The sequence below is a fragment of the Trematomus bernacchii genome, unplaced genomic scaffold (assembly GCF_902827165.1).
Source record: "Trematomus bernacchii unplaced genomic scaffold, fTreBer1.1, whole genome shotgun sequence".
In the NCBI taxonomy this organism is placed as follows: domain Eukaryota; kingdom Metazoa; phylum Chordata; class Actinopteri; order Perciformes; family Nototheniidae; genus Trematomus; species Trematomus bernacchii.
In genome coordinates this window covers 23422389-23566567 of record NW_022988043.1, presented here as the reverse complement: position 1 = coordinate 23566567, position 144179 = coordinate 23422389, and the positions used below count along the sequence as shown (strand labels likewise).

General features: G+C 42.6%; 6 protein-coding genes and 2 long non-coding RNA genes across 11 annotated transcripts; 4 read left to right on the top strand and 4 right to left on the bottom strand.

Moving 5' to 3' along the window:
• The first annotated feature begins 20683 nt into the window (after positions 1 to 20683).
• Positions 20684 to 40684, top strand: LOC117472800 (trichohyalin-like). Of its 3 annotated transcripts, XM_034118206.1 has the most exons (12): positions 20684 to 20769; positions 27621 to 27757; positions 29260 to 29445; positions 31221 to 31392; positions 32981 to 33160; positions 33270 to 33392; positions 34061 to 34194; positions 34289 to 34319; positions 34653 to 34758; positions 37119 to 37182; positions 37266 to 40449; positions 40528 to 40684. In XM_034118206.1, the coding sequence occupies exons 2-12, from the start codon at positions 27623 to 27625 to the stop codon at positions 40602 to 40604; spliced, it is 4392 nt and encodes a 1463-aa protein (XP_033974097.1). In that variant the 5' UTR covers positions 20684 to 20769; positions 27621 to 27622; the 3' UTR covers positions 40605 to 40684. The 3 variants fall into 3 exon arrangements, with proteins under 3 accessions (XP_033974097.1, XP_033974096.1, XP_033974095.1); XM_034118205.1 differs by having other exon boundaries at positions 34064 to 34194; positions 37266 to 40684; XM_034118204.1 differs by having other exon boundaries at positions 37266 to 40684.
• On the top strand, positions 40684 to 43910 carry LOC117472819 (cilia- and flagella-associated protein 251-like). Its single transcript, XM_034118238.1, has 2 exons — positions 40684 to 41006; positions 41094 to 43910. The coding sequence occupies exon 2, from the start codon at positions 41325 to 41327 to the stop codon at positions 42189 to 42191; it is 867 nt and encodes a 288-aa protein (XP_033974129.1). The 5' UTR covers positions 40684 to 41006; positions 41094 to 41324; the 3' UTR covers positions 42192 to 43910.
• A 3809-nt stretch (positions 43911 to 47719) lies between these two features.
• On the bottom strand, positions 47720 to 49568 carry LOC117472823. The gene is made up of 3 exons (XR_004554965.1): positions 49289 to 49568; positions 48880 to 48915; positions 47720 to 47789 (listed from the first exon to the last, which is right to left on the bottom strand). It is a non-coding gene; the product is annotated as an uncharacterized LOC117472823 (long non-coding RNA).
• Positions 49569 to 52722: 3154 nt separating this feature from the next.
• LOC117472624 (soluble lamin-associated protein of 75 kDa-like) lies at positions 52723 to 54202 on the top strand. Its single transcript, XM_034117922.1, has 3 exons — positions 52723 to 52918; positions 53840 to 54019; positions 54129 to 54202. Exons 1-3 carry the CDS (start codon positions 52723 to 52725, stop codon positions 54200 to 54202), a joined length of 450 nt encoding a protein of 149 aa, XP_033973813.1.
• A 691-nt stretch (positions 54203 to 54893) lies between these two features.
• On the top strand, positions 54894 to 55545 carry LOC117472822. Its single transcript, XR_004554964.1, has 3 exons — positions 54894 to 55022; positions 55117 to 55147; positions 55481 to 55545. It is a non-coding gene; the product is annotated as an uncharacterized LOC117472822 (long non-coding RNA).
• A 20428-nt stretch (positions 55546 to 75973) lies between these two features.
• On the bottom strand, positions 75974 to 102568 carry zfr (zinc finger RNA binding protein). 2 transcript variants are annotated; one of them, XM_034118212.1, is made up of 20 exons: positions 102468 to 102568; positions 102203 to 102284; positions 100396 to 100675; positions 99145 to 99283; positions 98270 to 98488; positions 97001 to 97266; positions 96402 to 96605; positions 94934 to 95225; positions 90999 to 91162; positions 90775 to 90894; positions 87899 to 88044; positions 87041 to 87206; positions 85829 to 86046; positions 83795 to 83945; positions 82693 to 82834; positions 80663 to 80760; positions 79731 to 79826; positions 77299 to 77410; positions 77089 to 77186; positions 75974 to 76962 (listed from the first exon to the last, which is right to left on the bottom strand). In XM_034118212.1, exons 1-20 carry the CDS (start codon positions 102502 to 102504, stop codon positions 76780 to 76782), a joined length of 3213 nt encoding a protein of 1070 aa, XP_033974103.1. In that variant the 5' UTR covers positions 102505 to 102568; the 3' UTR covers positions 75974 to 76779. The 2 variants fall into 2 exon arrangements, with proteins under 2 accessions (XP_033974103.1, XP_033974104.1); XM_034118213.1 differs by lacking the exons at positions 75974 to 76962; positions 77089 to 77186; positions 77299 to 77410; positions 80663 to 80760.
• A 394-nt stretch (positions 102569 to 102962) lies between these two features.
• On the bottom strand, positions 102963 to 110028 carry imp4 (IMP U3 small nucleolar ribonucleoprotein 4). Its single transcript, XM_034118237.1, has 9 exons — positions 109940 to 110028; positions 108769 to 108877; positions 108599 to 108682; positions 108387 to 108496; positions 107554 to 107686; positions 106442 to 106596; positions 106028 to 106122; positions 105299 to 105372; positions 102963 to 103314 (listed from the first exon to the last, which is right to left on the bottom strand). Exons 1-9 carry the CDS (start codon positions 109940 to 109942, stop codon positions 103202 to 103204), a joined length of 876 nt encoding a protein of 291 aa, XP_033974128.1. The 5' UTR covers positions 109943 to 110028; the 3' UTR covers positions 102963 to 103201.
• A 5495-nt stretch (positions 110029 to 115523) lies between these two features.
• Positions 115524 to 137038, bottom strand: LOC117472805 (rab-like protein 6). The gene is given in 18 exon segments (XM_034118216.1): positions 115524 to 117929; positions 118012 to 118070; positions 118873 to 119059; positions 119777 to 119896; positions 119898 to 120018; positions 123928 to 124116; positions 124840 to 124987; positions 125888 to 126249; positions 127365 to 127468; positions 128006 to 128111; positions 128895 to 129035; positions 131211 to 131299; positions 131421 to 131473; positions 132617 to 132646; positions 132841 to 132888; positions 133216 to 133350; positions 133449 to 133828; positions 136890 to 137038. Coding segments are annotated over 17 exon segments (2214 nt in total). The 5' UTR covers positions 133579 to 133828; positions 136890 to 137038; the 3' UTR covers positions 115524 to 117737.
• Between the last annotated feature and the right edge of the window lie 7141 nt (positions 137039 to 144179).

Here is a 144179-nt window from a genome sequence, read left to right as displayed (position 1 = left end):
ACCGACTGTGCGCAGGCAAGATGCGAGGAGGAGGAATATACCGTGTGTATATATGTATATTTATGTTCATTTTGTACATTTCTAAAAATAAAGTTTAATGGAAATACTTAGTAGGCCTATCCTTTCTTCCCTGAATTCATATATAGCAAACCATGATTTGATTTCTCATCAAACAGTAGTAGTTTATAACGGGTAAAAATAACTTACTCTTTGTTATGAGAGTGGCTCGTAGGCCACAACGGAAAGACAAGGAGACATACACGAGTTTACAAAACCACAGCACATTTATTGTGGTAAATGCAGAGATAGGTGGTTGAGAGGATCGCAGAGTTAGTCTTCCTGCAGCCGCTTTGGAGAGAGACTGGGGCCGTCGTGTCCGGAGGTGTCCGTGATCGTGCTGATTAGCCTCTTCAGCTCCACCCCATCGTAAGACAAAGGCCCTGGGGCCGTCACACTCTTCTATAACAACAGTTCCGTACCGACGCCATGATAAGACTGATGTTACGCTGAGAGCAGCTGGGAAAAGCACTGACATGGGCGCAGCCTCTCTGGTGGTTGACTAATCAGAACGAGTGGCCGAGCTGACCAATCGGAGCACACTAGGCTCACAGGGAGGGGGGGGGCGAGAGCTCCAACGAGTCGTTTAGTGGAGAAAGTGAATACTGCTGAATACACATGCTTGACAGAGATGCTGTATGCGAAACCAATGTGAGTTTGGAAAATTGCACAGTATAAATCTATTTTAGTATACCTCAACAATGTAATTATGATCAGTGGAAATGGCCATGACATGGGCCCTTTAAGATACTGTCGTCCGTTCCGGTACTGCGGTCAACTCAGCCGTCTCTCGCGTTTACTTGGTCAAATCAGCTGCTCTTCATTTTTGAGTGCGCAATTAATCGGGCCTTTACGGTAATCGCAGAGAAGCGGCACTGACGCTAGTAGTAGGCTACAAGAGTAAAATAATGCATGCTTTTTCTGCTTTATTTGCGATACAAATAATTTGTACCATAAATTCTTAATAAAACTGACACTGTTTGACTCAGTCCTAGTTTGACTGCTACCAACAATACAATGAGGTACTAAGTACTACTTGGACTACTAGCACAAGTACAATCAACTACTTTTACTGTGTACTTTTTGATTAATACTCGGTCTAACTCCCATCCAGAGTACAATAATTCCTGTATTGTATATGAACTATGAATTATTGTACTCAGGACAGGAGTTTAACCAAGTATTACTCAAAAGGTACAGGTCTCCCTTGAAAAAGAGATCTATGATCTCAAGGGACCAATCTGGTTAAATAAAGGTTTGAAATTAAATGAAATGAAAAGGCGCGATTAATTGCGCACTCACAAATGAAGAGCTGCTGATTTGACCAAGCAAACGCGAGAGACGGTTGAGTTGACTGCAGTGTTCCACTGCACTCCGACAGCACTGAGCACTACATCGAGATTAAGATTACATTTATTTCATTTGGGAACACACACATATGGAGTTGGCCAGATGTTTGTAAATTACTGTTCATGGTAATTTGAAAACAAATGCCGGTGTCGGACACACACAAACACACCGAACACACACAGAGCGGAACTGAGCACAGCACAAACACACACGTCATGCGCCTTGTGGACCAGACATCTCCTTCATAAAACGAGTAATAGGGGGAATAATCGGGCAGTTCGATGTGTGTAGAGGTGTGTGTGTGTGTAGAGGTGTGTGTGGCTATAACGAAGCAGCCTGCAGCCGCTCTTTAGCTGTCTAATGAAGGTAAACACAGCGTAGGCTGTGTGTAAAAGGCACAGCTCCACTTCCTACTTGGCGAACCTGTAACTTTCTTGTGAGCACGAGAATGTATCTCTTGCGCACGAGAAAGTATATTGTGATGAGCAAAACCATGTCACTTGGCCCAGGTGGTTTCCACAGAACGGACAAAACATGTTTAACGACCATAAACACACTTGTACCGTCCATAGGTACCGGCGGTCTATCCGCCAAAACAAACTTAAGTTTGTGTCAATCACTTGCACGCCACTTCTGGTATGATGGGCATTCCCTTTCCGGTTTCATTCTCTAGTTTGTTAAAGTGTTTCGGCAAATGTTAAAGTGTTTCTGCAAATGTTAAAGTGTTTCGCAAATGTTAAAGTGTTTCGGCAAATGTTAAAGTGATTCGGCAAATGTTAAAGTGTTTCGGCAAATGTTAAAGTGTTTCGGCAAATGTTAAAGTGTTTCGCAAATGTTAAAGTGTTTCGGCAAATGTTAAAGTGTTTCGACACTTGTAAATTTGTCTCTAGCTTGGTAAAAGTGTTTGTTTTTGTTAATGTTAAATTGTTTTTTCTTTGGTAAAAGTGTTTTGCTAATGTAATTTTGTTTTATAAAATGTAAATTTGTTTTATAAAATGTAAATTTGTTTTATAAAATGTAAATTTGTCTCAAGCTTTGTTAAAGTGTTTCACACTTTGTAATTGTCGATTGCACCTCTCAGCCACTGAAGTTCACTCAGAGGAAAATATAAACAATATATATATATAGATCTTGGAACATTACATTTGATTCAAACATAAAAGCAGACAGAACACTGAAACAACATCTTAAGCCAACATTATCAGAAAGAACACTGAATGTGGCAAGAACTTCAAATCTTACATTTCGATTTTTATGTTTTATGTGAGGCACGCTCAAAGCTAAATCCGGCATATTTACACTTGGCACATTTCATGTTTTAAGTGTTCATCAATGTGCAATGTCCCTGCCAAATAAACAAATAAATTAAATAAATGTAAAGGTGGGTCTTGTTTGTCAGCTGACCTGAGGTTTCGAGACTTTGATTACATGTTCCTTCATACTAATACTAAATGTTTTTGAACTAGACAAGGTCCATTGTACAGGACTAATGCACCAATTACTGGACTCACTTTTAAAGTAATCCTCCTCCCCCATCTACCATGGAGCTGTGGATGCCATGCTGAGGTTCGTTGTGGCACAAATTAGTCAGTTCATTTACAGAGTTTCCCATCTCTAAGAAATCTATCCCTCTGTTTTCCTTCATCGTAAAGATCCATTTTTGTGTTGCTCCGCTGCTCACAGGCTCCAGAACGGTCGCCTGCGTCCATACAGTTTGGGTCTGGGTCGTCGTATAAGCAGCAGCTGTGGGAGCGACTGGACCATGTTCACAGAGACAGGTGATGAAGACTGTCTGGTCCATATGGACGTGTCCTACAGGGCCGGAGTCCAGCCTCCGCTCTATTAGATGGACGTTTCAGGTGAACCAAAGCCCGAACATCCACCAGCAAAAAGAGGTAAGCACTAACACGCTCTGATAAGCTGAAATTAGTAAATAATACTCTGCTTTCGGTTGAGGGATTGTCGTTACAATTTAGTTTTTTTACAATGTTTTAAGTATTGAATTTTCAGCGTTACGTTTTTCTTTTAAGCATACGTTTTAAGTATTAAGCATAAGTATTTAGTCATAAGTATAAGTATTTATTGTTAAGAGTAAGTATTTAGTATTAATTAAGTGTTGGTATTTTGTATTCATTATAAGTAATTAGTGTTAGAAGTATTACGTTTGAGTTTAAGTTTCCTTTCATTAATCTGAAGGGATCTCACCACTGATGAACTTCCTCTGAATCAGTTCTGCTCCTCTGTTAACAGTCTTCTTGATCCAGCTTCAGCCTCAACAGCAACCAATATCACCTGCTCCACCCTCCAGCCTCCACCTGTTACTTCTACCATCCACCTCAGACAAAACATCAACCTTGAGCTGCATCCTGTGAGATGACAAACTCCTCTCCACCTAAATATAATCTTTGAGTAAACATGCAAAAACCGAACTGTGCTATTAAAGCTGTTTTTCTGTTCTTCTTCTTCTTCTTCTTCTTCTTCTTCTTCTTCTTCTTCTTCTTCTTCTTCTTCTTCTTCTTCTTCTTCTTCTTCTTCTTCTTCTTCTTCTTCTTCTTCTTCTTCTTCTTCTTCTTCTTCTTCTTCTTCTTCTTCTTCTTCTTCTTCTTCTTCTTCTTCTTCTTCTTCTTCTTCTTCTTCTTCTTCTTCTTCTTCCTGGTGCATGCTGGGAGATTTTGGAGTTTGAGTGAAAGAGAAGAGCGAGACTTTTGCGTTATACTTTCCGTTTATTTTTGTGTAATGGGTGTTAATTTAATACAGTTTATTGGTGGTGGTTTGATTTGCTTTACTTTTCTTGGTGTTTTGTGGGCTTCTCCGGCCGGTGTGTCGCCGGCCGGCGTGTGACGCCATGGTAAATGGGGAGTTTGCCAAACTCACGCGGAAGCACGGCATTACAATCTCACCCCTAGATTCCACCGGGTCCGTCTGCGTCGCGTTACGGCCGTGTTACGGTCGCGTTACGGCCGCGCCGCAGCGTTCGCAAAGATCGCGGCCACTCTAGTCAATGGGTGCTATTCCACCAGACGCGCCGCGTTACGTTTGTTTCAGTAAAAGTGGTTCATATCTTCAGTTAGCTGAGTTTCTAACCGTTAAGTGAGTATGACACATTAATAGGTTTTTAAATATTAAGAAGCCCTGAGACACAGTTTTGTGAGAAAACTACCCGCCAGACCCAGATTAGGGTCCTCTCGGGCTTAACAGGTTAAACAATACACCTGGATGAGAATGCTAGATTGTGGCGTCAGTGCAGCCAGGCTAGACAGATTCTACATGTTTGCTTCTTTTATGACTTGTGCAGTGAACTGTCACATCCAACCTGTTGGTTTTACAGATCATCAGCTAATTTCTTTGGATTTGGTTTTATCCACCACAGAGAAACCTAGATCGTTCTGGCAGTTTAATGTTAACATTTTACAAGATTTGATTTTCTGTGAGAATTTTAAATTGTTCTGGATCAACTGGAAATCAAAGAAAGAGTCTTTTCCCTCCCTGAGTCAGTGGTGGGAGGTAGGAAAGGCTCCGATTAGAGTGTTCTGCCAACAGTATACAGCCTACTCCACTGCAAACATTAGAAGAGCTGTAGAGCAGTTAGGGAGGGAGATCAGAGAGTTAGAGAGTGTGTTTGCTCGAAATATAGAACAGTCCCTCCTAAAACAACAACAGCTTAACTGTTTTATTCAGGAGAAAGCCAAGGGAGCTCTGATCAGAGCCCGTACTTCCATGAGAGACATTGATGCACCAACCACCTTTTTCTTCAACCTGGAGAGGTCTGTGGGCCAAAGGAAGCAGATGGTATGTCTGCGTCTCCCCGATGGACAGGTAACCTCTGAACCTGCTGAGATGAGGAGGCATGCCGTGTCCTTCTACACGGACCTGTTCAAAGCCGAAGGTTGTGACGTGGAAGCTGCTGATGAACTTCTTCAGGGTCTTCCACAGCTGAGTCCAGCCAAAAGTGACACCCTGGGCTCTGACATTACGCTGGAGGAACTGACCTCTGCGGTGACACAGATGGCCTCCGGCAAAGCTCCGGGCATAGACGGTTTACCTGCAGACTTTTTTAAACATTTCTGGAGTATTCTAGGACATGACTTGTTAGACGTGTTGATGGAGTCCTTTGGAAAAGGGACTCTGCCGGCTTCCTGTAGGCGTGCAGTGATTTCACTGTTGCCTAAGAAAGGAGATTTAACCTTGCTGAAGAATTGGAGACCTGTGGCTCTCTTATGTACGGACTATAAGATACTGTCAAAGGTTTTAGCTAACAGACTGAAGTGTTTTATTGACTTTCTTATTGGTACTGATCAGACATATTGCATCCCTGGCAGATCAATTGTGGACAATTTGTTTTTGATGAGAGACACTTTGGACGTTTGCAAACTGTATAATATAATTGTTGGCATTATTTCTATTGACCAGGAGAAGGCGTTTGATCGTGTGGATCACACTTTTCTGGCTGTCACTTTGCAGGATTTTGGTGTTGGGGAGCATTTTTTGTCCTGGGTGAAGTGTTTGTACAGTGATGCATGTTGTGTTGTGAAGGTGGGGGAGGGCTGAGCAGACCTGTACCAGTTAAAAGGGGGATCAGGCAGGGCTGCCCTATCTCAGGCCTATTATACAGTATTGCTATCGAGCCCTTTTTGTGCAGACTTAGAAACCGGCTGAGGGGCCTGTGTCTGCCAGAGTCAGCTCAGCCCCCCCCGGTGGTTGTATCAGCTTATGCTGATGATGTCCGTGTCTTTATCCAGGGTCAGCGAGATATCCAGGAGCTACAGGACAGTCTAGTTTTGTATAGGAAGACTGCTTCAGCCAAAGTGAACTGGGAGAAGAGTGAGGCAGTTTTGGTAGGTCAGTGGAGTCTAGAAAATAGGCCCAGTCTTCCTGGTAACCTCAGCTGGGGAAACAAGGGTTTAAAGGTCCTGGGAGTTTGGTTGGGGTCTGAAGACATGGTGGCACAGAACTGGGAGGGATTGCTGGGAAAGGTGCAAGCGAAATTAGCCAAATGGAAATGGCTGCTACTCCAGCTGTCCTACAGGGGAAGAGTTCTTGTCGCTAACAATCTGGTTGCCTCATCTCTGTGGCACAGACTCCAGGTGTTAATGTCAATGTTGTGATTTTAATGTTGTGCGCTATATAGCGATGAACTCTTTTTATTTGCATGCTCGTTTAACCTCCTTTTTATTTGCATGCTCGTTTAACCTCCTCAACGAACTGTCACAACAAAGACACAGACACTGCCGATTGACACACCGGCACCCAGTGAAAATCAGCGATCTCATTCGCCAGTTGCCAAATCCACTCCCCCATAAATACGCCGACTACCTGCTAGACGACAGCTATTCTTCTCTTGACAGTTGCTGCCTCACCTCGCCGCAGATCGGACCGGATCGGATCCCTCCTGCTCCTCCTCACCTCGCCGCAGATCGGACCGGACCTGATCCTTCCTGCTCCTCCTCACCTCGCCGCAGATCGGAACGGAGCGGATCCTTCCTGCTCCTCCTCACCTCGCCGCAGATCGGACCGGATCGGATCCTTCCTGCTCCTCCTCACCTCGCCGCAGATCGGACCGGACCTGATCCTTCCTGCTCCTCCTCACCTCGCCGCAGATCGGAGCGGAGCGGATCCTTCCTGCTCCTCGCCAAGAACGGACCCCTGCAGTTCCTCTTCCTGTCGGCTGGACCAGACCCTCCTCTAACCATTGGATTCGACGCTCAAACAAACTCCAAATTAAGGGAAGTGGCTATTTCTCCTGCCTTTGGGCTTGTGGTTTTATGTCACGAAAGTTACGTTGCTGTCCCCTGAGTCTCCTTTTGTTTGTTTACCGAGGGCTCCGCGACCAGAGGCTGACGGACAGACTGTGGCGGGCCGGCAAAGTGGAAATCCTGGCACTGGATTTCCTGGAAGGGACTTGAACATTGCACTTCTGCCTGGCTAAAAGGGAAACCGGAGTGGAGTTCGGTTCCAAGCGGACAGGACTTTCAGGATTGTATAAACCCCTGCCTGAACTGTATTTCTTAAGTAACTGGTTTATATTCGTTGAACATTAATTTAACCTTACGCTATTTTAAGTAGTTATCAAAGGAGTGTTTTAAAGTAACTTTGTATAAATAAACCATTTTACACATATTGTGCTGTCCTTCTCGCTGTATTGGTGTGGCCGGGAATCCGAATCTTATAATATAAATTTGATGTTAACAAGCCTCACTAGGCTGTTACATTAGTGGCGTTGTCGGCAGGATTCCTTTTCCACACCATACAGTGCAGAATGGCAGATGAAGAATATGAAGCTGCAAGGCCCAGTGGGTCATCAGAAAATAGGGGCAGGCTAGAAAATAGTCAGCCTGTGGTAAATGCAATGATGATGCCTTGGTTTATGGGTGTCCCATGGATTCCAAAGTTCAATGGTGACCGAAGCAAGATGTGTTTTTCTGAATGGCATGGGCAGGTTCAGGCAATGCTGAGGGCACAAGGGTTAAATGAGGAACAGAAAATTGATTTTATTTTTGGGGCACTTGAGGGTGACGCAAAAAGGGAGATGCGGCTGCTTGACCCCAACAAACTCTCAAGTAGCGTAGCCATACTGCAGGAGTTAAAGAGACTGTATGGATGTGTAACCCCAGTAGCCCAGCTTCGGGCACAGTTTTTCAAATGTTACCAACAGGAAGAGGAAACTGCTGCTTCTTTCCTCCTTCGGCTCCGTGAACTATTCCACCAATGGGAAGAAGTTGAACCAGCTGGCTCAGCCCAGGATGAGAGGACTATCCAAGACCAGCTTGTCCTTGGTTTGAGGCCCGGTATGGTACAACAGGAACTTCAACGGCAGGTGCGTAGAAATCCTACAATGTCCTTCCGTGAGGTGTCTGGTGAAGTTAAAGCATTATAAACTGAACTAAGGATGGAGTCTGCCTGTGCATCACGTGTTTCAGTGCCACAGCCACGACCGGTCATGGCACCACCTAGCCTGGAAGAATGGAGAGAAACAGTAAGAACTGAACTCAGGAAAGAAATGAAAGACCAACTGTCCATTATTACAGAAACTCTTACAGAAGAGATCAGACGCCAACTCTCACCACAAAATGCCCCAGTTGGGCACAGAGACTCTACCCTCTGGTAGGGGTGGGGGAGACTCTACCCCACCCCCTAACAGACTAGCTCAGGGAGGCCATAACGCATCCTCCCCCACTCAAACAAGTGTTTGAGTGGGACCAATGTGGCCAACCTATTTGCAGAGGCTGTGGGCAGGCTGGCCATATTCAGAGAAACTGCCAGCATGTAAGGGGGCCGTTAAACTAACAGCCTCAGCCACTGAGAGCCATGTGGTTGGGGAGGGGAATCAGGGAAACCAAGCAGACAGGCCCTCTATTGTTGGGGAGTGCCCAGGGGTTGACATACTAGTAGCAGGAGTAAAATTGCCCTGCTTGCGTGATACAGGCTCACAAGTTACGCTGTTTAGTGAAACTTTCTTTCAGAAATGGTTGAGTGGAGAACAGAAAAGAAACCCACAAGATCTGCACTGGCTAAGGCTCAAAGCAGCCAATGGACTAAAGATCCCCTACACCGGGTACGCCATCCTGGATTTCTCAGTGGGAGGAGTCACTGTGCCAGGTAAAGGAGTCATCATTGTCAAAGATGAGTGTCTGAAGGCGGAAAGAGGTATACTAGGGATAAATGTGATTTCACACTGCTGGAAAGAACTGTTTCAGGGAGTCCACCCCAGGCTGACTGCATTTGGAGCCACCATGTCCCAACAAGCCAAAGGAGAGTGGGAACGTGCCTTTGCTGTCTGCCAAAAGGTGTCACAAACCGATTCCTCGGATGGACCGGTGGGAGTGGCCAGGTTGACCCGCCAGGAATCAGTGGTTGTGCCTCCAAACAGCGAGATGGTGCTCTGGACACAGCTGTATGGGGCGGAGACCAAGTCAGATTTTTGTGGCCTGGTGGAAGGACCAGAAAGAGATGACGAGTGGCAGGTAGCCCGCACCGTCGCCTGGGTGGTGAAAGGATGGCTCCCCATAAGGGTATGTAACCCAAATCCTTACCCAGTCATAATACCCCAATGGCGCCCGCTTGCTAATGTCTTCCAGGTTGAACCAAGCCAGATTCGGGGAGAAAAGGACCTTGTACTGAAAACCTCAGACCCAGGTGTAGTAGAGGTGGATGTCCAGGTGAACCGGGTCACCGTTGAAGGCCAGCATCCAGTCAACCTGCTAAAAGGGGAGGGATTGTCGACCGAACAACAGCAGAAAATTGACTCCCTGTTGCAGCGATGGCGGGATGTCTTTGCAGCAGGGGATGAGAATTTTGGTCAAACTGATGCAGTCCTCCACTCCATCCCCACAGGCTCTGCACCACCTAGCCGGGAGCGCTACAGGCCAATCCCACCAACCCTCTACCCTGAGTTGAGGAGCCTCATCCAAAACATGTTGGACACAGATGTTATCAAGGAAAGCTCCAGCCCTTGGGCGGCACCCATCGTATTGGTAAGGAAGAAAGATGGATCCTGGCGCTTCTGTGTCGATTACAGAAGGCTCAATGCTCTGACTCACAAAGATGCCTACCCCCTGCCAAGAATTGAAGAATCCCTCACAAGTCTCAAACAAGCTGCTTGGTACTCCACTCTGGACCTCGCCAGTGGATTTTGGCAGGTGGAAATGGACCCAAAAGATCGGGAGAAGACGGCATTCACCACCCCCATGGGCCTCTACGAGTTCCAGAGGATGCCCTTTGGCCTTTGTAATGCCCCAGCGATTTTCCAAAGACTAATGCAGCGCTGCCTGGGAGGACAGGTCCAGGAGTCTCTACTGATCTATTTGGATGACGTGGTAGTATACTCCCCTGATTTTGACACCCACATTGAACACCTGGAGCAGGTTTTCGAAAAGCTGGCCGCCCACGGCCTGAAGTTGCAGCCCCATAAATGCCACTTGTTTCGGAAAAAGGTCACCTACCTCGGACACGTCATCTCGAAGGACGGAGTATCCACAGACCCTGAAAAGACCGCCGCTGTAAGGAACTGGGCAACCCCTTCAACCATCAAGCAGGTACGGTCATTCCTTGGATTTGTAGGATATTACCGGAGATTTATGAAGGGCTTCTCCAAAATCGCTGCACCCCTTAACGCTCTCCTAGTAGGTTCTGCTAGCATGCGACAAGGGAAGAATGCCGTGGATTGGACTGCAGACTGCCAGGTGGCATTCGATGCTCTGAAGACTGCGTTGGTGAGTGCCCCAGTTTTGGCATTTGCCGACTTCGCAAAGCCATTCCATCTCTACACTGATGCTAGCCTAGGAGGATTGGGGGCAGTGCTATCACAAGTACAGGATGGCAGGGAGAGGGTTATTGCTTATGCCAGCAGAAGCTTACACCCCACCGAAAGGAACGACAAAAATTACAGTTCATTCAAACTGGAGTTTTTGGCCCTCAAGTGGGCTGTCACTGAGAAATTCAAAGACTATTTGTGGGGCAACAAATTCCTGGCTTTTACAGACAATAACCCACTTGTCCACCTGAACACAGCACACTTAGGTGCCACTGAACAGCGGTGGGCAGCCCAGCTGGCAAACTTTGACTTTGACTTGAAATATCGCTCTGGCTCTGCAAACCAGAATGCTGATCTTTTGTCCAGGTTGCCAAAAGACGCAGAACCCACCCAGCAGACCCAAGCAGAGACAGCAGTGGTGGAATCGGAGGACACCACTGAAACTGAAGACCATTGGAAGCATTGTCAGGAAGGAGACCAAGCACTGGTCCAAGTGAAGGGGTGGGTGGCAAGAGGACACTTCCCACTACCTGAGGAAAGGAAAGCCAGTCAGCCTGCAGTAAAACGCCTCTTGCGAGAATGGAGCCGGTTATACATCCAGGAAGGTGTGTTGAAGCGGAGAACCCAAGAGCGTCATACTGGACTGAACCTCTCTCAAATTGTGGTGCCCACTGGCAAGACCCAGGAGCTGTGGGAAAAGTATCACCAAGCCTCAGGACACATGGGCATAGCCAAGATCGATGCCCTGCTGAGGAAGACTTTCTACTGGGTAGGGATGGGAACTGACCTACAGACATGGGCGTCCAATTGTGCGAGCTGCACCCAACAGAAAAAGGGCCCAGAGGTAAGAGCACCTTTGGTTCCTATCCTAACATCATACCCTTTGGAAATTGTCTCAATCGACTACCTGTCTCTTGGCCGGCATGGCGACACTTACCCTTATCTATTGGTTATGACTGACCTTTTCACAAAGTATGGATGGGCTATCCCTACAAAAGACCAGACGGTAGCCACCACAGCTCGTGTTCTCTGGCGACACCTCATCCAGCCATGGGGTTGCCCGGAACGTATCCTGTCTGACCAAGGGGGAGCCTTTGAGTCAAACCTGGTAGCACAGCTGTGCAGCCTTTATGGGTGTGCGAAGGTCCGAACCACACCCTACAGGCCCCAAGGGAATGGGGCCTGTGAAAGATTTAACAAGACTCTGTCTCTTCTAGGATCATTGAGCTTGGAGGACCAAGTACACTGGCCAGACCACTTGCCTTCTCTGCTCCAGATGTATAACAATACCACTCATAAGACGACTGGAATGACCCCACATTTTGTAATGTTTGGCCGGCATGCCCGCCTGCCTGTTGAAACTGCGGTGAGAGCACCACCACTGACTCAGAGACATGACCTGGTAGGCTGGGTACATCAGCATAACCTGACCTTGCAGAGAGTCTACAAACAAGTGGCAGCAAGGACCAAAGCAAACAGACTGCGAGACAAGGACAGGTACGATCGGAAAGCAAAGCACCTCCCCTTGTTACCCGGAGAGCGGGTGCTGTTGCGAAATTTCCGCCGCAGAGGGGAGGGCAAGTTAGCGCCCCACTGGCAGCCCCAACTCTATGTTGTTCATGATCAACTACGCCCTGGCCTGCCAGTTTTCCAGATCAGGCCAGAAGGAAAAGAAGGCAAGGCAAGGCAAGGCAAGTTTATTTATATAGCACCTTTCAACACAAGGCAATTCAAAGTGCTTTACAAAAATGGAAGACATTATGAAAATGGCATTTAAAATCAGTCATTAAAAAGAAAAGATAATAAAAGAAACATTAAAAGAAAAAATACATGGATAAAAGTTAAAAGTTACAGTGCAGTTTAAGATGTGAATAGTTCAATTAAAAGCAGCGGCAAAAAGAAAAGTCTTCAGCCTGGATTTAAAAGTAGTAAGAGTTGCAGCGGACCTGCAGGTTTCTGGGAGTTTGTTCCAGATATTTGGAGCATAATAACTGAATGCTGCTTCTCCATGTTTAGTTCTGACTCTGGGGACAGAAAGCTGACCAGTCCCTGAAGACCTGAGAGATCTGGATGGTTCATAATTTAGCAGTAGGTCAGACATGTATTTTGGGCCTAAACCATTCAAAGCTTTATAAACCAGCAGCAGTATTTTGAAATCTATTCTTTGACACACAGGAAGCCAGTGTAAGGACTTCAGAACAGGAGTGATGTGATCCACTTTCTTAGTGTTAGTGAGGACTCGAGCAGCGGCGTTCTGAATTAGCTGCAGCTTTCTAATAGATTTTTTAGTGAGGCCTGTAAAGACACCATTACAGTAGTCGAGTCTACTGAAGATAAAAGCATGGACAAGTTTTTCCAAATCCTGCTGTGACATTAGTCTTTTAATCCTAGATATGTTCTTTAGGTGATAGTAGGCTGATTTAGTAACTGTTTTAATGTGACTGTTGAAACTCAGGTCAGAGTCCATGACTACACCTAGATTTCTGGCTTTATCTGTTGTTTTGAACATTGCAGACTGAAGCTCAGCGCTAACTTTTATACGTTCTGCCTTGGCTCCAAAAACCATTACCTCAGTTTTATCTTTGTTTAATTGGAGAAAGTTCTGACACATCCAGTTCAATGCACTTACTCAGTGTTTGAATTGGAGCATAATCTCCTGGTGAAATTGTTACGTAAATTTGTGTGTCATCCGCATAGCTATGGTAACTTATTTTGTTGTTTTTCATTATCTGAGCCAGTGGTAGCATGTAGATGTTAAAGAGAAGAGGCCCCAAGATGGAGCCTTGAGGTACCCCACATGTCATATTTGTCAACTCAGATGTGTATTTACCTATAGAAACAAAGTTTTTTCTGTCCTTTAAGTAAGACTCAAACCAATTTAGAACTGTTGCCGAAAGTCCCACCCATTTTTCTAGTCGGTCTAGTAATATGTTGTGGTCAACAGTGTAAAACGCAGCACTGAGATCTAATAATACTAACACTGAAGTTCTGCCACTGTCTGTGTTTAAGTGGATGTCATTGAAGACCTTTACAAGAGCAGTCTCAGTGCTGTGGTTTGGACGAAATCCTGACTGGAACACATCCAAACAGTTATTTAAATGCAAGAAGTTACTCAACTGTTGAAATACAACTTTTTCAATGATTTTACCTAGAAATGGCAGGTTTGATATTGGCCTGTAATTGTTCATTACTGAAGCATCTAGATTATTCTTTTTTAAGAGCGGTTTAATGACTGCAGTTTTCAGGGCCTCTGGAAAAATACCTGAGTGAAGAGATGTGTTTACTATATGAAGTAGATCTGAGGCCATGCAAGGAAAAACATCTTTGAAAAATCCTGTTGGAATCATATCAAGGCAGCAGGAGGAGGATTTCAAGAAGGCCCTATTTGCAGGTCTCCCTTGAAAAAGAGATCTATGATCTCAATGGGACCAATCTGGTTAAATAAAGGTTTGAAATTAAATGAAATTAAGACAATCCATCGTAACCATCTTAGGCCTTGCCCTTTCGATCCACTTGAAGTACCACATCATGCCCCAGAGATTGAAACAAACTCAATCTTCCCCAATTCGCTACTTCCCAGGCCCCTGTTGTTGTCTTTGACCCTTGTGCCCATAGTAATTGCTCCTCCCACAGGTCCCGTAGGAGAGGACCCTGTGGCCCCACAAGAGCAGAGAAATGCATCACCCCTACGAAGGTCTCAGAGACAAAACAGGGGTAGGCCTCCAGACAGGTATGGACAGTAAGATGGTCGGGACGACAACTGTTAAAGGGGGGAGGAGTGTCACAAAGTGAATAAAGTCATTATGTTAGACAGTGGGACGGATGGTTAAACCATTTATATAATTGTTGCATGTTACATAGTGTTGTGATTTTAATGTTGCGCGCTATATAGCGATGAACTCTTTTTATTTGCATGCTCATTTAACCTCCTTTTTATTTGCATGCTCGTTTAACCTCCTCAACGAACTGTCACAACAAAAACACAGACACTGCCGATTGACACACCGGCACCCAGTGAAAATCAGCGATCTCATTCGCCAGTTGCCAAATCCACTCCCCCATAAATACGCCGACTACCTGCTAGACGACAGCTATTCTTCTCTTGACAGTTGCTGCCTCACCTCGCCGCAGATCGGACCGGATCGGATCCCTCCTGCTCCTCCTCACCTCGCCGCAGATCGGACCGGACCTGATCCTTTCTGCTCCTCCTCACCTCGCCGCAGATCGGAACGGAGCGGATCCTTCCTGCTCCTCGCCAAGAACGGACCCCTGCAGTTCCTCTTCCTGTCGGCTGGACCAGACCCTCCTCTAACCATCGGATTCGACGCTCAAACAAACTCCAAATTAAGGGAAGTGGCTATTTCTCCTGCCTTTGGGCTTGTGGTTTTATGTCACGAAAGTTACGTTGCTGTCCCCTGAGTCTCCTTTTGTTTGTTTACCGAGGGCTCCGCGACCAGAGGCTGACGGACAGACTGTGGCGGGCCGGCAAAGTGGAAATCCTGGCACTGGATTTCCTGGAAGGGACTTGAACATTGCACTTCTGCCTGGCTAAAAGGGAAACCGGAGTGGAGTTCGGTTCCAAGCGGACAGCGTTTCTGCTGAACGCCCCTGCGTTCAAGATAACTGGACTTGCACCTTTTTACTGCTCAGTCATCAATGCCTGGAAGATTCTGAGTTTCACCAGACCACCTGAACCCCGGCCTGGGATGTGGCTGTTTGAGGAGCCACTATTTGACACTGGTTTTCTTTCTAGAACCCTTTTCTCTTCGGCCACCCTAAAAAATGCGTTCATTGAAGCGGGAGTGGTAAAACTTGGCCATTTGACAGGGATCTCCATAGAAACACTGGCTGAGGTGACGGGCATTCGATCAAGCCGAGTTCTGGAGAACTGTTTTCTTTCCCTATGTTGATTACCAGTTAATGTTTTTAACTGGTCCCAGATCAGTTTCGAATTACCTCCTGCCTTGTCTATTATAGTTACAAATAAATCTGCCTTAGCTTTCCTTAATTTCTTTAAAACTTTATTCCTAAGCATAGTAAAATGACTTCTGTCATGGCTTAATTTAGTTTTGATTGCAGTTTTTAAGACTAGATCACGTTCTTTCATTAGTCTGAAAATATCCTCATTCATCCAAGGGACAGTGTGTTTGTTATTTCTATGCTTGATTTTGCATTTGAAGTTGTTAATAGTCCTCTCTAACGTTGTTAAGAACATTTTACTGTCTTCTTCATCGTCTATTCCAGGCAAAATATCTTCCCATTTAATCTGTTCAACAGCATTTGTAAAGGTCTCATATTTGTTTTTGGGGATTCCACAAGATTCATATTTCCTGACGGAAGGACTAAAACGCTTTTTGGTTAGTTTCCTGGCGACTAAAGTCATATTGTGGTCAGAAAGACCAGTTAACATGTTAAAGGATTTAAAAATGATCTCTGGTCTGTTACTAAATATTAAGTCAATTTGAGTGCTGGTTGAATTTGTTATTCTTGTAGGTCCACTGATCAGTTGCACAAGGTCAAAATGATCAGTTATCTGTTTTAGATTCTTTCTGGCCGATTTATCCTCCCAGTTAATGTTAAAATCACCCATTATAATAACTTCTTTGTTGAAATTCCATTCTCTTAATAACTTCTTAAAATGTTCATAAAAAAGATTATTTGAAGATGGAGGCCTATAAATTACAATAAGAGCAAATGACATTTGTGGTGACAGAGTTATATTAACACCCAGGGCCGGCCCTAGACTTTTGGGGGCCCTAAGCGAGCTTTGGCTTGGGGGCCCCCCCTCACTCTAGCGCGTTCTCACTACACACAACACGGAACCAACTTTTGTCTTATGATGTTAGCATAAGCACACATATTGTATAAATAAGCATATAAACACCGTGGACCTAACCTCTAAGGGGGTCCTCACCTCCTCTAGGGGGGTCCGGGGGCATGCTCCCCCGGGAAGATTGTTTTTAAAATATTGAAGTTAAAAGCATCAATCTGGTGCACTTTGAGAGCAAAATTAAGAGATCTATGGATACATCTCTCAACACCCATATGAAACAGAATTGTAAGCAGATTTTTCTTTATGGATATTTTACAAATCACTTAAACTGTATTCTTGTTTTGTCATATAGTATTTCATAACTGTTTTTCATTTATTCTCTCTGGCTGTCCATCTCATAATGTTCACATAGAAACTAGCTGTCAATAGGAATACCATTCAGAAGAATTATAATTTCTTGCAAAAATCTGTCACAAAAAGAGGTTGCACATTTAAATTCAGGTGTTGTTATGGCAACGTCAGTGGCCACATTTACTGCTGCAAATACGTTCAAACATGCTGTCGACACGTAAAGCAGTGGCAACTATGCCACCATTTCAGCTGACTTTTTCTCAGAAATACTGTCACATAACATCCATATATTTCAGTGCTAGGTTGATGCTTAGCTAAGCTAACTATGAAACACTTTAAATGACAGGACTCAGGATCAACTGTGTACTGTAAGGTAGCTTCTAGCTTCATGTCGAACAGTAAGTCAACATTTCCCAGAGAGCTTTCTTTGAAATCACCAGGTAACGCTAAAAAACATAACATTTAGATTGTATGACAAAGTGTTTATTTAATATATCTGGCTAGCTATAGCTACTTGCTAACGGTTTAGCTTACCCCCGCGATTCAAAGTAACGTCAACGTAGCTGTAATTTATGCTTTGCTTACATGTTCGCATAACTTGGAAGTTTACTGACATTTACATACCTTGTTTACCTGTGGCTCTGGGGTTGTTGTGTGAGCCACCACTTGAGAATTCTCGTCTTTTTTAAGAAAAGATGTTCTTATGTCCATCTTCAAAAACTCTGAGTCCGACTGACAGTTTATTTGAAACATTGTCACAGCTCACAGGATAGGTACCTGTCAGCCAATAAGACATGTTTATTTCCATTCAACTCTCAGGTTGATCTGGTGTCTTGCCTCTGTTGCATTCACTGAACACGGGAAATTACAATCCTGCCGTCCTCTCTAGTGTCATGATGAGGTTCAGGTAAAGCACGGTTAATGTATTATATTATTGACTCAATAATATAATACATGACTTTGAGAGTAGGCAATCTAGGCATATTAACAAAATTAATTAAACATACTTATCACGGCGACGGTGTACTGATTTTTTTTGTCGCTTAATGGGTCGGGCCGGCTCTGTTAACACCGATAGTTTCCAATCCTTTACAATTTGACCACTGTATTTCATTGCAGGGAATACTGTCCTTGACATAAATCATAACCCCGCCTCCTTTTGAGCCGCGTCTATCTCTCCGGTAAATGTTAAAACCCGGTACGTGAAAGGCTTCTGTGGGGGCGGACTCATGAAGCCAGGTCTCGGATAAACACAAAAAGTCTAAATTGGAGTCCATTAAAAGATGATGGACTTGCTCACTTTTAGATTTGATGCTTCTTATGTTCAGATGTCCCCCTAAAAGGCCTGATGGCTTAGCTTTGGGATCCCAGACTGTTCTTGAGTCATTGACGGTCTGAAAGAAATTCCGGTTCCGGTTCTTTCTGATTGCCGGGTTTACCTGCTTCCTGTTTACATTTGGAGTGTTAATGTTTCCAAATGCACGTGGATTATTACAGCCAGAGAAAGTGACTTGATATCATGTAGTTATTTTCTTATATTTGTATTTACATCTATATCAGGGATGGGCAACTTGGATGGTGGTGAGGGCCACATAATTGATGTACTGGCCACCAGGGGGCCGCAGATTCACTTGGAACACACACACACATTCCATGTATTGTATGTAATTATTAACAAATATACTAACTCTGACATCTTCATTGACATTTTTCAATCTTTCAAGGAACATCCTCTAATAAGCTCACTAAACAAATATCAGTTCACAGAAATTTTATTTTATTTGTACAAGTGGCATGTTTGTATTGAACAGGTTATTTAACAGTGGATTACAACTATTTTAAACTATTGGAAAACACAGAAAATGTGTGTGCATTGAGATTAAACATTAAGATGACATAAACATCAAGTCATGAACACTAACCCAGACATTAGTTGTCTGACTTGAACCTAAGACACGTGTAGCCTGCCTCTGCATACCCCTTATTCCACAATAAGGGGAATGTCAACACAGACACCTGTCAACCCGCACTCTGCTGTTCCTCAGCGCCGCTCCCCCTCCCTCCCGCTGGGCCAGGCCCTCCCATTTGACATTCCTGCCCTCCCCCAATAAACCCGTTTTTTCTTTTTTTATAAAAAATATTTTTTAAATTATAAATAAACTGTGAACTTTAATGCTACGATGTATGTGATGTCAGATATTAATATAAGAGTAGTAAAGGAAAAACAGTTATGAAATACTATATGACAGTAAAACAAGGGGAGTGATTTGTAAAATATCCATAAAGAAATAGAAAATCTGTTTACAGTTCTGTTTCATATGGTGTTGAGAGATGTATCCATAGATCTCTTCATTTTGCTCTCAAAGTGCACCAGATTGATGCGTTTGACTTGAATAATTGAAAAAAAAAAAAAATCTTCCCGGGGGAGCATGACCGACCCCCCCCCCCCCCCCCAAATTAGCACTTTACCCCTGCTTACACCTAGCCTATATGCCGTGAGCTGATTATCGAGCCTTCATCGTAACAGTCGCGGGTACACTGTGTGTGCGCATGTGGGGAATGTTGCAGTAGAAGATTCCACTGTAGCGCCCGGTACATTAATGGGAAACCCTACATGTTTGAGCACCCTCTATGAAACGTCAAGCTACCCCACAGCACCCCCAAAAAAAAATCTCTGGCGCCGCCACTGGTCGCGGTACATGAGTCATGACGGTTTTGTGTGCCCTCCCATGAAAATCATATGCCCTCTCTGTAGATTTGTTCTACCAGCCGCCATTTGCCCAGCCCTGATCTGGTTTGAATACAAACACTCATACATGAACAGCCAAATGAAATAAAAGTGTAATTGTCTTGTCATTTAAAATTATTTATAATTTAAAATGTTTATTTTGCTGCTGAAATAGAGTACAGTAATTCGTTTTAATAAAGCGGTTTTACATATTTATATATATTTTAGCCAATGAGAAGAGTTTCGGACACAGTGATTGTGAGTAATGGTGTCAGATTAGAAAGAGATGAATTAATGTAAGTTTTTTGATCAACGAAGGACAATGCCTGTATTCTCATTTCCATTATAAGAACAATTTCCTTCACAATTCAGAAGTCTTGGGACACTTGAGAAATTGATCACAATGAACAAAATGACATGACAGCATTTGTCATTTTGATCATTTGTATTGATCCTTTTACTTCATCATATTTATCATACTTTACGGTTATTGCTGCTGTTTTTTGTAATGTATTGGTATTTGTTTTGGTTTAACCAATAATTATATAAGTAGGCCTACTTCTTTCAGTGGGACAGTCATTCCTTCACAGTTCTATAGACTTTTCATAGTATTAATAGTTGTCTGTGTATGCTCACACTATGCCGATGTTGGAAATAATTAAATCTTTAAATAACAAAACCCTTGCAAGATCATGTTTAAAGATTGTTCAACACTTTGAAAAGAAAACTGCAAAGAAGGAGAAAAGTCACTAATATCAAATATAAATACTATGAGTGTGGTGAACTCTTTAAACCCTTTAATTCTTGATTTGGCTCTGAAATGGTCTCTTACATGGTTTGAGTCACAGTATTTGCTTTATAGTGGCATGACTTTAAAAAGTATTAATAAATGAACATTTAAATATTCTACATGTGTTATAAACAATTAATTAATATTTAAATGTGTCTTTGAAATAGTATGTCTACACCGAGTTTGTATAGATGTTATTATCAGCACATACTATATTCACTCAGTCATTATACAGATATATAACATAATCAGTGAACGTGCAGTCGTGATGAAATCAAAGGATTATTGGGGTTACATTGGATTATTCTGTAGTTATATAAAGCAGCTGCACGGGATTGGTGGCTGGAGCCGAGCATGCGCAGAGCGTCTCCTCGCATTTAACAACACAAGAAACCACAAGCGTATTTACGGAGTTTAAAGTGAACAGTGAGAGTTTTTAAGGAAAGGAAAGCGTCCTGTGAAGAATCAAGGTGAGTTTATGTTTTTCCCGCGGTTCGGCTCGGTTCGGCCCGTCTCTGTGAGTGTGTGTGAGTGTGAGAGGGGGGTGTGTGTGCTTGGTTTATTGTCTGTGCGCTGTAAATGGAATTAGGAGAGAAAGGAGGACGCTGCATCATGGAGTGTATTCAGCAGCAGTTCGTGTTAAAGCAGCTCTCGGTGCATGTTAGTGCTTCAAGCCGCCGTTCTGGAAGTTTCTCCGGCCGCACGCACTGAGCTGCCGGACAAAAACTGAATATTATCCCGGCCTTTTTATCGGGAACAAAATGTTCCTCCATCCGAACGTGAAGCTTCTGCTTTATACCTGCGCACAGACCCTTAACATAATGGCGTCAAAAAGTTATATTTTAACATTTGTATTCATTCTTTCGTCATGATTTTGGACAACTTTTGTTGCCTTTTAATTTTATTTGTGGACATTTCACATTTGTAACAACTGAAGTTGATTATTTGCGTGTTTAAAAAAAAGTTTTCACTCAAATAAAAAAACAGAATGGCACAGACTTGCAGCATGAGTGTTGAGTCTGCATTTTCATTTAAATGTGATGCTGAAGTATTTTTGTTTGCTGCTGGGACAACGGAGGAGTCTTCATCACTCACTGCGAGCTGAGAGTACACACCCACCACCAACACACACACACACACACACACACACACACACACGCACGCGCGCGCGCCACAGTCACAACCACCGTCCTCTGGAACTCCTTGTACCCTTTTTAGTTTCGCGCGGTTTTAGATGCTCGTCGTGCTGATCCGTTAATGAGATCAAGTGCACACTCAGCACTTGTGATTGAAGTTCTATCTGATGTAAAGGTTTTACCAACACATTTCTCCCAGCCTGTAACATGCAAGTCTGCTTTGTGCATATTAACTGAAGAAGAATGAGCCATACAGTGTAGACATTGTGTTTGGAGTATGTGTGTCTGTGTGTGTCAAAGCCTCAGAACCTTTGTCAATGTGCACCTTTTACTTTTACAGTTGTATCCTAAGCAGAAAGATGTTGATGCCGCACAGGTTAAAGGCCAAACTGCTCAGTTAGGAATCCCCTCTGCAAACAGGAAACAAAAAACTAAAACAGTTAAAGAGTCACTGAAATGAACAAATGTGTCAACATCCCCTACCCCTTTCTTAGGATAATACCCTCCCCTTTAACTGTAGTCAGGGTGAAACCTTTGTATGTCACATGTTAGTGAAGAGTTGAGTTTTGTTTGTGTAGATTTACAATCTGTACAAAGGCAGTGAATTGTTTGAGAATTGCGTCTAATTGAGTGGGTGTGTCCCTCCGCCTAATGAGCCTTAAATCACTTTATATGTCTTGGAAACTCCAATCTGTTCTTTCACTAGAACTAATGTCATGTTTTGTCAAATGTATGTCCATCTTTTTTAAATCTGTGTACACTCACATGGGCAGATGACAAAAAGGGCCAAAGGGAAAATTAACCATTGCATCCGTGATCAATCATCGCCAATCATGGTATGTGATACTTTCAGTATTTGAGGATCAGTTACTGCCTTTACAGAAACTGGTTTACATTTTATATAAAAGAATAGAGTGGTGCAGTGATGACGTATTTTTTAGGCCGACCTGGAAATTAGCATCGCAAGGGATCCCTCAACAAAGGCAATGGGTCTTTTTCCATTGGATTTCAGTATATTGCAGTTAGACTATATTGTATTATAGTCTCCTAAGACAGCAACCACTTTTTGTTATCACACATAGGAGCTTCAGATATTTACCAGTGGGGTGTTCACTGGCTTGTTTAATGTCGTAGAACAAAACGTGATCATCTCTTCAGCTTGTGTTAACCACAGACTTTATTTCAGGCTTCTAAACACAAACGCATTCAAAAAACCATTGTCTCCGAAGGTAACCGGAAGTGGTAAAATGCAACATTATTGCACCAATCAATTCACATTATATATGCTATCATAGTCAGTTACATACTAATTTAGCACTTTAACCATACATTGACCAGCTTTATGGTTTCTACCTAACATCTTGATATAGTGTTGGGCGTGTTGCCCACTGTAGAAATTGTTATTATACAATCTGGGTTATGGGTACATTCTTGGTATTGTCCTCTTCCTCTTCCTTGCCTGAGGGAGCGGGCCTGCTTTCAGCATCTACACACACACACACACACACACACACACACACACACACACACACACACACACACACACACACACACACACACACACACACACACACACACACACACACACACACACAAAAGGCAGACTGGACTTTCTGCTTGGCCGGGGATGCTCAGTGACCGTGTGTTTTTGTGTGCGTGTGTGTGTCAGTAGCACAGCAAGATAGCATACATAATGGATGTGGGTGTGTACATGTGGCCTCTGTTGGATTTTTATTAAATACATTTGGCTACTCTCCTTCACATATATTAAAACAGCTTGCATTTATGTCCCAGAATATCTCAATGTGGTCAGCTTAAAACTAGCACCTTATTGTTAGCTGTTCAATTTAGAATCTGCCAGTGTGTAAGAGTTAAGTTATGTGTGTGTGCCAATTCAAATCACATCAATCTTTGGGTTAACGTTTCATATCCATCCTTGTTGCCTTTATTTGTATTTGCCAGTATAAATATTTGTTTGTCCCTGTTGCAGCTGTTCCAGCAAAACGGGAACAAAACTCAAAAAGTGTGTCTTCATACATCGATGATCCCAAAGAATGAACTGCAGATCATTTTGTGATGGGATGGCACCAGCAGCTACACTGGGCACATCAAGTAGATCGTAGAATACAGCCTTCTTACAAACTCTACCGTCATTTGGTCTCAACTGCACACCTTTAGAGGGGCATGTCAATGGTCTTCAAAGGCTAAAATCCCTATGTTTCTCTCCCACAAATGAAATGATGTATCAATTAGAATCACATATTCACACATCAGTGTGCATTTAAAAGTTCATAGCCAACTCCTGTTCTCTGTATGGACATCAGGACAGATCAGAACAGAGGCTTATGGATGATTCAGTGGTATTCAAACAATCCCACACACACTGGACCTTCTGCTTGGCTGGTCATGCTAAAGATGACAGTGTGTGAGGGTGACAGTACAAGGGGATGTTAATGTGTCGGGATGGATGCTACTTTTATTGAAGCACCCTATATGTTTGTTGAAAGGAATACGTTATTTTGCTAACTTGATATTTGTACTTTGGGGTTGAACAATGGGTCCATTCTCGCAAGCTCTCTGAGTGAGGTTGGTGAGGTGTTGCGTTTAGGTTGTGTAGATGTTGTTGAGAGACATGTGTAGGCATTGACAATGCCCCCTCCCCCCCTCAGTTTACATGCTGAGAACACTCGTTCTGCAGAGAGCTCACGCTAAATCATTATGTTATTTTTGAGTTGTACATAAACAGTTTGAGTGGAATAAGGCCCAAAAAATGTGATGTGTTAGTTTCAATTCAAATCTACAATTCACATTACTGCTGACATACGCACCCCAGTGCTTGTCCTTCAACAATGAACATGTGTTCAACATGCAGGGAAAGTTTGAATGAGACTCTGTGTTCATGTATGTTTCTGCAGACAGCTGCTGGAGCCTGGGTGTGTGTGTGTGTGTGTGTGTGTGTGTGTGTGTGTGTGTGTGTGTGTGTGTGTGTGTGTGTGTGTGTGTGTGTGTGTGTGTGTGTGTGTGTGTGTGTGTGTGTGTGAATGGTATGTTCCCCCAGCTCCACCCTGCAACCCCCTGAAGCTATCACAGTTGTTTACCCTCTTTGCTTCTGACTACACTACAGCATGCTAGTATTGCATAACTCCAAACTACCCTCCAGTACTGGATGCAAAGTGTGTGTGTGTGTGTGTGTGTGTGTGTGTGTGTGTGTGTGTGTGTGTGTGTGTGTGTGTGTGTGTGTGTGTGTGTGTGGAAGCTAGTCAGGCTGGTTTAGTCTTTGCCTTTTACACATCATTCATTGTAGTATGAGTGGATTAGTGGTGTCACATGTGTAGCTGTCTGTCTAACTCTGAGGGTCAAACAGTTCATACTCTGAAATATATCTTTTAAGTTATCAATGCTGTATTTATTAAGCCCCCTTGAAATACTTGAAAAATCCAAATTCATGTAAAATGATCAACAAAGAAATCAAGCTATAACAGTTATCCATGTATGCAAAAGATCTCACGGGTTTGATTTTATACCCTAAATACTTAAACCACCTTCAAAGTGTTTAATTGCACAATAAGTATTGAATGACTTGGAGCATGCTGATTGGCAAATACTCAGACAGTGCAGATGTTTTGAACACAGCACAGGCACGACACATTGACTCTACTTGACATACTAGCAGGCTTGGGGAGTAATTGATCACAACAACGCGATTATGTTATCACGATACAAAAAAGGTAACTGTATTACCTTTCAGTTGTACTAAAACGGAGCATTTTCTGTCAGCTCAGATTTTATTTCTGCTTTTTTAAACTAGTATGTGCTCATGTGTTTCAGTGTTGGTGTAGACTAGAGGCTACTGCCTGAATATGCTGAGTGAAAGGCAGCTTTTCCTATACATAAAATCATGTTTGATGCTAAGTATCTTGTTTTTCTTATTTTCAATTCACCTAAGTAAAAACCTTCTTATTGTTGTATTTTATTTATTTGCATTGCATTTGATAACAAGGTAATCCAAAAGTCACAAAAAGAATTCATGTTACACTACTTTTATATTTTGATACTAAGATAAGGTTACTGATAACATTCTTTTACGGATTACTAGTAATTGTAACGGAATCATTTTTTTTCTCAAGTTACAAACTCTGCATATTAGCAACGTTATCTCCATTCTTTGTCAGTCAATCTTAATGAATCAAACAGTTCCCCCTGTCTATTCATAATAACTAGTAAGTAGAAACTAAAGTTGGATTCTTATTCTAACTAAAACTACATTTTGAAAGTGAGTCTCAGTTAATGAGCATGAGGTCACTGAGGATTATCCGCATTAGTTGTGGCAGGTTAAGTTCAGGTGCATGACTCCTGCTGGCTCAGAGGCATGTGCAGGGGTCGGGGGGGATGTGGTGTTACACTGAAATTGTACTTGATTAAAGTCAACGTTCCCGTTTTGTCAGTGTATCTGGTATAAGGACACCAATGTGAGTAGAGATTTAGTTCGATCATTTCTAACAAAGGGCTGGTGATGATTTAGAAAAATTGTTAATGACTGCATAATGAAGCAATCAGTTACGAGTTATAACAAGCACTGCTTTATTACACATGATACTGTGGAAATGTCTGACGGAGAAATGTGTCCTGTTTGAGCAACGTTTGATCAAAACTAAGGCCAACAGGTGTTTTTGGAAATTGTTTTATAATTATATTAGGGCTGTCAGTCGATTAAAATATTTAATCGCGATTAATCGCATGATTGTCCATAGTTAATCGCGATTAATCGCAAATTAATCGCACATTTTTTATCTGTTCTGAATGTACCTTAGAGGGATATCTTTCAAGTTTTTAATACTCTTATCAACATGAGTGGACAAATATGCTTTATATGTTTGTTTATTATCATTTGAACAATGACAAATATTCTCATGAATATTAAACACAACAACCTCTGAACATTACAAATATTCGCCTCAATTCAACCTGGAACCTCTCTCATACTGTGTGTGTGTGTGTGTGTGTGTGTGTGTGTGTGTGTGTGTGTGTGTGTGTGGTGTGTGTGTGGTGTGTGTGTGTGTGTGTGTGTGTGTGTGTGTGTGTACTGTGATGGATCGTTGAGCTATGTGCAGCTCAAGGCATATATGCTCGAATGGGAGCTGCCTGGACGCTGCAATAATGTTGCGCGTACTATCCGTGCTGACTTTTCGTACAATGTCACACTGCATAAAGTCAAGTGCTTGGCGCAGTTGTCGGCGAAATGTCATTGAAACAGCTCCTTATATCCGTTAGCGCACCTAGCTAGCACCAGATGCTAACAACAACAACACGTAAGGTGTGCCTCGCTCGCGCGAGTCGCGCCACACATACACACTCCCTCCCGGTCCTCCCGATGGCCAGTCCGGGCCTGCCAGTGAGCGTGGAAGTGTGGTCTGCCACAAGCGGGCAGCAGGAGCGGGGCTGTCAGCATCAGCTTGTCGATGGTATTTTACACTCGATGCGCTCTGAAACTACGGCGGCCGAGGACAAAAAATACACATGCGTTAATCGCGTTAAAATAATTAGTGGCGTTAATTTTTTTTTGCGTTAACGCGTTATTAACGCGTTAACTTGACAGCCCTAAATTATATGTATGAAATAACATAATCGTGAGCTGTTGTTGTCAGTAGTACTTTGACGAGAGAAATTAACAATATTAAATATTAAAATATTCCAATATCTAACTTTTCATTACTGCCTTATCACTCAAGTACACACACCAGAATTGGTAGTTTAACTTCCTTCCTTTCTGCCACAGATTTTTCTAGATAGATTAAGTATGATATCAAATTCAAATTCAAATTCAAAGGGGCTTTATTGGCATGAAAGTTCAACGAAACGATGTTGCCAAAGCATCAAAATACAAAATAATGAACATTCAAATGTTTACATATTATTGATATATATATATACAGTGATACAATTACACAACACACGGGCTATCATCTCTCCTCATCTTTCACATCAAAGTTGAAGATCATACTAGTGTTTTCCTGCTTTATTCAAAGGCTTCCTTCAATCAGATTTTAGGCAACATAAAATTGAAGGATTACCATTTTCCCTTCTTTTTAACAATAATGAGATAAGTTTAACAACTTCCTGTTCTAGTTTTGAAGCCTTTTAAGCAGCTCTTCTCACTCGTGTGTATATTGTGTTGTGTGTTGTAGGGATGAAGTTCCCTGTGGATCTCCTGGCTGGTGTCAGCCAATCAGAGGTGGAGCGGTCGGCCCACGCCTACATGAACAGCCTCCTCTACAGCGACCCTGACTGTCCTGACCAGCTCCGCCTCTCTGACTCCACCCAGGTAAACACTGCCTCCTGACTGGACCAGAGGGCTGTCAGTCAAACACACGTCCCCTCAGTAAGGGATGGTTTTCTGATGGACAGGGACAAAGTACATTTAGTCACGTATTAGAGGCACTTGTACTTAAGTATTTTTATTTTAGGCTACTTACTAGTCCACTTCAAGTTACTAGTTACAGATTTAGATTGTAAAAAAATATTTATAATCAAGTAATAAATAATGATGATGACACCATATCAGGGGTAGCCAACCCAGCATGTTCTAAAAATAGCTCGCCAAGCAAATCCAAAATGTCAAAAATACACAAAACAAAAAAGGAAATGTAATTAAAAGAATCTACCCTATGCATAAACGAAACCTCAATCATAGCGAACCCTATCTACTTACTACAACAATATCTATCTAACACCCCTCCTCCCCCCACAATGAATACCGACCAATCACGTTCTTGCTTGATTTGCGGGACCAGCGTTGCAGTCGGGAAGAAAAGCAATGTGGAGCGGCACCTCCCCGCTTCATAAGGAGTGTGACCTTTCCTTCTGGCAGAATCTACACAACACATCAGCCCCATTGAACAGCGTAGTCATGCCAGCCTATACAACACATCAGGGGCAGAGTTTTACTCTGTGTGTTGCTACTTGCATATTTATTTATTGCACTTGATGCACACACACGCATGGCGTAATTTCCACTGGGGACAGAGGGGACATGTCCCCCCCACTTTTCAAAATCCCGTTTGTGTCCCCCCACTTTACAAATATGTTTATTATTATTTTTTAACGCAAGCCGTCATCGCACACAGCCTCTGTGAGTGAGCGAGAGAGAGAGAGAGACAGAGAGAGAGCGAGAGAGAGAGAGAGAGAGAGACAGAGAGAGACAGAGAGAGACAGAGAGAGAGAGAGAGAGAGCAAGCGAGCGAGAGAGACAGAGGGAGAGAGAGAGAGAGAGAGAGAGAGAGGGAGCGAGAGAGCTAGGGAGCTAGGGAGAGCACACCTTTATCTATTTAATATAGATAAAGTAAGAAATCATTCCGATGTGTACTATAGGACAGTAACAAAAACAAAAACAGTTTGAAAGGGGAGTGATTAGTAAAATATGCATAAATAATAAAAAGAAAGAATGCTAACTAGGTAACATAAGATAAAAATAAACAAGTTTAAATGATTTGTTATTGGTTGTGATCATATTCTAAAGATGTTTGGATTATTGAAAAGTATACAGCTCCCTTTCATCTGAGTGTTGAGAGCTGTATCCATCAATTCATGTTGTGCTCAAAGGTTTTTAGTGACATTTTAATCCTGCTAGTAATCCACAGTTTTAGAAATGTAACAGTAATCTGATTTCATCTTTTTTAATGTAACTAAGGAAATAAAGTTACCTTTTTTTGTTATCCTGATTACCTTATCCCGTTACATGAAATCCATTTAGTCCCCAAGCCTGGCTGTCAGTTAGTAAAGCCCCCTATGCAAATATCTGATTTGTGATGTTGTGTCTCTCCTCAGGTCACCATAGATGTTTCCAGTGTGGGCTTCATCCCTCTGTATGGATCCAGTGATAAGCAGCGTATCCTGGCTCTCTTCTCTCCCTCTGACCCCCTCACTGCTGTGGCTCTGTTCCTGCTGGACAGGTGGTGGACGGTGGACGGCCTCCTGCAGACAGGAGACCCTGAACGAGATGGAGCTATGGAGGTATGACCACATGTTTCTCCTGTTAGGAAGTATCACTCTCTCTATTCATATCCATTCAATCTGATCAGAGAGATCTGCTGCACAATCAATAATCATTCTCCCACATGTTCAGTGTGTGGGCGAACCTCCGCAGTGCGAGGCTGACTCCTGGTGCATCCACTGCACTTTGTAAACTCTGTGGCAACAAAGTGGTGCATGAATGAGTCCTGAAACTAGGAAATGAGTTAGCATTTTATAACTTTCTGTGACCTCGTTTAGTTTAGTTGAAGCCTGAAGAAGCCAGATTTCTAGGCTTGTTCTAAAACTGGTGAATGTCCAAAGTTTTTATGTCGTAGAAAACAAAGTGACTGAGACTACTAAACGTTATCACACCGAACACAAGTTCACTTTAAGCTTCCGTTTGCTTTTTACTTCTGGCGATTCCATTTACGCTTTAAATAAGCTAAAAGAGATGTTCATATGTGGAGAGTACCTTGCTGAACGTGTGAGTCATAAACGTGTTTACTTATGGAAGAGGATGCTGTACTTTGCAAGGGAGAGAGCAACTTCATAATTGCTCTCAAGAATCCTCTGTTTCTCCAGGGACTTGCCTCAGTTAACTCTCTCCATCTACATGTTTGCATCCAGCCCTATGTTAATCTATCTTGTTGTATTACTGTTTTCTTTTTTGCCCCCCCTATGCCCCCCCCCATCCTATTCAAAATCTGTCCTTGGGTTTCCTGAAAGGGCGCTATATAAATCCAAGCTTTTATTGTTATTATTATTATAAATATCAAAAACAAAATCTTAAAAGTGCACTTTAAAGCTGTGTTCAGAGAATTGAAGTGATGATGTGCAACACAAATATATTTTAATAATGCATCGTGTCTCAGTTAACCAACTCTGTGCCCTGAATAAAACATGGTGACATCACTATGTAACACTTGCGCTTCTATTGGCTAGCGCTTTAACACATTGTACCTGATAGGCTAAGGGGTGGGACATCTCTAAGCGGTTCACCAATCACAACAGAGCAGACCAGCTAACCAATCAGAGCAGACTGGGCTCTGGTTTCAGACAGAGGGTGAAAAGAGGTGCTGCAGCACAGACAGTATGAGAAAAATAAAGAGCTTTTTGAACATTAAAGCATGCTGTTTCTCAATATCTTTACCTTTTCTAACATTAATTTAACCAGTAAAATAAGCTTACCTGGCATGAATTTCTTCTGCTCTTCTTCCGTCTGCTTTCGAGTGTGCATCTGTGCGAGAGACTTGTAATGGCGGCAGAAGTTAAACTTAAGGAACATGAGTGGGCGTGGTCATGGTTTAACTCCAATAGAATTGACTCTGCATTTTTGATCGCACTCTAGAAGCTATGAGTAATAAATACACTCCAAAATGATTAAATATCACTATTTCAGAGCAAAATAGTAATTACTCTGGAAAAAATACTCACCAATATTTCCTGTGTGGAGACATGTCCCAGTAGAGACACTACATACTGATATACACCTGAACATGAAAATGAGCAGAATAGGGCCCTTTTTATATAATGTCAGGTGTGGGGAGGGTGAAGAGATGAACAAGGGTTGGCTATTATTAAAAAACGTGTTTATGAACACTTTCAATAAAAGATAACATGAACTAAATCTATCCTTATACTCAGGATGAGCATTGCCTCCAGCATGCCTGCTTTTCTCACAGAGGGTACTCCTGCTTTTCACTGCTTACTAATTCAAATATATTATTTTAATTGTGATCCAGCAACAAAATATGCTCCATGTGTGTGTCCTTCAGGTGGAGACGGTAGGAGAGAGGATAGTCTTATACATCCTCAATCGTGTCGTGTATAGAGCCCAGGAGATGAGCTCTGAAGAGCTCCCCTTCCTCTGCCACGGAGAGAAAGATCATGCAAAGATCCTCTGGAGTCATGGAGAGGCTGTCGGCTTCTACTCAGTCAAACCCCAAGGTACTGTGTGCCACGATAATGCATCTACACAAAACATGTATTTGTGTCACTTTTCCGACAATAAACAAGTAAACAACACAATAACAAGCAACACCAGCACAGTACAATACAACAACATTGTTGCCAGACAGTATGTTATCTAGAGCAGTGGTTCTCAACTGGTGGGTCGCGACCCAAAAGTGGGTCGCGGACCCGTTTCGAGTGGGTCGCGGATGTGTGAGTGAAGGAAAAAAAATTGGATTTTTCTTTTTTTTGGGAAAAAGTCAAACTTTTATTTTGAAGGCCCGATTTTCTTCTCAGAGTGTACCAGAATGCGTAGTTTATGTTAGTATTTCTAAAAATCTCCTGGGGGAGAATCCCCCCAGACCTCCCTGTTGGAGTTGGGTTTCAGCATGTGTGCCTTTTTATATAGTTCAGCTTTGATTCCATCATCTCATTAAACCTTTTTTAAAAGCATACTTTAGTTCTGTGAAGGGATATAAGGGATATATGCACTGTACTTCACTTTTATTAATATTGTATGCTCAAAAGCGTATATATATATTACAGCACGATTTTTTGTTGAATAGATTTGAGTGCTTCAAAATGTTGGGTCACGATGTATTGACCAAGTAAAAAGTGGGTCCCGAGGCCTGACCAGTTGAGAACCACTGATCTAGTTTCAAGAAAGATACTTTTTTTGTATTATGGACACAGACCGTGAGTTCACAAATATTTAATCAGGCGTTTCCAATAGTAGTTCAAACATTGAGACCATTTACAGTGTGTAAGTCTTTTCTTAGTCTTAATACAAATGTGTCTCCATCTCATGAATTTCTTTACTGATTTCGATCCAATGGTCTAATGTAGGAGGATCGGCTTGTAACCAAATGGGAGTCATCTTTTTTTCTTTACGGCTAAAGTGAATATTTTCAGAAGGTATCTATCCCTCTCTGTTATTATGTCTGGTAGGTCACCCACATAAAGGACAACACATGAGAAAGGGATCTGTAAGCCCATAACGTGCTGCTTGGTTCTCCAAATATCAATCCAGATTAGGTGTATCTTTGTCCAATTGAGTAGCTTTTTAAGAACAATCTATCTTAAATCTAATCTGCAGACTTTCACTTTTTCTCCACAAAAAGTTGAAGTTGAGCAACCAGTCTTACCAACATTACCGTTGTTTGTATTTGGAATTCATCGTTATATTTATGGATGTTTTGACAAATGCACTTAAAAAACGGAAACTTTGACTTTAATTAAATGTTAGTTGAAAGCAATAATATTACGTTTAAATAAAAAATATAACTTACTTAATATTATTGCTAATAGTTATGTGAAATCCGTTGACATAATACATTTTATTAAAGTCAACGGTTCAGTTTTTTCAGTGTATAATTTCTATAGTTTCTGTTTAATAGTCAAGAGCCTATGTAATGTTTGAAGTGTTTTTTGGTTGTTTTGTCTGTACCTGCCCATCATGGACTACAGATGCATTTGATCTAATAACTAAAACTGGCATACATCTTCTCTTTTTGTGACTTTCTGCATGGTTCTTGTTTAATAAAGACATCATAATAACAATGTATGCTTTTTGTTTCCCGTGTAGGTACCCTTTGTAATTCCTATTCAACCAGAAGCTATCAGCTGACTGTCATGGACTCCATATTTGTTAGAAAAGGTCAGCGTGGGAATGGCTTCGGCCTCCAGATGCTGGAGGACTTCGTGCTCAGTTCCAAAGAGGACTGTCTGGGTCTGAGGTACCCGCTCACAAAACCCATGTATAAAGGTAAATGATGCACATTATGGATATGGACGATGTGACTCACAGACAGCTGTGTTTGTGCTGGTATTTCATACAAGTACAAACCCTTAACTACAATGCTCTTTGTTTGTAGTGTGTGAGAAGTACCTGTGCCAGTACCCAGAAGACACACATCTGCTGTGGGAGGTGGAGAGCATCGGGGCCCCCAACCAGAGGACCAACATCTCGAGCAGGATCCAGGCCATGGATCAAATCGGTAAGAAAGACCTTAAATCAGTATTTTTCAAACAATTCTATCATCCTGAAATAGAGTGGTGAAGTAATGAATCCTAAAACCCGGAAAATACTTTTACCACTTCTGGTTCCCTCGTCTCTTAGTCAGCTGTTTCTTTGAATGTGTTTGTGGTTAGAAGCCTGTAATAAGGTCTGTGGTTAACACAAGCTTATGAGATATCCAAGTTTTGTCATAAAATGCATCAGTAAATACTCCACTGGTGAATGTCTGAAGCTTCTGTTTAAAAAAAAAACAACTGTTGCTATAGTTGACAAAAAAAACTACTGAACATCATCACGCCAACTCAAATCTGCCTTTAGCTTAGCGGTGGTGATCCGCAGCCATGCTACTGTGATGTAGTTTGTTTATAGCATTACGTTAGCTTTTTATTTCTGCCAATTGCATTTACGCTTCACATAGTGGTGTTAATATGTGGAGATTCTCCTGCTGCCACAGAGCCTGTTTTCTTAAAAATCCCATAGGGAAATCCCATTGCTTTTTGTTAAGGGATCCCTTGTGATGCCTAAAAAAAAAAATAGTATAGTCAAATGATTTATTTGAAATCTGCAAAGAATGCACTGAAAAATGATTTCAGCTTTTTAATGATTGTCTAAGCATTGACACACTGCCTGTCTACCTGTGTTTCTCAGCAGTATCCAAGAGTCTGACATTCACAGAGGAATCCCTGGTGATCACTGAAATGACTGAAAAGGATGTGGTGATGGAGGCAATAAGCACTCAAATAAAAGAAGCTGAATCTATGGAATGCACAGTTGAAATTGTGGTACATAATAATTTTTTCCTTACAAATTGAAACAAATGTTTTTGAGAAACAAAATAATTAAAGTAAAAATAATCCCTGTGATTTCAATTTGTAGGAGGAAGTGACCGTACTGAGCGCTACCAAAGGTGAGAACGCTAGCATTTTACATCTATGTTAAAAAAAGATTGTATATTAAAGGTTCTCAGGCCTTCTGAGCATTAATATAGCAGTAGACCACTATTTGTTATATACACATACTTTTATTAGTCTCTGCACAGCGCTCATATAGCCGCTACCAATGATCAGGTTCCCACTCGTGCTGTTAGCATTGCTAGCTCCATTAGCTGCTAGCCACCCGCCATGTTGAGAGCCATTTGGAGGCAATCCCTTGTCATAGATATGCTCTGAATTCCATAAACAGTAGATAGCCTTGCATGTATTTTTCAATACATTAATGAAGATTGTACCAATTGTTTCAGTCTCTGAGGCCGAGGTGCCCCTTACAGCCCGGGGAAGAAGCAGTGGCTCAAAACGAAGGAAGACGGCTGAAAAGATTGCAGAGGAAAAGTCCGAAAAAATAATCAGGTGTGTGTGAAATAAACCAGGATACTCCTGGAAAAGGCATGAATGCAAATAAGGGAATTGGGAAATTCAATTGTAAATGCTTGTAATTTGACGTCTCCATTTCAAATGGCTGTAAATCTAATGAATCTCATCAGAACGTACAACTCAGAGGAAGGCAAGAAAAAAAGGTCAACAAGAAATCCTTTATTCCATCAGCTGTGACCATCCTTTTAAAACACCCACTAAGTCACTTTAAGATGACATTTATTTTGTCTAATGTGTTTGAACTGTTTTTTGTGCTGTGTATGGTGAGCAGAGGTCGCGTTAACCGAATATTTTCCGTCTTTGACGGATTTCTTTTAACAATGACGGAAAAATCTGAAAGCATTCCGTCATTTTGACGGATTAGAACAAACTCGGAACAGCGCCAAAGTTTCCCCGCAGCGAGGCTCCGGTGTTATGTCGTGTTATGCATGCCCGCCAAAAAGGAAATGATACCGTTTCCAAACCTAACTTTGCCGTACAAATCATTGAAATGTCTGCGAGTTTTTGCTTTACGCTGTGCGCGCTCCCGCAAGGTGCAGTGGGCATGCATAACACGGCGCTAACAGTTCACGAGCGTGCTCTCTCTCCCCCCCCCCCACGTCAGAGTTGTGTAAAGGCCGACGGAAATGTTGCGATCCTGTCCGTCAAAATGACGGGCAGCGAAAAAGTCTAGCGCAACCTCTGATGGTGAGTGTTATGAATCTAAAGTTTCAGTAATGAACAATTACCTGCCATTTCTAGGTAAAATCATTGAAAAAGTTGTATTTCAACAGTTGAGTAACTTCTTGCATTTAAATAACTGTTTGGATGTGTTCCAGTCAGGATTTCGTCCAAACCACAGCACTGAGACTGCTCTTGTAAAGGTCTTCAATGACATCCACTTAAACACAGACAGTGGCAGAACTTCAGTGTTAGTATTATTAGATCTCAGTGCTGCGTTTGACACTGTTGACCACAACATATTACTAGACCGACTAGAAAACTGGGTGGGACTTTCGGAAACAGTTCTAAATTGGTTTGAAACAACTTTGTTTCTATAGGTAAATACACATCTGAGTTGACAAATATGACATGTGGGGTACCTCAAGGCTCCATCTTGGGGCCTCTTCTCTTTAACGTCTACATGCTACCACTGGCTCAGATAATGAAGAACAACAAAATAAGTTACCATAGCTATGCGGATGACACACAAATGTACATAACCATTTCACCAGGAGACTATGCTCCAATTCAAACACTGAGTAAGTGCATTGAACAAATCAATGACTGGATGTGTCAGAACTTTCTCCAATTAAACAAAGATAAAACTGAGGTAATGGTTTTTGGAGCCAAGGCAGAACGTATAAAAGTTAGCGCTGAGCTTCAGTCTGCAATGTTCAAAACAACAGATAAAGCCAGAAATCTAGGTGTAGTCATGGACTCTGACCTGAGTTTCAACAGTCACATTAAAACAGTTACTAAATCAGCCTACTATCACCTAAAGAACATATCTAGGATTAAAAGACTAATGTCACAGCAGGATTTGGAAAAACTTGTCCATGCTTTTATCTTCAGTAGACTGGACTACTGTAATGGTGTCTTTACAGGTCTCACTAAAAAATCTATTAGAAAGCTGCAGCTAATTCAGAACGCCGCTGCTCGAGTCCTCACTAACACTAAGAAAGTGGATCACATCACTCCTGTTCTGAAGTCCTTACACTGGCTTCCTGTGTGTCAAAGAATAGATTTCAAAATACTGCTGCTGGTTTATAAAGCTTTGAATGGTTTAGGCCCAAAATACATTTCTGACCTACTGCTAAATTATGAACCATCCAGAACTCTCAGGTCTTCAGGGACTGGTCAGCTTTCTGTCCCCAGAGTCAGAACTAAACATGGAGAAGCAGCGTTCAGTTATTATGCTCCAAATATCTGGAACAAACTCCCAGAAACCTGCAGGTCCGCTGCAACTCTTACTACTTTTAAATCCAGGCTGAAGACTTTTCTTTTTGCCGCTGCTTTTAATTGAACTATTCACATCTTAAACTGCACTGTAACTTTTATCCATGTATTTTTTCTTTTAATGTCTATTTTATTATCTTTTCTTTTTAATGACTGATTTTAAATGCCATTTTCTTAATGTCTTCCATTTTTGTAAAGCACTTTGAATTGCCTTGTGTTGAAAGGGGCTATATAAATAAACTTGCCTTGCCTTGCCTTGCCTAAAGTTCATTATCTGTCATGACAGCTTTGTGGCAAGTTATCTTGTCAGAGCCACATTTGGAGTGGTTATAACACTAGGCTTGTTTTTTTTACCATGTTATGCTTGAAATGAACAAGTGCTATCTAACATCTTTTAGAATTGAGGATATCGAAGCAGAAACCCCCAGAGAGGAGCACGTTGCTGAATCTCTCCAGACTGAGGTGTGTATATGCAAACTCTCATCTGCCTACATGACCAGTACAGAAACTCGTTCATGGGTTAATTTACTATGTTTATGTTTTAGGATGTGACCAGTGTTGTGCCTGAAGAACAAGGACAGGATGTAGTTGATACAGAAGCAACTATATTGGACCAACCAGACGGAGGCGATGCCCCCCAGGATCTGAATACCTGCTCTCATGACTCTCAGATAGCTGTTGAGAATGTGGCGTCGGGAATCGAGGAAGATACTGCAGTGCTGCCGCTCTGTGAAGACATTTCATTGGTACCCAAGGAAGCAGAAACTCTGCACAGCGTGGAACAGGCAGCAACAGTTGGACAGCAAGTGGTCAGTTTATCAACACATGCAGCAGCAGAGAACGGTGAAGCTGAAGAAACAAGAGGAGCCGTTGTAAAGGCCAAAAAATCTGCGCAGAGTAAAACCCCCAGACGCAAATCTACCCGTCACAGCAAGCAGGAGGAGGAGGAGGCGAAGGAGGGACCTGCAGCCCAGGATGGACGGATCTCTCTGAGAGGAAGAACTGTAGTGAGCACACCCAAAACCACACGGAAATACACACGACGCAGCCAGAGGGTAAGGGACGAGGTCGATGGAGTTTCTACACCTGAAGCTGGCACTGAGGGAGAAGAACAGGAGGAGAAGAGCTCCGTAAAAGAGGGTGTGGATGCGGTGGAAGAACTGGCCGAAGACAAGCTGGAAGAAAATGAAGAGGAGACAGAGAAACAGCAGGAACAACTGGCAGTGAAGGCGAGCTCCACTGAGCTTACAGCAGAGACCGCAGCAACACAGGATCACGAGGAGGACAAAGGTACGGATGAATGTGAGGAAAAACAAACGGGTGATGAGGCGACAGAAAATAAACCAGATGTCTCTGAGGAGGAGGCAGAGGAGCCTCCTGTTGTACAGAAGAGAGCTCTGAGAGGCAGATATAAAGTCGCTACCAAACAAAGCCAAGATCTTCAAAAGCCAGAGGAGCAGCACCTAGATGAAGGGGAACAGAAAGCAGAGGAACAAGCAGCAGATCAACCTATGGAGGAACGCCAGCAGGTAGAAGAAGAAGAGAAAGCAGACCAAACAGAAGGAGAGACATCAACCGAGGAAAACACTGTAGCGGTAGAAGAAACTGTTCCAAAGGCAGAGGAAGTTAGTCCTTCTACTGAGGTGAACGTGGAGGGGGTTCAGGTAGAGGAAGAGACTACAGAACCAGAGGAAGAGACTACAGAACCAGAGGAAGAGACTACAGAACCAGAGGAAGAGACTACAGAACCAGAGGAAGAGACTGCAGAACCAGAGGAAGAGACTGCAGAACCAGAGGAAGAGGCAGTCTGTGACACAGCTGCTGCTTCAGAGACAGTCACACCTGAGGAGGTTCCTAGTGAGACTGGAGAGCCTCAGGAGAAGGACATCAGCTCTGAAATCCCCAAGCTCCAGAAAGCCACTGTGATCTTAGTGGACATAAAATCAACGAGCTATCATCTTAGTGCGAAGGAGGCCGATGAAGCAGTGGATGGAGAGACTGCTCGACGCGAAGAGGAGGATGGAGGGAAGCAGGAACACATTTCAGAGGGATCTGCAAAGACTGACGAGAAGCAAGAGCTTGAAGGGCATTCTGAAAAAGCAGAAGAAACACAATCTGCCGTTGTGGCAGAGAAAGAAATGGTTATTGAAACAAGAGAAGAGAACTCAGCAGAGGAAAGTGAAGGCCACCAGCAGCAGGAGGACGACACCATGGGGGAGGGTATTGGTGAGGCGGGGGCAAAGGAAGCAGGCACAGCTCCAGTGGGGTCTGCAGACACAGCAGGAGACCACGCTGAAGAGGGTCTCCCACCAGCGGAGGAAGGAGAGCCAATGAGCCTGGAAGAGGAAGACACACCAGTTGTAGTGACCAGAGCTCTGAGGAACAGAAGCAAAGGAAGTGCAGCTTCACCAATACGCAGCACCAGGAGCAGGAAGGAAGTGGAAAACAGTGAAGAAGAGGAAGAACCGGCAGTGACCACACGGACACTGAGACGTGGGAGGAAAGCCATCTCTGACACACCCAAGGGCAAGTCCAGAAGAAGCCGTAAACGCGTCCAAGAAGAAGAGGAAAGTGTGGAGGAAGCAGGAATAGAGGCTGAAGAAGAGATTAAACACGAGGCTCCCTCTGAAAGAGAGGCACGTTTGGAGCCAAAGGAAGGTGTCGAGAAGGCAGCTGCAGAAAAGAGTACTGATGGAGATAATGAAGAAGAAGCAGGGCTGGGACCAACAGAGGAGGACAAGGAGAAAGCCCCAGAGGAGGATCAGATGGAGGTGGGGAACGAAGAAGCTGCTGCTGAGGATCCTTTAGTACCAGAAGGAGAGCCTCACCTTGCTGCTGACTCGGCTGTACTCTCAGCTACTGAAGAAGAGGAGCAACCTAGTGAGGAAACGGCCCCCCAGTTTCCTGATCTCCAAGAGACACTGCTGAGTGACGCCCAGGAAGAAACATCAGCTCCGGCTCAGGAGAGTGTTCCTGAGCCGGAGGTGAAGGTGGAAGAGGAGAGAGGGGAAGCAGGGACAGTACAAGCTGCAGAAGAGGAAGACACTTCTAATGACGTGGAGCAGGAAGCTACAGTCATCGAAACCAGAACAAGGAGAAGCAGTAGGAAGCAAGCGGCCGAAGCCACGCCAAGAACCCGAGCAGCGAGAAGCAGACAGACAAAGGGGGATGGAGAAAAGGAGGCAGCTTCTGGAATCCAGGAGGAGGAACCAGTCAGGGTTCTGAGGAGAGGAAGGAAGAGTATCCCCTCTGCACACACAACCAGAAAGAGCCCCAAGGAACCTCAAGAAGAAAAAGAAGAAGAGGGGGGAGAGGAGGAGAGGGGGGAGGTTGCAGAGGTAGAGAAAGAGGAGGAGAGGGGGGAGGTTGCAGAGGTAGAGAAAGAGAAGGAGGGGGGAGAGGTAAAGGGAGAGGAAGAAGAAGAAAAGCGGGAAGAGGTTTCTGCAGCAGGAGATGAAGAGTCAGAGAACGCAGGACAGGCGGTTGATGAGGAGCAGGGGGGGGGGAGGGGAGGAAAGGGACGAACCTGTCCCAGAGGAAGAGGAAGCTGTTGTAGCGTCAGAGGAAGAGGAAGCAGGCGAGGACACAGAGACTGCAGAAGAAGCTGTCCCAGAGGAAGAGGAGGCTGTTGTAGCGTCAGAGGAAGAGGAGGCAGGCAAGGACACAGAGACTGCAGAAGAAGCTGTCCCAGAGGAAGAGGAGGCTGTTGTAGCGTCAGAGGAAGAGGAGGCAGGCAAGGACACAGAGACTGCAGAAGAAGCTGTCCCAGAGGAAGAGGAGGCTGTTGTAGCGTCAGAGGAAGAGGAGGCAGGCGAAGACACAGAGACTGCAGAAGAAGCTGTCCCAGCACCGGAGACAGTGCAGGAGGAACAGCCAGCCTCTGAAGGAGCAGAGAGTGCACAGGAGACCGTGGAGACAGCAGAGGATGACAAGGACAAAGGTGCGTCTGAGGAGGAGGAGGAAGCAGGAGACACACCTACTGCAGAAAACAAGAGGAAGAAGTAGCTGGAGGAGAAAGCGCAGAAGAAGAAGAACCACCAGTAGCAACAAGAGCTCTGAGAGGTGGAAGGAAGTCTGCTGCTGCGAGACGTTCCTCCAAGAGAGCCCGCACACAGCGGCAGGCAGAGGAAGGAGCTCCTGAAGAGACAGAAGCAGAGCAAACTGGAGCTGTGCCGCAGGGAGCTGCAGACCAGAAGGCCGAGGAAGAGGAGGGAGAGGAAGCTGCAGCTCAGAAGACCGAGGAAGAGGATGGAGAGGAAGCTGCAGACCAGAAGGCCGAGGAAGAGGATGGAGAGGAAGCTGCAGACCAAAAGACCGAGGATGAGGAGGGAGAGGAAGCTGCAGACCAGAAGACAGAGGAAGAGGAGGGAGAGGAAGCTGCAGCTCAGAAGACCGAGGAAGAGGAGGGAGAGGAAGCTGCAGCTCAGAAGACCGAGGAAGAGGAGGGAGAGGAAGCTGCAGCTCAGAAGACCGAGGAAGAGGAGGGAGAGGAAGCTGCAGCTCAGAAGACCGAGGAAGAGGAGGGAGAGGAAGCTGCAGCTCAGGAAGAACTTACAGAGGCAGAGGTTGAGAAGGAAAAGGAAGAACCTGTGGCAGAGCAGGAGATGGTTGGAGAGGAGGAGTGTGCTTCTGTTGAAGAAACAGCTGCAGACAGACATCATGCTGGACAACAAGATGACGAGGAAGAGGAAGCTGGAGGAGAAAGCGCACAAGAAGAAGAACCAGTTATAGAAACAAGAGTTCTGAGGAAGGGAAGGAAGTCTGCTGCTGCAGCACCTAGGCGTACATCCAGAAGAGCCCAGAAACAGAAAGAGGAAGAAGCTCCTGCACCTGAAGAGGAGGCACAGCAGGAAGAGGAGGTAGAGGAAGAGGAGGCACAGCAGGCGAAGGAGGAAGCAGTGGTGCCTGAAGAAGACAGTGAGGAGGCTGAGGAAGAGGAGACAAACACAGCTGAGGAAGAGGAGGAGGAGGATTCTGCCAGTGGATCTGCTGAAGAGGCTCTAAGTGAAGATGGGTCTGTGGAGGAAGAGGAGGGAGCAGAAAGAGTGGAAACACCTCCTTCATCCTCTCCAAAATCCAAAAGACAGAAAGACCAAGAGGTAGAGGACTCGCCGCGGAGATCCGTACGAAAGAGGCCAAGAGTGGACTACAGTGAGAAGGATGAGGGGGGGGGGCCGGGTGAGACCAACCCAGAGGGGAAGGGTCAGAAGGAGCCAGAGGAGGGGAGGGACAAGATCCATCTGGTACTAGATTCAGAAGACGAGGGAAGTGAAGAGGAGGAGCCTGTAGAGACTGGGAAGAGAGTCCTGAGAGGGAGGTCTGTCCCTTCAGTGGTGATCACCCCCCCGTCTCAAAGCACACGCCGCAGTGCTGCAGTGGAGAGGGCAGAGGGGCGTGTGACTCGCTCCGCTCAGAAGAGAGGGAGCAGCGAGGATACACCGAGCAAGCCCAAGAGAATCAGCAGAATTTAGGATTCACACACACACACACGCACACGCACACGCACACGCACACGCACACGCACACGCACACACACTAGAGCGCAGCTACATAACAGGGTAAATGCAGACAAATAATTACATGACATGTCACTTGTTAGACGCTTTTATCCAAAGCTCCATACTCAATACTGTGGACAATCCCCACAGGAGCAATTTGGGGTGAAGTGTCTCAGGGACACAACGACATGCTGACTGCAGTGGGGTTTGAACCTGTGACCCCCTGATCCCAACACCTACGGACAACCCATTACGCCACACGCCCCCTAAAAACCCTTTCTCATACTGTATTGAAGCGTCTGTAGTGTGCAGGCTGACACACTACAGTACGTTTTCATCTTGATTCAAAGCAATGGTGTTATAGAGTAGCAGGAATGAGTGCTAAACGTGGGAATGAGTTAGCATTTTAGCAGCTCTGAGTTCCCTCGACTCGAAGACAATGTTTTTGTGTTCAGTTCTTAGTTAGAGGCCTGAAATAAGTTCTGTGGTTATTACAAGCTTACAAGATATTCATGATTTGTTCTAGGACATAACGTCATGAAACACCCCACTGGTGAAAGTCAGTGTTTTACGTGTCTTAGAAACAGCAGATTTAAAAAGTGACTAAATGAGACTAGTACACACTGTCACGCTAAAGATTAGCCGCCTTTAGCTTAGCGGTAGTTTGGTTATAGCATTAAGCAATTTTTCTTCATTTGTGCTTCAACTATTATAAACGTGATGTAAATATGTCGAGATTATCCTGCTGAACAAAACGTATAAGTATCATAAACGTGTCTTTGCCACAGATCTTATTTTCTGCTATATTCCAAAATCAAATAGAAAAATCCCATGCTTTTTGTCGAGGGAGTTCTTGCGATGCTAACTTACTCGTCATCACTGCTCCACCCCATTACATTACATGTCCCTTGTTAGACAACTTACATACATTCAGTACTGTGGGCAGTCCCCACAGGAGCAAACTGGGGTGAAGCGTCTTGCTCAGGGACACAACGACATGCCAACTGCAGTGGGGATTGAACCAGCGCCCCCCTGAGCAACCCAGTGAGCCACAGCCTCCCTATTAATGACCATCACTTACTGTTACAGTACGGATTAGCACATTGGATTTCTTATAAAGTTTTTGTAACAGAACATTCTTACAAGCTGGGGAAATAATATTTTTATATTGTAAAAATGTGAATCTTTGCATTGTGCAACAAATCTCTCAATTATTTGTTTTGGTAATTTTGTACTCGCTTACACCATGCTTCAAGAAAAGGAATTGGTCTTTTTAAAACAGATTTGTACTCTACAAAGGAACCAGCCATGTTGTACAGGTTGTTTGTACTTTGATTACAAAAATATTACCAAAACATGTTCTTGTTTTGCAGCTATCAGCAGAACTCAGGTCTTAATATGAGCTTCTTTTTTTATACATCTCACCTGTAGAGATCCATGTTATTCACCATGAGGACATATCTGTCCTCACTCATGTTGTTTTTAATTATGTGATAGTATTTAGTCAGCATTATTCATTGTGTCCATTTAAAATATGCTTTTGTTGTTTGTATCAAGATAATGTGTTTTCTTTAGCTGATTTTGTTGTGCTTATTAGCAGATATTAGGTCATTAACTCCTTATTTACCTGTGTGGACTAAACTGATCTGTGAACTTATTTTTCCATTAGCTGAATAAAGATTTCAAAAGGTAGTTATTTTACTGTTGTGTACTTATTGGTTATGAAAAGAGTTCCATCTGATGTCATTGTTCAAACCCCCACACACACACACACACATACAGGTTTTGCTATTCTTGTGAGGGCCATGACCCAAGGGCAGGGTGTGAGGACCCCCCTTTCTGCTATAGCCACAAAGATGAAAAAAATATCTCTAACACAAGATGGGGGTAGTGAGACAGAAAGTCACTTAAAATGTTAAAACACAAATTTTCACACAAGTGGTGAATTTGGTCGGTGTTGTGAGGACCGGCCAGTTGCTAGGCAGATTTAAGTGTGTGTTTTTCCCAGCAGTTTTGACAAGTTTTCTTCTCAAAAACCTTTTATGAGCCCCATGGCCCATAGCATTACAGATTGGCATTGCACATAAGACAAATGAAAAGACTATAAATAAACAATTCTAAAATGTAAACATCACAAATAGAAATAAAACAGCATTCAAAAAGTAGAAAATATACATGTTGAAATACCAATTTACAGTAAACAAAATAAATATAAAAGCAGGATATTATATACATTAAGTGTGTAGGAATGGAATATTAAATTAAGTATACATGTAAAATGTAGTGTGAGTTTAAGTCCAGTTATCCAAAGAGATAAGAGATTGTTGAATCCTAAAACCTTATTTGTAATATTCTATAATGATATGTTTCAGTCCCTGCCTGCAGGCCCGTATTATTTAATTTAAAGTCTATGCCGGTGTATATGTCTCTCTCAGTTTCTTAAATCCTCACCTTCTTCTCTTCTCCCATGTTTTGTTACTAACCCTTTCTCCTCTGTCTGTGTGAGTGGTTGGTGTTTCTTTCTTGCTGTATGGATGTGGCTCCCATCTTTAGGCCTCCCAATGCTGTCCCTGGTCCTGCTGTCCCTGCATGGCCCTGCTCCTCCTGCATCCCTCACAGCCATTCCCATTGTTTCATGCATTTACATACCATATTCTGTCTTTGCTTTCTAGTCTTGATACCTCCCTTGTGTATTAAACAGTATTATAAGCCATACTGTGTTATGTCCTAAGTATTCACTCAGGTCTTTCAGGAAACTAAGGTTGCATTCACACCTAATAGTCCTCTTCTTTGGTGTGTTAAAACATTATAAACACATATAATGACAGACTGCAGTAAGGAGGGCTCTGATCAGATTGTACCACAGCCTTTTGTTGTACACAGGGGACCAGTGAGGTGAGCAGTCACAAGCAAATATAACCTAGCTTATAGGCCGAACCGCACCAAGCGGTTGAACGCACCAGGGTTCGATTCAACCAGACTAAACAAGGCTGGTGTGAACATGACCTAAGACAAGGTATTACTTCCTTCACAAAACAAACAATGCAAGAACTATAATCACAGATTGATTTATTTGACAGGTGTGTTGAACTACAGTTACAAAAACACTCACCTACTGTCCATTCACTCTAACTCTACATTAACATTTCTCTCTTCTAACTCTACATTGACTCTACTAACTACTTGTGTCACAGAGTGAACCACTTGTTTTTGGTGAGATTTCGTGGAAACAACACACTATTGTAAAAATGTCACGTTTGCTTAATTAAGCCATTATGTGTGGAAATTCTATGTGATAACTGCATCTTTCAAATACGTTTTCTGTCTGTGTAACAATCCCAAAGGTATGATTGAGTGCCAGCGTGCATTATTGAGCCAAATTGTCCATTGTCCTGGGTTGCCAGTCAGACATGTGAACACATTTTCCTTTAAATCTGAAACGTATATGTAGTTTTGTAAAATTTGCTACTGATTACGATTTTACAAAATAACTTCACTGCTGAGATCAAGGGACAAGGCAACACTGTCCCAACAGGCAGAGGAACAATAGTGAATGATAAACAAACCATCTGTTTTACTTGGGAGAGAAAACTAAGGCAAATTCAAGAAATCTTACACAATCTGTTCAACTAGTCCTTCCGCCCAAATAACAGATTTGTTAAATGAGAATTCTACAATCTGGCAAACCAATCTTCAGGATGGCATCATTTGACAGTGCTCTCCAAAACTTTCACAAATGATTTGTAAAGCCATATCATTACAGGACTATCATTACGGGACCTTATGTCATTTAGAAAGAACAGTCATGGCAGACTCATATTGGATTTAAGATCATAGTCAATAACTGTAATAATAACAAATAACTAGAGGCCTCCACGTAATACTAGTAACTTAAGAATTCAACTTATGAACGTTTTCTGATTGGCCACTGGTAAAGGTTGGGCAACTCGTATTTGACCCTGAAATTTGTGTCCTCTTTGGGGCAGTGAGAACAAGATGTGACACAACACTGACATCTACGGTGGCCCTGAAGTGCAAGTCAAAACAACATTTCACAAAACGCTACAGCATTTCAGGAAACACCACAGCATTTCAGGAACCACCACAGCATTTCAGGAACCACCACAGCATTTCACAAAACACCACAGCATTTAAACTTATACGGAAAGGGTATTCCTTTAGGGAGAACACTTCTTGTTTGTGATTGGACAGAGCCAGCCAGAGAAGCACTGCTGTGATTGGTTGTTTTTACTGCCAGTCAAGAAATGACGCTTCGTGATTGGTCAGCACCCGACAGCGCAACATGCCCCAAAACATCAGCCGTTAGCTGTTAGCACTCAGAGCTCACAGCTCCTCATATCTGTTCAGAAACTAGACAAAAGTTAAACAAGTACAAACCACAGACTGTCTGTGTCATGGCGAATACAGTCGCAGCTTTATTTATGTCTGTATGACGTTGCTGTGAGTGTGGACGGAGCAGCTACAGGTTAGTTTAGCCTGATCGATCCGATCTCCATTCAGAAAACACGCATTTTAAAAGGTTTTTCGCCTGCCGTCTTGTCTGCACACTTGTCACAGCATTAATTCATGGTTTTTAATAACCGGTATCAGTATGTTGTTACTTCGGCATCACTTTGAAACGTGTATTACAATTAAATCACGGTAAAATATGTTCATTTTGTTGTAGTCTACCATAGTATTTACAGGGAGATAAGCCCCGAATATTCGCATCGCTCTAATCGTGATTTAATTGTAATACACGTTTCAAAATGATGCCGAAGTAACAACATACTGATACCGGTTAGTAAAAACCATGAATTAATGCTTTGACAAGTCTGCAGACAAGACGGCAGGCGAAAAGCTTTTAAAATGCGTGTTTTCTGAATGGAGATTGGATCGATCAGGATAAACTAACTTGTAGCTGCTCCGTCCACACTCACAACGGCATACAGACAGAAATAAAGCAGCGACTGTATTCGCCATGACACAGACAGTCTGTGGTTTGTACTTGTTTAACTTTTGTCCAGTTTCTGAACAGATATGAGGAGCTGTGAGCTCTGAGTGTGTGCTAACAGCTAACGGCTGATGTTTTGGGACATGTTGCGCTGTCGGGTGCTGACCAATCACGAAGTGTCATTTCTTGACTGGCAGCAAAAACAACCAATCACAGCAGTGCTTCTCTGGCTGGCTCTGTCCAATCACAAACAAGAAGTGTTCTCCCTAAAGGAATACCCTTTCCGTATAAGTTGAAATGCTGTGGTGTTTCCTGAAATGCTGTGGTGTTTTGTGAAATGCTGTGGTGTTTCCTGAAATGTTGTTTTGACTTGCACTTCAGGGCCACCGTAGACATCACCATATTTCACACGGTGAACATGCTAGCACACAGCTGCTTATCTACACTCGGAAATACGGCGCAACATTAGCATTCATTTAGAGTCATGTATCTCTCAGTGCACTTTTTTTTACCAGGGACTTTCATCAGCGTAATCCAATTGCCAAATTGACTCCACACAGCCTTTTTTTCTGCCTCACTCCAGGGCCTTCTTTGGTTTCCCTTCTGTACAGCAGAACCTTAATGAACAGTAAACAAAAAGACGATCCCTCAATGAAAGTCAACTAAACTAAACTGCTAGCAGTCATCAACAGGGCTGACTCGTGGGTTAAAAAAATGCAGTTAGTGAGTAAAAGTAAGTAAGTAAATGAGTAGGTTCAAGGAATTTCGAAAGTATATGCAATGTAAGATTGTACAATGTGATGTTATGCAAGAATGTTAGAAAGCAAATAAGTATAAAGTAGTAAAGCCTATATTTTAGTAATTAGTAAAGGTGTAGTAACACTAAAAAGTGGTACTTATTTAAATGCCAACAGCAAATACCCTAATATGATATATATTATAGACGTTATTTTATTGTGTGAAAGCCTCCAAATGTTTGTAGGATAAATCGCGAACAATTGTGGATGCCTTCCAGCTGGACACCTGATCTCCAGGGCGGGGTAGTGATGTATGAATACGGCCCAGTCACAGGGCTTTCACCTGGGGCTGACTGGAGATGATTTTCCTCGGTCCAGAGCATGGAGTGAGCCCTACTTGCCCGCTCCAAGTGCAATCTTTTTGGGGAGAGTATGGATGTCTCCCTGCAGGAAAGGAGTGGTGAAGTGATGTAACTAATGTATTTAGCCCAGTAACAGGGCTTTCATCAGGGGCTGCCTTAAGAGACAGGTGTACCGCCCCATTCAAACTCCCCACTGCCACACTGTCCCCGGAGCGGGTCTCTCCAGTCAGCCCCAGGTGACTGGGCCGTATTCATACATCACTACCCCGCCCTGGAGATCAGGTGTCCAGCTGGAAGGCATCCACAATTGTTCGCGACTTATCCTACAAACATTCGGAGGCTTTCACACAATACAATAAAGTCTATATTGAATATTTTATTAGGGTATTTAGGGTACAGCAATGTGTTGTATGTAGGTGTGTGTGTAAGTGTATTTCCGCGACACACATATCGCACAAATTAAATATCAAACTTTAATTCTGCCCGTGACTCGTTATTTAATTGTGGTTATAAAAATGTGGTTATAACATTTTTTTTATATAAAGTTTTATTGTCACAGCTACTAAAAGTGTGTTATAATTTTAAGTGTACATTCATTTGATACATACCAGTTGATCGTTTTGCTTTCTTCTTCTTTCCATTATCTGTGAAAACAACAAATTACCTTTGAGAAAATCCTCAATGAATTAAAATGGTACACAGCCGTCTAAATGCACACCATTAAATACTGAAACTCATAATTATTAAAGGCATTTAAGTGCAAAAGTCACAAATTGATAGCCTACTTTAAGCTTCAAATAAATATCAGTGGCCATTATTAACAATCCAGCTAGACCCTCTTGCACAATACAGGTGACGATTAATAGTGCCTTTACGGTAATAGCCTAGTACAAGGGTACAATAATGCATGTTTTTCTGATATCTTTGAGTAATATTTAAGTCCTTAATAAGGCTGACACTGTTGGACTCAGTACTAGTTTGACTGCTACCAGAAATAAAATGAAGTACTTCTCTTACTCTTTTAACTCTATTTCTCCCTCTCTCGTCTGTATCAGCAGGTTCTGGATGAAGCCTCTTGTGCTCGGGTCGTGAGAGCTCTGTTAAGAGAGAAACGAACATCAGACATTAAGAGTTACTTTAACATTAGAATGATCTTTCATGCCATTTGCAATCAATAATGAAAGCAATCAGTATTTATTTCCTGTACAAACTTATAACACTTCACAATAACAACATATCAACTACATAGTAATACAAAAGCAACCACCTGATAAACATATTGTCATGTCCTTTTAATTGGTTGGCTGGCTCTCTCTCTCTCCCTCTCTCTCCTGACAGCCTGTCAGTATCTCATGCAGCTCACTGATCCAGTAATGAGTGACCCGGCAGTGAAGAATAAATATATGTATAACTAGTTTAGCTTGTTCCAGAGGTAGATAAAATAGCGAAGTGTGTTAGGTCTAACTCTTAGTGTGTGTTTTGCTCCGCTCACCAGTCCCTCACAGCGGGTGGAGCTGCAGGATTTCTGCTTCACACACGTACCGCTATTTTATTGTCATTTTCGGACACCTTAAAATACTGCCAGACTGGTGGTGAAGTTATTTTGGCGAGCTTGTTTTGCTGCGCACAGAGAAAAGTGTCATGTATTTTACGTCATGCGATCAGAGGTGGGGGCTGCGGGCTGTGACTCCTGATCGGAGCAGAGACACATGTTCACTAAGCCGAAAAACGATATCCGGTCACAGAGATCTGCTATTTTAAAGTAAAGTCAACACATATCGACCCGAACGAACGAAAACAGTTTTAACATAGCCTATAGTTTTTTGTATATGACAAATTTGCGAGGGTGATGACGTCAGAGCATCGTCCATTTTAACAAACAAAATATATTATAAAAGGCATAATATATTTTATAAATGTAAGTGTATGTAGTTTGAGATGGTAGAGATTACATATGTATTAGTTAGATACAAATATACAAATGTATCAGGCAACATTTTAGATGTTACAGTCTTGCCTTAATAATTTTAGATGTCAGGTTAAAAAACGCATGCATTTTTGCATTCATATTTTATATATTTTACATGCAAGACCATGTGAGACTTACGCTTTGTGTTCGGACCGTCTCCACAGCAGCGTTAAAAAAATCTTGGAGGTGGGCGTATCTGAGGCTTGGGGATTTTTTTGCGATCAACCAATCACATGAATCTCCCGCCCGCGACATACGAAGCCAAAAAGCCCGAAGTAAACTGGATATAAACTCCCCAAAACAGGCGAAAACATACCACTGTCTCTGCCACCTCCCTCCATGCCTGGCTCCTCCGGTTTATATCCCGGTAGGTCTGGTCATAAAGCACCGGGTGATTGATTCGCTACCGCTAATTTCTCCTCCATTTTTTGGAATATGAGGAAATGACCTGCGGTCTGGCTCTCCCAGCATACACGCCGTTTGATTGGCTAGAGCTTGAACTGTCAGATTTGCGTACACGGGATTTGATTGGCTGACGCTTCCTCCTCAGCTTCAAAAGTTGAACATTGTTCAACTTTGGATCTTGAAAATCCTGAGAATCTCCGCTCGCCTGCCCACAATGCATTTCGGCGAAAGCGAAAAAAAGTGACGTCACCCCATTCAAAGTGAATGGGCAGAAGCGTTTCAAGATTTTTTAACGCTGCCGTGGAGACGGCCATGCTAACGTTAGCTTAATTTAGAGTTTAGCCTAGCCTCAGCAGTTCCACTCATGCCGGAGAATGCTAAAACATTAAACAACCTAACATAGTTAAAATATCACTTACCTGGAGCAGTTGTGTGTGTTTTTCCAGCTGTAATTCGTTACTCATTGCTGTGTTGCTTCTTTCACACACCATGTGGAGCTGCTTCAGTCTCAGTAATCTTCTTCTGTGCCGATCCATGTTTGTAATGATGCGTTCAGGTGCAAATGTAAAGTACAATGCGTCTTCATGTTGGAGTTTGCAAAATGTTTCAAAACCAAAATATTTCTTATGAAGTGAATTGCTCTCACTTGAAATAACTATCCCTAATAAGATTTGTAAGGAGAGATTACTTAACATAGTGTAGAAACTGTAATAGGGACTTACTGAGTCGGGGACAGTACAACTGTAATTGTTGTATTGCATGAATGCAGCATTAGCTGCTTTGAAGTTTTAGCGCCAAATGTGGTATTCAATAGAGTGGCGCCCATCTACTTCCGCCCCATGAGACCTTATTTCGGAAAAATAATGTATTGAAGTCAATGGAGAGAGAAAACTTATCTTTCGATCCCGTTTGAATTGTGCCATGAATTACACATATGATGTTTGTCAATCTTAAAAAATCATTTCCATGTCAAAAAAGTCACAGTTTGTCGTAAAACTGTTGAAATATAAGACTATGAAAAATACGCAACTAGAAAGACTACAAATCCCAGAGTCGCGTAAGTGATGTCACAATTGAGACACATAGAGATAGCTAAGATCAGCGCCATATGGCGCTGGCTAAGATAAGATAACTTTAACAAGATGCCTGTGTGCTTAGTACCAGGTTGTTATTATACCAGCAATGGGTCTTGCTCGTTCTTTCGCTTCCCGTCTGATGAAAGGACCAGGAGTGTGTGGATCAAGCTAGCTGGTAGCTAGCACGTTAGTTAGCATTACAGCCTTGTCATTTGTATTAGCCTTAACATGAAGTAACATTAAGTAACCCAAAATGTTAAACAGTAAGAGTAGTAGTCATATTTCGTGAACCCTTTGAAGAGTACTGTCACCGGTGTGATCATTCTGTAATACACCATTTAAGCCCGGGGGAGAAATGCTAACGCTAACGCTAGCGATCTTCTCTACTTCATGCTATCTGCACAAATGGTTGACATTAAACATTAAAACGACCAGGCAGTTCAGAGAGAATCAAAGGAAGACAGGCAGGCAGCTTTGCATGACATTCTTCAGGACGTGTTTCATTGTGGTGATAGTGAGGGTAGTCAATCGTTGTGTTGACAAGACAGTAGTGACGGCCATCTTGGTGACGTGTGTTGTTGACCAGAGATGTAGTTCATTGAGCGTTTCACACAAACAAATGTGTTACTTCACAGTTTTACGACACATTTTTTTTTTTTTTTACTTGCAAAATTATCTTTTAAATTGACAAATATCATATGTGTAATTCGTGGCACAATTCAAACGGGATCGAAAGATAATCTTTCTCTCTCCATTGACTTCAATACATAATTTTTCCGAAATAAGGAGGTCCACCGGAAGGGGAGGGACTTCGCCACTCTATTATTAAAAAAAACGTGTTTATGAACACTTTCAATGAAAGATAACATGAACTAAATCTATCCGTATACTCAGGATGAGCATTGCCTCCAGCATGCCTGCTTTTCTCACAGAGGGTACTCCTGCTTTTCACTGCTTACTAATTCAAATATATTATTTTAATTGTGATCCAGCAACAAAATATGCTCCATGTGTGTGTCCCTCAGGTGGAGACGGTAGGAGAGAGGATAGTCTTATACATCCTCAATCGTGTCGTGTATAGAGCCCAGGAGATGAGCTCTGAAGAGCTCCCCTTCCTCTGCCACGGAGAGAAAGATCATGCAAAGATCCTCTGGAGTCATGGAGAGGCTGTCGGCTTCTACTCAGTCAAACCCCAAGGTACTGTGTGCCACGATAATGCATCTACACAAAACATGTATTTGTGTCACTTTTCCGACAATAAACAAGTAAACAACACAATAACAAGCAACACCAGCACAGTACAATACAACAACATTGTTGCCAGACAGTATGTTATCTAGAGTTTCAAGAAAGATACTTTTTTTGTATTATGGACACAGACCGTGAGTTCACAAATATTTAAGGTTAATAGAACAGGCGTTTCCAATAGTAGTTCAAACATTGAGACCATTTACAGTGTGTAAGTCTTTTCTTAGTCTTAATACAAATGTGTCTCCATCTCATGAATTTCTTTACTGATTTCGATCCAATGGTCTAATGTAGGAGGATCGGCTTATAACCAAATGGGAGTCATCTTTTTTTCTTTACGGCTAAAGTGAATATTTTCAGAAGGTATCTATCCCTCTCTGTTATTATGTCTGGTAGGTCACCCACATAAAGGACAACACATGAGAAAGGGATCTGTAAACCCATAACGTGCTGCTTGGTTCTCCAAATATCAATCCAGATTAGGTGTATCTTTGTCCAATTGAGTAGCTTTTTAAGAACAATCCACGTTGTCATTTACGGCCATCAAGAAATGGAATATGCTTTAAGTTCCAGCTGAGCGTTAATATTATTGCTAATAGTTATGTGAAATCCGTTGACATAATAAATTGTATTAAAGTCAACGTTTCAGTTTTTTCAGTGTATACTATTATCTGTTTAATAGTCAAGAGCCTATGTAATGTTTGAAGTGTTTTTTGGTTATTTTGTCTGTACCTGCCCATCATGGACTACAGATGCATTTGATCTAATAACTAAAACTGGCATACATCTTCTCTTTTTGTGGCTTTCTGCATGGTTCTTGTTTAATAAAGACATCATAATAACAATGTATGCTTTTTGTTTCCCGTGTAGGTACCCTTTGTAATTCCTATTCAACCAGAAGCTATCAGCTGACTGTCATGGACTCCATATTTGTTAGAAAAGGTCAGCGTGGGAATGGCTTCGGCCTCCAGATGCTGGAGGACTTCGTGCTCAGTTCCAAAGAGGACTGTCTGGGTCTGAGGTACCCGCTCACAAAACCCATGTATAAAGGTAAATGATGCACATTATGGATATGGACGATGTGACTCACAGACAGCTGTGTTTGTGCTGGTATTTCATACAAGTACAAACCCGTAACTACAATGCTCTTTGTTTGTAGTGTGTGAGAAGTACCTGTGCCAGTACCCAGAAGACACACATCTGCTGTGGGAGGTGACCGTTGATTCCTGGTAGAAGTCCGGAGGAGTTCTGAGCGAGTGTCCCTCCAAATCTTACGGCACCGTTGAATGTGATGCTGGACAGAAGGAACTGCCAACTCACTCTCCTCCTCAGGAAACAGGGGAGGTTGGTACCCTAAGGAGGCTTCAAAAGGAGAGAGAGCAGTTGCAGATGACGTGAGCGAATTAAAGGAATACTCCACCCAGGGTAGAAGGGAGCTCCAGGTAGATTGATTGCGATTGGCAACACAGCGGAGAGTAGATTCCAGGTCTTGATTGGCCCTTTCAGTTTGACCGTTTGACTGGGGATGATAACCAGAAGTTAGACTGACAGATGCACCAAGTGAATGACAGAAATTCTTCCAAACCAGAGAGATGAACTGAGGTCCACGGTCGGAGACGATGTCAGCCGGGATTCCATGCAGGCGGAAAACATGCTGGGTGAGAAGTTGACCGGTCTCCAGGGCTGAGGGAAGCTTGGGCAGAGCTACAAAATGGGCACATTTGGAGAAACGGTCTACAACTGTTAGAATAGTTGTGTTTCCTTGTGAGGGAGGTAGGCCGGTGACAAAATCTAGTGCAATATGAGACCAAGGTTGACTTGGTATAGGAAGGGGCTGGAGCAATCCTGCAGGTCTCTGATGAGAGGCCTTGCTCCTAGCACATGTAGTGCAGGCTGAAACAAACTCCTTAGTGTCTCAGCAGTATCCAAGAGTCTGACATTCACAGAGGAATCCCTGGTGATCACTGAAATGACTGAAAAGGATGTGGTGATGGAGGCAATAAGCACTCAAATAAAAGAAGCTGAATCTATGGAATGCACAGTTGAAATTGTGGTACATAATTATTTTTTCCTTACAAATTGAAACAAATGTTTTTGAGAAACAAAATAATTAAAGTAAAAATAATCCCTGTGATTTCAATTTGTAGGAGGAAGTGACCGTACTGAGCGCTACCAAAGGTCAGAACGCTAGCATTTTACATCTATGTTAAAAAAAGATTGTATATTAAAGGTTCTCAGGCCTTCTGAGCATTAATATAGCAGTAGACCACTATTTGTTATAGACACATACTTTTATTAGTCTCTGCACAGCGCTCATATAGCCGCTACCAATGATCAGGTTCCCACTCGTGCTGTTAGCATTGCTAGCTCCATTAGCTGCTAGCCACCCGCCATGTTGAGAGCCATTTGGAGGCAATCCCTTGTCATAGATATGCTCTGAATTCCATAAACAGTAGATAGCCTTGCATGTATTTTTCAATACATTAATGAAGATTGTACCAATTGTTTCAGTCTCTGAGGCCGAGGTGCCCCTTACAGCCCGGGGAAGAAGCAGTGGCTCAAAACGAAGGAAGACGTGTTACGCTCACCGGTAGCTACAGGAGTGAACTCACAATGCTGAACACAGGACGATGAAACAGAGCTTTTGAGGTAGAAAAAGGTTTATTAACCAAAAACCTTATATAGAGTCAGACGAGGGATTTAATATCCAATAAACCCAAAGCCAGGGTTTGTCAACTGAGGTGGTGCGGATATGCACGGAGATACTCTGGCGAGGAGAGCCGGGGGACCAGAGCTGGTGAGAGTCGACAGGAAGGAGCTGGTGTGCGTGGAAGCACGAAGGTACACTGGCGAGGAAAGCCGGGGATCCAGAGCTGGCGATAGTTGACAGGTTGGAGCTGGTGTGCGTGGAAGCACGGAGATACTCAGACGAGAGGTACGTGGCTGGATGTGGCAGGCAGAGGAGTAGGCAGATGGATTCTGACGGAGAACACAAGGGTTAGATTTGGCAGGAACACAGAGAGTTAGTTTTACCATAAACTACATGTACCAAGTCGAATTACCAGCGAGGTGAAACGACGAACTGGTGAATACTGGATGAGAGGACCGGGCATATAAGCAGGTGAAGGTGAGTAGTGTAATCAGGATGATGAGCAGCAGCTGCGGAGGTGAGTTGGCGGGAATCAGAAGTGGGTCAGCCACACCCAGCCAGGGAGACAGACACACAGACAGACAGAACGAACATAACAAACATAAAACAAAGAAGAGAAGAAGGAGGGAGATACTGCAAATCCTCACAGTACCCCCCCCTCCACGGGAGCCTCCTGGCGACCACCAGGCTTGTCAGGGTGTGCTCTGTGGAACTCGCTCACCATGACAGGGTCCATGATGCGTGACCGAGGCACCCAGCAACGTTCCTCCAGGTTGTAACCCTCCCAATCAACCAAGTACTGAAAGCCCCTGCCCCGGCGTCTGACATCCATAAGCCGACGCACGGTGTAGGCAGGATGATCATCGATGACTCGGGGGGGAGGAGGGGGAATGGTTGGAGGGCACAGGTCACTAGTGTGGACTGGCTTGATCTGGGAAACATGAAAGGTTGGATAAACCTTCATGGATCTGGGGAGTCTCAAGCGGACAGCAGAGGGGTTAATAATGCGCTCAATGAGGAAAGGCCCAAGGAACCGAGGGGACAGTTTCTTTGACTCGGTGAGGAGTGAGATATTTTTGGAAGACAACCAAACTGATTGTCCAGGGGTGTAATGGGGAGCGGCATGTCTGTGACGGTTAGCTGACCGTTGATTCCTGGTAGAAGTCCGGAGGAGTTCTGAGCGAGTGTCCCTCCAAATCTTACGGCACCGTTGAATGTGATGCTGGACAGAAGGAACTGCCAACTCACTCTCCTCCTCAGGAAACAGGGGAGGTTGGTACCCTAAGGAGGCTTCAAAAGGAGAGAGAGCAGTTGCAGATGACGTGAGCGAATTAAAGGAATACTCCACCCAGGGTAGAAGGGAGCTCCAGGTAGATTGATTGCGATTGGCAACACAGCAGAGAGTAGATTCCAGGTCTTGATTGGCCCTTTCAGTTTGACCGTTTGACTGGGGATGATAACCAGAAGTTAGACTGACAGATGCACCAAGTGAATGACAGAAATTCTTCCAAACCAGAGAGATGAACTGAGGTCCACGGTCGGAGACGATGTCAGCCGGGATTCCATGCAGGCGGAAAACATGCTGGGTGAGAAGTTGACCGGTCTCCAGGGCTGAGGGAAGCTTGGGCAGAGCTACAAAATGGGCACATTTGGAGAAACGGTCTACAACTGTTAGAATAGTTGTGTTTCCTTGTGAGGGAGGTAGGCCGGTGACAAAATCTAGTGCAATATGAGACCAAGGTCGACTTGGTATAGGAAGGGGCTGGAGCAATCCTGCAGGTCTCTGATGAGAGGCCTTGCTCCTAGCACATGTAGTGCAGGCTGAAACAAACTCCTTAGTGTCCTTGTCAACTGTTGGCCACCAGAAATGTCTCCGGAGAAGAGAGAGTGTGCGGTTGGCACCAGGATGATTAGCGAAAAGGGAGCTGTGGACCCACTGCAGGACTTGAGAACGGACAGAGTTGGGGACAAACTGACGGTTTGGCGGACCACAACCAGGGTCCGGTTGCTCCAATAGCGCCTCCTGGATGGAGTTACTGATCTCCCAGGTGAGGCCACCCACAACACAGCTCAGGGGAAGAATAGAGTCAAAAGACGTGACTGGTCCCTCAGACAAAAACGACCTGGACAGGGCGTCGGGTTTAGTATTCTTGGAACCAGGACGATAAGTTAGAGAGAAGTTGAAACGACCAAAGAAGAGGGCCCACCTGGCCTGTCGGGAGTTTAGCCGTTTAGCAGACTGAATGTACTCCAGGTTCTTGTGGTCAGTCCAAACCAGGAATGGCTGCTCGCTGCCCTCGAGCCAGTGTCGCCACTCCTCCAACGCCATCTTCACCGCCAGCAGCTCTCTGTTGCCCACATCATAATTTCTCTCAGCTGGGGAAAGACGGCGAGAGAAGAAAGCACATGGGTGAAGCTTATTGTCTGGCCCTGCCGTCTGAGACAAAACAGCGCCAACCCCGATGTCAGATGCATCTACCTCCACCACAAACTGCTTGCTTGAGTCTGGCTGGATGAGTATGGGGGCAGATGTGAACAAGGATTTGAGGAGAAGAAATGCCTTGTTAGCATCAGTAGTCCAGGTAAACTTGATCTTGACAGAAGTGAGACTGGAGAGTGGAGCTGCTACCTTGCTATAGTTCCTGATGAACCGGCGATAGAAGTTAGCAAAACCCAGGAACCTCTGCAGCTCCTTCCTAGTAGTGGGGACTGGCCACTCGGAGACAGCTAGAATCTTTCCTGGATCAGCCTCCAACTTGCCCTGCCTGATGATATATCCCAGGAAGCTGACCCGCTCCTGGTGAAACTCGCACTTCTCAGCCTTGACGAACAGCTTGTTCTCAAGCAGCCTTTGCAGCACCTGACTGACGTGGTCCTGATGTTCCTCCAGACTCGTGGAAAAAATCAAGATGTCGTCAATGTAAACAAACACGAATCGGTTAAGGAAGTCTCGTAGGACATCATTAACCAGGGCCTGGAAAACAGTGGGGGCATTAGAGAGTCCAAAGGGCATGACAAGATATTCGAAGTGACCAAGGGGGGTGTTGAAAGCTGTCTTCCACTCATCTCCTTGGCGAATTCGAACAAGGTGGTAGGCATTCCTGAGGTCGAGCTTGGAGAAGATGGTGGCACCTTGGAGAGGTTCAAAGGCTGAGTTTATCAGGGGAAGTGGGTACTTGTTTTTAACTGTAATGTTATTTAGCCCACGAAAGTCAATACAGGGTCGGAGAGACTTATCCTTTTTGTCCACGAAGAAAAACCCAGCACCCAGAGGAGAGGAAGAAGGACGAATTATCCCAGAAGCAAGGGAGTCACCGATGTATCTCTCCATGGACTCTCTTTCAGGCCGAGACAGATTATAAAGCCTGCTGGTGGGTAAAGGAGCTCCAGGCAGCAGATTGATGGGACAATCATAGGGACGATGAAGAGGGAGAGAGAGAGCTTTCTCCTTGTTGAAGACCCCACTCAGGCTGTGATAAACTTCAGGAACACCAGACAAGTCAACTTCAGCAGAGACACAAGGAGCAGACTTAGGTTCGACAGGGACGGGAGGCACAGCAGACTGTAAACAGTGAAGGTGGCACGACTGGCTCCATTCCATGATTCTTCCTCCGGCCCAATCAATATGTGGATTGTGGGTGCGAAGCCATGGGTATCCAAGAACCAAAGGGGTTGCTGGTGAGGAAATAACCTTCAGTTGAATCTCCTCTCTGTGATTACCAGAAATAAACAGGGTTAAGGGTTGTGTCTGCTGTGTAACCTTAGAAATGCTTTTCCCATTTAAAGCATATGCTGTCAAAGGTTCCGTTAGAGTTTCCAAATGTAACCCCAGCTGTTTGGCTAGTTCACAGTCCACAAAGCTATCCTCAGCACCAGAGTCAACGAGAGCAGAAAGGGGCAATGTCTGAGCGTTGAAACAAAGTCTAGCAGGAATCAAAAAACGGCTCAAAATTGGGGCTACAATAGGTGTAGGTAGCGAACTCGTCAGGACCCCCAACTTTACTGACGAGCCCTTGCGTTTGGGCGGACAGGACAGCCAGAGAGGATATGGCCACCCTTTCCACAGTACAGGCATTCTCCACACCTAATACGTCGAAGGCGCTCCTCAGGGGATAATCCAGTGCGTCCCAACTGCATAGGTTCCACCATAGCAGAAGTGGGCACGCGGGTTGGTGAGGTGAAGCCAGATGGTCCGGACACAGAGGGAGCAAACCTGGGTGAACTGTTTGGCTGATAAGGCAAAGCAAAAGGAGGACGCTGCGTGCGCTCCGCACGGCGCTCCCGCAGCCGGCTGTCGAGACGAGAAACCCAGGAGATTAAGGATTGGAGGTCAGCAGGCTCCTCTCTTGCAGCCAGCTCATCCTTCAGTTGATCCCTCAATCCCCTAACAAACACAGCCCTTAAAGCCGCCTCGTCCCATCGGGCTTCTGCCGCAAGTGTGCGAAACTCGATAGAATAATCTGCAACGGTTCGAGTTCCTTGTTGCAGATTCAACAGACGACTATCAGCTGAGCCAGAGTGTTCAGGATGATCAAAAACAGAGGAAAAATGATCCGAAAAAACTCCAAAGGAAAGTGTATTGTAATCCACAGAAGAACTCAATGCTTCAGCCCAGGTTAAAGCTCTTCCACGAAGCAAACTCAACATATAGTTAATCTTAGTTCCATCAGAGGAAAAAGACACGGGGTGCTGGCGAAATACCTTATTGCATTGAAAAAGAAATCCTCTGCATTTCTCCACCTCTCCGTGGAAAGGCTCAGGATCGGCAATGGGGAAGTCCCGGCATGGAGTGGAATCCACAGGTGGATAGGAGGAGGCAGGAAGTGTAGCAGAAGACGTCAAAGCTGAGACCTGAGCAGCAAGGTTTGAGACGTTTAGAGCCATGGACTGATTGCTCTCCACTAAGGCTCGAATCATCTGCTCATGATGGCCCAGAAGATTTCCCTGATGGGAAATGGCGTGCTGGACTGAGGCGGGATCCGATCCGGCGTCAGCGGAGCTCATAGTGACCAGTTCGTACTGTTACGCTCACCGGTAGCTACAGGAGTGAACTCACAATGCTGAACACAGGACGATGAAACAGAGCTTTTGAGGTAGAAAAAGGTTTATTAACCAAAAACCTTATATAGAGTCAGACGAGGGATTTAATATCCAATAAACCCAAAGTTAGGGTTTGTCAACTGAGGTGGTGCGGATATGCACGGAGATACTCTGGCGAGGAGAGCCGGGGGACCAGAGCTGGTGAGAGTCGACAGGAAGGAGCTGGTGTGCGTGGAAGCACGAAGGTACACTGGCGAGGAAAGCCGGGGATCCAGAGCTGGCGATAGTTGACAGGTTGGAGCTGGTGTGCGTGGAAGCACGGAGATACTCAGACGAGAGGTACGTGGCTGGATGTGGCAGGCAGAGGAGTAGGCAGATGGATTCTGACGGAGAACACAAGGGTTAGATTTGGCAGGAACACAGAGAGTTAGTTTTACCATAAACTACATGTACCAAGTCGAATTACCAGCGAGGTGAAACGACGAACTGGTGAATACTGGATGAGAGGACCGGGCATATAAGCAGGTGAAGGTGAGTAGTGTAATCAGGATGATGAGCAGCAGCTGCGGAGGTGAGTTGGCGGGAATCAGAAGTGGGTCAGCCACACCCAGCCAGGGAGACAGACACACAGACAGACAGAACGAACATAACAAACATAAAACAAAGAAGAGAAGAAGGAGGGAGATACTGCAAATCCTCACAAGACGGCTGAAAAGATTGCAGAGGAAAAGTCCGAAAAAATAATCAGGTGTGTGTGAAATAAACCAGGATACTCCTGGAAAAGGCATGAATGCAAATAAGGGAATTGGGAAATTCAATTGTAAATGCTTGTAATTTGACGTCTCCATTTCAAATGGCTGTAAATCTAATGAATCTCATCAGAACGTACAACTCAGAGGAAGGCAAGAAAAAAAGGTCAACAAGAAATCCTTTATCCCACGCTTTGTATTCTGCTCTCTTACATGCTAACGTTAGCTTAATTTAGAGTTTAGCCTAGCCTCAGCAGTTCCACTCATGCCGGAGAATGCTAAAACATTAAACAACCTAACATAGTTAAAATATCACTTACCTGGAGCAGTTGTGTGTGTTTTTCCAGCTGTAATTCGTTACTCATTGCTGTGTTGCTTCTTTCACACACCATGTGGAGCTGCTTCAGTCTCAGTAATCTTCTTCTGTGCCGATCCATGTTTGTAATGATGCGTTCAGGTGCAAATGTAAAGTACAATGCGTCTTCATGTTGGAGTTTGCAAAATGTTTCAAAACCAAAATATTTCTTATGAAGTGAATTGCTCTCACTTGAAATAACTATCCCTAATAAGATTTGTAAGGAGAGATTACTTAACATAGTGTAGAAACTGTAATAGGGACTTACTGAGTCGGGGACAGTACAACTGTAATTGTTGTATTGCATGAATGCAGCATTAGCTGCTTTGAAGTTTTAGCGCCAAATGTGGTATTCAATAGAGTGGCGCCCATCTACTTCCGCCCCATGAGACCTTATTTTGGAAAAATAATGTATTGAAGTCAATGGAGAGAGAAAACTTATCTTTCGATCCCGTTTGAATTGTGCCATGAATTACACATATGATGTTTGTCAATCTTAAAAAATCGTCGTAAAACTGTTGAAATATAAGACTATGAAAAATACGCAACTAGAAAGACTACAAATCCCAGAGTCGCGTAAGTGATGTCACAATTGAGACACATAGAGATAGCTAAGATCAGCGCCATATGGCGCTGGCTAAGATAAGATAACTTTAACAAGATGCCTGTGTGCTTAGTACCAGGTTGTTATTATACCAGCAATGGGTCTTGCTCGTTCTTTCGCTTCCCGTCTGATGAAAGGACCAGGAGTGTGTGGATCAAGCTAGCTGGTAGCTAGCACGTTAGTTAGCATTACAGCCTTGTCATTTGTATTAGCCTTAACATGAAGTAACATTAAGTAACCCAAAATGTTAAACAGTAAGAGTAGTAGTCATATTTCATGAACCCTTTGAAGAGTACTGTCACCGGTGTGATCATTCTATAATACACCATTTAAGCCCGGGGGAGAAATGCTAACGCTAACGCTAGCGATCTTCTCTACTTCATGCTATCTGCACAAATGGTTGACATTAAACATTAAAACGACCAGGCAGTTCAGAGAGAATCAAAGGAAGGCAGGCAGGCAGCTTTGCATGACATTCTTCAGGACGTGTTTCATTGTGGTGATAGTGAGGGTAGTCAATCGTTTTGTTGACAAGACAGTAGTGACGGCCATCTTGGTGACGTGTGTTGTTGACCAGAGATGTAGTTCATTGAGCGTTTCACACAAACAAATGTGTTACTTCACAGTTTTACGACACATTTTTTTTTTTTTGACTTGCAAAATTATCTTTTAAATTGACAAACATCATATGTGTAATTCGTGGCACAATTCAAACGGGATCGAAAGATAATCTTTCTCTCTCCATTGACTTCAATACATAATTTTTCCGAAATAAGGTCCCATGGAGGTCCACCGGAAGGGGAGGGACTTCGCCACTCTATTGCTCTGCAGGTTTGCAGGTTCATCATGTGCATGAACTTCTTGATTAACCACTCCCCTCCCCCACCCTGACCTGGACTTCACACCCCTGAAACACAGAGGCACAGAGGAACATGCAGTATGGTTTAAATGCATTCTGAGCAATATCTCAACAGAACTTAAAATCTATTTTACTCTCTATCTTTTGTTTAATAAAAATGAGTGCACAATTGTATACACACATATATATATATTTCCATTTACCATTTATACAATTTTCTAGACATTTTAAATTAAAATATTATTTAATAACTATATATTAAGAATGAACAGGGTCAGTAAAACTGTATCTATCTATCTATCTATCTATGATAGATGGATAATCATCTATCTATCTATCTATCTATCTATCCATCTATCTATCTATCCATCTATCCATCAATCAATCTATCTATCCATCTATCTATCCATCAATCAATCAATCTATCTATCCATCTATCCATTAATCTATCTATCTATCTATCTATCTATCTATCTATCTATCTATCTATCTATCTATCTATCTATCTATCTATCTATCTATCTATCTATCTATCTATCCATCTATATATTGACAATGCATTTAATGATTAATATCTTGTTATTATTCTATTAACCTTGCAGGACAATTTGATGTTATTTGAATTTTCACAATTTCTATGATTTTATCTTCAGATGATTGCCTCATTCAATTATTGAAAATATTAGAGCTATCTCTGAAAACAAACCCCTTTTACTAATGTATAACAAGTAATACCTAACTATCTAATATGCTTCCTTAATACAGGTCCAAATGTTCAATGGCTCTTTGCCCAACAATACAATGACAGCAGTTTCACACTGACATAGTGTTGGCTACCCTTGATAAATGAAAAAAGTGTGTTTAACCCTTGTAGTGAGAACTGCTGCTGGTCTAATATGAAACTACATTGATATAGTTCAAATCAGACCAGCAGTAATTTCCTTGAGAATTGATCCAGACCAATTTCAAGTACATACATCATTTTATGATGGTTATAACTTATCAGAGATAAGAGATCCAACTTGAGCCTTTGGAATCTGAGGCAATGCTAGTTGATGGTCAAATGCAAAGAGAAAGAGAAAGAGGGAGAGAGTGTTATGAAAGTGTGAGAGAGGGAGAATCGGAGCAAAAAGTTACAATAGCCACGATTCAGAAGCGGTGAATTAAGCAAGCAAATATTTTAGCCAACACAACCAAGTACATCAAATCGAGTAACAGAGCCATTAGTGTATATTTAATAGTTCAACACAACTGTAAGCAGAACGAAATGTAGGTTATTTAAAGTAGAGTATGAAGCGAATGGGGCCTTTTTGAGTGACACTTGGAGACGTGGATGTGCAGGGAAAGCGCGCAGAGAAATGTAGGTTATTTAAAGTAAAGTAGCCTACGTCTAGATGAAGCATAGTGAAGATTGTGCACGTGAATCATTTTGTTGAATTTCTGAATGGAGATCTGATCGATTAGACTAAGTTAACATATCTGCTCCGTCAACTCTCACAACACCGTCCTACAGACATAAATAAAGCAGTGACTGTATCCGCCATACCTCAGACAGTCTTTGGTTTGTACATTTATAACTTTTCTCCAGTTTCTGAACAGATATGAGGAGCTGTGATCTCTGTGTGCTAACAGCTAACAGCTAACGGCTAACAGTTAATGGCTACTGTTTTAGTTTTGTGGTGTCAAGTTCCTTGTCTGGATGGAATATCTGGTGTGAACGACTCAGGTGTGAATGCCATGTCAAACTTGGACAAGTCCTTCCTGAATTGTGTTAATTGAGGAAATCTGCTTATCTAAAAAACGGCTTGGATCATCTCCACCATCCTGTAAACATAGATAATATGTATTCATAAAGTAACCTAGTTGTCTTTCCATTTTCTTTAGCAAGTTTGCAAGGAACTGGGAATTGAAACCAAGTCTTTAAGAAGTAATTGAAAGGTTTGGATATGTTGTACATATATATACATATATATTGTACTTGAGTAAAAGTAGAAGTATTCAGATCTTGTACTAGAGTAAAAGTAGAAGTACACAGATCTTGTACTTGAGTAAAAGTAGAAGTACTCAGATCTTGTACTTGAGTAAATGTAGAAGTACTCAGATCTTGTACTTGAGTAAATTTAAAGATAGCATCAGGATTCAGGGAGTCAACAACGGGAGAAATGGCAATATTGCTGTGGCTCGTTGCACTGTGCATCTTCAAAGCTTCCATTTGCAAAGCATGCTTCTGCAGCTGCAGGTGCACCCGATAGCCCTCCCCTCCCCCACTCTGACCAAGCTGTGACCTCTGCAACAAGAAAGAGACAGGACAGAGCAGTATGAGGCTTATTCAGCTTAACTCTATGATATACAGTAATACATATATATATATATATATATATATATATACAGGGTTTGGAGGGTTACTTTGTAAATGTAGTTAGTTCCTGAATACTGAATACATGGCTCTGAAAATCCGAATCCGAATAGTTACGTGTCTTAAAAAAGTAACGTATTCAGATTACTTTTAGAATACTTTTGGAATACTTTATTTTTCTATAACAGATGGGTATGTTTTGGTGAACAGGAGACACTTATTTTACTGTTGTAATGGCTTATCAAGAGCACAACTCAAACACAACATCTTGGTGTCATTCTGGACAGCTCCCTCTCATTTGCACCCCACATAAAAAAACATCACTCTGACTGCATTCTTCTCCAGACTTCGCCCTGTCTCAATCCAGCACTGAAGTCCTGGTTCATGCATTCGTCACATCCCATATTGACTATTGTAATACCATGCTCTCAGGCCTTCCCATCAAACTCCTCAATAAACTTCAAATCATTCATAACTCTGCTGCCCGGATCATCACCCGCACCAAGTCCTCTGACCACATCACCCCCATCCTCATCCGTCTGCATTGGCTACCTGTAAAATACCGGATAGACTTCAAAACCCTCCTGCTCACATTCAAAGCCCTCCACAACCTGGCCCCCACCTATCTGGCTGACCTCCTACACCCCCCCTCTCTCTCTCCTCTCTCTCTCTCCTCTCACCTGGCCCCCACCTATCTGGCTGACCTCCTACAGGAGTACACCCCCTCTCTCTCTCTCCATCTCTCTCTCTCCTCTCTCCTGGCCCCCACCTAGTTCCGGCCCGGGGCTACTTTTTCACCTTTTTTCTGGCCCGACAAAATCGTGGTTCTATCGGGGCCAACAAACAGGGCTGAGTCGGGCTGAGTTTGCTAAACTAGAGAGAGAATCGCTGGCAAGGGGGCTACAACTACAACAAGATGAATTTATTTGACCGTGATTTAATTGTAATACACGTTTCAAAATGATGCCGAAGTAACAACATATACTGACACCGGTTAGTAAAAACCATGAATTAATGCTTTGACAAGTCTGCAGACAGACGGCAGGCGAAAAACCTTTTAAAATGGGTGTTGTCTAAATGGAGATCGGCTAAGCTAACACAATGCTCCGACCGTCCACACTCACAACAACGGCCTATACAGACATAAATAAACCAGCGACTGTATTCGCCATGACACAGACAGTCTGTGGTTTGTACTTGTTTAACTTTTGTCTAGTTTCTGAACAGATATGAGGAGCTGTGAGCTTGAGTGCTAACAGCTAACGGCTGATGTTGTTTTTCTGGGGTGCTCATTGAAGATGACGTCACGGCTCCGCCTACACTGTGTTACTATAGATACTACCCCAGTTCCTAAACTGTAATGGAAGCGCAGCATTAAAGTGAGCCGGGCCTAACAAGGCTCAACAAAACCGTACTAAGTCGAGCGAGGCCTGCTGTGGAAATGCGCCATATCTCTCTCTCTCTCGCGCGCTGACACAGACACGCTGCTGCGCCGTGCACACAGATCTGCCGTTAATGAATATTACATTTTGTGAGGAAACCTTTCCACCAATAATTCCAATAAGTATTCCAAAATGTATTCACTTCAGGTTTACAAAAGTAACTGTAATCAGATTACTCGTTTTTCAAATATAACGCGAGCTGAATACAGTTACTTGATTTTTGTATTCTGATTACGTAACGCCGTTACATGTATTCCGTTACAACCCAACCCTGAATATATACACACTCTGTATATATGTTTGGTTATAATACATTGTATTACAACAGAGTGCACAGTTTTTTGCCATAAGACTGCTTAACTCCTGAGCTCTATGACGTTTATTTGATATATATATACGTTACCTCTTCTTCTGTTGCATTATATTGCACACTGGACTTACTTACTGCATCACTTTATTTTATAATTACTTCTATTTTCTTTATTTTTAAAATCATATATATATATATATATGTATGTTGCATTGTTGGAGGAGTCGGGGACATAAAAATGTAATTGCCATTTCTACATTGTAGTTAGTAGTTAATGTGCACATGACTATATATATATATATATATATATATATATATATATATATATATATATATATATAGATATATGTAGCGTCACGCAGCTTTCCCCTGAGAGATTTCTACGGGGAGAAGCTCAGCTAAACGCTGCGGTGATTAAATGCAATGTTATGCTCCTAACCACTTCAAGCTTTATTTCTGAAACAGTATGGAGCTCAAACCTTTCTCTTTACCACAAGGACATTATGTTACACATATTCTCTCCAGTAGCCTACAGCGTTAGCTCCATGGTTAGCTCTGAGTGTTAGCATGCTTGCTAATGTAAACACACAGCATATTACTCCCAAAACACGCTGCGCATTGTTTCTGATACAGCACATAGCTTGACATGTTCTTTCTTAAGTGTTTACCGCTAGAACAGTGCCATTATATGTATTATATATAACAACTTTACTCTAAGCCTCCAGCAGACATCCTGCTGAATACACAGACACACAGCGCTGTGATTGTATACAGAGACGATAGGTTGGGTCGTGTCACGTGTGCCGGAGAATATAGGTTGGGACGTGTCACGTGTGCCGGAGATGATAGGTTGGGACGTGTCACGTCGGCCGGATGTCGCCAATGACGTTAAAGGAGCGAAAATTCTGGATCTGCTTGTTAGCACCCTCCTTTTTTAGAGAGAGGTGTGGGTATGGAGGAAAAGAGAGAGGGTTTTGTTTACTGACACTTTGTGAGTTCCCTGACACACCGGGGACACATATTTATGTATAACAGATATCAAAAAGTGCATTTTGCATAGTATTGTAGGTCCCCTTTCAATTAATCATCATACTAAAGTGGATACTAAAGTAGTGATAATGATAACTTTAGATAATGTCTAAAAGAATACTCTGTTACAGTAGAAGTCCTGCATTCAAAATGTTCCTCAAGTAAAAGTAGAAAAGTATTATCATCAAAATATAGTTAAAGCAGCAACAGTAAAAGTAGTCATTGTGCAGATTGGTCCATTTCAGAATAATATATATGATATGTTTTATAATTATTGATCATTAAAGTGTTGTCAAAGGCTGGTATATATATATTTATATTTGCTTGTGACTGCTCACCTCACTGGTCCCCTGTGTACAACAAAAGGCTGTGGTACAATCTGATCAGAGCCCTCCTTACTGCAGTCTGTCATTATATGTGTTTATAATGTTTTAACACACCAAAGAAGAGGACTATTAGGTGTGAATGCAACCTTAGTTTCCTGAAAGACCTGAGTGAATACTTAGGACATAACACAGTATGGCTTATAATACTGTTTAATACACAAGGGAGGTATCAAGACTAGAAAGCAAAGACAGAATATGGTATGTAAATGCATGAAACAATGGGAATGGCTGTGAGGGATGCAGGAGGAGCAGGGCCATGCAGGGACAGCAGGACCAGGGACAGCATTGGGAGGCCTAAAGATGGGAGCCACATCCATACAGCAAGAAAGAAACACCAACCACTCACACAGACAGAGGACAAAAGGGTTAGTAACAAAACAACATGGGATAAGAGAAGAAGGTGAGGATTTAAGGAACTGAGAGAGACATCTTATTGTTTTCAACTTGATAAATAGTTACATTACAAGGCTCGATGTAGACAATGCTCCTTTTCATAAGTTTATCGCGATCTGTCCAAACATTCGGCCAAAAGGCTTCATATTTTCCACTGCCAAAACTCAAAGCTCTGTTGCCACAATTACGAGTAACGTCAGGTGTGCAGTGGTGGGAAAAGTACTCAGATGTTGTACTTTAGTAAAAGTAGAAGTACTCAGATCTTGTACTTGAGTAAAAGTAGAAGTACTCAGATGTTGTACTTTAGTAAAAGTAGAAGTACTCAGATGTTGTACTTGAGTAAAAGTAGAAGGACTCAGATCTTGTACTTGAGTAAAAGTAGAAGGACTCAGATCTTGTACTTGAGTAAAAGTACTTGATTTTCTACTTCTTCGTAAGCTCTTTAAAGTAGCGACAGTAAAAGTAGTCATTGTGCAGATTGGTCCATTTCCGAATAATATATATGATATGTTTTATAATGATTGATCATTAAAGTGTTCTCAAAGCTGGTAAAGGTGCAGCTAGTTTGAATGACTTTGTATACTGCAGGGTAGCTTGTGAATTTACTCCAGGTGGAACTAAAGTCTGATTCAAGACTTGATTATATTTCCATTTACCTCTGAAATGCAGTGGGGTAGGAGTACAAATTATCATAACTGGAAATACCCAAGTAAAGTATAAGTACCTCAAAATTGTACATAAGTACAGTACTTGAGTAGATGTACTTAGTTACTTCCCACCTCTTGAGATGCTTCTCACAGCAAATATTGCTATATGTGATTTATTAACATGAATTTAGATTAATTAATCACAAAGCATATAATTCATTAGATTAATATTTGTAATCGCTTGACAGCCATAGTTTTAACACACTTCCAGAAAATAAACTAGAACAATATGTTCCAGCAATTATCTTATATTAAACTTTAATTTTTAAACTCAACATTTACCAATAATATATTTTACAGTAAGGTTAGGGGAAAAATACCATTGCGTATTTTATAATAAAGACTCAATTTTGTATAATAGCGGACATTTTAATTTTTAATAAACTTAAGCACATCACTACTATGCTTTGGGAGGCATATATCCTCTTAAATCTTCAGAAAATAATTAGTGATTAATAATTCTTAACTGATAATGCACAGTATGCAAGTATTTTATATCATGAATTGTGTTGATTTGTCATTTATATTTAATTTGTAACCTCTACATGGTTGACATGTAGCTGGTAACAGGCTTCTGTCAGGTCACCTGCAACTATATTTCCCCCTCCTTCCTTACCCCTCCCCAGTTAAGCAATGTGACTGCAGTGACCAATCAATCAGAAAATGTGCAGTACAAGTAGATGCAGTACACGTGTGTGTCCTCTAGTTGGAGCCCAAGAGCACAGGAGAAAACGACCATTTCCATAGTTACTATTCTTGTTGGGACTTTTGCTGAAAATTACACAGCATGTTGTTCAGGCCTTCAGGGGAGTATTTCAGCATTGTTTTAGTGAGGACCACCCAAAAGGTCCTCACAACCAAAAATGTCCTCACAGAACGAGTTGTTTCTCAATAAGTGGTCCTCAAAAGTATAGCAAACCAAAAACACACACACGAGGACCTCCATTTTGTCCCCATAAGGGAGGCGAGTCCCCACACGTGACTGTGTAAACAGATTTAGGTCCCCACAAGTATAGTAATGCTAGGCCACACATACACACACACACACGAGGGATTTCTGTGTAATCAATCAATCAATCAATCAATCAATCAATGTTTATTTATAGAGCCCAATATCACAAATGTTACATTTGTCTCAGTGGACTTCACTGTTTGTACAAAATATCACCCTCTGTCCTTAGACCCTCACATCGTACAAGGAAAAACTTCCAGAGAAAAGCCCCCAGTTTAAAGGGGAACATGGGAGAAACCTCAGGGAGAGCAACAGAGGAGGGATCCCTCTCCCAGGACGGACAGACGTGCAATAGATGCCGTGTGTAAATTGAAAAGATAATACATTTACAACATAAGTAGACCAAATGTTTGGAAATGCATGTGTCTATAATAAGAAGATGAATCCACGAGGATGTCAACAATCCTGTGGGAGCCATCAGGGAAGTAGTATGATGAGAGTCAGGCAGGACCACAGTGACAGGTTCAGCCACGACTCGAAGTCCAGGACTCAGATCAGGACTCAGGATAGAGGATAGGACACAGGACCGCAGCAACAGGATCAGCCATGATTCAGGATGCCGGCGTAGATAGACACCAAAAAGAAATTTGGGGGAATCTGGGTTATTCGGAACATGAGAGCAGGGCTGGACTGGCCATCTGGCATACCGGGCATTTTCCCGGTGGGCCGACGTGCCTTTTGGGCCGACACGTCATTTTTTTTTTTTTCTGAAGTCCCGGCCCATAAGACGGGTAGATTGGCCCTCTGTTTAAATGTTTTTAGTAATTGACACTGGGCCGGCCCAATCAAATCTTTAATCACCTCCCCCTTTGGGCCGCTCGGTGTGCATCATTAAATCACGCCCCCAGGAGGTGAGCCGGCCGTTGAAGCCAAATCGCCTTTTTTTTCGAGAAAAAAAAAAGTTCGAGTTAGAAATGGAGAAGGCGAAGGCGAAGACGAAGGCCAAGCGAAAAGCGGGAGCAGAAAAATTGCGGGCAAGAAAAAAGCAGGCCCTTCGTGCTGATGTTGCCGCTTGTGTCAAAATAACCGACATGTTTAGTACAGGTGCAGGTCCATATTCAGCACCCGTGGCCGATATTGGTGGTGGTGAGGAAGATGATGAGAGGGAGAGAGATCCGCGCGAGTGGGGAGAGGGGAGAGGGAGGAGATCTCGCGGTAAGCAGAAGCTAAGAAAATTAGGAAAAGATTATTATTATTAAGGTTATGATACTCTGTAGTTCTGGAACCCATTAATATCCCCTTGATGAAGCACTAATAAGACAAATATTATTAGAGAAACATTCGTTAGCCTACAAGCTAGTAAGCTGGCTTTTTTAGGTTTTCCCTGGCAAGTTAAAATATAGCTTAATGGGACTCTGGTACGTTGTCTCATTGAAAGAATGTCATTATTTTGTTAACCACCATTCATGAACAATTACTGTCAGCTGGCAGCTTGTTTAGTTTATTTACTTATGTGTTTATAAGGGCAACAGTGGTCTTTTGGGACCTGAACAAAATGTTTATAGTCAGCTTTTTGTGGTAGTTTTGATTGACAATATATAGAATGAATAATATAGAAATAGAAGAAAAAATGTAGGCACACATGTAGTTTTGACCATTAACTGTGTGGTATTGTTATGTCAATGCCTATTTGTATGGACCTCTATCAGGGACCAAAGAGGTCACCTGCATCCTTTTTGACTCTCCCAAAGCCCCCCAACTACACTCACACATGCAAACAGACACACAGACACACACACACACACACACACACACACACACACACACACACACACACACACACACACACACACACACACACACACACACACACACACACACACACACACACACACACAGAGGAATGGACGCTGGACATAGTGCCCCTCTCCACAACAAGCATTCATTTTAGTTATTTCAGTCTAGTATATAAGTTACTTTGTGTGTACAGTATATATATACAGTATATATATCTTGCTAGTTGTGTACTTTTGTAATTTATGTGGGATTTCTGTCAAATGTTGCTTCAACTCTCTTTGTAAATTTAAATCTGTCTCTTTCAAACCTATTCTCAGGAAAAAAAATAAAGACAGTGGATAGTATTTTTGGTTAAGCCTGTGTTCCTTCAGTTCTGTGTGCTCTGTGAGGTTCTGAGAAACCAGCCGCCTAAGACTTGCACTATAGCCCCTTGCGTGCGTCAATCAATCAATCACATTTTATTTATATAGCCCAATATCACAAATTACAATTTGTCTCAGAGGGCTTCACAGTGTGTACAGGTACGACATCCTCTGTCCTTAGACCCTTGCAGCGCTCAAGGAAAAACTCCCCAAAACAGACCCCACAATTAACAGTGGGAAGTAGGAAGAAACCTCTGTGAGAGCAACAGAAGAGGGATCCCTCTCCCAGGACGGACAGACGTGCAATAGGTGTCGTGTGTACAGATGAAAAAGGCAATACAATTACAGCGATTAAAAAAAGGATGGAAAAATTAAATGAAAGCGTCAATGTATATAAAAAAGATGCCGTCGACTCATCCTGTAGACTCATCTGGTCCTATCTCTATTGTGTTGTCATAGAAAGGGGAGGCAGGGCACTATAGGGTCCCCCCCCCCCCCTAAATTCACTAGAAGTCATCATTTAAGGGGTTATTTTTTAAACTTTTCTTCTGTGGGGGGCATACCCCCCCAGACCCCCCTATTAGTGCTCGGTCACTGTTCGCTTTGTGAGAGGGTTTGAAGGTCTAATTTCTAATGATTGATAGTTACACATACTTGTGGTATGTATTAGTTTTGTTTGCCCCTGGTACGTAAAAAGGATAATAATAATAGCGTTTTTTAAAATTATACTGAGTTATTCTTCTTGTCAGGAACCGCTACTATTCGTTTGTTTTATGGATTTGGGCCGGTCTGGGTCTAAATGCCAGGGCCGATTTGCTGTCCCAGTCCAGCCCTGCATGAGAGTACACAGGTACAGACAGAGAGAAGGAAGAAGTAAGGTGTCCCCCGACAGTCTAAGCCTATAGCAGCACAACTAGGGGCTGAATCTAATCAGCCCTAACTATAAGCTTTATCAAAAAGGAAGGTCTTAAGCGCACTCTTAAAAACGGATAGGGTGTCTGCCGCCTGAACACAAACTGGAAGCTGATTCCACAAAAGTGGAGCTTGATAAGAAAAGGCTCTGGCTCCCATTGTCCTTTTAGAGACTCTAGGAACAACCAACAACCCTGCATTCTTGGAACGCTTGTAATGGATGCATTTGTACTTGGGCTCTTACAGAATAAATTATAATCTAGTTGTACAGTTATGTATTACTGTTAGTATTTTTGTTTATTCTTATAAACCTTTGTGTGTAATTAGAACTTAAAATGAAGGCTAAATATAAGCAGCTCGAATCATAAACCATTAAGCGACGGGATCATTATGATAAGCTGTCGTCAGATAACATACTTGTCGGTCTTTTTCGACGACATGAATAGACATCAGAAAAAGTAACTGAGGAAATTGAAAAGATGGAGTTGATATAAACGTCACTGCAGGGTGCTGAAGAGGAGCAGGGACATGTTTTCTTCTTGAACTTGGACATTATATGTTTCATTTGTGTCCACTTGATTGTCTCCATGATTTCCTGTTTGTGTTTTTATCATGTTCTGTTGCCTATTAGCGTTTTCTTCTTTTTTAACAAATGAAAGGCGCCTAAAAATAAAATGTATTATGATTATTATAAGGTAAAGACATAGACATTATTTTCCAAACTCACTATGACAAACTGATCCCCAGCTCAATCATTCAGAGAGATGAAAGATGCCCTGAGGACTGCCCCCCCTCAGGTATACTGTGGACAGTTTGTTCAGGCACATGTTCCCACGATGCAACAGTTTCCTGATCAACAGGCGGGGGTGTCGTGCCAGCAGCTTTGGAAGACTGCAAGCCAGTGAACACGAGTGTAGGATTTGAAATACTATAAAATCAGTTCAGTAACTGTTTCATGAGCAGCTGCTTTCTCTTTCAGATCTACATCTGCACTTTGTTGAAACAAACACACACGCACACACCTCAAATTAAGATGGGAACCTTAGTGAGCATCTTATTTTATACCGACACACACTTTATTTTACCAGACCTGCTGGTCTCTATTGCAGCAAGTTGTTTGTAGTTTTGTAATCATTTAGTAAGAGTTTCATTTTATTGTTAATTCTGGTCTCACTTCAGTTTCTCTTGACTCTGGCCTGGGTTATTGTATTGTCCCTACCCCCTCCACCTCTATAGGAGCACTGAATGAGTCACCATTAGAGCAGGAACAAACAGTGTGGAGAATCAGCATCAGAGGGTCTGGTCCGGGAGCAGCAGTGTCAGATCATTTATTTAATTATAACTTTATTTCATGTTTTCATAAGTTAATGCATATATTTTGCAAAACTATAACCGGCAGTGGTGTCTACTTCAGTCAGTCCCATCTCCTGTACAGCTCATTCGCTTTTTAGCAATCATTTAAACAGAAAGTACAATAATCTTTTGAGTGCAGGGAACTGCTCAAAAATCTTTCAATAATCTGTAAATCATCTTTGACTGTCAAAAGACACCGCATCGAACTCCTCCCTGAGGCTGCGCAGGAGACACTGGAACATGTTCGGTTCTTCTGTTGGTGCGGGGTAAAAACTGAACCAGATGGTGGGTTCTCAGTCCAGCTGCGGTACAGTTAGAGACTCCATATTGTTTTCGATGCACCCAATAGAGGCTGGATACCACCGTTAAGAGGACATATTATGCTAATTTTGAGGATCATATTTACTGTCTATATTATATTTCTAGGACCTTTTTATTCACCCTCTGTCTGAAACCAGAGCCTCGTCTGCTCTGATTGGTTAGCTGGCCAGCTCTGTTGTGATTGGTCAAACCATCAGAGATGTCCTGCCCTTCAGCCAATCACGTACAATGTATTGGAGCGCCGAGGCGCTTCAGGCGGGGGGGGACTGTGTGTGTGGGAGAGAAACTCCCTCTGGCCTTTGCAGACCATGTACATGCACAGAAAGCTATTGAACACACACGAGGAAAAGAAAAACCCTTAAAAAAGCTTGAACTACTCTGAAATACTGTTCACAGGTTACCATCAGATAAAACCAAGGCACAGCCCTTCAATCTGGAAATGTATTTATTCTGCTGCTGGGTTTGTAAAGCAGATGAGAAGCACAGCAAGCATTCACAGCAGGACCAACACTTACATTAGCAAGCCCCCCCCCCCCTTCCCAGACAGGAGTTATATTCTCATGTTCCAGTATTGAACTGAATTTAGACCTAACCAAGTTAAAAGGCAAGCAAGCCAATAAAGCTCCTTTTTATCAAGGAAAACATTAAAAAGCCAAAACAGTGCGCAGTGTGAACATGGTCATGATTTCCACAAACAGAAACCTTTATATCTATTTAAAGATTATACAAATACTTCCAAGGAAAGAAAAACAACAGAAAACCACGTTTGGGGCGAACAAAGATCGCTATCGTCTTCTGGATCGGAGTGCAGTGCCCCGCCTTTTTCTTCAGTGTAGCTTAGCATGGAGACAGAACACGAGCACAGCATCAAACATCACCTGCACAGAAACTCGTACTCTATAGAAAAACTTGCTGGCCAAAAGAATGCTTTACAACGTAACAACACAGTCCACCTCTTAATGCAGCTCTGCAGATGAATGAAGCGTACATTTAGCATTGATAAACGCTGAGCTGATGCTTTGTTCCTACATCTCCACTTCAAATCAAACGGACACAGATGAAATGTCATCAGGTAAAAACTCAGGACTGGAAGGATCTAAACTAAAAACAGCACACAGGTTACGTGTGTGTGTGTGATACACTTCTGTAGCTTACAAAGGAAAACAGCAACACTGGGCCTCAGCCGGTACATACGACACGTTAGTACTTTTCTTAAATTAACAATAGAGAAGCTTAGAGACTATCATAATCTTTCTTGTCCTTTTTGCCCTCGCCCTCGAAGCTGTCCGTGCCCTCACTGTTGTCACGGCGACGCTTGCGGCTGTTGCGGACGTTGAAGCGGGGGTTAACCTGTGGCAGGGGGTCCATGCCCAAAACTTTATAGACCTGACGGAAAGCCAGGAGCCTCAGAGCAAACTGTGGGGAAGATAAAGCAGATTTAATATTTAAACTCATCTCCATTTCATGTGAAGCCTGACAGCCTATCAATCACTCCTGCTTAGGACAGCTGTTAAACATCAGCTGGATGGGGGGGGTCTGTACCTGGGCACTGGAGGTGATGTCCTCTCTCTGTTGCTCTCCCATAGTGGTGAGGGTGTCCACAGTTCTCTTCTCACACGGATCCGCCAGTCCTGGTCCACCTGTTGAAGTCATTCAACTACATTTAGTGGAGTTTAATGTATGACTTAGATAAAGATATGAGTCCAAGTCCATTTAGCAGTTCTGAATGCGTAAGATAATAAAGAATCTTACCAGGGAGTAAAATCCCAGAGGAAATACATTCAAAGACACGCCTCAGAGCGTCGCCCGGGCTGAGGGGGGCGGAGGCGCTGCTGATGGCCTTCTCTACCAGCAGCTCCATGGCCTGAACAGAGAACATGGCTTAGAGGACTGTATACACACAAGCACTCTAACAACAGGTTATATTTCACAGCCTCTTGCACTACATATCTATAACATGAAGCACGTGAAGCAGGCATCATACTCCAACAAAACCGATGTGGAGAAAGGTGTTTGTCGGCAGTACGATGCTTATACCTCAACTCTGCAGCCATTGATCGTTAAGCTAGCCATTAGGCGCGTTCACACCACAGTACTTTTCCCACTTTAGTTCCGATATAGTTCCAAAATGTCGCGTTCACACCACAGTACTTTTCCCATTTTAGTTCCGATATAGTTCCGAAATGTCGCGTTCACACCAAAAAGAGCCGGAACTAAAATGAGTTCATGAGAACCTTTTTACCCCCTTTTCCATCAGTTTTCAGTCCCTGCTAGAGAGCAGGGACTTTCGTGGGAGAAAAAGGTTCCTATTTCTGATTGGCTGGGCGGAATGCAAACCACGCCCCGTAAAACTCCCAAAAAGTTTTGTGAAGCCGCCATTTTATTATCCTCGCATTAGCATTATTAGCATTAGCCCAGCGCAGAAACGCAGAGAGACTAAGGCTGCCTTTACACGGGAACGTTTGCGTTTATGCACAGTATGCGTTTTCAAAAAAGTCTTCCATTCACATGCATTCGTTTAATTTAACGTGTCTGTTCAAACGAGACCGCTGGAAACGCTGTAGTACATATGCCGGGACTGTAAGTGGCGCTGTACTTCCACACGAGACCGCTCGAAAGCGCTGGACACGCTGTAGTACATATGCCGGGACTGTAAGTGGCGCTGTAACTTCCGCCACGAAATACACCAAAAGCAGCGAAGAAGACCCTGGAGCATGGTTGCCATGGCTACCATTCTGTTTATGCCCCGCGGTGGATTTAGCAACATGTAGTAGTTCATGTAATTCTCCATGTCCACTTGTTGCTGATGGTTGTGGTAGAGGAGCTGTAGATTTTGCACTAACATCTGTAGCATGGTCAGTAGCAGTAGCACTAGCAGTAGCTACTGACAGTAGCTACTGACTACAGCAGTGAGTAGCAGAGGTGGGGAGAGGCGGGGCGAGGCGGGGCTATGGCTTCATCTATCGGGAAATAATCGTATAGAGGCGATTACACGGAGCCGTTTGACCCCCCAGAGCGTTCCGTTTGCAGATCTATCCACCTTGGGACCCGTTATCGTTTGTGGGGTCCGTTTCTATCATTTTGTTACGGCCTCGTGTAAATGAAAGGGCTATACGCAGAAGAAACTATGCGGATACAACCCGTTTCGTTCTCGTGTAAAGGGGGTCTAACTTATGGCAACACAAAAGAAAACATGGGAGCAGTGGAGATGAGGAGGTGTCGGCGTTCTGGCGATTTACTCGGAAGGCTTCAGTAGAAGCCAGTCCCCAACTCCGGGGACTTCCGGCCGGGGACTTCGGGTGGCAGTATACGCCGTGAAGTTGTTTGCGGCCTGCCAGTAAACCCAACGCAGAAGAAGAAGAAGTGACGTCGGCTGCTTCATTTGCCTAATCCTCCCCCAGGGACTTATTCCGGTGTGAATGCGATCTGTACTAAGTTCATGAGAACTAAAGAGTTCTGAACGCGCCTATTTATATGAAACTGAAATATGGGGACCAGCTGTGACGGAGGGTGTTAATGTGCGGATCCATCAATTGGAGGGTCAGTTGATAAATCCAAGGAGTCAACATGTCAAAGTGTACTTGGGCAAGATACTTTGCAAACACACAAAATTGCTCCGGTCGGTATAAAAAAAAAAATTGTCTGCAAAACTGTTGAGTTTAATGTGGCATCGCTTTGTACTCTTGTGATGAAGTAGATACTTTGCCAGTAGCCTAACTCAAAGCGGTGTAAAATGCTCAGGAAGTTATACAGTTTGAGGGAATGATTTAGCCCAATGCCCTTTTCTTAGATAGTTTATTCCTCCTGGGTGTTGTCAGGCAATAACAGGACAGGTTGACCCTTGCAGCGTCTTGTGGATTAGGAGTGGTAACGTATCAGGGACAAGGGGAGAGCACTTCAGAGATGCTTTGGGCTGAGACTATCACTACGGTGTCTCAGCAATGTCAACTCTCCGGCTGTAACTTTAATAAATCTTCGGTGTCTGTTAGACATCAGTTCAAAGCTCTCAAAAAAAGAATTTGGTTAATTATTCTCCAGCCTTCAAATCTTAATCTCAGACTACTCGAAACCCAAATATGTTTCTTTCAACTCATCTCTGGTTGGGGACAGCCCACAGTCACAGTGCTTGGAGGCCTTTAAATACTTCATGAGTATGTTGCAGCAGGCTCTCAGGATCCACTTACCCATCCGGGGAAGGGCGACCAGGTGGGGACTCGCTGACAGAGGTCTCTCAGGAGCCGGATGACGATCACACAGGACTGAAGTCCGTTTGCTCTAGCCTTTTGATGCAATACAGTTAGGTTTACGCAGTGACAACAGTGACAAGAGATGGAGCAAACAGGAGAATCAGTTCTGTCTCAGAGGTCCAAACACTACTGTGCATAATGGAAGCTTGAGTATGGTTTGAAGTGAGTATGAGCCATAAGAGCTTGCAATCAGCTGCCATTCCCAGTAGTCTTGTACCTCACAGTTAGTAAGGGAGTTCAAAGTTTGCAAGATGCACAAGAAATGAGAACTTGTCATCTTCTAAACCCTGACCCCAGGTTTATCCAGGTATCTCACAAACAGGTACTTCAAAGTACAAGAGTTGACCTGAAGGAGAGGATAGGGACTGACAGAGCGGAGGAAATCTGCGTGACTTTGCCCGTGATTTTGCTCAGGCAGCAGAATCACAGGAAACTACTCAGATGTTCCTTTTTCTCTCAATCCCTATTCTACAAAAATATATATAGAATAAAAAACAATACAAACGTTGAACATGAAAGCACTTCTTGATGGCACAACTCTGTGCAAGTTATTGTGCAGCCTTATGGAGTCACATGTCGCTATAATGCAGTATTTGGAAAATTGAAAAGGGCATACAAGGATGCCAGTTGTTTGTTTCATACGAGTTTCAAATGAACTTGGATTTATAATCAACACTTATGGACATTAACCAAATATTTGTTGTTATATGAGGCATCCTTGAATATTGTTTTGCTTCAAATAGTAGTCTTTTTTGTTGTTGTCATTACTATAAAATGAAAACCAAATGAGTAAACACAAATAAATGAATAAACAAAGAAATAATGCATCTCATAAGGCTACAATAAGAAAGTAAAATGATGTTCCGAACCTGGAACCACTTAGCGTGGCGCAGAGCAGCCAGAGCGTCAAGGCATTTTTGCCTGTCCAAGACGTCCGCTGGGTCTTTCACCATACCCGAGGTTACATCTAAAAATGGATTTGAAGTGTCAAAATGGTGATGAGGAATGGGTGTTTGACCAGGTCAGCGAGGCTGGCAGAGAACAAACACATTGCCACACATACCAATGTCTGTTCACAAGCTACAGTCGGTTGCTTATTCTTTTTCATTTAAAACATGAAAATCTGACTACACAAAACAACACACATATTGTTAAGTCATTCTTTTCTGCAAACTGGGAATTCATTTAGTGACCGTTTGGTTAGCATCTCGCTAAATTAGGTGGCTCAAATATGTTTTGAAGCCGTTTCCATTTTATCAGGTAATTGTATCTAAAATGATTACCTTAGTTTAAAAGTCAATAAATCATTGAAATGTCTTGGTTCTAGCACTGGGACAGGAGGGGCTCCACGGCTAGTGATGATTAGTGTGAACTGGCAGAATCAAAAAGGCAGGGCTAACAGGTGCTGACCTGATAAAAAGTGGCATGGCAAAAGTAGGTGTGGCAACGTTTTTGTGATGTGAGAAAACCTTGGTCAAAAATCCTTCCGAAGCTGTTGGGCACTACTTATCCTCTGATGGGAGACATTTGTCTTTTTTTTTTATTCATGGAAGAGTAAAGAGGTCTTTGTGCTGGACTGGCTGGTAAATAGTTCTATGAATACAGAGAGGAGGAAGCAATGGGTGCTGAAGAAGAGAAAAAAACATGAGAACTACCAGCAAACAAAAGGGGTTAGGATATCACTGCATGCATACCTAACATCAGGAGGTTGGAATAAGACCCCAACAATCATCGTATAGCAAAGATTCCTCTGTCATAGCCTTCTGTACCTGAACTTTTAACAATACTCCCCTAAGAATTCTTTCAAATTCAATTCAAAAACTAAATCTTCATCGTGTCAATTCATTCCAAAAGAAAATGTGGTCCATCTTCAAATTATTTGTCCTAATCTTTCCATTGTCAACTAAATTAAAAAGGACAACAGTTGTCAAAGGCTTTCATTTTGGAGTCCTATGTGAGGAAGATGTCAATGAACTCAGGGGAGCACTTCAGAACAGGGGCCCTCAGCATGGTGAGCACTTCAAAACAGGGGCCCTCAGCATGGTGAGCTGCTGTTCACCAGTACACAAAGGGAGGATTTGTTTCCTGTGGGAAAATAACATCCAATTTCCTCTGCCAAATCTTGATTTGAGAAAAGGGTTGTGAAATTGCACAATTCATTTCAAATGAAACTTGAGGGACAGAAGTACCTCTGTTGTCTAATCTTCAGCAGGATTTGTTTTGTCTCCTAATCTCAAAGGACATTTGGAAAAAAGATACTGTAATGTATGTCTCCCATTGATTATAGCAACGATAAGATAGAAACAGAATCCCCTGGAACACAGGAAACAAAATAGAATCTCACCTGGGATTAACTAGACTTAACACAATGCAAACACTGGTCATGCTTTGTTTAAAGGATAAAGATAGCCTCTGAGAGGTAAGAGCAAAAAGCCTAAGAGCAACACTGCTGGCACTTGCCTCCTTCATCTTGTTTTCATTTCATACTATCTGCCCCATGTGATAAGAAAGAGCATTGATTCAAAGAAAAATAACTAACGTTTGGGGTCTCTTATGGGCTGCCCCTATCTATACCAGTCTGATGGTCTCAGTTGTTTAGTGGTATTAAAATGAAGTGTGTGCAGGCTGTAGACTGCACAGCAAACGTGATGAGCTAATGTGATGAGCTTGTGCTTCCTTGGTTGGTTGCCCTGTCATTCATTTCTGAAATGCAAAATGAATCATGTATGAAGAGCAAGTTGCCAGGAGGATCTGACTTAAAGCCCAACAGAAATGTGGAGTGCCAGCAGGACAGCGCTCTTCAGGGTGTCGACAAACATATTGAAACTGATTTCATAGAAAGATAGCAGAAAGACAAGAAAGGAGGTGCAATGGGAAAGGCTGTGATGGGTGTCCCAACCTCCATCCCGACCGGGCTCCTCTCGGATCAGAGGGGACGTCAGTGTGATCGTCACCGTCATCTTTGGCTCCGTGCAGGATGTCAGGATGATCGCCGCTTCCTGGTTGGATCCGCTGACCTCATATTTTTCAGGTGTAACGATCTGAAAGAAATAGAGTAAATGCAAATATGCCAACATTAATTCAGAAGTCCACTGTGCATACAACAAGTTAACATATGATTTCATATAAGTCAGTGGCCACATTTATAGGTACAGTTGTTAGCACAGGTGGACTGCTCACTGGAACCATGGGATTCAGTTACTGTTGAAACATGATGGGTGAGTTATGCAACCAGGTCATGTGGTAGAGATATCTTAAGGTCTGCCACCAAACACAAGTACAGGTCCACCAGTTTTCATAAGTCTACTAGTTGCATGAAAAAAATAAACTCATAAAAAACATCATCCGTGTACTCTGCTTTGTCCCGTCTGCGGGAAAACCCTTCACACTTCATTCAGGAGCAGTGCTAAATCATTACCTTTATTCATTCAGTCAGGAAATACAAAGTGATGGATCATATTTAGTGGACAAAAAGACAACCTGAAGAAGGGGATATGCTGATTCTATTTTATTAAATGTGCCAACTGCTAGGACTGTCTTAGGGAAGATAGCTTTTAGATGCGCAGCTCCTCTGACTTGGAATAGTCTGCAAATGAAATGGAAACTGAGCAATCTGGTGCCACTAAATGTTTTCAAAGCTCGGTTGGATGCTACTCAATCCGATGCTGTTGGTACCTGTTCATGTGGATAGTTATGTAAATTGTAATCCCTGTAATGATGCTGTATGATGTCCTTTTTGTTGTTGTGTTTATGTTTCATGTGGAACCTACTTGAGCACGTCTCCCTTGAAAAAGAGATCAATAATCTCAATGGGATACACCTGGATAAATAAAGGTTTGAAATGAAATGAAATATGCAAACTCTGGACTTAAATTGCTCTTAAGTGATGTCTCTTACTGCCAAATTCACCCCAAAAGATGTCTCTTAATAAGTAAAAGAAAGGCAAGTATAAAAGTGGCCACTAGAAACTGATGGAGGTGTGATATTTGTAAAGATAGTACTGTTAGTTGTTTGGGGAGGTGCTCCACGATGCGGGCGAGGAGGCTCTTGGTGGGCTTCTCAGAGCAGAGCAGGACCAGGTTGACGGTCTTGTCCCCCCGCAGCAGCAGGCCTTTGGCCAGGACTCCGACCCGCATCACTCCCTTCAGAGCTCTACACACAAGCAAAGAAGCAAAACAAACAACACTTAAAATGTCATCTTTCTGAGAACCATACATCCGAAAACATGTCGTCACATTAACAATGTATACTTTTACTTGAAAGCATGCATCATTTAGGTACATTTATCAGTTCTCAAAATTATTACTGTGTAGCCCAGGCAGTTTAAGTTCTAGACAGATCTGAAATGTGCACGAGAGAACAACAACACCAACTCCATAAATACTGCAGAGAAAACCCAAATAAAACAGCCCGCTCACTTGCATCTCCAGATGGCGTTTGATTATTGCTTGAAGAGTCAGCTACTATTATCCAAATGATCTAACTGTATAAATCTTGAATCACTCATAAAAGCTCACCAGACTGAAGGAGAAGCACATATTAAGCATACCTTCTGGTAGCTTTGGGCTAACACCCTCACATGAAATCAGCAGGTCATCATAATACGCCTTCTCACCGAGTTATTCCTTAACCTGTTGAGCCCTGAGCCTGTTTTTCAGGTTTCAGGCTCGAAAATGACATTCCCAGAACAAATGACTATATCTTAACTTCTAAAAGGGTTAAATTAATAATCTTTTTTCTCAAAGCAATGATAAACCTGTGAGTTGGATGTAGAAAAGTCAGAATCAATATAGATGTTTTTATTTTAAAGTAAATTCAGATTGATCATAGTAAAAAAATGTAAATTATAGTTTCCGTCCAAAATAACCCATTACTTATAGTGAAAACCACGCTTGAATTATGGGATCGTAGACTAAAAGCTTGAGGAATCCAAACTATAACATATAATAAGTACCCTGTATCAAGATTGATGCAAAACAAGTGAAATTTGACTTTTTAAGAGAGGTTTAGAAAAAAAAACACCTCTGGGGTCATTTGGGTGGATTTGCCATATCTCTAGAACCCATCGGTCGATTTTGATGATTGACACAGTGACGCGTCCTAAAACCCGGAGGTAAGCTGCGCATGGGTTACCTCGACAAAAAGCAAAGCAATTTCTCCATAGGATTTTGGAAAATAGCTGGAAATAAGGTCTGTGGTTGAGAGACATTTAAGAGACGGATCACGTTTTGTTCAGTCGGATAATCTCCACATGTCAACCCTACTTTTCTAATTTTCTAATCATAAATCTAATCGATACATTTATGATCGATAGATTTATGATTCCAAAATTATAAAAGTAGGATTGCATTGCTTTTTTGTCGAAGGAACCCATGCGCAGCTTACTTAGGACGCGTCACTGTGGCACTCTATATGAAAACTCAGTTATCGTCATAAATATGATGATGGATTATCAGTAATCATTTCAAAGTGACACAGACACATTTCATTAACCGTTTTTTTTTTTACCGCAGCATTTTTATGCCATTGAACACAACTTTTGATCAGAAAACAGCAAAGGTAAGACGTTTTTTGCCGTTTTGGCTCAGTAAAGCTAAGTTGTGTGTTGTCTGGTTTCGCATTCGCTGCCCTGAGTTTTGATCGTGGAATCTCAGCTTTCATGTGATATCTTGTTTGTGCAGATCCGATAAGTAATAAGGTATTTCTACCGTGAGTTCTGTGCTAAGTGCGTTAGCATTCTTTCGCTCAGGGCTAATTCAGAGCCTTTGTTATTACCCTTGTGTTTTGTTTAGCTAAACATTGTTAATATTGTCTGATAGCCGAGTTTCTTCCCGTTAAGTGGGTATGACACATTCATAGTTTATTAAATGTTAAGAAGCCCTCAGACACTGTTTCTTGCAAGATGTTGCATGTTGCATTTTTGCATGGGGCTTAACTGGTTAAAGGAGCTCGCTATGAAACACCTACACTGGCATGATGAACAACTGACATGACAGTAGACTATGCGAAATGTAGAGGTAGGTCAGATCTGGCACCTGTCTTTAGAGGGTTCTTTCTCCTCCTTTTCCTTTTCCTTTTCCTTTTCGTCCTCAGCCTTGTCCTGGTCTGTGATTATCTCAGAGACCAGTTTGAGGGCCCGCTCTGTGATGGAGACGATCTTCTGGATGGACTGGAGCTCGTCCTCTGAGGGGTAGATGGCTGCATGCTTGGTCATGACGTAGCGGTCGTCTGAAGAGTCAGGCCGGCGTGGGGGCTGCAAGAGTTCAAATCAGCAAGAGTTTACAATGTTATTGATAAGATACTCCTCAAAAGAAAATGCTTTCATTGACACTCGTTATATAGTGATCCCTTTTTAAAGTCATACTTTGTATTACATTGTATTCGCAGATCAACCAAAAAGGATGAACACAATAATGCCTGACAATATAAAGCTAGTTATTATACAAATATTATTTTGATAACTGAACTTTATATTTATTTTGTCCCACAATTCAGTTTTCATTGTGCCAGTTTCACTATTCTCACAAATGTGCAGTCAGTCAATGAGTTCCAAATGATTTCATAAACTAAATAAATGGCTTTATAGTTGGACTAACATTAGTTTAACTAATGTGACTTCCCTACATATTTTTCTTAAAGTTGGTTATCAGTTTGACTTTTTTATTCAAAATAGAACCTTTTAATAAAACGCCCTCAGTCTAATATTTTAAAGTTAATATATTTATGACATATCGGTAAAAAAAAAGAGGAAGATTCTTGTGAAAATATGCGCTGGCTTATAAACCAGTTCAAATCACTTCAACCAGTAGTAAACCAGAGCACAGCTGCGATCAAATCATTCCATTGAATATGTGAGATATCATACTTATCAGATTACCACATCATCTGATTTTAAACAGAAAACAAAGTCATTGTCTTGCACAAGGAAAAACAAAACTATTGGTGCAAATGTTTGATGCATTAATTATACAAAACAGAAAGAACAATGTATTACCCTCCTCTGACAAATAGTTAGAAAATCCTCTCAAAATATTAACGATACCCTTCCATTTCTGTGCATGTTGATAGATTAAACAAAGTAGGGCAAAATGCCAATGCAAACGTTTAGGGCATTGAGGTGATTAGAACACCAACCAGTAGTTAAGTTGGTCACTGGGGGGAACGATACCGACGCTGAATCTCTACCTAAAGTCACATGTTAAATGTTACTAACAATAAATCATATAGAAATACACGTAAAGTCTTACCACAGGCCCCTGAGGCTGCATGCCAGGCATGCCAGGCCGAACTCCGAGCAGACCAGGAGGGCCTGGGGGCCCCTGAGAGTACCCCCCGTCGGGCATACGGCGACGGTCATCCCAGTGGTGCTGTTCCTCCTCCATACGTCTCCAATACATGTCTTCTTCATAATGCCTGGAAATACAAAAGTACAGCTCACATCTATCCAAGTGTAAAGCTGTGCAAAGTGCTTTTAAATGTCTACGGAACAGATGGTTGAGCATTAAGGAAAACAACGTGAAGTGGCTCAGGAAATTGTTGTTCCACATAGATCTCCAAATGTTCAACTGGAGGGATGAACCCAATTCTTTACAAATAATTTGCCTATTTTGTTTTTATATCCCTTTTAAAAATGTACTTGCTCCAGATTCTTGAAGACCTTGACTATAATCCCAAAATAAATCTTAATATCAACATGGCTGGTCCCAGGTGTTTAACCTCCGAAACATAAATAACTCTACAGAGGTCAAACGATGTGTCATTTAATACAAATCATTGTTAAAGCATTCAGTGTGCATTGTGTCTTGTGTGGACACATCTACATACATCATACACCATCATTATGAAGTATACGTTATGCACAGTAGAAAGGCTGTAGAATAGTGACACCATCAGTTCCCTGCAAGCCGTGATACAGCATGTCTGCCTCTGGGTCCCTTTCACAATAAAAGCCTTTGACAGACTGCATCAGAGATAAGCAGATTGCATTCCTATAAGAGGCAACTTAACAAAATAGCTACACAAGTGACCTATCCAGAGGTAGTGGAAACTGGAACTCCAGAGCCCCATTAGCAGAGGAGACAACCATTAATAAGAAATAACCATACCGCATCTCCATTCTCCAGCGCTCCTCCTCCTCCCTCCGTCTCCAGTACTCCTCTTTCTGCATCTGCTTTCTCATCTTTTCTTCCTGAATCTTTCTGGCTCGGATGCTGGGCTTCACCTCCACCTGCAGTTCCGGGTTTACCTTTTTCTACAAAGAAAAAAGAAATGTTTTTTTTGTGTCACATATATACAATACTCAATTAAGATAACTAGTGACCTATCTTCCAGAGGTAAATATATTTAGAAACGGAAAGCTATGAATGAATTATCTTACAACAATATTCAACAAGCATCCTCTCTGGACATTTGGAAAAAAGTTTGAGCTTGATATATTCATGAATTACACACACTTTCAGCAAGGACAAGCTCTCTTTTGACAAGATCAATTGTATGGAAGTTTCACCAAATACATAACCATATATGACTGCAGGGCAGATGTGTTTGATCCAGCACTGTGTTAGCACCGTTAGAATGACTACTCCTTTCTTTGGACTATATCTGTATTTGAACAGATGTCTGCTCAACATCAGAGTGTAGGAATCCTCTGTTACTAGTAAAACATTCTAAAGGTTACTCAAGTAAAAGTAGAAAAGTGTTATCATCAAAATATACTTAAAGTACCAAAAGTAAAAGTAGTCATTGTGCAGATTGGTCCATTTCAGAATAATATATATGATATGTTTTATAATGATTGATCATGAAAGTGTTCTCAAAGCTGGTAAAGGTGCAGCTAGTTTGAATGACTTTGTATACTGCAGGGTAGCTTGTGGATTTACTCCAGGTGGAACTAAAGTCTGATTTAACCTGTTCCACTCTGAGCCTGTTTTTCAGGTCTCAGGCTCGAAAATGACATTCCCAGAACAAATGACCATATCTTCCCTTCTAAAAGGGTTAAATTAATAATCTTTTCTCAAAGTAATGATAAACCTGTGAGTTGGATGTAGAAGTGTCAGAATCAATATAAATGTTTTTTATTTTAAAGAAAATTCAGATTTTACATAGTAAAAAACTGTAAATTATAGTGTCCGTCCAAAAATTATTTTTTACAGATAGTGAAAACTACCCTTGGATGATGGGTTAGTAGACTAAAAGCTTTAGGAATCCAAAGTACAACATATAATAAGTACCCTGTATCAAGATTGATGCAAAACAAGTGAAATTTGACCTTTTTAGAGAGATTTAGCCAAAAACTGGGCCATCTGGGGTCATTTGGGTGGATTTGACCTATCTCTGGCCCCCCTTGCTCGATCTGGTTGGTTGACATACCCTTGTGACCGTTAGAGCCAATAGAATCGAAGGAGGATACTCGCATAGACACACATTGTAAAGAAAAAATGTTGCCGCTTCGCGTGTGGAAAGCGAAACTAAACTGGAGGAATGTCTCCTTCTGGAGTTTGGAAACTAAAACGCAGTTGTATTGCTTATGGATTATCAGAAATAATTTCAAAGAAGGCACAGACACATAGGATGAACCTATGGATTAACTGCAGCATCGTTTTTTTATCGTTTTAATGCCATTGAAGACCACTTTTGACCAAGGTAAGCCATATTTATATGTTTAGCTTCTTGGCTCCACATGTGATGATGTACGCTTTCGTTGATAGCGTCGCGAATGTTTATCACTGAGTGTTGAGGTGGGCACCGTTAGATTCAGTGTCTCCAGGACACCAAAAAATAGTGTTTGGTTGTGCATCTAGGATAAGTAATAAGGGAGTTCTGAGTGAGTTTATGTGCCTTTGTCGGTCCCGTTTTTTCGATCGAGGCTAATTCAGAGGCTGAGTGCTAGCATTGTGGGTTTTTTTTGAAAAAAAAAATTAAAAAGATCAGTTAGCTGAGTTTCTTCCCGTTACATGGATATAACACATTCATAGTTTTATTCAATATTAAGATTCCTTAGACGTTGTTTCCTGCAAATGACGCGTTTATCCGCCCGGTACCGGGGGGAAGGCGTGAAACAGGTTAACACTTGATTATATTTCACATCATTAATCCAGATCTGTAAAGTAACTAAAGGCATTCAATAATTGCAGTGGAGTAGAAGTACAAAGTAAAATAAAATGGCAATACTCAAGTACAGTACAAGTACTTCAAAATTGTACTTACTTGAGTTAATGTACTTAGTTACTTTTCACACTGATCTAAAAATGATGGGCACCCATATTACTTAATTACCCCTTAGGCGCGTTCACACTGCAGTACTTTTCCCACAAAGGTTCATGAGAACTCTTTAGTTCTCATGAACTAAGTACAGATCACGTTCACACCGGAATAAGTCCCTGGGGGAGGATTAGGCAAATGAAGCCGCTGACGTCACTTCTTCTTCTGCTTTGGGTTTACTGGCAGGCCGCAAACAACTTCACGGCGTATACTGCCACCCGGAGTCCCCGGCCGGAAGTCCCCGGAGTTGGGGACTGGCTTCAGTAGAAGCTGCTGGGACTCCCAGCAGCTTCTACTGAAGCCTTCCGAGTAAATCGCTAGAAACGCCGACACCTCCTCATCTCCACCGCTCCCATGTTTTATTTTGTGTTGCCATAAGTTAGTCTCTCTGCGTTTCTGCGCTGGGCTAATGCTAATGCTAATAATGTTAATGCGAGGATAATAAAATGGCGGCTTCACAAAACCTTTTGGGAGTTTTACGGGGCGTGGTTTGCAATCCGCCCAGCCAATCAGACATAGGAAGCTTTTTCTCCCACGAAAGTCCCTGCTCTCTAGCAGGGACGGAAAAGGGGGTAAAAAGGTTCTCATGAACACATTTTAGTTCCGGATTTTTTTCGGAACTAAAGTGGGAAAAGTACTGCGGTGTGAACGCGCCTCTTGAGACACATAATGACAACACCAGTGTGTTTTACCTGTGTGTAAAGACGCGTCAGCCACAAACCTTGTATTGCAGGCGATGCCGACGACCTTTAAGATGCATTTCCTTGGCATTCGGATCGTTGAAACTACATTCACAGAGCTTGCAGTGGAAGCGGATGACCTTGCCTTCATCGTTCCGGACCTAAAAAAAGGAGTTCAATGTATTACCTCAATATTTAAAAGCTTTCCTGCTCACTCACAAGTGCAAGTTGGGTGTAGCCTAATATATGGTCTGGCAAAACGTACTTCTTCCACATAGTCATGACCGACAGGCTGGACGTCACTCTGTAGGGCGGCCAAGGCCGACAGAGAATCTTCGGTCTTGGAGTCACCTTGAGAGGGCGTTGCAGGCTTAGAAGCCTCCACTTTAGCATCGTCCATCTTCGCTGTGGTCTGTAATTTATTTCCACCTGCATTTCAGGAAATCAGTGTTGTTAACCAGTTCCACTGCTTGACCTTGGTCTAAATAATGGCACATAAAGAAAGATGTGATATAGTTGGTATAGACTAAAGGGCCTTAAAGAAATGCCATTAAAGGAATAAGCAAGTAGATACTTTAAAAACAATCACATTCTAGCACAGTACAATACAGGAACATACATCCTGGAATGTACACTAATCATCAGGCTGACACTTAGATTAATGAGCACATATATACACTTAAGTGTCTCTTCTGTTTCATCTCAAACATTCATAGAATGTGCATGTTGGTTCATTTTCTGAGCAAGCACAAATTAACTACTACTAAAACATTAAGACTTCTGACAAATAAAGCAGCATTACAAGAGTCATACAGCTGATTCATCTGTCAACATGTTACCACAAAGGAAAGTATACTTCTGATGAAAGTGCTCTTGACTCTGATGCCCCTTTCACACCGGCGCTTTTTCAGCTCCGGCTCGGAGCTGGAGCTGAAAAAGCGCTGGTTTTTCCTGTTCACACCGCCTCTTAGCTCCGGAATGCAGTTCACTTCCAGCTCCAAAAAATTGTCGGTCTAGAGGCAAGAGCTTCGGAGCTAAGAGGCGGCGTCGCTTACGTCTCTCTTACGTTGAGGCGTGCAGGAAACTAAACCCACCTCCCCTGAACATGGGTCGACTGAAGAGTCTCGTCATGCCTGCCTACAAGCAGTAGCGCTGAGCAAAGTGACTAGAAGGCAACCACACACTTATACAAAAAAACACACTTTATAAAGTCAGGCAATACTAACCAGGCTTCGTGTGATTCTGTTTATTTGTACCTTACTTTGACCATCCGTTCGCTGTTATTGATCATTGTGGAGAGCAGGCAGACGTTTTGTTTTGTATTATAGCAGCTATCGGATGGAATCAATACATGGGCTGCACAGGTTGTCATGTCCGACTATCACAAGTAGAATCATAATGAAAAATACACCGGTAAAATGTGCCTGTAGAAAACGGCTTAGCAAGTACAGGGTTCTTACACCTTTTCCAAAGTCAAATTCAAGCACTTTTCAAGCATTTTCAAGGTGCATTTTCAAGCTTTTCAAGCATCTTACAGCTGTTGTAAATTACATATTTATATACACATACTTATACTCAAATGATTATTTCCCTACCTCACATTAAATCAGATGTTCTTTATGCTATAAACAACCAAATGTGTGTTTCATAATAGCATTCTACATGAGGATGAACAATTAAAGAAAAGAAAACTAAGTTTAATATTTCAAAATGAGTGACCCATCTGTACGTAGACTGGGCATCCCATATAACCTGGCTGAGCCAATATAAAACAATCAGCCAAATAACTTTTCAATATATTATTGATTACTATTTTTGAGGTACTTTTAGGTTGGCAGTAAACACAAGTCAGAGGTAAATGGTGTACTTTTCCTCCACTACATGTATTGAATACCTTTAGTTACTTTACAGATGTGGATGAATGATGTGAAATATAATCAAGTGTTAAATCAGACTTTAGTTCCACCTGGAGTAAATTCACAAGCTACTCTGTAGTATACAAAGTCATTCAAACTAGCTGCAACTTTACCAGTTTTGAGACCACTTTCATGATCAATCATTATAAAACATATCATATACAATTATTAGGGATGCTCCGAACCCCAATTTTGGGGCCGATCGCCGGAATCAGTATCGGCCGATACCGCTCTCTTTTCCCCTCTCCCCCTCTCTCTCTCTCCTGACAGCCCGTCAGTATCTCCTGCAGCTCACTGATCCAGTAATGAGCGACCCGACAGTGAAGAATAAATATATGTATAACTAGTTTAGCTTGTTCCAGAGGTAGATAAAATAGCTAAGTGTGTTAGTGTTAGGTCTAACTCTTAATGTGTGTTCTGCTCCGCTCACCGGTCCGTCACAGCGGGTGGAGCTGCAGGATTTCTGCTTCACACACACGTTGCATACCGCTATTTTATTGTCATTTTCGGACACTTAAAATCCTGCCAGACTAGTGAAGCCATTTTGGCGAGCTTGTTTTGCCACGCACAGAGAAAAGTGTCATGTATTTTACATGCAACGATAGCCTAATCTAAAATGCTCTACTCTGGCGTACCTTTCGTGTGGTGTGTGGCTCGTCAGCGCAGACTCTCGCATCGTTATTGTTGCACACTTTGCAGGAGGCTACTCTTGGGCTTCGCTTGACCCTCGTCTTAGCCATGGCTTGTATTTGTCTTCTGCTAGCCAACGCTCGTTGAAACGGCAACCTCCTGGCATACTGTCATCTATCACTCTCATCAGAATGCCCAGGTCACACACGTAACAAAAACACTTGCCGGTCACGCGCATTGCGCGGGAAGGCCGGAGCGGAGCTGTTTTATGTAAAAGCGAAGCAATTAAGCGCGCTCCGACTTCTTTATTTTCTTTTAATCTAAAAAGCGAAGTAAAGCATTTACAATTTCAAGCACTTTATCCCAAATTCAAGCACCATTCCCAAGATTCAAGCACTTTTCAAACCTTGAAAACACCTCATACAATTTCAAGCATTTTCAAGGATTTCCAGCACCCGTACGCACCCTGCAAGTAGTGAGTTTAGCTTCGGTTGCTATGCTAACATCACCCATGTTATACCAGAGAAACTTTCATAACAGCGTTGTGATGCCAAACAGCGTCAATTCAGACTGACACACATTCACTTAAGGGGAACTGGGGATATGTATCAGCTGCTTGTGTGACAGTCAGACAGTGAATACTTTAGAGCCGTGTGAGCTAACCCGGAGCTAACGGGAGAATAAACTCCCGTTGAAGAGCAGCCAGCACTGCAGCGGTCGGTAAATGCCGCTGAAACACATTAATAAACAATGAACCACGGCACTCTGGAGAAAAGTATAAGGTTGGAGAAGTTGTTATTTAATTTAATCTGGCTTCGTATGATTCAAAGCAACACGATCATCGACCCGACGCAGTCCCCCCCGTTGTTGTTGTGAGCTCCGTTGGGGAGAAAATCAGCGATGTAAACGGTGACGTCATGACGCAGCAGCGGCAGCTGGGCGGTGTGAACAGAGCGGGAGCTGAAAAGGGAAACCGGAGCTGAACCAGAAAAGCTCTAGCTCGGAGCTGAACCAGAAAAGCTCTAGCTCGGAGCTAGAAAGGGAAAAGCGCTGGTGTGAAAGCCGCATAAGTGGAACCAACATTTCTGGTTCAGTTGGTCGCCAGGTTCATGTACTGGCATGCACTCATACTTTCTACACACCAAGTGTCCTCTCATGTACAGTATGTTTTAAAAAAGTGCATGCAATACATTTAAAAAGAGCATTACAATCACAAATGACTTTTTACTCTGTACTATGTGTAATTGTGCTTTCTTTGAATTGACCTGCAAATGAACTAATCATCTTAAAAGCTATAATCTAGTACAGAGAATCACATGTTTCTCTTTATATTTCAAGCTGTATATGGTCCATTCCAAATAAACTAAAACCGTCAAAGAAATGTATGTATGTAGTTGACACCCTGCCCTACTAAGAGGTAGGAATATTGTGACCAAAACCAGGAAGATCTGAGTCAAATGTGTTTTGAATTGTAGTAGAAGAAAATAAAGAATAGAGATGTTTCTACAATTGCTGGGGAAACATGCATTGGGAGCCACCGCAACAATATTCAGGCCTTGCTACAGTGTGGCAAAAACTGTTAGTTCAAACATATCAAGATTTTCATGAAATGACCAGGTGAAAAAGAAAGTAGTGCTGCTTGTGAGCTACTAACCAACAAAGTTGATCTTGGGGGTGTTGACTTTCTTCCCAGCTAAGGTGGAGTTGGCAGCAGAAAGGTTGTTAGTCAAGGTGTTTTTCACCCCTCCCATCCCGCTGCTGACGATGTTGACAGGTTTCAGGTAGGTGGAAGCGGCGGCGCACAGAGAGCTGCTGTTGCTGGAGGTGCTCAGGGTGGCTGTGTTGGTCTTACTGGGAGCAGCTGTGGTGGAGGACGATGACTGAGTGACCATGCTGGGCTCAGTGGAGGGAATGGGCTTACCCAGTTTGGTATGAAGCTTCACCACCTGGAGAAAATTGTTCAAAATAAAATTATGAATAGATGGTAATGAGGTTTCCATTGAATTTAGTGTCAACAGAGTGGACAGATGATTCCGAACCATTTCACACACACGTATGACTTCATCTTTTTTTTATTTTAACGCTAACCCATTCATTTGGGTTAGCCATCACCGTTTGTCACAGTTGTTGTCAAGGTTTTGAAGTACAGTGTGAGAGTATTACACTCAAACAGCAGGAACGTAACCTGCTAATAAGGGGTCAGCATGGGAATAGCAATGTTTTATACTAAAGATTTCCCTTTTTTACAAAAAATGTATATCAGTCATCTTTCTTAATTACCAACACACAGAAGCGCAACTGCAACAAATATATCAGATTGTTTCTAGTGTAGTTTGTACATTTCTTCTCCTCTGTATTATATGCAGTCTTCTTTCTGGTTTATCTCCTCTGTGGAATAACTCGATCTCAACAAGTCTAAAAATAAAGAGGCTAAGTAAGTTAGCAACTGTCAATAGGTTTGAATGGTGGTCTGTCTGTGTGTGTGAGCACTCCTTTGTGCATCAGTCAATCCTCTCAGTAAATACAGAGCTAAATCCCAGATCAAATGCACGCTGAAGGCTCTTTGAGCACATTCTCTCTCAGTGATAGTGCTGTTCTGTTCAATGTTGTTTGTTTTTCATGTATTGTGTCTTGATATTTGTCCATGTTGATGTTACACATGGAGCTGCTGTGATGCAAGTCAGATTTCAGACTTGATCTGACCATTAAAGTATTATCGTATCGTATCGTAAAACAACTGGAACTGTGATTAGGTCTACCACAATTCTCTTTTCAATTCCAATTTACAAAAGAGACGAGGCTGCACCACAGTGTTGTCTGTTACTATTATCTAACATGGGCGTAATCCCGCCACTCGACGGATTCAGGGTACATACAGCTCTGATAAAAATTAAGAAACCCCTGCGGCATTATCAGTTTCTCTGGTTTACTATTTATAAACATGTGTTTGAGTTCAATTCTATCGATCTATTCTATTCTATCTAATTAATGTTTTTTTATTTTATTCTATAAAGTACTGACAATGTTGGACTTCAACAGACATTGGAATGGAATGGCTGCCATACATGTAGAGATTGAGATTTAAGAAACATGTGTATATTATGTCCAACAATCTTCCTTACCTTCTGGTGTTTGGCTCCACGGATATGGGCAGCGTAGGCGTCTGCGCCTGTGCAGGAAACATCACACAGCTCACAGCGGAGCTGGTTCTGAGCGTTGCGGGCCAATAATCCTCCTCCACTACTGCTGCTGGTGCTGCTCTGGGAAACCTTCAGCGCCGCTTCCTTCTTCTTGTGCTTCTGGCCCTCAAGATGCTCCTTATAAGTCTTATTTGGAAAAAGACAGAGCCATTAGTCCCACTGGTGGACAAGTACTTGCTTGGGAAGTTAATGTTTAATTTTAACTCTACCCAACTATTGTAAGGAAACTGAAAAGGTTAATATGTTGCCTTTGACCAAATGTGCAGCTCACACACAGTTTACTAACTGATGTGTGTTAACAGATAGTATTTCAACTTTGCAAAATGGGTCATTAAAGACAGCTGATGCACGGACATGTTGAATGTATACCTTTTAAAACCTAAAAAGGCATTTTATATTATTACAAGTGAATCATCATGGAGATGAGATCACTGGACAATCAAAACTGGATCCTAAAATATAACTAGTATTATGTGAATCCTACTTGATTTGAATGCGATATTAGCTGTTGTTGAACTCACCTGAGGGCCAGCACAGCTGATCTTACAGACATCACAGTAGTGGATCTGAGGGGGTTTGGGTGGTTGCTTGGGTCGAAGCTGCTTGCTCTGAAAGGGGGGTTTCTTGGTGAAAGTGTTCCCTTGCCATGCTGCTGTTGCTGCTACCGCTGCCACTGCCTGCTTCTGCTGCTGCTGCTGCTGCTGCTGCTGTTGCTGCTGCTGCTGCTGCTGGTAGTAGTTGGAGGCTGCAGAGTAAACTGCTGCCTCATAGCCTGAGTATGATGTTCCTGGAAAAAAGATAGACCACTTAAAACCAATGTACTGCTCTGTCAACATAGGGATTTCTAGATGGAAAACATTTGTGTGTGATTTAATTTTCTACATTTAACATTAGCAAATTAGCATGCTAATGTTTGATCATTACATCATTAAAAAACATAATACATGCATTAAGATTTATAAACACAAGAACGTTTGTTGGCATTGTGAATCATCAGGGGATTGGAGGCGTTGTCTTCCCGACCATTGCATCAGATTTTATAGGTTAAGATTTAGTGTTCATCGGTCATGTTTTTTCTAATAAAAAGCAACCAAATTGTACCTTCCATCTCCAAAAACAAAAACACACCCACTGATACCAGTGGCCTGTACTACGAAGCCAGTTCAACACACCCTGGATATGTTTGAGTTATCTGGCTTAACTAACCCATAACAAACGAGATCTCGCTAAGCGGTCCTACGACGCTGGTTATCAACTCGGTAAATCAACCCATGGTTTCTCTGTCCGGCTGAGAGCACGTTCACGTGAAAGGGGCGGGGTTAGCAACATTTGACCAATCACAAACAGGGACAAGCGTACTGACAGCGCAGCGTCATACTTCATGAATGAAAAGTAAACTATCATGTGAGACCACTGCTCCAGAGCAGGTTAGGTGTTCAGCATAAGTTACCATGGAGATCTACCCCGGTAAGAAGTGAACCAGCATCGTAGGATCGAAAACTAGAGTTAACCCTGAAGTTACCTTGCTAACTGAAAATCCTGCTTCGTAGTACAGGCAACTGTACTAGTAGAAAACAGATCCCATGCGGCTTGACCTAATTTGTTGCAGCAATACCACGTTAATGCCATTTGTTATCAAAGTTATTTTACTACTTGAGAATTGTTAAAAATGTACAGAAATCTCTCTTAAAAAAAACGTGTCTTTTAAAATTGTTATTGGTGATTTCTTGTGGGTAAAGTGAATCGATTACCGATTGTGCAAAGCCTTTAGAACAACATTGAAAGCTTACCAGAATAGGTGACAGCGTTTGTGCTGTAGGTTGGGCTCTGAGAGTAGGAAGGGACCACGGAGGCGCCACCAGCCCCAGGCTGGACAGTGGAGGTCACAGGGTAGATGGAGAAGGTGGAGGAGGCTGGATTGGGAACAGCTGGCTTTATCACGGTCACCTGTCGAGACTGCTGGCTCTGGGTGTATGATGTAACCCCCTGGCTATATCCTACTTTGGGGGCTAGAAAAACACAAATATTATACAAAAAACTTTTCAGTTTATGTGCAGCGAAATGTTGAAAGGATACCGTGAACTTAACTTGTTACATGTACATCATCAAACATTGGGAGCAGAAACTATTAAGAACGAGATTTGCCCTTGACCAGTTTTGGCTGAATGTCGTCATCTGTTAGCTTGACCATGCTAGGTGAGCTGTATAGCTTACTGTAAGCGCAAATACCAGAACTGGGGAGGCTTTCAATGTTTCAGACAGACAAGTTATAATTCTTAAAATGTTAATTTTTTTTGTATCTACTAACAGGAATGGACATTAAAAAGGGCCATACGGGTTGTTCCACCCTCAAATCCATTATTGTCAACACAGAACAGCAGAAGTGTAGCTCAAAAGGGATTTAAAAAAACACAATGAGTGTAAGAAAATCTGATTACACGGTGAGTTGATTATTGTCCATGCGAGAGGGGACACAAGAAGAGAGCCACCTATTCAATATAATAAGTGGAAATCTGTGGCGAATCACTACACTAAAAAGGAACTACGCTACAGTTGCATATTAATGGGTCCAACACAACATTTGTAAATCAGGTGAAATGAGCCAAAGGTATTTGAAATGCGTAAAAGTCTAATTCACAGTGTGTAGAGTGTGCATTAAGCAAACCTGTCTGGTAGTAGGACTCTGCCACGCTGGGTTGGGACTGTGCAGCAGCGACGGCCGCTGTAGCAGTGGCCTGCTGGTAGTACTGCTTGCTGTCATAAGTCACAGCAGGAGCTGTGGACCGGACATAGGAATAGGTGTCCTGAGAAGGAAAACAGTAAAGAAGAGTTACAGGGTTGTTGGCTCAATTCTGGGCTCTCCCTGTCCACATAGAAGACAGCTAACCTTAAATGGCCACTGATGCATTTGTGTTCACCCAAACATGTTGTAACAAACTTGTATTTGTTTGCAGGGTAGTTGAATTAAAAGAGATACATTGGGAGCTTGGAAAACGGGTGCAGTCAGGCTTTTAGGTGAGGCAACAAACATTTTGCACATATGCCCAACCAGAAATGTACACAATTTGACATAATGCATTATTTTATTTTTGCACAGTTTAACATGTGATGATTACCCAGGGCAAATACAGTGCATTCAGATAGTCACTATTGTTCCGTTTTGTTCTCATGTTGCAGTCTTCTGCTTAAACCTGGGACATGTTATATGGCATGCAATGTAACCACTCTGCAAATACCATTCATCTTTTTCTAGTAATGCTCGATTCAGTTAGGCGTGCATCATATATTCCACTATAATTTTCAATACGATGAGAGGAAAGAATCGTATTGTCACAATGGTAGCATTTCATCCTGTTTGGCTGGACTTTATAGAAAGCTCTACATGTTTAAATAATGTTCATATCATTGAAGATTCAATTTGAAGGGCACAACAGAGCTTCTCTGTGAACCACAAACAGCGCGTGGGGGCATTGTTTCAACAGTCAAAGACCCAAAGTGTCACGTTACAGAAATGTGAAAGCAAAAGGAAAAACAGCCAAAAAACTACATTCAAATGGCAAAGATAGTCAGGGGTACAGGGGTCAGTTTACACAATGATAAAAACAATTTGTGATTTAAGGAAAAGGATTGTATTTTTTAAATTGCCTTGGAAATATTTTTTTGTATTTGAGTTGATCATAGACTGTATGTATAAATGTATCTATTTTAAATGAGGTGATACATTAATTAATTGATCAATAGACAAATGTCTTTTTTATTATTTGAATATCAATTAATGAATTGTTATTGAATGCTGTATAAATATATACATTGAGATTAAGACATACTTTGTTAATTTAATTTTACACTCTGGTGTTTTTTACATCTGGTCTGACCCGTGTAGATGCCTTGAAAGAAAAAAGAACTTGTGACGTACCTGGTAGTTTTGTGAGGTGACCGGCGGAGGTGGTGGCGGGACATCCTGCTGGCGCTGAGGGTAGCCGTAGTCTGCGGCAGTATGGGCTGGCTGGTATCCTCCATAAGCTGCAGCAGTAGCCGCTGACACGGAGACTGGCGCTGGCCTAGCTACAGCCACTGTGGCTGCAGAGGGAGCATAGGCCGCCGCCACAGTGTGGGCCGCCACCGGAGCCTGATGAACGGTGTAACTGGCCACTGTGGTGGGATGTGTGTAGGCTACCCCGGCAGTTGGCTGCTGACTGGTAGGGCAACACGGGAGAGAAATGTAAAAGGTTAGCTGGCAGTTCACTCCTATTGTGGTAGTGGTTTTAAAATTAAAATTATACAATTGACTGTCCTGGTCCTTAATAGTGATTGGCTGAGCTGCATTAGAACCCGTTGTAAAATTATCTGTAAACACACAGCCTTGACAACATTACGCAGTATTGCGGCGCCATTTAGTCACGTATTGTCAAAAGTGGTTGAAAGAGACAGAGGAAAGAGAAGGGAGATGTTGTGTTTACCTTATCAAAGAAAATAACCCAGGTACAACATCTCATAATGCATACTGCAGTAAAGTAGGTAGCTGTTATCACCTTATAAAGTAACAGTTGTATCCAGCCATTAAGCCAAAAGAAGAGGAGGAGGAATTTCAAAAAGAAAAAGGTAGTGCAGTTAAAGAGAAGAAACAAAAAGGAGCCTAGTAGGATCTGTTTGAGCAGCATTGTTTCATGTCGATTCGTTGGTGACTGTTGTTGCTGCTGCACTGGCCTTTTAACTGCAACCTTTTAATTTCTCTTAACAGTATTGGTGTAGCTATGGTGGATTTGTGTGACGACTCATGGTTTGGCTACCAACTATTTAGTAAAGGATATCAACGTTTAAAATAGCTTTAAACCTGTTTTCCTTCACACATGGTTGGATGTTTTGTTGCAAACATTAAGTATTTTCTACATAACCTCACGCTTCAGAGCAGAATCGGAGTTTGGTTTATTGTCTGTTTTTAATAATTCAAGGCATTTTTGTTGCCGTTTTGGTGCAGAACTTAAAAATAGTAATACAAAAAACAACTAAATACAAGTATTGAAAAACAAATAAAATGTGCATTTAAAATTGGGGGAGCGGTTTAATTTTTTAGAAGGGTGCAGAAAAAGGGTGCAAAGATTTACAGTTTACATTAGGAGAATATATGGTGTACAGTGATGTAGTCCCAGGTGCCTGTATGCCTTTTCACAACTGCTGGCTTGATCATGAAAGGATAAATATACTGTGGGCAGAACACACGTCCGGTAAACCTCTTTTTTTAGCCAGTGTTAAGACCATAGACACAAGGTTTGGACCTGCAATAACACTGGAGCAACAGACACACCCTCCTTGTTCATTTCAACTAGAATGGTTCTAGTCAAATGAGTTCAGTCTGCTCACCTTTTGCCGCAACGGAAGGTTATCGATCAAAATAAATGTCAGTGCGTACATTCAAGGTGGGGGATTATAAATGACTTTAGTACTTTATTCTTAATATCACTATAGACGTATTTTTTGTAGTTTTGCGTCTGATAAACAAATTGATGTATTGACACTGGGCTTATTCAATAATATGTATCTTCTCCATCACCGCAGTCAAGCCCCGTCTGATGCGGCTGCAGCAGAGATAACCGCCCCCTCCCCCAGCCTGAACAATGGTGGTAGTAGGGACCATACTGCCGCACAACACACTAACGCAGCTCACCTTTGAGCGAAAAAGCATGTGGTTACGGTAAAAAGGGCAATGACTCATGTTCCCTTACCTGTACTGGGCGGCAGCGCCATGGGTAAATCCAAAGTAATTGCCGGTAGCCATTTTGGCATCTTCACCTAGCCGGCCCGGCACTGCGGAGAACAGACATACAGTATTATGCTAAGCTAACAGTTAGCAGCGGGCTCGACCGAGCGGCCCAAGGACTGTCCATTAACGTCATTAAAACTCATACACATGCTTATTTGTTTATTAAGATACTTGACACTTCACCTCTCTAGCTTGCAAACAAAAACACCAGCTTAAACAATACTCACCATAGGTGAAGGACACTACTGGACATATAGGAATCATTGGTTTTGATTATTGTACCGACGAACGTGCAGGACACCAGCGTATTTATATTACATGCCGTACCCGGAAATGTCCTATTTGCGCCTGCGCAGACGAAAGGAGCTGTTGTGCAAAGATCTGCGTGCCCGCTGAGAACTGCACACACTCACGGGAGCGCGCAAAGCTGCAGCAGGCACTTCTTATCATAACATCTGTCATGTCCTCTGCCTCAATCGCACAGATGTTTGTCCTTGATCACCAACTTCATTTTAAAAGAATGTCTGGCAGCAGCTGTATTTTCCCTCTGGAGATCAATAATGGCAGTTTTAACGTTCAGCAATTCATGTAAATGAACTACATTTATATTTATATTTCAGTGAAAAGCTATATAAAAGTAGACTTGCAAAGTTATCCATACAAATATGGATACGTAAGAACATTTTATTTCCCCCACTTTGGACAAAAAACACACACCAGCATAAATGTAAAGATACACATTTTATTTTAAAATAGTACAACAGTTATAACATTTTGAATTTGGTTTTGAAAATGACTGTTAGTCTTGATGAATACGATGCAGTTTGACTGTGTGAAACCCTCTATATTTGGTCAAATAAACTCACTTGTCATTTAAAAAACACCATATTCATTTTAAGAATGGTATAAAACATAGTCCAGAAAGCACAGTTTTGTACAACAGTTTGCTTTATTACTATTTTTATTGCACACTGAGGAACCTCCTCTTCTTGGATGTGTGTGTGTATGCATGGTGACGCCATTCCACATCCGCCGTACTCTCGTTCTCCAGGGTGCCCAGTTTGATCATATACACTGCAAAAAGAACAGGTGTTAAAGGTAATTTCTACTGATCATAGTTCCATTGTTGAGGTCTACTAGAATAGATTTACATTGTTCAATGTTCCAAAATCACATTGGTTTCTCATACAGCATCTCTGTATAGTATGTGTATTCACTCTGTCCTAAACGGCTTGTTGGAGCTCCTGCCCCCCCCTCCCTGTGAGCCCACTGTGCTCTGATTGGTCAGCTCGCCCACTCTGTTCTGATGAGTCCACCACTGTTACAGCGGAACATCAGAGATTATGTGTTACAATGGCGTTAGCAACCAGAAAATGACACCAGTAATCATGAGGCGCTTTCACACCAAGTACTTTGCCGTACTTAGTTCCCAGTACTTAGCTCATCAGAACTCTTTAGTTCTGATGAGCTAAAGAGCAGATCACGTTCACACCGGAATAAGTCCCTGGGGGAGGATTAGGCAAATGAAGCCGCTGACGTCACTTCTTCTTCTTCTGCTTTGGGTTTACTGGCAGGCCGCAAACAACTTCACGGTGTATACTGCCACCCGAAGTCCCCGGCCGGAAGTCCCCGGAGTTGGGGACTGGCTTGCAATCTGCCCAGCCAATCAGAAATGGGAACCTTTTTCTCCCATGAAAGTACCTGACTAAAAAGGGGGTGAAAAGGTTCTCATGAACTAAGTTCTAGTTCCGGATTTTTTTGGTGTGAACGCAAAATTTCAAGAGCTATCGGAACTATACTGGGAAAAGTACTCCGGTGTGAAAGCGCCTGTGGACGTGGGAAGGGTGGGTGCTGAGGGAGCTGCAGTACCCCCAGCCTGGCTGTGAGTTTGTGTGTGCTGTTAAACTAAACAGCTGAGTTCAGGCTGAGAAATCCGCGGAGCTGCAGCTGAGAAAAGATAAGGGTGTGTGTGTGTGTGTGAGGAAGTCCGCAGATTGGTCCAAAAGCCGTTACGTCACAGTGACCCTTACGTCACAGTGACCCTTACGTCACAGTGACCAGGATGAAAAAAATGGAAAAAGAGAAATGTCCAACGAGGCGTTCTGGGGCAGCACAGACAGGTCTTTTCTGTGTTAGAGTTTTACTCGCTACAGGGTGTACTTTGAGGGTTTGTGACTCTGCAGACCGTTTACATGCAGAAAAAGCTACATAACACACAAGGGGACGGGTAATAACCGGAAAAGCATGACATGGGACCTTTAAGATATGCCATAACTTGCTAAAATGCTTATAGGTTTGAAACTTTCGACAATATGTTAAACCAAAAGGCAAACTATGAACTTAAGGCTGATAACGCGTTTTAAAATGTTTAATAAAGTTAATATTTCACAATGTTTACCGAGTTGGGTGGTGTTTTGTATTCAACATGATTGAATGTTGTTATATACAGCAGTAGATTAGTAGGTCTTTCAAGTCATGCATGTATATTGCATGTAGTATTATGGATTCAAATATTTTCCTACAATCATACTAATTGGGATTCATATTGATAAATGCAAGTGGACAGGAGGGTGATGGGGAGTGCAATCAACCATTCCCTTTCACTTCCCTTTAGTTTGGTGTTAATTTAAGCCGTGTAATGAAGTTATATTTTTCACTGTTGACCAAGTTTAAATCAAAAGGCCCCCATGAACACACAATATCTAGATTTAAGTATACAGATGCGCTCTTTGTAGTTTTTCTATGGATATTGTAGTTTCACCACAGCAGATGCACATCAATAACCTTCGCTGGTGGATCATAAATACGTTGCTCAGTGTAAATGCAAACTCTACTCCTAATTCCTGATGTATTCTCCTCATCCTTTTTCCTTAACCACATTTGATTTCTCATCGAGGTCAAGGAGAAGTGGCTAGGAAAATATATAGGACCTGATTTCTTTGACTATTGGACTGCACGTGTGCTCCTGCTCCCATTCTGGGCTCAGCTAGGCTACAAGCTCCTAAATCAATGCGTGGACTGGATGACAAGTCTCTTTTATCCATCTACACATACTTACATTTCATTTCAAACCTGGGTCCGACTTCAGTCAGCACCACGTTCTTGTGGTCTGTTTTCTTGTAGGTGTGATGTCTATAATACAAAAAATAGAAAAAGGTAGAACTCTTAGCACTGTTTACCTTGATTAAGGCTAACTTTTGTATTATTATTGGTCTTATATATGTATATTGAACAAGGACCATTCATACAAATACATACATCTGGAAAAAATGGAAGAGATCTAATATATACCAGATTAAAGCTAAAAGCTAATCTCTGCAGTCCCTGGGCAGGTACAAACATAAAAACATTGTGCCTATCACCATTACAAATAAAACAGATCAAATAGAGATGTATACAATAAAAGATACTCGTACACATGTCAACATAAATCTAACTTTATAATTCATTAAAACTTACATCTCAAATTACAGTAACATTTAAGTTTATTCTACTGTACAGTATTTCATTTGACATTCTGTTTTGATCTTATCTTGCAGGAGGAGCTTTGTACTGAAAATGTTCAATGGCAAAACTTCTCTTAGCTATTGTGCATTTGATAATAAAGCCCTTGAAATTTGAATCATAGAGTTAGCTGTGCTGTCTCAGTGTGTTGGCTCCTCATGTTATCATTCTGGAGTAGCGATAAAAACACTGGCTATTTTAAAACCAGCTTCTCTAAACCAATCAGAATCGTCTTGGGCGGGCACTAAGGCCGGGATGCAGGGACTATTTCACACTGACTGACCTGAAAGAGATGAAGTCCTCTTGGTTGGAGAACGTGATGACCCGCCTACTGTCCTCCTTTGGTACCGGGAAGAGATACTTGAGGATATTTGATACCTGCGTGAACACACATAATTAGTGACTCCCAAAAGACAAGTGGGGAAGGACAGGATGGGGAGCAACAGATTACATGTTACGTGATTACTTTCATTGCCATATCTAAGCTGTAGCTACTGTGCATATGACAATAAAGCCTTTGAATTTGAATCTATTGAAGTCATCTAAAAATAACGGGAAGTAATCAGGTAATCTTTTGTTGTGAAATTCAGATTAGTTTACTGATTATTAATTCTCTTTTACAGGTTACTAGTATTTGTAACGGAATACATTTTGAAGGAGAATATCTCTGGCATGTGTACGATGGTCCAGCTCTCACCCTGGTGCCGAGGCGGGACGAGAAGTTGTTGAAGATGAGGTGGGGGTAGGCCTCAGACATGGTGCCGATGTCGGGAACATCGTGCCTCATCACCACGTTGTACAGGGTGAAGTATGCCGTGGGTCCAAAAGGCAAGTGGCACACCACCAGGGCGTCTGGAAGTAAGTCACAACATAATGAAAACCGGCTTTACCTGGATTTTTTAAAGATGTCAACTTTATTTATCCCAAGCTGGGAAAATATTTTGTCACAGCAGCATTTTGACAGTCAATCTACAATAATTACAACATTACTTCAAAAATATAATAAAATAAAGATAAACATTAGGAAACAATATTTACATATTCTCAGAGTATCTAAACATTTTTAAATATACAGAATACATTAAAATATTCTCTATTCTTCTACTAAACATATATATACTATATACAGAAAGAAATTGTGTAGAGAAGCTCAATAGTCTATTACAGAGTCTAAAAATACAGTTACAGCCTACAATGAACACAGGGTCATGTGATCTGAGGCACAGGTCATAGACAACTGTGATGGTGAGAGACCACGTTAGTAAAAGTTCTCCATAGGAAAGCAAAATGTTGTTCCTAAGATTTACTTTCTTTCCATATATGGAGCTGTTTCATTATACTTCAGTTAGTTGAAAGGATTTGCAGCTGGTCCTTTGTCTTGTTCCTACTGACTTTTTCAGCGAGTTATTTTCGTTTTCCAATTTAAAACACACTTCATATCCAAAAGCTGCTTAGAGTTAGTGTGTAATATAAAATAAAGTCATGCATGAATGAGGCTAAAACCCGGGAACAAGTTAGCATTTTAACACTTCTGGTTTCAAAATTAACGTTTTTTCGTCAGATGACTCTTGATTAAAAATAAGGTATTTGGTTGGCTTAAGAGATGTTCACCTTTTGTTCTACGAAATATGTCAGTAAATAATTCACTGATAAATGTCTGAAGCTTCTATGTGTCATAATAACGGCGGTTGCTAACAAGTGGCTAATTGTGGCTTTATTTGGGCTGCTTCCTGTAGGAGGAGACTCCTGTTCAAAGCCAGAGGGACCTAACATGATGTCCCTAACATGAGACCGAGGTAACGTGCGTACCTGGGTTTCCTCTGGTTTCGTGTATGATGACGAGGTCAGTGACGTTGTTGGCTTTGCAGGCGCCGACCAGTGCGTTCATCTCGTGGTTTCCTCTGTTCATGCGCTGGGCTCCAGGAAACATCAGCTTTATCTCCTGGAACAATTGACATTAAGCACAAATTGATCTCTGTTCTTTTCTTACTCCGCTCTAGGAAAGAGCTCATAAACATCAGAGAAACCACTACAGCGGATTACATTCCCAATTTCCTCTGATCTTCAGTGGAATTATTGGACATTTTTATCAAGGTGCACACTCAAAAATATCTTGTTCTTTTTAATATTGTAAATCCTGCACAACATGTTATCTATTTTTGAATCTGCACAGCTCTCCACTTTGAATACAGTATTTGTCATATTTTACTGTACTCAGTTTCTCAAATAATTATATTTTGTGTAAATATTGTCTTTATTATACATGTTTTAGAATAATCTTAAAATAGTTTTTTAAAATAGCTTTTATAATAGTATTATGTTTTGCTACGTATTCTTCTTTCTGTGTCTTTGAATGCACCATTAACACCAAGGCAAATTCCTCGTATGTGTAAACCTACTCTTCTGATACCTTTACTTGAGTTAATACATGTTTTGAGCTGCTGTATTCAGTACCCCTCATGTGAATGACAGCATGTAGTACTTCACCACCACAGGCTGTATATATGTTTGTACATATACTAATGGAGTGGAATGGTAATGTTTGATGAGACCCATAAAATAAAGGCTGACAATCACAATCTCCAAGCCCATCTGCGTTCTAGCGATCTCAGAGCAATTCATCCCAGAGAGAGTGGCCTTACCTTGGAGAACATTTTGAGTCTGGAGCTGGGGTCTCTGGAGGTGGTCACCAGGATTTTAGGATCTTCCACTCCGGCCCATTTATACTCATCATCCATGTGTGAGCTGACACCTGCACAGACAAGAGCCAATCAAAAGCAATGAATACACTGAAGGCTACACTGATCCATGAAATAGGACGCTGCTCATAAGAAGAGGGAATAATAACACAAACCTTCTGCTCCTTCATCGTCGTACTCCAGTAGTTTCTGCAGCTCCAGGGCATCTTTGCGTACTTCAGTTGGAAGGAGACGATTTTCTGCAAAGGACAAGGACAGCTCGTGTTAAACCAGGATGGGTGCTTGATCGGGGACAATGGAACCGATGATCCTGCCCGATTCCCACCATCAAGTGCTCCCTTGAGCTTCTGCTTCTTCTCCTCGATGGTTCGGAGCCGGTCCTCCTGGGCCTTCCTGTACAGGTACTCTCGACGCTGTCTCACTTCTCGACGAAGCTGGAACAATATGACACCAAATACTCAAATACACGAACGTAATTTTGACTATATAATTAGAATCAGAATTCCTTTATTTAATATAGAGGAAAAAAAGAACACATTAGTTATAATAGAAGAAAAATAAAGAAAAATAAGTACACATCCATGGCTAAAAATGAGTGATAACGTGTAATTTGACATTTTCAGTATACGTTGAATTGTCAGAAATAGGGCTGCACATTAGATAAAACATTGATATTCAAATCACAGAAGGTGCAATATTTGTTAAAAGGAATTAAAAATGGAAAAAATCATATTCTCATCTAGAGACTTAACAAAATATATTTGTTTGTTGAAGATCCTAAAAACACACGATGATGATTTTAAATACATTTCAAAGATAATAAAAACGATGCAAAAATGATCAATCGCTCAATTATCGTGAATCATATTGCTATGAGAATATCATTCAAAAATAATCTCAATTATGTATTTAATCCAAATGGTGCAGTCCTAGTCAGAAATCTGGAATCAATATATAATGATTTGTATCATGACACCATGACTAAATGTTGAAACTCACCATGAAATAAGGTAAACCATGTCCTTAATGATAAGTCACCAATTTCAATGTTAACAAAGTGCTGCCTGGTGAAATGGAGTAGTGTTAATGCCGAACACAAGTATAGAGTCGGATTATTCATGTTTCAGAAGATATTTGGGTTTAAAATAAAGGCTAATGTAATTATTAGGATTTCTAAATGCAGTTCTTGGTGTCAGTCCCAAAAAGAGCAATTTCCATACAGATAGAAAAACAGATAGCTTATTAAATTAGCTAAGGAAGCTATGCAACTATACATATAATATAACTAAATATCGTCATAAACATAAAAGGATATAAACTGTGGACCAGACTGTGATGTTTACATTGAATAAAGATACTGTATCACCCGCAAATGTATCATAAACTACGTTGCATCTATCGTTAGCTCGAATGCTAATGCGAGTTTCGAAACAAAGATAGTAAAATACGTAATAAAATACGTAATAAGATGTTAGAGTTAGGCTTTTTAAACTTACCATGATGATTCTTTAGCATGTAGCACTTCTCACATGGAGAAAGCAGGGCATGCGTACAAGGGCTTTCTTCATTGGCTGACAGAGGAGCCAATGAGAGCGCTCGATACTGATTTCAAAGCTTTTCAAAATAAAAGCCCGAGTTTCAAGAAAACCCCAAACCCGCTTTAGTAAGAGTGAGTAATGATGTGGAAAAAACATTGAAAATGAAAGAGATAATGGCAATAGTGTACTTTGACATTGAAAAGGCGTATGACTGTATGTGGAGGGATGGGTTACTGATCAAATTGAGTAGAATGGGTATTGGAGGGAGAATGTACAATTGGGTAAGGGCCTTTTTAACAGACAGGACATTAGAGTAAAGGTTGGAGCAGATATTTCCAACTATTTTGAAATAGAAAATGGTATCCCCCAAGGGAGTGCAGTCAGTCCAATATTATTTAACATCATGATCAATGATATATTTACATGTTTAGACACATGCATTCAATCGGCTCTATACGCAGATGATGGGGCTATTTGGATGAGGGGAAGAAATGCCCCATACGTAATGGAGAATATAGCTAGAGCGATTAAAAAAGTGGAGAGGTGGTCATATAACTGGGGATTCAAAATGTCAGAAAGCAAGTCATGCTACATGGTATTCACAAACAAACGCAAGATTGATGGCCAACAGCTAACACTATATGATCGTCCAATGACAAAGGTGAATGAGTTCAAATACCTAGGACTGTGGTTTGATAGCAAATATACATGGAAAATGCATATTAAACAAGTGGAAACAAAATGCAAAAAAGTATTAAATTTATTGCGAGCTGTAGCTGGATGCAACTGGGGCGCAGACAAACAAGCATTAATAGACATTTACAGATCAATTATGAGGTCCACAATAGACTATGGTTGTATAGTGTATGGAGCAGCAGCAAAAACATCGCTTTTAAAAATTGATAGAATACAATATAAAGCATTGCGGTTGTGTATTGGAGCGATAAAGTCATCCCCTATCAATGCAGTTCTGATAGAAGCAGGAGAGACACCTCTGGAGATCAGAAGAGAGAAACTTGCTCTGTCATACTGGGTCAGATTACAAGGAAGTGGAGAAGAAAATATTTCAAACAGAATATTACAGGATTGCTGGGAATATGCAAAATTCCAGGGACGTGGGTTTGGCTGGACGAGTAAGGAGAGAACGAGGGCATATGGAGTGGACAATATCACGTTTGCTAAAGCAACCCCATTTAGCAGTGTTCCCCCATGGCTTTTCCCAGAAGCTAAAATAGATATGAGTATTGTAGAAAGGAAAAAAGAGTGGCAAGTAAATGAAGTGGGAATTAAAACAAGTATGTATCTGAATGAAAAGTATTACAATTGCCTACAAATTTACACAGATGGTTCTAAGAACAAGGAAGAGTGTGTTGGAATTGGTATATACATCCCAGAATTTAAAATATCTATTGCAAAAAGAGCGTCTGATCAATTATCAGTGTACACAGCAGAAATGCTGGCAGTAATAATAGGATTACAGTGGGTTGAAGAGGTCAGACCAGATAGGGTGGTGATGTGCACAGATTCATTGTCCATATTACAAAGCATACAATCAACAACAACTGCCAGAGAAGACATTCTCATAGAACTGAATCATAGCCTGTTAAGACTGCACAGAGGCGGCATAGATCTGCAGTTCTGCTGGGTGCCTGCACATGAGGGGGTGAAAGGGAACGAGTGTGCTGATAAATTAGCAAAAAGTGCACTACAAAAGGAAATAACATTACCAGTTCAACTTGGAAAAGGAGAAGGAAAAGCAGTAATTAAGAAGAAAGGGATGGAGATCTGGCAGAAAAGGTGGGAGAAAGACCAGAAAGGCAAAGAATATCACAAAGTACAAAAGACAATTACAATTCATATTTATAAAGAAAGAAACAGAAGGGAGGAAATCACGATTGCTAGACTCAGAATAAATCACACAGCATTGAATGGTACGCTGTATGTCATGGGGAAAAGTGACAGTGACAAGTGTGGGAACTGTGGAGTAAAAGAAGATGTAGAACATATCTTGATACATTGTGACATATATAAAGCGGAAAGAGAAAAACTAAAGGCTAAAGTTTTAGAGGCAGAGAGGGAATGGAGTGTGGTTGGTATTTTGGGAACAAAAGGAGAGGGAGTAAGAGCTACCAGAAAGGCACTGTTTACATTCTTGAGTGAAACTGGGGTAGGAAAAAGAATTTAACATTAGGTCAAGAAAGAACATAGATTTTTATTTTTGTTTTATTTATTTCATGTTTTGTTTTTTGTTGATTTATTTATTTATTTTGATTAGATCATAGGTTAAAGAGTTGGTATGATATGATGATTCATACTCATGTACAGTAGGTGGCGGTATGCACCTTTTAAGTTGTTTGCAATCCGCCAAAAAACGAAGAGAAGAAGAAGAAGAAGAAACCCCAAACCCCAGTTGCATTCGAATAGTCCATTTAGCTTAGGAACCTTCCTAACGGAGTGAAATGACCCGGAAGTCCCTCAGTGGCAGCCATGATAAGTGCCGTTCGAATTCTCTAAATTAAAAGGAAAGGAGGTTTCAAACTTCCTTTATAACCTCCTTTAGCCTAGGAACCACTGGACCTCCCTAACCGAAAGGAGAGGAGAAAATGCTGCCCCACAATGCCTTGCAGCCGCAGCATTTGCCGTCACACAACAGTCGGCCGTTCACGGAAACAACCGATTATGAACGAGAAATGATATCATGAAAGTTACGGTGCTTATTAAGCATTTTAAAACGTATGTGGTAAGTTGCCAAAGTGCTTTGTTTTGAACGTTCATCAGTATTATAATCAAAAAGAGAAATATGAACGTTAGTTTTTACTGAAATGATCAAATAAAGTCAACATTTCACAGTCTTTACTGAGCTGTGTGGGGTTTGTTCAACTTTTAAAAGATGTTTGAATGGTGATATACACAGTGATAGATGTTAAGGACTAACCGTTATAATAAATACATTTGTATTGATTTTAAGATCTTTTCATACAATCATATGTATTGGGATCATTTGTATTAATGTGGACCGGAGGGAGAGGGTGACGAGCATAAGTTTCACTTTCCTTTTTTATTTCAATTCCAACTTTGGTCATGAAGAATATGTTTCTCTGTTGTCCCCGTTCATAAAGCATAAAACAACAGCATCAGAGCACGGTGCAGAGTCTCTAGATGAGTTTACAGTAGTCCCTCGTTCTTATTAAACATCCATGTTGTAGTCCGCTGTATAGAAAACTGTAGTTTCCATAGTTTCCCCACAGCAGCAGGCGCACATTTATGACCTCTGCTGGCGCATCATAAACACGTCGGATAGTGAAAGTGCAGTCGGATTCTCTAAAGTGCCGCAGTCTCTTCTCCTAAATCCTTTTGAATTCTCCTATCCACTATCCCTTAACCCCATGACGTTTCACTCAGAGGTCAAGGAATAGACGATAGGGTTAGAACTTAGGAGCTGATTTTTTGGAGTATTCGAACGCAACCCCCGTCTGTTGCGGACGGATTTTAAAGGTCCCATGCATAGGTCCCATGTCATGCTTTTCCGGTTATTACCCGTCCCCAGGGGCGTCGCCTGGACCTGAAAACATTCGGGGCTTAGCCCACAGTGGCGGCGGCACTACAGTGGCATTTTTTACTGCAACACTCCCCACACGCACACACACAGTACACCCGCGACTGTTACAATGAAGGCTCGATAATCAGCTCACGGCATATAGGCAGGGGTAAAGTGGTATTTTTTATGAGTGGGGGGCTCAACTCCTCGTGGGGGGTCCGGGGGGATGCTCCCCCGGGAAGATTTTTTTTTAAATATTGAAGTTAAATGCATCAATCTGGTGCACTTTGAGAGCAAAATGAAGAGATCTATGGATACCTCTCTCAACACCCATATGAAGCAGAACTGTAAACAGATGTACTTTTTCTTTATGGATATTTTACTAATCACTCCCCTTTTAAACTCTATTCTTGTTTTACTGCCATATAGTATTTCATAACTGTTTTTCCTTTATTCTCTTTTTTTTAATAACTATAATGATCATATGAAGGTGTGCCGCGGAAATAATCTTTTGAATAATTTGTGACCAAACCGTTTGAGACCCACTGAGATAACTTAGACTAAAGTTAACTATCTAAACACTCAGAGAGTCCTTTAGCTCACCTGAGTCTCTCAGTCTGAGAGGAGAGGACTCTCCTCCAGCTTGTTGTGGAACAAACAGCTCCTTATGTCCGTTAGTGCAGCTAGCTAACCAGATGCTAACAACACGGTCCATGCTGACACCGGTCTCCCCCTCTCTCTCTCTCTCACATGCGCTATTGCCACACACACACACAGAGCCGAGCTTGAATGACACACATTTATTTCCATGCAACTCTCTGATTGGTCTGGTGTCATGCCTCTGTTGCATTCACTAAACACGGGAAATTACAGTGCTGCCGTCCTCTCTTGTGTCATGATGAGGTTCACATAAAGCACGGTTAATGTATTATATTATTGAGGGAGAATTGTCCGGGGCTACAGAAAAAACATTCGGGGCTAAAGCCCCGGATGCCCAGGCCAGGCGACGCCACTGCCCGTCCCCTTGTGTGTTATGTAGCTTTGTCTGCATGTAAACGGTCTACAGTCAAAAACTCTCAAGTACACCCTAGCGAGTAAAACTCTAACACAGAAAAGACCTGTCTATGCTGCCCCAGAACGCCTCGGAGATTTTCTTTTTCTTCCTGGGTACAGTGACGTGACCATGCCCAGGTCCAAATGGACCAATCCGTGGAGCTCCTCACACACACACACACACACACACTCAGGTCCGGTTTTTGGCATAGGCAGTCGGAAAAAAAACGAGTCACTTCAAATTTGAATTAAGATGAAGGGTATATTTAATAGCTTCTTTACCTGATATGGTCATGTTAATCATTAAAGGTCCCATGTCATGGCCATTTACTGATCATAATTCCATTGTTGAGGTCTACTAGAATAGATTTACATTGTTCAATGTTCCAAACTCACATTGGTTTCTCATACAGCATCTCTGTATAGTATGTAGGCTATTCACTAGAGAAGCATGAAGCTGCGAGAAGGGAGTCCCAGCAGCTTCTACTGAAGCCAGTCCCCAACTCCGGGGACTTCGGGTGGCAGTATACGCCGTGAAGTTGATTGCGGCCTGCCAGTAAACCCAAAGCAGAAGAAGAAGTGACGTCAGCGGCTTCATTTGCGTAATCTTCCCTCAGGGACTTATTCCGGTGTGAACGCGATCGGCTCTTGATGATTAGTTCCCAGCACTTAGTTAAGTGCTGGGAACTAATCATCATTTAGTTTGAAGAAAAAACATTTGCTAAAAAAAGCTGAACGTTCGGAGAGGAGCCGAGAAGCTGATGGTGAATATCTTTGCATTAGCCTGAGGAACCTAAGGTCAAACACCGCTAATCTTTCATGCAACAATTGTTTTAGAAAATAGAATTCCAACATCACGGATTGCTTGAGGGCAACCGGCCAAACATCTGGTCTTTGTTGAGGAGGCAGAGGCCTGGCTTCATTCCAGCTCCATGAACATACAGGCACAGAATCATCCACAGACGTCTTTATTTGTTTAAAAGACACAAGATTTGTTCTTTATGAAGAAATAAGCTTGCATTTATTGGACAAACCACACTCACACAGTGTAAATATGGAACATGTCATTGGGGGTGAAAAATAAATGAAGGCTTTCATTCCAAAATGTCATACATCCATTTGGAAAAAATACCTTGAGGAAACATTTCCAAAGTGTACACCCACTCAGAAATGTTATTAGTTTGGAAAGCAGAATATTTCTTTAGGATGTCAGCGGCATTATTTCCACACAGTGTATGTATCATTTTTGGAACAAAGCTCCTCACATATACGCATTTATTTCTATATTTTAAACATTCTTTTCTTGCTGTACACTGAAGTCTCATGCTTGAAACTGTGCTTTCAGCATTTATCCTCAATCACATGACAAAAGACAAAAAAAAGCACAGTATTCAGGATCAATGCTGCATAGTTTCAACTTTGGAGTCTCAAACATCACGTCTTTGTAAGCATATGCACAGGAGATGGAAACCGTATGAAATCTGTCAGTGAAAAATACACATTATTCCTCTTAGATGCAAGAATGCTTCACTTATTTGAAACATTTTAGGGATTTATGGAAGAAACCGTACTGTACGGTCTGTAGTTCTTATCACCACGTACCATTTCGAGGCTGTATTACAGGTGTGAAATATGAACGGCAATCTGTTAAAAGCTGCAAGTATTTCAGCACAGTGTAAATCCTGACAATAAAACATAATGGAGGCAATAAATAACACAAGGATAAAAGCACGAGGAAATGTTACTTACAGAGAAAATATTAACACATTACCATAATGTTCCTTTAGAAAGATGGAGCATCAAACCAAAACAAACCAATGCACTGATTCACTGCAATCTCCATACAGGGTTTCAGAGAGGACGTCCGTTCCATTTGACCAATAGAACATTCCAACACTTTTACAGTAAGAACACTTGAAATGGATCATGAGGATAGCGGCACATCATTCCCTTGTAGTGACCTCCTTTAAGGCAACTGCAGAAAACACGAGGAGTGTGTGTGTTTGTTTTGAAAGGGTAGCAGTGGATGAAATCATAAAATCACCAGCGAAGACATGGGGGGGTTCACATCAAGATTACGTCCACACTAAGCAGGTTTATTCTTAAAAAAGCGCATTTTGCGACACCAGAGCTTGTGTCGCACCTTTTTATTTATTCATTTCACTGTATTTATTGTTTTATTTGATTATAATTACATTTTATTTACGTTATTTTTTAGCTAATATTACAGTTATTGTATGGTCAGTTCATCGATGTTAAGAGAGATACAGTATTTGAAATGCTCGTGTTTATGTGGTATAGAAATGATTATAAACAATGATGTTACAATTGTATCTAGGGTACAAGAACTGTTATTGTCAATGTATTTCCTCATGTAATTTATACTATGTATAAAATAAATAAAAATGCTATTGTTCTGATCATCAACAAACAGAGCTGGGATCTGGGATCAGTTGATAACAAATGTCTTTTAAGAGTCTTACATTATTGCTGTGACTTGGAGAAGAGACATGGCAGACTACAGTACACGGGTCAGACTCACTGTCCCATTAAGGTGTAAACACAGTGAACAATCATTAGGAGATTAGGGGAATGTTAGATCCACCCTGACAAACCATTTAAAAATAGCCCCAAACAAAACACTTAGTGTGAACGTGCTCCGATAGTGAAGCCTGGGAAGTCTTTTCTTAAAAAATCGAAATCCACTCACTCAGTCTTGTGTCTCTAAATATAAACTCTAAGCGTGCCACTGAAGCCAACACGTAGGAAAGAAAGCAGGAGTGTGAAGGAGACCCCGTCACTTTAAGCATGCTCTCCATTACCACAGCGACCAAAACAAATTCCAAATGATAACCGTATTTACAGACGCCAACATATTCAATCATCTCAAAGTACAAAGAGCCAATCACCAGGACTCACTACAGTACACGTGGTTTTCTCGCCTTTTCCTATTGGCTGGAATGGAAGTGACAGCAGTAGTGCAGATGGGGGGGGGGGGATCGATCAGAAGTAACGCTCCGGAGAAGCGCTCCTCGCTCGTGTTACCTGGGTGTTACCGGCAGCCGTGTGGGTTACGTATGGCTTGGAGATGCTTTATGCTCTTAAGTCAAGGAACAAGAAGGTTTTCAAAGGACCCTCGCCTCGCCGCTGTTCCTCCCTGAACTTCTATAGTTCCTCGTAATCTCCGTCATCTCTTTTGACGGACGCTGCTCCTCCGCCCAGAAAGTCCTCCAGATCGTCCACCTCGGTTTTCTTGCTCCGGGATGGCTTTTTCTTTTTCTCTTTCTCGTCTCCCGCTGCACCTTCGTCCTTTTCTTTTTTCTTGTGTTTGTGTTTCTTCTTGTTTTTCTCGTCCTCCTGAAAACAGAAATACGTTTATTGTGTTGATATTACTGTCTTTTAGAGATATGTCGTATAAACAACAACAAAAAGACGTTACCTCTTTGATTTTCTTCTTCTTTTTCTTCTTGTCTTTGGAGGAGTGTTTACTTTCTTTTTCTGAAAGAGAAGCGGAGATAAACAGAAGTCTCACAGTGATGCACGACTAGAGTGATCCCATTTTAAATAGTCTAGTTGCCAGCATTGGAGGGCTGATTTGGACTACTATGAGTAGTGTTGCAACCATTGGATATAGGGGGCACAAGATGAAAAAATGACCTCTACTGTGGACAATTTATTTTCAAATAAATAGGCAATCTGTCCAATCCAAATGATCCAGAGTCCCCTAAATCTTCCAAATTGAGCCCACCAAGAGCACAACATTTCTGGCTGAAAATGCCATCATTTAATCCTGTCAGAATCAGATGGATTCAGCATCCTCAATAACTTCCAAAATTGTCCAAGTCTGCCAAGCAATTTATTCACTATTGTCAACATGGGCTGTAACGGAATCAGTGCCAATTAACACAACTTATGCTAATTGTGCAAATTGCCCAACATATGCAAGTTAGCATCTGGCAGTTTCTATGTGCTGGGGACCCGTACAGTACCATTAAACTTTGGGTTAGTCAACATTTCCGGGTTTACAACAGGACTCTATGAGCTAGACTTATATATTCAAATGAAGTTGAAAAAACAGAATCTTAGGAGTAAAGCTTTGTCACATGACAAACAGTAAAACGGCTCTGCGCTGACATTGCTGTTGTGTTGCCGGAAACTAAATCAAATTGTGATATCCTCAAAGATTCCCTCAAGGATTTACTGACGATGGGCATATGTTATTGTGAGCTCATTGGGGAGACTTGTGTGCCTCCTAATGAGAAACATGAGAGACATGTAGACAAGACATCTCAGGACTTGCCTTCCTGCTCCTCGCTGCTCTCCTTGGCTGCAGGAGCCTCTTCCTGGAAGCCGAGGCCAAACAGGTCGGTGTCGTCCTTATGTTTGAAGGAGATCGGTGTGGGCTTCAGAGGCTCTGTCGCCTTGGATACCTGCAGGTCGTCGTCAGACAGGTCGGACAGAAGCTCATCTCGGACTGGAAATATGTCCTGGGAGGAAGGGAGCAGCCACACATGATCAATCCCCTGATTTTCCTAAATAAAGCTTAGGAAAAACAAGCTTTTGATGTACAGTGTGACAGAAACGCAACTAAAATAGAGTGGTGCAGTCATTTTTCAAGGGCTACCCGGAAGTTAGCATCGCAATTGCTCCCTCAACTAAAACGGGTTGGATTTCAGAATATAGCAGAAAATTAGATCTGTGGCAAACACACATTTATGATACTTAGACATGTTGTAAGACATTCACCAGTAGGAGATTTATTGACATATTTTATTTAGGACTCATTCCTGCACCACTCTATGTTTTTCGGAGTGCGTAAGTCAGACTATTAGTATTGTGTCCATTTAATTTTAAGCGGGAGAAGATGGATGGATGGATAATTTTATCCAACCGACAAACATTATGCATTACATCATGTTGTTCTTTTTTAATACTGTGAGCCATGTTCCTGCTCAGCTCTCTGAAGATATGTTGCACACCTGCACAGCCATTCACTTTCAAATATAATACACTGTAGTTTGTCATATATTGTCATGTATTCATTGTCTGAAGTAATTTAGGATCGTTTGTATATTTACATTTGGTGTTAAAACTTGTCTGAAACTGTTTAGCATTAAACAATAATTAATAGTATGTGTAAACAGGTCAAATGTCCTGCTTCCTGCAGTGAACTGAGTGAATCTGTTGTCATGCTGTACCTGTACCGTGGTTACTTTGGGGGTATCTGACGCTTCAGACTCAAAGTCGGGGTCGTCCATGATGAAGGACAGCATCTGATGGGCTGCAGGAGCCTCTGGGTCCGTATCGGAGTCTTCGGCTCGGGGGGGAGCTGCCTTTCTTCTTGGCCTGCTGCCGTGGCAACTGCTCTGCTGCCGGAGTGAGAGTGAGGGAGATGGCCTCTGGAGCTTTGGATGCCACCTTGAGTTTAGGGATGTGGATCACAGGCCTGAAACAGGGGGAAATGAATATTTGTTTTAAAAAAAATGACATTTGTTTACATTTGTTTAAATTGACATACAACAGGAAGTCAACAGCCTTCTCGGCTACATCTTAAGTGACTCACAGCTCAGGGGCCTCATTTATAAACGGTGTGTACGCTCAAAAGATGGCGCACGCCAGTTTCTACGCAATCTTTGCGATTTATAAAAAACAAACTTGACGGGAAAATGTGCGGTCCTCCACGCAAACTCTGACCCATCCGTACGCACTACGCACAACAACGGGAGAGACGAGAAACTGCGACCCCGTTGGCAGAAGGAAGAATGGAGAGAAATATGTGGAAATAATACCATAAATAAAATGTTACCTCTCATTTATCATATATGAAGAATTAATGTTCACAAATTGATTAAAGCCAATCTTAAAATGATTAAACAAACGCCTGTTTGAGACTCCTCAGTGCACACAAAAACATAACTTGGAGAAATAAATAAATACGGAAATGTTATTGATCACCCCTCGATTATGTTCTCTTATAAGAAATGTATTCTCATAAATGATGCGGTAAGCAGGAGGACAGAATAACGTCTAAACTGACGCCGTTTTGCATTTCTATAGGTTGTAGATACGAGCATGGTTTTATATACTATCACGTTTAATCATGTTTTATGCCGTTCGCCAATAGCCTACTTGATAAGTTGCTCGTAAAACACAGGAGGTATGGAAACTAAGAACACCATATGTGGTCAATTGTACAGCTAATATAACACAACACGTTAGTTGTATTTCTTTTAACTGGTGGATTATGGATATATAGTTGCTGATCGACAGCTGGAACACAAACCACCAAATACAAAAAAATAATTCAGATCCAGTCGTCATGACTCCACTCCGGAGGGATTCCCCCATCATTTCTTACAGTTTCTCATCAAGAGGGGCTCTCCTGTCCCCGGTACAAACACACTGACACACTGCCTGAGGAAGGTTATGTGTAGTTTTCTTGTCATTAACTTTTTTCGGACCACTTATTTATTTATGTTGGTGACGATCCGACCTCCATGCTGCTACTCTGGTTCAAACTGCATCCACCAAACAATATGATTTATCTCGACCTCTCCAAAATAACCTAAATCTGACACGGTGTGAGATGTCTTTTTTAGCTGTTCTATCGTCATTTCCTGCGAACTTCTTCATGCAGTCAGTCAAAATGAATGAATGAATGGGCGTTTCTTTGACTATTTAGAGGCAAATATGGGCGTTACGTGAAGCCCGCAAAAGCTGCGCCGCATTTCGAGTTGATTGTGATTTCTAAAGGGAAACAGGCGTAGGACGTGCCGTACGCAAGTCCTGTGCCGGTATGCAGTCTTTTATGAATCGGAAAATGTCTGTGCGTATTTATTTGCTTTGTCCTACGTAAGCAACCTTCCCACGCCAATCCTACGCAAGGCTTTATAAATGAGGCCCCAGGTCATGTATTTGCATTGTAACTAATCTAGACAAGTTTCTCCAGTAAATTGTGATAAGGAGTCACATAAAGTGGGCACAATGAAGCCACAAAGAATGAAACAGCAGAGATGCATTCAGGTGGAATACGTGACTATGTGTTCCCATAGCCGTGGGAACATGTTTCAAATGGGGGGTGCTGTGGGGATGACACCAGGGCCGGTTCTGACCAATTTGCTGCCCTAGGCAAGATTTTAGCTGGCAATGAAAAACCTCTACAAAAGACCAATACACTACAAAAAGAGACATGGTGGACAGCTTATATAAAAAGGCTACAAATGTATTTAGTATTGCATGAACATGTTTTAATTGGGGGTGGACTTCACATCCTCTAGGGGGGTCCGGGGGTGCCCCCCCTGGAAGATTTTCTTTAACATTTTAAAGTAAAATGCTTCAATCTGGTGCACTTTGAGCGCCCAATTACTACAGACTAGATCTAGGGGGTACAACTCTAAACACCCATATGAAAAAGATGGGTTTACATTTTATTAATCAAATAAGTATGTGAACATAACCAATAACCTACCATAGCCAATAACAAATAAATGTAGGCTAACTTATTTTATTTTTGTTGTTCATTTATATCTTATTTTACCAGTTAACATTTATTTATGCATATTTTTAAATCTCTCCAGTTTTAAACAATCTTTTTGGTTTACCGTCCTATAGTATACATTGGAATGATTTCAAACCTGTTTTTATTTATCCTAATAATTATAAAGGAGTGCCTTGGAAATATGTGTTGCATAAATTGTGACCAAAACGTTTGAGACCCACTGAGATAACTTAGACTAAAGTGAACTATCTAAACCCTCAGAGTCCTTTACCTCACTGAGCTGTAGTTATCAGCCTCTCAGTCTGACTGGAGTGAACTCTCCCTCCACATTATTGTAGAAACAGCTTCTTATATCCGTTAGCGCAGCAGAAGCTAACAACAATCCCCGCCGGTACCGGTGCACCCCCTCTCTATCTCTCTATCTCTCTCTCTCTCTCTGTGAGCTGCGGGCGCCTGATAAGCCAACATCCCCCACTTTCATCACTTACAGCGCCCATCGTACAGGGCAAATGGAAAATGTAACTGGGGTGAAAAGGGTGTCATCTTTACTTAATTATGAATGTTGTTACATCAAGGCTGAAAATTCGGTTTTTTTGGTATATTATATTTGTATTTAATCTTGTGGAAATGCAGATCCCCTGTCCTCCACCAGGGGGTGCTGCAGCACCCTCAGCACCCCTACTTCCCACGGCCCTGTGTGTTCCTCATATGAGAAGTGGAGGGAGCTTTTTAAATAAGAAGTAGCAAGTCTCTCCAGCACCAACTTTTCTTGTGAACACCACAAAAGGTGAAAGGGTTGCCGTCTTAATTCCATCCCTGATACTGTGAACGTCATTCTGAATGTTCCCTTAGGTGAAACACTGGACATAATCCGTTGCTTCATATGTATTCTTTGTTTCCACTGGGACATGTCTCTATGCTTTAATGTTCAAAAAGCACCTCTTTTCACCCTCTGTCTGAAACCAGAGCCCAGTCTGCTCTGATTGGTTAGCTGGCCGGCTCTGTTGTGATTGGTCAACCGCTTAGAGATGTCCCGCCCCATTATGTACAATATGTTGGTCGCTAGCCGATAGTTACACAGTGATGTAATTTTGTTAGGGAAGTAAACAAAGGAGTCCAATGGAGGCGTTTCAGGGAGGGTGTGGGAGAGAAACTCCCTTTGAAGGGAACACAGGGATATTAGTCTTTGCAGTCCATTTACATGCACACAAATAGTAATCCGCAGGTTGGTTAACTTTAATTAAGGCTTCCTCTGACAGACCTTCACTAAGGGTGCATTCACACCTAATAGTCCGCTTCTGTGGTGCGCACCAGACCACAGTTTGTTACATTGTTTCATTTTTCAGAAGGTTCGGTTTGCGTTCACACGGGCAAAACTCAAACGGACTATAAACTCTAAACACAAGTCATGTGCTCGGTAATGCTGTTCAACCATTGGTCAGACATTAAGGGGGTAAAAACGCAAATCCCGACAATTTCTACCAGAGCCTCCGCCATGGAGCATCGGCACTTTCGGCAGGTTATTCAACAACGTCCGTTAAAAAACATTATAACACATATAATGAGAGACGTTCTGCAGTAAGGAGGGACGTTTCACCGACGGCAGGTGTTCTTAATTTTATGTAGTTGACGGAGCATTTTTACTTTACACGACACTGTTCAACACTTAATTCTGCTTCACTCTTTAACTAAACAACCGCGGATGTCTTGAAAGACTCTTTCGCTGTGTTCACACCGACCCAAATGAACCGCACCAAGCGGCTAAACGCACCAGGGTTCGATTCAACCGGACTATAAAAGGCTGGTGTGAATGCACCCCTAACACAACATAGTGTACGATCCTGAGAAAGGACTTACGCTTTGAGCTCAGGCTCACTGTCCAAGTCTTGGTCCTGTGTGACGGGGGGGGGTTCCTCGTCGCTGGTCAGAGCGACGTCTTTCCTGAGGGGCAGGCTCTTAGGCTGGGGGAGGCTGGGCTCAGTGTCGTCAGGGTCCAACTCATCCAGGAAAGCAGACACCATGGGGTTCCCTCTGCCTTCACCATCACTGGGACAGGACAGGAAATCACTTTTATACCTCCACTCAGTGACAGCCTCTGCTATTGTAAAGCACCAGAGCCTCAGTGACAACCGATGCACACACACACCTCTCTCCTGTAGTATTTCAAAAAGTCATCAAAATTCAAAGTATAGTGTGTTAAAAAATGTAAACCAAAAGTTATACTATAGTATATCGAAAAAGTATTGATATACATATATATTTATAAGTCATCAAAAACATAGTATAGAATGTTTTTTTTAAAGTCATTGAAAAGTCATAGCATAGTATTTTTAAATAAAAACGAGTCATTGGAAAGTCAAAGTATCGTATGTTATTCATTTTTTTATTCATAAAATCATAGTATAGTTTATCAAAAAGTCATGGTAAAGTGTTTTTTTTCAAATAGTTTAAATCAAGCCAGAGTATAGTATGTAAGAGAAATTAAATAAAAGATAAAGACATATATGTTTATAAAGTTAAAGTTTTTGATAGTTTAAATGCTGAGAAAAGTTTCAGTAAATAAAGTGTATTCTTAAAATAAAACAATAAAAAAAGCCTTTTTTCTGATCATGTTGAAGCTAATTTCAATGTTTATGTAAAAAAAGGTAAAATGTGGATTACCAAACTTGCTATGTCACTTTTGCTGTAATGCCTTAAATGTCCCCGCTGCAGGACAAATAAAGGATTTCTGATTCTGACAACTAATGAAAGTTTGTGTAAGCATCTGACCTGTCGCTGTCCACAGCTGTAGCGGGCGGGGGGGCCTTGGTTTTGAAGGGCAGGCTGTCCTCCAGGAAGCTTTTATCCAGTCTCTCATCCGGCACGAAATCATCCACACTGTGAACCTTACCGGGACACACCGGAGCAGGAGGCTCGTCTGAGGGAAACACAGCCAAACAAATCCACCGTATGAAACCACAATCGAAGCGTGAAGTCACATGACAATCAGCAACCGTCCAGACATTCTCTAGTTCTGCATTTCACACTCACTGGGACAACTTGCTTTTAACTTGCCATGATTTACATATGGCTGCAACTGTGATCTAAAAATAAACACAGTTTGCCAGTTACAATTACACAATTTACTGCTTATGAATCAACCATTTGATGTTTTATGTCCATCAACTTCAGCACTAAAATCCTTTTAACTTGAAGGAGTGAGGACACAACAGCATTATCTCATTCATTAAAGATCTTATCTACAACATCAAATACGTCAGTAAATAACCCACTGGTGGATGTCTGAAGCTCCTATGTGTTGTAAGAACAGCGGTTGCTAACAATGCACAACATCAACATACCGTACATTAGCAGCCTTTAGCTTAGCGTTGATGATGTGAAGTCCTGTGACCGGGATGTAGTTCCTTTATAGGCTAACGTTTGATCTTTATTTCTAGCAATTGCAATCATAAAAGTGTTAAGAGGAGATTATCCAGCTGAAGAAATCATGTACGTATCAGAAATGTGTATCATAGATCTTATTTTCTGCAATACTCCAGCAATCCAATGAGAAATGTAATGAATTTGTGTTGAGGGAGCCCTGCCATGCTTACTTCCGCATTCGTAAATGTTGAGAGACTACAAAACGTCATCACGCTGACACAAGACCGCCTTTAGCTTAGCGGTGGGAATGAGCTGTAGTTAGTTTATAGCCTCACGTTAGCTTCCAATAGGAAAATCACATTTCCTTTTGTCGTGGGAGCTCTCTGTGATGCTATTGCCGGGTCGGCCTACAAAAATACGTCATCACTGCACCACTCTTGTAGAAGAGACTCACCTGTGGCAGGAGCCTCAGCAGCAGTGGAACCAAACCAGCGGGACATGAAGCCACGTTTCTGGGGGCCCGAAGCTCCGGGCGCAGCCGGGGCCTGAAGGTCATCGGGAGCGACGGCCGGAGGCTTTGACTCAACAGCAGGAGAAGCCGGGGACGGAGGTGGAGGGAGGGAGGCGGACACAGCTGGTGACTGGGGGAGCACCTGGGGGGGTAGGGGGGGTTGAGGAGTGCTGGGGCTGGAGCTGCCTGTCGAGGCTCCGCTGGGGGGGACGATGGGGGACTGGGAGCCGGAGGAGGGACTCTGACCGTTAGCTGGACCGGGAGAGCCAAAGCCTTTACTGCGAGACTCCAAGTTCTCCAGGAAACTGCAGGAAACACAACAGAGCAGTTATAAACTGAGCTTCACCTGCAGGAATATGTGAGGCTGGGAGCAGAGCAGGGGCTGTACTGTGGGAAGGGTTCAGCGAAAGCCCTTATGGACACTTTATTTGTCTTTACAACGTTTTTTGATATAGGCTAGAAGATTACTAAAATAAAAATATAAGTGTAATTCAATATTAAAAAAATAAATAAAAAATTCAGAGTAACACGTCAAATGTAACTTGAAATACTAAAAAGGCAAACCATAGTCAGATATGTTTTATTATGTACAGCTTTTAGTGGTTTCTGGGAAATAGCTTTGAGAGAACTGTCCACTATTTTCAGTATTTCTCCAAATAAAATCTCTCTCACAATTGGGAAGGAATTGGTTGAATGATTATAATCAAATAGCTCTAAAAGAAAGGATCTTGTAAATTAAATATATAGAATGCAAAAAAATACATTTAGAATTTTGAAACATTAGTATTTTTGACGACAGATGAAAAGGAAATTGGTGAGGTATACCAGCAAAACATTACTAATGACTCTCCGGTTAGATATAACAATTGATGTACTTATGATAATGGTTGAGTATCTGTTATCTGTCAATCTTTTTTTTATCAATTATCAGTATTCACTTTTTTCTGATTTGTGGATTGTTATTTTATTTTATTGTATTTCTTTTAGTTGTGTATGCCCTGTAATCATATTATTTTTCAAAATGCAAAGTCAAAAAAGATTACTCAAGAAGATGCAAACACATTCACAAAACTGTCTGTGAGGAGGAACTCATTGCCCTTACAAGAAACGTGAAATGATCACATCATTATTTCAATTGCAATGAAAGTGTCTTAACTCATGTTTTTGGGTTTGTTTTCAAACACAGAGCCGTGATTAGCTGACAGTCATAACGGCAACTTTCCCTCTAATAATGAATTCTTGAGAAAAAGAAAAGTATATATTCTCACGATAAGACCAGAAAACTGAGCTGAAGCAAATGTCATACATAGGTGTAGAATTCAACAGCTACAGTCTATAGAGTGTTCTGAGCCTCACAACTACAGAAGCTCTGGGTGGACATGTGAAAAACAGTGTGAGAGAGTAAGAAAGCTGACAGTACATCTCATAGTTCTGATCTTCAGTCTCCTGCTGGACACACAGCTCCTCCAGAGTGGCATCCATGTCCAGCTGGTTGGTCTCCAGCTGCCTCAGGAGGGTCTCCCTCTACACACACACACACACACACACACACACACACACACACACACACACACACACACACACACACACACACACACACACACACACACACACACACACACACACACACACACACACACACACACACACACACACACACACACACCACACACACACACACACACACACACACACACACACACACACACACACACACACACACACACACACACACACACACACACACACACACACACACACACACACACACACACACACACACAACACACACACACACACACACACCACACACACACCACACACACACACACACACACACACACACACACACACACACACACACACACACACACACACACACACACACACACACACACACACACACACACACACACACACACACACACACACCCACACACACACAATGATTGACAGGATCTCTGTTTAGGCCCTCGCGAGACAAAACTGCAATCTTGGTGTCCCCATTGATTTAAAGCAGATTAAGACCATCATTAACCAGTACAGGTAGGGAGGACATACCTGTAGCTGCAGGAAGGGGATGTTGAAGAACCTGTGCAGATATTTCAGACCAAAGCCATTCTTCATGGAGGACTCGGCATAATGGATGTAAGATGCTCCCATCGGCCTGTAAAACACAAGTAGTTTCTCTAACATGTGCAGTACAGTATCAGTGTTTCCGTTTAAAACATTATGTTAGTCAAAATGGGAGAAATTCTGGTGAAATATTATATGTGATTAATATGGAGATTTAAAAGTAGTTTTTCAATAGACTTGTGCATAATACAAACAATATAAAATATTACGCAGACCACGCCATATCCCTTCACAAAGAACTTTCCTCAGCTCAAGGCTCGAGGCTCAAGCTCGAGGCCTACTATTTAAAGTGTTATGTTTTAATAAAAAAAGGTGGAAGGAGTGAAAGGAATATGAGTTTTTTTATTAATTATTTGAAGTCTGAAACCCCAGGATTCTTTTTTTTTTTTTTTAACCACTTAACTCCGTTTTCTCTTTTGCCTTATACAGGGAAACATTATTATATTAAATATTACATGAATACCAATATATAGGTTAATACACATAAGACTACAGTGCACACTCAAACTACACCAATAAGGTACATTTATATATCATGTAAGAAAAATACTTAACATGTAGGCCTTTTGGATATAAATACAGTATATTTTTGTAACATGGCTTGTTGAAGTTGTATTTCTCTCATGAGACTAAACCCCTTTATATCAGCAGTGCAGTGTTACTGCTATACAATAATTCCAACAGGTGTCACTGTGTTCTCTGCGTTTGTACCCACAAAGATTGGAATACTTTTTGTTACAAATAGAAGGAAATCTCTGAAGCTTCAGAGGGTTTCCTCTTTCATCACTAACATTTAGTGCTGACATCTATCTACCTGTTGAGTCCAGCGATCAGGTCTCTGATGTCATCAGGGAGGATGACACGATGCTCGCCCATGTCCCGGTGGTTTCCCAACACACACACCGGCACGTGGGTGGGTACTTTGGGCAGCTCCCTCAGGATGTAGTTAAAAGTCCTGCAAATGACAAATCATATTCATCTGTGGAGGGATGTGAAGAAAATCAAAAATCAAATCAGTGAGTCTCAGTTCAGAGGAGGACGAAATGGTGCATCTTAAAGAATTCTCCATATCAGTGAGACTCATTGATTTTGTTGCCTAAAAGTTATATAACATGGTCAAGGTGAATACATATAATAATAATAATAATAAATTGAATTTATATAGCGCTTTTCAAGTCTCAAAGTCGCTTAATAGTCTCAAAGTCGCTTAATATATATATATACATATATATATATATATCAGGGTTTCCATTAGCCGGTAATTACCAGTTTTTAGCTGGTAACATTTATTAAAAACCGGTAAATTCAAGACCTGCCGGTCAAAATGTCCAGTAATAATTAGGGATGCTCCGATCGATCGGCCGCCGGTCATTATCGGCCGATATTCACTCTTAATAGTTTGATCGATGCTCTCTATAAAGGCCGATCAGGAGAACTGGATCTGATCGATATGGACATAAACGTGAGGGAAGTATAACTGGACGAGAGAGAGAGATCAGATCAGCTGCTGAGTCTGACGGAGAAACGCAGCTCTGCATGATCACCTGAAGCCCCGCCCACTGTTTAGCGAGCTGCATGAGAAACTGACGGGCTGTCAGGAAGGAGAGAGAGAGAGAGAGAGAGAGAGAGAGAGAGAGAGAGAGAGAGAGAGAGAGAGAGAGAGAGAGAGAGAGAGAGGATCCGTTTCTCCCGTGTTATTATTCAAAGTTAATGTAAACTTTTGAATAATATACTTCATCTAATACAAGTAGTTTGTTTGAATGTAATAATTATGTTGTTTGTGGAATCATTTATTGAAAAATGAATCTGAACTTTTCGATCTGTTACGATTATAAACTGAAGCAATATAAAAATGACTCCCATTAACAGTTTTAAACATCAGCATATCCGGTAATAGTCCGGTAATTACCTGCTAACGGAAACTCTGCTACACAATTATTATTATTATTATTATTGAAACATGACCGGTAAGTTTCACATTTGTCCGGTAAAATAAATTATTTCCGGACATTTGACCGGCAAGAAAAAATCCTGGCGGAAATCAAATCAAATCAAGTTTTATTTATATAGCACATTTTTAAAACGATTTTTGGTCGAGCCAAAGTGCTGTACATGCAATAAAAACACTTTACTACAATAGCAAACAGAAGACAATAAATTACAACAGCAAAAATAAATAAAAATCACACACAGGGAAAAGTCAGGAGTCGTGCTCCGCTCTGGCTAGAAGGCCAGAGAGAAGAAGTGAGTCTTAAGTGTAGATTTAAAAACCCCTAGGGTCTGGGCCGACCTCACATGGAGGGGCAGAGTGTTCCAGAGCCTAGGGCCCGCTGCTGCGAATGCTCGGTGCCCTCAGGTTTTGAGGCTGGGCTTGGGCACTATCAGCAGCAGCTGGTCAGCAGACCTTAAAGCTCTGGCTGGGGTGTAGCGATGGAGGAGTTCAGCTATATAGGCCGGAGCCAGCCCATTTAGGGCTTTCAAAACAAATAAAAGAAGTTTAAAATCAATTTGAATTGGAAGCCAGTGCAATGAGGCCAGAATTGGGGTGATGTGGTCACGCTTTTTGTGGCCAGTCAGAAGACGTGCAGCTGCGTTCTGGACTAACTGCAGGCGTCTAATTGACGCCTGGTCCATACCCACGTATAGAGCGTTGCAGTAATCCAGTCTCGAGGTAACAAAGGCGTTAATAACCCTTTCCAGGTCTTTAAAAGATAAATACGACTTGGTCTTGGCCAATAGTCGTATTTTAAAAAAGCAGGTGACTACGGTGCTGACCTGCTTATCAAACTTAAAAGCGCTATTGAAGCCCTGAGAGAGAGATATATATATATATACACTCTTCTTTACTCTTACAAAAATAACAATTTTTTGACAACACGTGCAGCATTTAGCCAAAGCGTTTGTTAATGGCAACAACAACAATCAGTAAATAAATACCTATTGGTGCATCATGTCCCTTGTGACATGAGGATATTATTAAAGAAATCTCTATTCCCTCAAACCTGATGCCTGAAATAGCAACATGGAAATGTCTTTCAAGGTTTTTCCCTTGAAGCTGAACAAAAGCCAGCCAGCAGGCTCTCAGCTGAAACCGTATCTCTTCATACATATTCAGACGGGCCGCTCTTACCACTGCTTGGTGATGTCAAACATCATGATGATTCCATTGCAGTTCTTGTACACATCCAGGAACTCTGCATCCAGGGCCACCTCATCTGACTGCACACACACATCAAACAAAGGGATTAATCACATGACACCGGGACCCTACCTCGTACTCCATCCCTGACCCACATGCTATAAATGTTTGCTGAACACATGACAGCCATGTGATAATCACCTCCTGGGGCTCATTCTCCAGTTTCAAGTTCTCTCCACGCTTTTTGCCTTTGCCTGGAGGAACAAGGAATTACAAGTATTAGGTATAGCTGACAAGAAAAGACATCACAGTTGAGTTTGTTGCTTTAGGTTAGATTATGGTGAGTAAACAAGCGGAGCAGCACAGCCACTTTTCTTATGGTCTGTGTCCACATAGCATCTTTTTCTGTCAGGAAGGCGCTGGGCAGTTCAAAGAAACGCTCCAGTGCTTTTTTGTTTTGTTTATATGACAACTACAACTCAACGTATCACAGCTGTTGTATGACGGACTAGCATCGCCCCTTGGATTCTCTTATCTCTTAGTGCTAATATATATTATTTGACTATGAGCACCAACCGGAGGATGCTTGCTCTCAAACTTTGTATACATTTTGCTCCCACAGATTAAAGCTCTCTTTTTTATGATAGTTATGTCTGGAAAACAGTAAAAAAGCGTATCCAATTTCTACAGTGACGTCCCCAGTGGTTTTATTTTCAATTGAACCTTTAATTTATTCTTAAACTGTTAAGTTTATTATTTTTTTATTATTCGTATTCTATACATTTGATTCAGTCCTGTGTTTATTGACTTCTATTGGTTTTAAGTGTTTTTTCTTAAATGCAAGTGTTACTTATATACTAGGTATCTATTATGGGGGTAGGGCAGTATTTTAAATATTTTTGATTTTGGTTTGTGAAGAACTTTGTCTTACCTTTTGTGTATTAAAATTGCTTATATAAATAAAGTTTAATTGATTGATTGATAGAAGCGCTCATAGCAGCCGCTCTAAAACGGCGCATTAAAATAAAAATACTTTTACGTAGGGTGGCAGCATAAGACATCATGTGCTCCGTCCTTATTGGAATCAATTAAAGAGAGAAGTTTGCGCTCAGAAAATGCTATGTGGACATGTGACTTTATGGAAAAGCATCTTATCCAACATACCAACAGATTATCCTCTAAAAACAGACAACTGTTAATGAATGAAGGCTCACACGGTGCACACACTCTATCTACACCCAGCAGAACACTCAGCCAAACTCAGAAATGTAGCCACGCAGCACACCTGGGACGAGCCAACCTTGAGAATATTGACATTCAGATAAGAGTGGAAGGAGGCGGGACAAACCCACAGCACACAAGCCAGTTCAACTTCTACACACTATAGTGGGGCTCACCTACACCTTCAGGAAGAGGGTATTTTTGGCCTGAGATGAGTGCAGGAGAGGTGCAAAAAAAGACAACATCAACACTGAGGACAGAATAACGTGCGAAAGTGTGCGTCGCTTCAATGTCATGAAATACAGCACAAGATAGAGAAAGGTGTCACTTCTTAGAGCAAGAGGAGCAAAGTCTGTCTATTTAACATGTGATAAAGTGGGGTGTGTGTGTCAACACTTACCTTTGTCTACCACGTCCCACACCTCTACCTTGACCACATCATCAGTAGCTGAGGGACACAGAGAGAGTCTTTTTAATATTCACGTTGTTAGGGGGAAACATTTGAATGTGCAGCTGACTCTAATATGGATCCGATAACTGCAAACACTAGAAGAAGAAGTCGTTTCCTTTATATGGAAGAAAACATACAGGGCGGCTACTCTAAAACTGGGTTAGCTGAAACTAAATCTACATTTTTACCTTGATATGGAGCCACTGAAATAAATCACCCAGGCACAAAGCGCAGATGTTAAAAACACCCAAAAATAGAAACATGACAAAGCAGTGGTGATCAAATCAAATCAGTTTGGAGATGACATGAGTTTGGATGACTTACTTTTGTAATTCCAATGGATACTCGTGGCTTGGATCTCCTGAGTGGGCAGGTACTCCTCCACAAACTTCTTGCCCTGCAGTCGATGCCACAGAGTGCTCTTTCCAGTGTTTCTATCTCCCCGGATGACTATTTTCACTTGAAGTTTGTCAGGAAACAGAGAGAAAAACGTTATTTTATCAAAAAAAGACACGCTTATTTGAGAGCAGAAGGCTCTGGTTGGCTGCATTACTTACTGTTATACTGGACCCCTTTGGCAAAGCGTCTCTGCAAACTTTGGTTCATGGACTGCAGGCCAGCCGGAATGTTCTTGTCCCGGAGCTGCCCCGGCTCGGATCCGACCAACTTCTTAAACGCTGAAAACATCTTGACGCTCTTTCACAGGCTGGTACAGAATCACGCAATGGTACGGTGGAAGTCCCCTGACAATTGGTCACACAGCGAGAGAAGGAACTGTGCAGCAGGGCTGAGGAAGTTACAGATCCATGCTCAGAAGCAAACACGATGCAAAATGGCTAGATATTGACTGAAGTCAGTCGGGTTTCTTAAATCTGACTGGATGTTCCTGATCGCCAGTCAGAGGTGGATGTGACTACTTTGGTGATTTGAGCATCATCTGTAAAATAAAAAGAAACACAGAAGAATAAAGCAAGTTAATTACCTCCCATTCATTATCAAGGTATAAGCATGGTAACAAAGGGAGGATTGTCAAATACAAAATCATGTCTTTGCGGCAAAATAAATGTTCAGCCAGAAGGAAATAGGCTTTACTACGGTGGCCCGGAAGTGCAAGACACCACAGCATTTCAGAAAACACCACAGCATTTCACAAAACGCCGCAGCATTTCACAAAACACAACAGCATTTCAGAAAACACAACAGCATTTCACATTGGACGGAAAGGGTATTCCTTTAGGGAGAACACTTCTTGTTTGTGATTGGACAGAGCCAGCCAGAGAAGCACTGCTGTGATTGGTTGTTTTTGCTGCCAGTCAAGAAATGACGCTTCGTGATTGGTCAGCACCCGACAGCGCAACATGTCCCAACACATCAACCGTTAGCTGTTAGCACACACTCAGAGCTCACAGCTCCTCATATCTGTTCAGAAACTGGACAAAAGTTAAACAAGTATAAACCACAGACTGTCTATGTCATGGTGAATACAGTCGCTGCTTTATTTATGTCTGTATGACGCTGTTGTGAGTGTGGACGGAGCAGCTACAGATTGCTTTATCCTGTTCGATCCGATCTCCATTCAGAAAACACGCATTTTAAAAGGTGTTTCGCCTGCCGTCTTGTCTGCAGACTTGTCAAAGCATTAATTCATGGTTTTTACTAACCGGTATCAGTATGTAGTTACTTCGGCATCACTTTGAAACGTGTATTACAATTAAATCACGGTCAATATGTTCATTTTGTTGTAGTTGGTATCTCCCATAGGATTTACATGGAGATACGCCCCGCCCCCTCTCCAGCGCGTCTTGTTTGAATGACAGGAGCAAACACAGCTGACAGCCGCGGTGAAACTCGAGCGATTAGAGTGATGCGAATATTGGGTAGTCTACCATAGTATTTACATGGAGATAAGCCCCTTAAAAACCATGAATTAATAAAGCATGAATTCATGGTTTTTTCGCATCGCTCTAATCGCTCGAGTTTCACCGCAGCTGTCAGTGTTTACTCCTGTCATTCAAACAAGACGTGCTGGAGAGGGGGTGGATCGAACAGGATAAAGCAACCTGTAGCTGCTCCGTCCACACTCACAACAACGTCATACAGACATGAATAAAGCAGCGACTGTATTCGCCATGACATAGACAGTCTGTGGTTTGTACTTGTTTAACTTTTGTCCAGTTTCTGAACAGATATGAGGAGCTGTGAGCTCTGAGTGTGTGCTAACAGCTAACGGTTGATGTGTTGGGACATGTTGCGCTGTCGGGTGCTGACCAATCACGAAGCGTCATTTCTTGACTGGCAGCAAAAACAACCAATCACAGAAGTGCTTCTCTGGCTGGCTCTGTCCAATCACAAACAAGAAGTGTTCTCCCTAAAGGAATACCCTTTCCGTCCAATGTGAAATGCTGTTGTGTTTTCTGAAATGCTGTTGTGTTTTCTGAAATGCTGCGGCGTTTTGTGAAATGCTGTGGTGTTTTCTGAAATGCTGTAGTGTTTTCTGAAATGGTGTAGTGTACGGGCCACCGTACTTTACATATGGTTTTACTTTCAATAACTATCAAGAGACGCACACAACTGTCCCCTAAGATAGAACTAATAACATTAAGACTATTGTGATGTGTCAGTACAGTCAAAAGCTAAGCATGCATTTGCGTTCAAAAACATTACATCGCTTCAAAACCCAAAATATTGTTTGTTCTTCTGGTCTGTCTCTAAATATATTTCAGTTTTTCAAATTAGTGTCAGTGTTTAAACATTAAAAAGCTCAAATAATATGTCCTCGCTAAATGTGCTAAATGTAGGTATTGTCAGTTTGATGTGATGCCTATATTAAGAGCTGCACAAGTAGGAAGAAATAGTAATAAAACAAAAAAAACAAATATTGTGCTTTCTGCGATTTAAATATTGCTCTAGTCCATGTGGTGATTTGGTACAAATCTGATAAATTGCGCAGCCCGTTCTACATTGATCTTACGTTGAGTCAATATGATTATTCAGCGGTGTAAAGTAACTAAGTACATTTACTCGAGTACTGCACTTAATTACAATTTTGAGGTACTTGTACTTTACTTGAGTAATTCAATTGTTTGCTACTTTGCACTTCTACTCCACTACAATTCAGAGGTAAATGGTGTACTTTTACTCCACTACATTTATTTAATAGCTTTAGTTACTTTGCAGATTTGGATTAATGATGCGAAATATTATCAAGTGTTAAATCAGACTTTAGTTCCACCTGGAGTAAATTCACAAGCTACCCTGCAGTATACAAAGTCATTCAAACTAGCTGCACCTTTACCAGCTTTGATAACACTTTAATGGTCAATAATTATAAAACATATCATATATATTATTCTGAAATGGACCAATCTGCACCATGACTACTTTTACTATATTTTGATGCTGATAATTTTCTACTTTTACTTGAGTAACCTTTTGAATGCAGGACTTGTAACAGAGTATTCCTACACTCTGGTACTTCTACTTTTACTCAAGTACAAGATCTGAGTACTTCTCCCACCTCTGTGATTAGTTTATTATAAGGGAACTATGAGTGACACATGAGGCCTTCCAGCTGTTCCGTCACAGTGTCCCAGCTTTTCCATTATTCAGTACCAGGATCAGCCTCACAGCTCGGATTCAGAGAGGAGAGAGCAATACGTTAGTGCCCGGTAATAACACAGGGCTCAATTATTCTGGGGTGAATTGTCCCCTTAACGTTATCCTGCTAGCAGTAGCTGCCCAGGCTGTTAGCGCTTTGGAGAGGGCTTTGAAGCAATGTTGAAAGCAATTATGCTACAACTGCTCAAATGAAACGGTATGTCGACGTTGAAACAGAGAGGAGGTAACATGTAACCAACACTGGCTGAAAGGTAATGTTATCCCCTGGCTCTGTTTGGCTAGCTAACCAGCCGACATTAGCTAGCTTAGCTTCTCCGCTCAGTGACATGAAACGGCAGCTAGACTGAATGTCATCTCTCAGATCATCTACGAATACTCACGGTTATTCAATAAGATACCACATCGCTGTCCCGACATCTTTTGCTCAAAACATCTGTCAGTCCTCCATCCCAGCTGAGATATAGCAGCCGCAGCGACATTCCTTTGCAAAGAGAGCAGCTACACAGACGGCGTCAAGCGTGAGACACACGAGCAACTTCCGTTACAGATTTCAAAATAAAGCTTATGTTTGTGCATTTTAATTTGTGCAATAAGGTTCAAGGTTCTTTATTGTCAAACTAACATAGCTACAGAGTAATTATGTCGTTGAAAATCTTAGGTCACAGGCTTCTCCAACAATGCAACACAATAATACAGATAAGCAGACAATATTAAAACAATATTAAAATATACTATATTAAAAGTAATACAAAAAGAAAAATAGTTTAAAAAAAAAAGTGGAATAGTGCAATACGAGTCTATATACAAGTTATTGGAATGATATATTAGATAATAGATAAATAATTACTAAGTAGCAGATGAATGTTATGAAATTGTTTCAGCAGTTCAGTTGTTTAACAGTCTTATTGCCTGCGGGATGAAGCTGTCTCTGAATCTGGTTGTTCTTGTCTTGATGCTGCGGTAACGCCTGCCAGACGGCAGCAGACTGAACAGTTTGTGGCTGGGGTGATGGGGGTCTTTTATAATCCGGAGGGATTTCTTCCTGAGCCGCTGGGAGTAAAGGTCCTCCATGGATGGCAGCTCCGTCCTGGTGATGTTCTCTGCAGTTTTCACCACCCTCTGTAAAGCCTTACGATTAAGGGCATTGCAGCTGCCGTACCAGGCCGTGATACGGCCAGTCAGGATACTCTCTATGGTGCACCTGTAGAAGTTGCAGAGTATCCTGGAATCCATTTTGAACCTCCTCAGCCTGCGGAGGAAGAAGAGCCGCTGTCGAGCTTTCTTGGTGATGGTGGTGGTGTGAAGAGTCCATGTCAGGTCCTCAGTGATGTGGACCCCGAGGAACCTGAAGCTGCTGACTCTCTCCACCGTAGTCCCATTGATGGCGATGGGGGCGTGTCCCTCTCCCTGCTGCTTCCTGTAATCCACAATCAGCTCCTTTGTTTTGCTGACGTTATCCTGGCACCAAGATGTCAGGTTTTCGACCTCCTCTCTGTACGCCGTCTCGTCACCATCTGTGATCTGGCCGATGACGGTTGTGTCGTCAGCAAACTTCACGATGGTGTTGGAGCTGTGTGTGGCCACGCAGTCGTGAGTGAACAGGGAGTAGAGGAGAGGGCTGAGCACGCAGCCTTGAGGCGCACCGGTGTTGAGGATCAGGGTGGAGGTTGTGATGTTTCCCACCCGCACTGCCTGGGGTCTGCCCGTCAGGAAGTTCAGGATCCAGTCACAGAGGGCGCTGTTGAGCCCGAGGTCTCTGAGCTTGATGGCCAGCTTGGAGGGCACAATGGTATTGAATGCTGAACTGTAATCAATGAACAGCATTCTCACATATGTGTTCCTCTGGTCCAGGTGTGAGAGGGCAGTGTGGATGGTGAGGGCTATGGCGTCGTCTGTGGACCTGTTTGCTCTGTAGGCAAACTGCAGGGGGTCCAGAGAGTCAGTGAGGGAGGAGGTGATGAATGATTTGACTAACCGCTCAAAGCACTTCATTATGATGGAGGTGAGTGCTATGGTAGTCATTGAGGCTGGTGATTATTGTTTTTATGGGGACAGGAACGATGGTGGAGTGTTTGAAGCATGTGGGGACTACAGACTGCAGCAGGGACCTGTTGAAGATGTCTGTGAACACCTCTGCCAGCTGAACTGCACACACCCTGAGAACCCGGCCAGGGATGCCATCAGGTCCAGGAGCCTTGTGTGGGTTAACCCTTTTAAAGGATTTGCACACATCTGCCCTGTTTAAAACAAAAGGGCAGGGCTCCTGGTCCTTCTGTGCCTCCACAGCCTGGCTGCTCTCAAAACGTGCAAAAAAGCTACTCTACTGGACTCGTACTACCTCTCAACCATACGATGCAAGCATTCATCTACTGAGATATCTATAAACGTAGCCGGCCCCCGGGGCAGGCCTACCTGAATGCGCGCGCAAGCTCACCGTATAAAAGGCGGCCTCGCCTCCTGACTGTCATCCTACACCCTCTTCAGCGAGCGGCATAGGACAGACAGGGCCCCAACTAGAGGGCTCCGCCTGTGCTTATATAACTAGGGTTACAATACGTAACCCCTCGTTATATCTTAAACAGGCTCCGCCCTCTACTGGACTCTATGGGTACAGTGGGCGGAGCCCTGATGGAAAAACGCCCTGTCGTCCAACAACATCGACCCATCACACTGCCCCTGACCGGCTTTTGGTTAACAGCCACTGCACCGCAACTCCTTCTCCCTCGGTTGTGACTGTGGAGAAGTCGGGGCTGCAGCTTACTTGGCTGGTAGAGCACACTCAGACACGCTTACCTCGTGAAGAGTGTGCATTGAAAATAGTGAGGAAGGCTCTGTATGGGGCTTACTGCGCACCATGTTTTCCCAAGTCCCCAAGGAGCATGGGAAAACACAAGTGCATTATGTCCAGGGGGGGGGGGGGGTCGGATACCTACTGACCCACAGCCACCCCCCCTCACCAGTCCTGTGTTGCCCCAGCAAGCACAGACGATGAGAAGGAGCCAGACATGTCCAAGAGATAAAACGTTATGAAGGGGCCTGGCGTGGACCAAGACGCCGCCGTGCATATGTCCTCCACACTCACGCTGTTGAATAAGGCTGTTGACACAGCCATACCCCGTGTAGAGTGTGCACGGACCCACGCAGGGAAGGCTCTCCCCGCCTGTCCGTAGGCATGCGAAATGCACTCGCAGAGCCATCCTGCCAGGCGTTTCTTGGACAGAGCTTTACCGGCCACACCACCCCCAAAGCACACAAACAGCTGTTCAGAGCTCCACATAACATGCTAGCGCAGGCAGAGGAGGTGCAATTTAGCCTCCCTGGCCCCAATATGGGGTGGAAGATTAAAGCCACCTAACTGAATAGCCCTTGACCTGAACGAACTCCTTAGGCTCTTGGGAACAAAGGAGGGGTTCGGTCTGAGTGTCTGAGAGAGGAGGCATGCACCACTGGGCGCTGCCTCCTGACCCCCTCCAAAAACCGCGACTAAAGGCTGACCTGCCGCCAAATCCCTCATGGCAGGACGAAATGGCTGCTGCATACACTTTAACTGTGGAATGAGCAAGCCCCCTGTCCACCAGTAGGACAGAATAGAGCCCAACGTCCATCGCTGGAATCCCAACCACTTTGGCCTGTAACAGGCTGTGGTGGATCCTGCTCTTGCTGACTGGATAGTCTGGATAACTTTATCAGACAATCCCCCCTGTCTCAGCCTGTCCCTCTCAGGAGCCAAGCCTGGAGAGGTTGGCCCAGAGAGGGTAACGCACCTATTGCACCTGCTTGCACCATGGTGCCCCGCGGCGATCTGGGGCCACTAGGATGACTGACAGACGTTCTCGTCTCACCCTCCCCAGGAGGGCGAGAATGAGGCGCAGTGGTGGAAAGGCGTAGAGCAGCTTTCTTGGCCATGGCTCGTGTGCAAACGCGTCCACCCCATGGGGCGGATCGTCCCGCCGAGCCATGGAAAACCACAGGGTACATTGGCTGTTGCGCCGGCTGGTGAACAGGTCCACCTCCGCTCTCCCGAACTGGGCCCAGATCTGCTTCACCACCTCCGGTTGAAGCACCCACTCGCCTGACAGGGGCCCGCCTCTTGACATGAGGTCGGCCCCCCTGTTCTCCAGTCCCGGGATGTGGAGGGAACACAATCTCTGAAGCCCACAACCACAGTTTCTCCGCTGTGGTCAACAAGGACGGCGGACTCCGCCCTGCCTGTTGATGTACGCCACTGTGGTGCGGTTGTCGCACCTCACCAGCACATGTTTGCCCTGTATTAAGGGTTTGAAATGCTGGAGGACCAACACTACGGCCTGCAGCTCTAGAAGGTTGCTGTGCCGCGTCTCTGTCAGAGACCAGCGACCACCTATAGCTCTCTCTAGGCAGGTCCCCCCCCATCCTGTCACGGATGCGTCTGTGAACACCGTGATGTAGGAGGTCACTCGCCCCAGTGGAGTTCCCCTCCGGAGATGCTCCGGGGAACCCCAATATCGGAGGTTGCCCCCCACTGAGGGGGTGATGGTCACCAGACGTCGTTTGTGCCTCTTGGGATCTAAACGAAGGCCGGAAAACCACCTCTGCAGGCGGTGCATATGCAGCAACCCCAGCGGCACCACAAAGTGAGCAGTCGCCATGAGACCCAGAGTCTGCATGATGGTCAAAGCTGTCACCGTTGCCCCCTGTCGCAGTCTGCAAACTGCCCGAAGCAGGGTTGCCTGTCTGCTCTCTGACAGGGTGGCGCGTAGCCTGCCTGCATCGAGCACCATCTCCAGATACTGCACCTGTTGGTGAAGTATGAGATTGCTCTTCTTCCAATTGACCGCAAAACCCAACTTGGTTAGGTGTAGGATCAATTGGGCTGTGTGAAACATTGCCCATTCCCTGGACCTGGCCATGACTATGAGGTCGTCCAGATAAAAGAAAACCCTCATGCCATCGTCGCGAAGCGGCTGAAGCGCTGTGGCCACACATTTGCTGAACGTGCGTGGGGATAGGGAGTAGCCGAATGGTAGTCTGTTGTACTCGTAGGCTATCCCCTGGAAGGTAAAACGCAAATACTTTCTGTGCTCTGGAGCAATTTCGACATGAAAGTAAGCGTCCTTCAGGTCGATGGTTGTGAACCAATCGCCCGGCTGCACTAGGTCCAATAACTGTTTTATAGTTAACATATGGATTTTTTTGCAGGCAATGTGCTGATTCAGGCTGCGGAGATCTAGAATGGGTCTGAATTCTACTGTCTTCTTGGGAACCAGGAAGTACATGGAATAAAGACCCTTTTCTCTGTGCTGAGGGTGCACAACAGACACCGCCTGTGTTTGAACCAGGGACTGAATCTCTGCCGAGAGGAAACCTATCTCCTCCTGGGATGATTGATTTGCCTCTCTTATGCCATTGAATGGAGGAGGGACGCTGCAAAACTGGAGTGAATAACCCCGTTTCAGCGTCCTGTCCATCCACTTTGTTAATACACAGCTGAGCTTCCATTCCCCATAACACTGTGATAGGGGACAAGCAATCAGCTGTGGAGCCACAGCTAGGAAGCTGTGGTACTCCCTGGTGACCCACTCTGCCGCCAAACTCTCCATGAAAGGAAGTTCGGACCATGGGGGGTCGACACAGAAAGGGCCGATTTTCTACTGAGGTCCCTGAACGCACCGCAGCACGCTCTTGTGGGAGCGCGCGCTCTGCCATAATGCAGCCCTTACCCAGACGGTAACTTGCATTAATTGGAGTCTTTACGCTAGGCGCGGTGTGTCTCCTAACAATAACACGCCGGCCATAATGCCCCTGTACCCGCATAGCGCTTTGATAGCATTTCTTGCGGTTCATCACTCTCACCTGCGCATGCCCACTAGCTGCTTCCTTTACTGGAGTTACAACTGGGGCAGCGAGTGGGGAATCTGTACGGTTAACATTATGTGGAAGTGTGGAATTGTGGAGACAAATGACACTTAGACTGGGATACATGCAATCATTTTTATTAACATTTGAATGTTTCATAATCTTTGCATCGAAGAGGGAGGAGGCGGGATTCGCCCTTGCGTCCTGGGTGGAGAAAGCCACTCTCTCCGCCGGGACGCTTCCTCCCACCGCCAGTCAGCTCCGGGAGGACGGCGCACCCCACCCAGAAGCCCTCTGCTGAGGTGGAGCCTGCCGGGGTCGGGCAGCCCGTCCCCGCGAATACCGGTATTGAGCCGGTTCCGCGGGACGAGCCGAGGAGGTAGAGGGAGCAACGGGAGCCGTGGGAGCTCTGTACCAGCGCCTCTCTCTCCTTCTCACCGTAGCGCAGCACTCCCACCGCTGAGGAGGAGCCCGAGGAAGAGCCAGCAGCAGCATGCGGCTGAGCTGCACCCTCTCTTCCTCCAGACGACTGAAGCGTTGTGCGACCGAGGTGATCGATCCAAAGAGCCCCTCCGTGGATACGGGGGCCCCAAGGAGATCATCTCATCCTTCCTGGACAGTGCGGTGAGTCCCAACCACACGTGACGTGACGTGACGCCACTGTGGCCAGGGACATCACACGTCCAGCTGCGGCGGCTACACCGTGGATCAGATTGTTCATCTGACCAATGCAGCGGTCCGAATAATCGCTCCCGTCCTGAGGCGGGGGGGCGGGGGTGTCCGGCTGAGGGGTGATCAGCGAGACACCCAACACAACGAGATTATTGGCCGCCGCCATCTGCATTCCGAGCCGGAATATATGATCTTGCTGCTGTCACTCCTCGGCTCTGGGTAGTTCAGGCATTTATCAAACCTGGCAACTCCGGGCTTCCTGGCAGCTGTCAATCAAAGTCCAGTGGCTCCGCCCCAAAGTATCAGAAACTTTTCACGCGCGCGCAGACAGACTCAGCGAGCGAGTGACCCCTAGGGTGTTTCTCAATCGCGAGTACGCTTGCTTGGTAGCACATGTCTGCCGAGCATCTTGCTTCAGAAGCGAGGCAAGAATACTTCCTGACATTTGGAAAACAAAGAGTGGAACAGGCTAGCAAGTGTGCAGGTGTGCGTCATATGAGAGGCCCTGCCTTACATCTTCCGCCACAGATTTGGGGAAATTGGTCCGTGCGAAAAGCATTGTGGGGATTTTAAGACCGCGGAGTCTACTCATGTGCAGCCTCGATATTTCTCCAAACGGAGTACGCCGGGCTCGGTAGATTTCCAAGTATGCTGGAGATTGGAACAGTACTTCGGCGGCACTCGGTGACGTAGTATGCTTGAAATAGTGGCTCTGCAGCAGCTTTACTCGCGATTGAGAAACGGCCCTAGATTCCACCGGGTCCGTCTGCGCCGCGTTACGGCTGCGCCACGGTTTTGGTCCAGCCTCCTCCGAAGAAGCGTCCCAGAAGCATCCCAGAAGCGTCTCGGCGTAGGGCTCCTCTAAAATTAGGATGAATCCTATTTTTTACGTGATGCAGCCGTAACGTAATGTCGGGCAGGCAGGAAGTGGAACGTTCAGAGCATATATAGCATATATATATATATATATATACACACACACACAAATTTTGCAGACGCTATCCCTCCGTAGTCTTTCAAGTAGGAGGAGAAATGCCAGCGTTCTCCTCCGGTTTACAGGGACTGTGTAAATTATATATATAGAATAATTATGATGATGAATGCATTTTTTTACCACTAAAATACAGCAACACATCTTTGATTCATGTCGTTTATAACTGGAA

What these genes read in the sequence shown, in the direction of transcription:
- LOC117472800 (XM_034118204.1), top strand. Translation starts at nt 27,623, where the DNA reads ATGAAGTTCCCTGTGGATCTCCTGGCTGGTGTCAGCCAATCAGAGGTG. An exon ending in CACAAAACCCATGTATAAAG is followed by an intron (nt 33,161 to 33,269) that starts GTAAATGATGCA and finishes CTTTGTTTGTAG; the next exon opens with TGTGTGAGAAGTACCTGTGC. An exon ending in CGTACTGAGCGCTACCAAAG is followed by an intron (nt 34,320 to 34,652) that starts GTGAGAACGCTA and finishes CAATTGTTTCAG; the next exon opens with TCTCTGAGGCCGAGGTGCCC.
- LOC117472819 (XM_034118238.1), top strand. Translation starts at nt 41,325, where the DNA reads ATGGTTGGAGAGGAGGAGTGTGCTTCTGTTGAAGAAACAGCTGCAGAC.
- LOC117472624 (XM_034117922.1), top strand. Translation starts at nt 52,723, where the DNA reads ATGCTCCATGTGTGTGTCCCTCAGGTGGAGACGGTAGGAGAGAGGATA. An exon ending in CTACTCAGTCAAACCCCAAG is followed by an intron (nt 52,919 to 53,839) that starts GTACTGTGTGCC and finishes TTTCCCGTGTAG; the next exon opens with GTACCCTTTGTAATTCCTAT. An exon ending in CACAAAACCCATGTATAAAG is followed by an intron (nt 54,020 to 54,128) that starts GTAAATGATGCA and finishes CTTTGTTTGTAG; the next exon opens with TGTGTGAGAAGTACCTGTGC.
- zfr (XM_034118212.1), bottom strand. Translation starts at nt 102,504, where the DNA reads ATGATTCCTATATGTCCAGTAGTGTCCTTCACCTATG. An exon ending in AGTAGTGTCCTTCACCTATG is followed by an intron (nt 102,285 to 102,467) that starts GTGAGTATTGTT and finishes TGTTCTCCGCAG; the next exon opens with TGCCGGGCCGGCTAGGTGAA. An exon ending in GCCACGCTAAGTGGTTCCAG is followed by an intron (nt 79,827 to 80,662) that starts GTTCGGAACATC and finishes TTGCATCAAAAG; the next exon opens with GCTAGAGCAAACGGACTTCA.
- imp4 (XM_034118237.1), bottom strand. An exon ending in GCTCAAGGGAGCACTTGATG is followed by an intron (nt 108,683 to 108,768) that starts GTGGGAATCGGG and finishes TGTCCTTTGCAG; the next exon opens with AAAATCGTCTCCTTCCAACT. An exon ending in GAGGACTTCATCTCTTTCAG is followed by an intron (nt 105,373 to 106,027) that starts GTCAGTCAGTGT and finishes TTTGTATTATAG; the next exon opens with ACATCACACCTACAAGAAAA.